At 39.4% G+C, this 119,824-nt stretch overlaps 1 protein-coding gene across 8 annotated transcripts; it reads left to right on the forward strand.

Annotated features, from left to right (window-relative positions):
• The first annotated feature begins 44,597 nt into the window (after positions 1-44,597).
• cntn3a.1 (contactin 3a, tandem duplicate 1) lies at positions 44,598-117,896 on the forward strand. Of its 8 annotated transcripts, none has more exons than XM_046396991.1 (23): positions 44,598-45,118; positions 53,498-53,641; positions 63,022-63,154; positions 66,043-66,218; positions 73,251-73,346; positions 85,317-85,520; positions 86,134-86,236; positions 86,569-86,753; positions 89,451-89,590; positions 94,408-94,540; positions 96,468-96,618; positions 102,784-102,911; positions 105,731-105,906; positions 108,237-108,354; positions 108,858-109,016; positions 109,204-109,353; positions 110,704-110,774; positions 111,217-111,451; positions 112,645-112,760; positions 113,017-113,203; positions 114,608-114,720; positions 115,466-115,634; positions 116,441-117,896. In XM_046396991.1, the coding sequence occupies exons 2-23, from the start codon at positions 53,587-53,589 to the stop codon at positions 116,530-116,532; spliced, it is 3,090 nt and encodes a 1,029-aa protein (XP_046252947.1). In that variant the 5' UTR covers positions 44,598-45,118; positions 53,498-53,586; the 3' UTR covers positions 116,533-117,896. The 8 variants fall into 8 exon arrangements, with proteins under 8 accessions (XP_046252947.1, XP_046252948.1, XP_046252950.1 ...); XM_046396992.1 differs by having other exon boundaries at positions 44,601-45,118; positions 94,411-94,540; XM_046396996.1 differs by lacking the exons at positions 44,598-45,118; positions 53,498-53,641; positions 63,022-63,154; positions 66,043-66,218; positions 73,251-73,346 and adding exons at positions 83,208-83,270; positions 84,994-85,028.
• The last annotated feature ends 1,928 nt before the right edge of the window (positions 117,897-119,824 follow it).

Genomic DNA, 119,824 nt, shown 5'->3' on the forward strand with positions numbered 1-119,824 from the left:
GAATCACTCCCTTTCAGTAGATTTGATCGGAGCTGATATTTAGGCTAAGTGCCCTGGAAATTGCCTGGTGGGAATAAATCAATAGCATACTCACACATGCTGTGAGTTCAACCCAGTAATCACGTGCCGTAACCACTCAGCGTTGCATCAACTTTAAACCAAGTGAAGACACTGCAAGGACAAGACACTGTGCAAGGACCGCAGCACGCAGAAGAGATTTGCTGTTTTCTCAGGGTGTGAGATATTGAGACTATGTTGTAACTACCCTGTGATGAAGGAGGAAGCCCGATGGCCATGAAGTCCTCATCAATAATGAACACGGGTCGGATTCACGGAGAGGAGAACTGGTATTTCAGGAGATGCTCTTACAGATGATCATCTTCTCTTTGTGGGCTTTGGAAAGAAAGCGGCTAAAGCATTTGCAGAGGAATCACTTCAAGAGAAAAGAAAGCTATGTTATGTCTCTTATTTAAAGGGACAAACAGCCCATTGGGCCTATTGAGAGCAACACATAAGCGTGTCTATCAAGGACAAGCTTTGAGCACTTTGGCAGAGAAAGAGTTTCATGGTTGAGTGGAGAAAAAGACGGGGTTGAGTATTGAAGGTTATTTGACTGTGCACTCTTTATTCGGCAACCAAAGGGAACTGCAGATGAAGAAAAGGAGCTCAGAAAGCTGACTCCTGACCTTGACACACAATCAGAATGACGGCGCTTTCCAGATTCTTCCATTGGCCTTCACTCTTTGTCTCCACTTTTTTAAGTGAATGTGGGATGAATGGCTGGGCTGAACTTCATATTGAAATCAGAATCAGATTAACAAGAAAGAGACACAGCCGAGCAAGACATCAGCATCAAGAGGGGCTTTCAAGAGGTTGTTATTGGAACAGTCTAAAACGTGTTTTGTTTGTCTCTTTCAGTCTTTCACTAAATCTTTCTAAACTGTATGATATTGATTCTAGTTTAGAAAACAAAATGTAGATGCTTCCATATCTCGCATAAAAGTTGTCCCACAGTTACAATAACACCCCGAATAACTCTCATCTAATTTAGGTATCATTTGTCCTCCCTTTTCTGCTCAATCTTTTGTCATCCTAACATGGTGCTATACTCACCTTCTGCTAAAATTTAATTTGTCTCACTAGAATGCAAATGGAATGGAATGATTCTGCATACAGAGAATCCTTTTAGTGGGCTATTATTTCCCTGGTAAACTGCTTTAGATGCAAGCCCAGACACTCGCAAATGCCAGCCAGCAATTGAGTGGATGTTTGTGTATTTCTGTGTGTGCTTGTGTGTGTGTGTGTGTGAGAGAGAGAGAGAGAGGGGGGGGGGGGGGGGGGTAGGAGTAGAGCAGGAGGAGGCAGAGACACTCAGCCATGGCAGAAACTAATGAGACATGCATTGGTAATATGATTACAAAGTCAGCCTGGCTGCGTCCGGGACCAGGGGGCAGCTTCAGAGACATCTGCACAGGACAAGGCAGACACCAGGATGTGCTATGTGTAGTTGTACTATGTCTGCATTACATTACACTACTTACAAGTGATTGGCAGTGAGTGCGGATGATGAAAACGATGCTCACGTTGATTGTCATTCAGATAATGACACTTAAAAGCATAGCTTGATAAATGATTATTTAAAAGGACTCAAGTGTGTGTATCTTTCGGGCCCTTTTAGGTCAACACGTCCTGAGTTTGATCCAGCAAAGGATTTCATCTAGACTACTGCTGGAGAATTAGATAAGAGACTTGTAAGTGCTGTGTGGGTGGTGAATAATTCTCACCTTCCCTTCTTAGCCCCGAGCTGTCGAAGCAACAACTTGGCACAAACCACAATCTATACACAATACGTGAGTCTGCTCGAGTCAGTGCAACAAAGCCATGTGAAAGATTTCATCCTCAGCTGAATGAACATAATCAGAAATGACTTTTTTATTTGTTCATGTTTGAACACTCCACCTGCTCACTCACAGTGATGCTTTTAATGTTATTTTTAGTACATCAAAATCCTCATTAATAACTACTCAATTGGTCTATTTTAAAAATTGTCAGAACACAAAGTGCAGCAGAGCATGTTCCTTTTCTCCTTTTCTTCTTTGTGTTTGGAGGATGAAATCAGTCTCTGTTATTGTACAAATACCCCCCCCACCACCACACACACACACACACACACACACACATCACCACCAACACCACCAAAAACACCAAAGTCAAATTTCAAATTTGAAACCTTATCGTGATATTTGGTTTTAGGCTTATTAATGCACAAGAGACTGGCAGCAACAAGGGCGAAGTTGAGTGGACACTGACTGAGTACATCTCCTGTATTTTACAAACTAATTAAATGGATTATTTCAGCTTGCTGTCACCTGTTAATAAGTAAATGATGAGCAGCCCTGGATATCAAACAGAAGGTAGAGATGCTTGAACATCAATTTTTATTTTTCCAAAGTAATTCTTTTTCTATGAATTTGTTCCTGCCGTGTGTTTCTCATGGAACACCACTCCTGAATTATTCATGACGCCTTCATTAAAACACCTCCATTTGCATAACACACAGGGCCGCATAAGATGCATTAGAGCCTTTGATCCTGGTGTATATGTCAAATAATTTAACACAGAACTGGACCACCAGAAAGCCCAGCAACATGGAAATCTTAAAATTGTCTCCCAGTAAATTGATAATAAACCTTGCTTGGCTTAAAGTTTGAAATGAAAAATTATCATGCAGAGTTGTAAGTGGGTCAGAGTGGACCCCTTTGGTGCAATAACCTACTTGAAGAAGTAAATAAAGTATGATAAAGGAGTCGTGATTCTGGAGGACATTAGTGTTTCTCTGGAGAAGCCACAGTGTTGTGATTTATTGGAATAATTACTTTGATGGAGGCAATGACAGTTGTTTGTCAGATGTGGTTTTCCAGATGTATCTATAATGACAGAGCAAATATTGTTAAACATTAATTTCACCCCTGTTTGCAATCTTATGCCGATCAAACCCCACACACATTCATCTGCACATTCATCAAATTTAAAATGTCCTCCTGGTTGTTTCTTCCTCGTTGGTGTCTGGCTGAGCTAAGCAAGTTAGCCTACATCTGCAGAGTGCACGTTGTGAATGATCAGGGTTTTTTGTTCAAATTGATATGAACAGACACAAACAATACAAATATCTGATGCACTGTCTTAAAAAAGTCATACAATTCCAAGAGTGTTTCTGTCTGACAAAAGTGAAACCCCGACTGGCTGTCAAACTGTCCCTCAATCAGACAATGGCTCTCTGTGATATGTTTACATGCCAAGTCTTAATGCTCAGATCTGATGTGGTTGTCAGACTGTATTTTTTTTTTCAGCAATACCAATACCTTTATTATTATATATTGTATTCACTGAAGCTGCAGTGATAAATGCTAGCCGCGGCCTAGAGGTTGGAAAATTTGGGTGAGTGATTAATGCAAAAAATGCTCCCCCCTCCTTCATTAGCCGGCTGATGTGCCCTTGAGCAAGGCACTTAAACCCCCCAATATGCTCCCCGGGCACTTGATGCAGCCCACTGCTCCTGTGTGTGTTTCACTGCATGTAATTTGGCCGGGTGCTGCATGTGTGTGTTCAACTAAGGATGGGTCAAATGCAGAAGACGAATTCAGTGTGTGTATGTAAAAATATATATACTGTCAATAAAGCTGATTCTTCTTCTTCTAATTTCACTATGCTGACTTGCTCCCAGTGATAATGTTAGCATGCTAATACTTAGCAAGTATAACGTCACCGTGTTAACTATCTTAGCTGAGGGTGTTGACATGCTAACATCTCAAACTGATCCTGGGGTGATTATCCTTAGCTTTGTGGGATTCATCATCTGAGAATGATTACCGTCTGAGAATGATTTTGTGTCAGTCCATGGTTGTTGTAGTCTGCACCAAAGTGACCAGCTAATATTGAGACCCTTGGCGCCAGTCTCTAGCATGGTTAAAAGTAAATGCATCATTTTGTCAAGCGCTACAGTGTAGATGCAGAGGAACTATCGTCCAACAGAATAAGCAAAATCAAATTTCTTGTAAGAATCAGAACAGAGTGATTTGAAAATCTGAAAACATTCTGACATGAATGATGTTACATGGCAACAAATGTACCAAACATGGAGGTTTCCTGAACCTGAACTGTAAATTTTGGATTTAATGTTTTTCTCTGACCACACTCTGACAAGCACAAAAATTAGTCATAAGACCCTATGTGTTTGAGTATGTTTTCCTATCAAATTTTGTTGTCCTTCTTACATCCCAGTTCATGTGAAAAGGCGAGAGAGCGTAATGGATGAAAATGGTGAGTTAGACCGGTGGAAAAGGCATCATTTGAGATAATCGCACTATCGACTCAAATCCTGCTGGATCACTAACATGAAAGCCTGCATATTTGGTTCTTTCATTTCCACTCAACACAAACTGATTACCGTAATGGCTTTGTCCTGCACTACACCATGAAAATACTTGATCCTTTGCATGCTGTGTACCATTACTGCCAAACATTTAAACACACACGAGCACATGCACACACTGGAGCAATAAGCACAGATGGGTATTATGTGTTTAGTGAGGTTTTCTATCTCTCACTGTCATTCTTTATTACAATCTTTATTATAATCATGTGACATTCCCTCAAGGCACAGTTCAAATACTTGTATCTGTTAAATGCTCAGGCTGACAACGTGGCAATGAAGCACTACTGCATGGGTTTTATTGCTTATAGAAAAAGTTGTGTCCTTCATTGTCTTCACTGTAAAATGGCTAAGGCTTGTGGGTAATAATCTGTAATGTTTTGGAGCAACCTAAATCAACTAAAGTCTCAGGCTAAATGGTGCATATCTCCCATGATTCAGAGTGGATTTATGGGTGAGCTATGGGATCTGGCACATCAAAATGTTATGTTACAATTCTAGGTTTTATATTTTACGTATTTCCAAATATGTGTGTTTACAGTGCAGTTGCATATACTTTCCTGTTTCCTGTGTATTTATTCTTTTTGAATGCACATCCTGCTCTTATTTTTGCATGCTCTTCACCCTCTGTATCCCTTTGGGTGCTGTAACTCTGCAATTTCTCAGTCATGAGACTATTAAAGGATTATCTTATCTCTCAATCCATTGCATTGCCTTTAAGTAGCCACCTGTAATTAACTATTTGGCCAATCTTTTAATGCTACACTGCAGATTAGAGAAAATAAGATAATACAAATAAGACTGGAATGATAAGCTAGATATGTCTTCCTCTCAGTTTGAAAGTGCTTTCTATAAGTCTACATCCATCTACCTGTTTTAATGCCTGTTTTCCAGTCATGCATAAAAAACAACCCTTTTAATTGTTTCATCTTGTCGCGTCAGCTTTGAAACAGTTCATTTCAGTGAGCATAATATTCTTACAACAGTGATGGATGGAACTGTGCATACATTTGCATTTTCTAATGCTGATTTTTTGGGGGGAAATTAAAAAAATAATAATAATAAATTTTTTTTAAATAAAATTTGTGCCAAATTTGCACATAAACTTAACTTACGTCTCTTATGTTAGTCTTCCCATTTCTCCACCAAGCTACACATTCAGACCTCATCCACTGTGACTGCCCTCTTATGAAAAACAACATCATTCAAGTCAAATGTCAGAAGACAACATTTACCAGAAAGTGGTTTCGTCTTTGTAATAATTTTTCCAATAATTTTACTTTTTCACATGTGCGAAGTTTTGTGTTGGGCGGAGGGGTGGGGGAGGGCAGGATCTGTTGCTGTTTGAACCTGTAAAGCCTGACTTGACTTTAACATGCACTGCACACACACACACACACACACACACATACACGGTCAATGATGTATTCATGGCTCATCCTCCACTGCTGCGTGAACAGGGTGGAACTGGCTTCCATGTCAAACGTTACCTGTAATGTTGGATTTGACATCTCTACTGTCCATGACAGGAAGTTAGGGACACAGAGTTTGACTTATCTGGGCTCATAATACCAAAGTTCTTGTAATTTTTCACACTCCAGTAGCTGCTAGCTCCCCTAAGGAGATGTGTTCCTTGCATCTTTCAGTCCAAATCATCTCATTTCATTTCCCTCTATTATACTTCATCGCACCTTATAGCTCCCCTATGACTTCAAGAAACCTAATGTGCCCTTCATTGTCTCAGTGACATGCAGTGAGACACAACAGGGGTGCCTCTTCCTCAATTAGTGGTCAGTCATCCTCCTCTTCACCCTTCTTCTCAGCTCCACATTTTCTGCCTGAGAGAAATCTCCACTTGCATGCGTGATTACCAAAAAGCCTCTCACTGTCTTTTCCCATCACACTTATTCAGCTCTGATAAAGCCTAATTTAGCTCCACAGAAGACAGAGTATGAAATTCATTCTTTTCTATACATCATTTGCTGTATATTCAAGTGCTTGATAGCAATTCTCAGTCAACCTTTTTTTTTTTTTTTCTTGCTAATTTGGTATAGGAGAAAAAAAATGCCCTGAAGTAGAATGATGAGGGTGTATACACATTTAATAAACATGATGTTTTCGTGCCTCTGCATTGGTTACAATACACATATGCCACCATGCTTAGCCAGCAGACCTTGCCACGGTAGTGTATCAAAATGAAAGGAAAAATCATGAGGCGTACATTTAGTATCATTAACCTCTTTCCCCCTGAGCTCCCTTTGCTCCGGTAAAGAGCCCTACTCTCACACCCAGCTGCTGTGATCATTAATTAGTGATGATTCCTGGACGGAGAGAGCATGTTCACACATCGTTCCAAAAGCTGGCATTAAGGTGACATTTGCTACAAGCATGTCGCTGGAAAGTAATTTTACTGTACTCAATGCATTTTTATTATTTTTTTAATCTTTTTTTTTTAGATACAGTACATTAAAGCAGCTTTTTTCCTCCAAGACCAATTTTCTCCTGTCTGCTGTTGAATGCTGTAAGAAGCAAGACGGGCTACTGCGGTGACATTACTCTCTGGCACCACACACCGAGAGAGGAATATAAACTCAGTTTTTATAATATATGGAAGTAACTATTTTTTGTTTTATTGTGTAAGCATGCAGTATATTGGATTTATCATACAACAGGTATATTTGTTATACAGGAGCTTCTTTTCGGAGGAGTTGTTCAGAGATTTTGCCGTATGAGATTTCTCCACAGAGGATCTCATAAGGAGCAGATTTTATAACTCTTATCAAAAATTGAATAAGTAGTAGCCCTGAAGCACAACTGCAGAGTAGCATCCTATTAAATGTAATGAATTACCTTTCATAACTGGTATTCCAGTAGATCTGGTGGGCTAGAAAGGCCTGTGCATTGGCTTATTCCCAGTAAGTTGGAGATGGTAATGAAGAAGATGAATGAAGATGTTAAATCTTATTGTCATTTCTATTATCTTTTATTGAAGGACCGTGTGTTTCTTTCTCCCCAGACAGTGGGTAGCTCAGCAGTATATACACTTTTTGGAAAGCGTCCATGCCACTGAGTGGAGTATAATCAGAAAGCAACACAGCGGGTCATAAAAACATACCGTTCTCACAGAGAAATGTGTTGTCTCTGCTGCGTGTGTGTGTGTGATCTCTTCTGTTCTGCAGAGGAGAGGGAAAACTTTCCAGAGCTTTCAGCTTTCAACAGTTACAAATCTTCATCACTACTTTTGTAACAAGGTGTGTCAACAGCTGAACTGGAAATTATTTTTGGAATAGAATAGAGAAACAAACATGAATTTTCCAAAGCAAAATGTTTTAAAATTTGACTGAATAATTGGCACATGCAGCAAGTAGTTTTCCACGTAACAGCAGAGCACAGTGATAAGAGCTGATTACAGTACTGAGGAGTTGGAGGCGTTTCTGCTCCTTCTTGTTCCATTACTCCCTGCAATATTTAGAATTGCTACCTGAAAATTTGCCAGATGGCAAATTGTTTTGCGGATGCACCTTTGATGAACGATTGCTGTCAACACTAACCTCTGTGACAAATATCACTTGTCCTGTGACTTCTTCTCAAAGAAGCAGCAGTAGGAGCTGTTGTTTCCCAAGTTCATTGTAGCTGTGACTTTTGAACCCAGGACAGCAATAGCAATGAAAACAATAACACAGAGCTAATCCCAGGATGTAAATAAATTGAATGGCCGTTGCTGAAGATAACGCTGGCCGCAAATAATATTAAAAATGGGGTATGATTTCATGACAGCTGCTAAGAATTATAACTTTAAAGTATATCTTTTAAGTTTTGTCAGACTTCCTGAATGTCAAAACTACTTTCAGAATATTAGATTGATAAATAAAATTTGTCAATAATATCTTTGTCCTCACCTTAGGGCATATTGTAATCCTGCATTCAATATTCAGAGAAATCTTACTATATATGATAGTAAAATATTATTGTTCAGCCAAGCCATTTATACTCTTTTTTTAGTTTTGTCAAAGTGTGTAAATGAAAAATGAATGCGAACACTTTATGTGTTTGATAACTGCGTCAGAAGAATCAGTGTAATTTTACAGCTCTTGCTAGTTTCAAGTTATAGGTACAGGTAGTCTTTTTTTTTTGCAATTCTGCTTACAATAAATATTTGTTTTTGCACTATATCCTGCAGGAAGTCTTGTTGATCAGTCTATAATAAACAAGTCAGACAGTGTTAGTTAAATAGAGGGGAAATGACCTGCAGCAGCAGTGTGTATGTATTCTGAGTGATTATTTCAGGCTTTTCCAAAGGCATTATTTCTAAACCTGACACTTTTGGATTGGAAGAGTGTGCAATTTCCTCTTGCTGTGTGACCACAGATGGAAGGACCTTTTTCAAAGGGTGACAAAGCAGAATCTCTTATCTGAGTCCTCTCTGTGATATCCCACTTTTTAGACAGAGGGAATTATAGGCTGCTATCAGTTGGAGAGAGAGAGGATGTCCTGATACAACAGAGGCGGCTATCAGCAACTGTAATTTCAAGCATGCATTATTCAACAACACTGTAAGATCTATGAAGCTTCAAGATTATTTACAATTTGAAAAGCATTGGCAGGGCAATTGCAGGCTTGTCCTATAGAGCCTAGAGGTAATATCTCAGCATTTGAGAAGATATGTGTTTTGTAAATTTGAACACGCACAATAAATATTATATTCTGGAGCTTTCCCATCATCCTTAGTTTAAACCACTGAGCAAAATGTGAATAAGATGGCAGAATTATTGAGAAAGAATCGTTACATGCTCCATGTCAAATCTTGAATTTGTCTGCATATTTCAAGGAGACAGCAGTCAGTAGTATTCTTTTGAATATACTTGTGGGTTATTTTTTGCAGTAGCATCTGTGTGTCCGGGCCTTTACATTCATTATGGTAATTATCCATGGCAGCCAGCGATGACTCCTGCATGCTGTGTGTCCACTGAGCTGGCGTCACAGGAAGGGCAGGGCCCACGCACTGTGGCCTGCATTAATGTGTGTGTGTGTGTGTGCACCTCTATTTATTTGTGTCTATGCACCCCTGCTACAGGCGTTCCCCTACAAATAGAACTCAGGCTTTGTGTTCTTGTATTTCTAAGGCTTCCTCTCGCTCTCCTTTTCCTTTCTGCCTTTGTCTGTGTCTGACTGCTGGGTGTGATGTTTGGGCTCTGTAGCTGTAAGCATAAACATCTCTCCATCTCCACATGAAGACAAACAGGGGAGCATTATCAGGCAGAGGGACAGACCCAGCATTCAATCTTCAACTATAAAATAACCCTGTAGCACGTCCTCATTGACATTCATGCGGTGAAATTGCAGCCTGAAAATGAACAGGTGCTCTGTTTGCAGTCGTATTCGTCTCATTTGTTTAATCAAACATCACTGCATAGAATTTATCACACTTCACTTGAAGACTTGTCATGGTAGATTGACATTTTGGTGAGGTTTAAATGAGAAGATTGATACCACTGTCATGTGCGCAAAATATGAAGCTATACAGCCAGAGAGCCTTGCTTAGCTTAGCTAAGACCAGAAACAGCAGGGAACAACGAGCCTGACTCTGTCCAAAGGTAATACAACCTCCACCTACCTGCACCTCACTAATTAACATATTATATTTTATTCTATTTTATTATATCTCACTGCCATATTTTACAAACTGCAGGGCAGAATGTTTCTTGGTTGTGTGAGAGAAAAGTGCATAAGCAAAAGTACAGTGCTGTCATATTAAAACTAGTGTTCAGTGTTCAAAGTGATAACATTTGTTGTTCATTTGTAAATATACACTCTGAATATGCTTCCAACACATTCCTAAAAAGGGGGATGGGGGGGTGATTACCCCCTTGTCTTTAAATAAAACAGTAAGCATTTGGGAACTGACACCAACTGTTGAAATTCTGAAAGTGAATTTTTTTCCCACTGAGAATAGTTTATTGTTTATGTATTTATGCCTGTTGTTCTGGCTTTTTCTTGTTGTTTCGCAGGGGAAGTCAGTTTAGTAGGCGGTCCTTCAATGTCTGAGCACGCACATACGCACTGCTAAAAGGATGCAATCACATGAGCAGATCTCAAAGCACAAAGCAAATCAATGCTTCTTGGGTGCTTTCACACCTGTTCTTAGAGTGCCCAAGATGCATGTTAACGCCAGGTGTGAACAAGGCCATACTGATGTAGACAAGGTCATGGAAGAAAATGCTGGGCTACAAAGAAGGGATTTCAGGCAGTGAAGGAAAGGGAACAACTGAAAGCGTATTATGGCATCGTTTGATAACAACATACACTATATAGACAAAAGTATTCAGACACACCTTTTTATTTTGAATTCAGGTGTGGTATGGGTATACTTGTCGGGGGTTGGGGCTCGGCCCCTTAGCTCCAGTGAAGGGAAATCTTAATACTTCAGCATACCAAGACATTCTGGTCAATGCTGTGCTTCCAACTTTGTGGCAACAGTTTGGGGAAGGTCCTTTTCTATTCCAGCATGACTGTGCCCCAGTGCACAAAGTAAGGCCCATAAAGACATGGCTGGATGAGTTTGGTGCGGAAGAACTTGACTGGCCCACACAAAACCCTGACCTCAACCCCATCCAACACCTTTGGGATGAACTGAAAAGGAGATTGTGAGCCAGGCCAGTCAGGCTGACCTCACAAGTGCTGTACTGCATAAATGGACAAAAATGCCCACAGAAACACTCCAAAATCCCGTGGAGCCTTCCCAGAAGAGTGGAAGCTGTTACAGCTGCAAAGCTGTCTGTGTATTTAGAATCCACATTTAGAATGTCACTGTTGGTGTTAAGGTCAGGTGTCCCAATACTACTACTACTACTGCTGCTGCTACTGCCACTACTACTACCACTACTACCACTACTACTCTATATAATGTACTGTAGGTCATATAACTGACAAAATAAGGCCTAATATGTATATTGCAATGAACAATATGCGATGGGTATATTTTATTGCTTAAGAATTCATTTTTTCATTTGTCAGTCAAAGATTGTGCTGGCACAGTGAACCACGCACACCACTTTATTTGGCGTTGCAGTTGTGAATTTTAAAGCTCAGCAACTATTCGTCCCAATCACGATCTTCAATCACTAAATTTAGGTTTCCAGTAGCTGTTAACCTTGCGGGAAAATGGGAAATGTGTTAGGAAGCCACAAGTGCAGGAGAAAATGACAGGACAGACTGACATGCAGAAAGTAACTTAACTAAATTTACAAGGTGCACTGCAATAGTTTTCATTGTATACTTTATGTTTTTACAATTCAATTCACCAAATCCTTCCCGTTGACAGAAGCATGACAACCACTACCACCAAAAAAAAAAAAAAAAAAAAATCATCACAAAAATCAAAGATGTGTTGCCATGGAAACTGTGAATTTCAGCATGTCTTGGAGGCATGATGGCTCGAACATCATTCTCAAGCTACATCTTATCACACTTTTCACTTGTTAAAACTTTGTGCTACCTTGTTTTGTTTCTGATCTCTATTTTTCTTCTCACCTTCAAACAATGTGAAACAGTTTGTTTTCCTAAGTGGGACTTTCATAGCCACGAAGACTTTTTTAAAAGTCGAGGGAAAATTTGTCAATTAACACTTTCTCCAGGTCATGCTCACTGCTTGTGCGTACGGATCCTGTTGTGTTGCTTCATCTTCAATGGCACTCTCCCGTTTTTCTTCTGTTGATTAATGATGCCGCACTTGTTGTTTTCATTCCCCTTAACCTTTCGACACAGAGAAAACTCACCTGTTTTATTGTTGCATTTACTGGAAATGGCTCCAGATAAGAGTCTGTGCTAAATGCTTATATTTTAATGGACGTGCTGTATGCTGGAGAGGTTACGTTAAGCTATAAGTCAGATGCATAACTGCCTCCACTGCTCATGTCAAACTGCTGTACATGCGTTCATTAACTATTAATAGCATTTAACACTACAGTGGTAATGTTGATATTTCACAGATAACAACATCTCATTTTGATATGGTGTAGGATGATCTTAAGTTAATTAGCTGTGGTATCTTCACATGTCATCTCACTGACATGTAGAGGGAGAGCTGGGAGGTTTTCTGCTCACTGCAAACTTCAGCAAGTAAGCCTCGACAGTCAGAGCTCATGAATCTGAAAGTGAATCAGAATAGCTGTACAGCATGAGATTCGGAGTGAAAAATCACATGGGAATCTTACATATTGCCGTTGTGCACCCAGGATCGTGTTATGTATTGGCAAATCTTCAGGCTTTTCTGTATGAGCAGGGTATTGGCTATGTGCCAGTATAAATCACTCAATTTTCATCTGGCCTGTGAATCTATTTAGCGGATCCTTACTGCTTTGAGAACACAAAGACTGACCCCAAGACACAAGAAAGCCGCTGCATTTTATCATTATTAACCTCAGTTTACCCCAGAGGAGATCACGTCTCCTCAGAGCTATTGTGTTTCCAGCTAAATCCTGCTTGAAACACAATCTTTGCGATGATGAGCTGTGAAATTTGCTACCTGTGAATCCTTGTTCATGCAAAATTAATAGGAGCCTTGAGTATTGACCACGGTAGCATCTGACTTTGGGACATGAAGAAATCATACAGCATGTAAAGATGTAATTATGTACGTGTAACTAAATATCTATATCTCGTGTTTTACTTGACAGTCTCATTTTCAATGTTGCTCTGAATTTGTAGGGAAAAAAGAGCTTTTTTGTTGTTTTTTTCTCACAATTATAAGAAATCTCATGAATAAGAGAAAAAAAAAATTTTGTTGAATATGCAGCGAATATGCATTGTATTCGTTATGAGCATTTCTTTTGCTCTGCAGTTTTCAAATAAGTTCTGTTGTTCTTGAGTTCGGAAAACATAGGAAACTAGTATGTGGTTACAAGCAAAACGCCTTTGCCCTGCCTGCTTTTGAATCCAAGTCACTTTGTTCGTTTGATTTTCTGAGCGGCAAGGTCAGAACTGCTGCCAGAGATTCACGTCTCCTCTATTTATGCGTTTGTATTTTTGTCAGGTCTTTGAGAGTGGATGACTAACGACACAGAAGGATCGACAAGCCGTAGCCTCAAGCTGCGAGAAAGATATGATTTATCCCTGTGATTAACCTGTGCCATTTTCCTTCACACTTATTCAAATTCATGGCTAAATCCATCTCTTTTCCTGTGCCATTTTTTCATCAGTGTGCCTTTGCATTTTCCCTGTTTTGATCTATACTCCAGGATAAAGATTTGCTGTTTATACAAAGGAGCCATTTAGACGGCACCCCAGTAACGTGGGAAGGGGATGGATATGAATCTGATATGACAATGTATTCCATTAAAAGCAGCATGAGGTGTGAGCTCGAGAAATGGCCGTGCACAAAAATGCACCAACACATGCAGGCGAGTCTCCTCTGGTAGCTTTCAGCTGGCACCCTGTAAGCCCCGCACAGCACAAACAATGAATTAGCTCAAACAAAACAGTTCTGTTTAAATTGAATTTGAAGTCTTTATAGCAATGAATTTTGGCAAAAGCACACATGAGTAAATAAACAAGTGACGCTGTTCTGACAGGCAGATAGCAGGTCAAGATTTATTGTAGTTTTTGCTGGGAGGTACAGCAACACCTCTAACTATCTGTCAGTCCCACCACTGCTTTCCGCTCTATATTTTTCCTTATTCTAAGTAATAAACCAAGTGTACAGCACAGAAAGAGTTTTATTTGTGCAGCATCTTTCAAACACAGAGGCAATTCAAAGCCCTTCAGTCGTTGGAGGAAAAGAAAAAAAAAAAAAAACAACGAACAAGAAGAGAAATAAAGAATAACAAATAAAGAAATAAGATAGGGTGAACAGAGCTTACTCACTCTATGTGGATTACCGTGACCTGGATAACTGAGAATCTTCACAGATATCAAGAAGTAAAAGTGCGGCAGAGAAATGAATCAATCAAAGGAACTTATGTACAAAAATATAATATGTATACTTAATTGCTATAATCTTAGGGAATTTGATAAATATTGCATGAAAATACAACACAGAATACAGAATGTGTATGATGTCTTTATTTGAAAAACCCATTAAAAATAAAACAGTGGTGGGAGAAGTATTCAGAGCATCTAATTAAAAAAAAAAAAAGCACTCTGTCAAAATAGTACATTACAAGTAATAGGAACCTTGAAATGCATATTTGCATAAAAAAAAGACTTCAGCAAAATAGCTGCCAGTTCATTTTTTGTCAGTCTACTAACTGCTCAATCAAGTAATCATTTCACCCCTAAATGTTCATACTCTTTGGAAGTTTACAAAGCTTTTAATGTGTTTTGTATCTTCATTGCTAAATTAATTAGTAGTTATATAGCTGTCAAATAATTACAATAAAGTAGAATAACAACTACAGTATGTCCTAGAACTATAAAGCAGCATGAACATAAACTCATTTTTACTTACGTGGAGTACCTGAGTACATGTATTTAGTTACATACTCCCAGTGACAGAGATAAAGCATCACAGATTATAGTAGTTGGAGTCAGTCATATAGTCATGCAGCTGAAGGCCTTACTACATTAAAATATACTGATTTTGGTGAGTATGAATAAATTGATAATTACAAAACATTCAAGTCACACTATCATCATATTATTCAGCAACACGGAGAATGAAAAAGACTGTTGCAGTAAATATACTTTCTATCTGAGCCCGTTGCTGGCTTTACCGGATCTGACAGAGCGTAATGTGTTCTCAAATGTCTGGTCTTCAGACAGCACTGCTTTTTGGAGAGACAAGTTAAAAGAATCATAAATCCAGCCGTGAAACCAGTGGTGATATAAATAGGTGTTTTATGCTGTTTTAGGTCTAACAGCTCCATTTCTCATCCACCTCTTGGCAGCTGAGGCATGTTCTTAGTGACTGTAACAGCCAGAAAAATCCATTGCAAGCATGACTTGAAACTCAAAGCAGAAATTCAGTGCCCTTTGAAAGATCTGGGAGGAACTTTACTCGGTTTGGGACTTTATCATTTGGGTTTCACCTCTCTGTGTGAGTTTATTTTCACCGTTTTCCCCCTTACTTTATTCTCTTTTCAGCTGTTTGTATATTTAAACCGCAAAACAGATTTTTAACTGATCACTAATTACTAACAAGTCCCCCAAGTCCAGTGGGCAATGCACAGAAGTCACCTGGTGATTCTGACTTTCACCAGTGACCAAGATGGGGCGTGTTATAACATCCATATATGGAATGAAAAACAATGTGGAAAAAACACAAGACAACCACAACGGAAACATGTCCTTGACACAGTTATATTTATAAAAGATGCCATCTCTCACTGGAAACCTTTTCAAAGAGATTTTTTGAAGTCATTGCATATATGCAGCTGAAAGGATGGTTGATCGAAAAAAAAAACAAAAATCTCTCTTGAATTTTTTATTAGCAGCCAAGAAATTGGGTAATTGCTGTGCACCTTCTTTCATACGAGCGCCTAAGGACACAGCTGGACACTTGAGATGGAGTCCTCTGAGGGAAAGTTCACTGCAGGAGAAGCTGAGCGATGAGATGCAGTTCACAGCAGGGGCTTTCTCCAAAACCTCGTACACATATCAAAAAAGCCTATATCTTATACACATGAGCATACGAGACCACGAGAGTGAGTAATAAAGCATTCGTTGTGGTTCCCTGTTTGCATGCTGAATACAGATTTAATGGATTTGTAAATCAAAACATAGTGAGCAAAACCGAGTGTGAGCATAACGATTTTCTAACCTACCTAAATCCTATTTAAAGTCATTAAACAGTATCTAATTTTGTGTGTCAATTTTTCAAAGGCCAGCGCGAAAGCTTTACTCCCTATTTGTTGTGAGCACAGTGTGCTACACTAACAAATCAAAACAAATTTGCAAGATCAATCCCTATGTGATTATTTTAAATTCTTGCAAACTTCTGAGGTTTGAAGGGTGTTTTGACACCCTGTGTGCATTTTGCTGAGGAGACTAACTGACTTGCAGCAATTAATTTAAAGGTTGCAAGGTTGTGATAACAGTATAATGAGAGAAGGGAACGTCAGCACCAGTTGATATTAGCCCAGCTAACTATAGATGAGATGATGTTCGACAGCTTTCCTGTGGGGACCTGGGCTTCCAGATTTAAAAACAGATGGTGATGACACAATGTGGACATAACAAACATCTTCATGCTGTAGCAGTAAAACATGTCACAGCATCATTTTAGAATAGACCCACAAAATTCTGCTTCATGAGACAGATGATAAAAGGCTTTTTTTTACTAAGTAAGAAACACCTTAACAGACACAAACATATACTCAAATATGGCACTATGGTACTATAATTAGTTTTGGTTGTCTGTTATAATAATTATTATAATAATCATTATGCTTTTAAAACAATGCTACAAAGCACAGTACAGAAATGAAAACATTTACAAAAATATGCCACATATATTTCAGGTTTGGCTCTTGTTTACTTCCATAAAAAAACTGCTCTAAAAGTTTGTGTCGTTTCTTTCTTTCAACTGTGTGCTGCTATATGTATGTAAATGAAATAGAAGAATTCTGCTCTCTGGAGTCAGTTTATTGTCACGCTGACTTGACTTGCCGTAGGTGGATGTGGCTCTAACTTTGGTAGTAATAACACCTCTCTGCACAGACTACACCTACCTGTTGTAATCCAAACTGTCAAAACCCCTGCTGGCTTGTGTCAGTGTCGAGGCAGGCATTTCTACCTGAAAGGCAGTGAGCCTTTAAATAATCCCTTCCCGCTCAAACTCAGACATTCAAGAGTTTGGCCTTACTGAGAAAGTTAAAAGATCAGGAATATTCACCAAGGTGGACAATGACAAATCAAAATTGTCAAAACTGTGACACTCTATTAGAACATCTTGGTGGTGGTACTGTGTTCATTAACTGTCACCTGTTGCTATATATAAACGTGATGAATATCTCCAAACTTCTTTTCACATTATTGTCAGAAGCACTTAGAAAGGGAGACTTATTCTCTGCATCAAGCCTTTTAAATACAATTTGACTAAAAATGATATTTTACCCCTCAAGACATAAAATATAGAGCAAATGAGGCTAGCGATTAATGGGTCACTACTTTGGAGTCTGAAAACAACAACGACAACTGTTAAAGTCAACTGGTCTTAGCACACAGCCAAAATGGGAATCAATCTGTTTTAATAGGGACAGTTGGGGTCCTCTTAGTTGATCATGCAGCAAGGCTGCCCTAATTGGCAGGTCAATGTCTGTTCCCAAGAAAACCACAATTTGTCTCACTTTAAGTTGGGACAAGTCCGCAAGGGTATGAAACGCTGCCATGTTTTTAAAAAGAAAAAAGCTAAATAAACCAGATGAGCTACTGCTGAAATGAAATGCTGTCTAAAACACAGCGTTCCTTGAATGTGTCTTGGAAAACAAGTGATGCTGAAAACCTCGAGCAGCATCTTAGCTCAATAATGTTTTCTTGAGCTTGAACATATTTTCTAATTATACCCTGTCCCCCTTGGCTGACAGAAATGTGTTGTGAGCAATAAAGTTGTGACATTTTAAAAATGAGCGAATCCAGACAATTAAGGCTTATAGTGGATTTGCCTCCTCATGTATGACCCTAACTTGCATGATGGGAAGGAAAGCTGTGTTCAACCGAGTAATAATGCTCTTAATTCTGGCCATATGCTTTTTTTTTTTTTGCTTTCTTTTTTTTTTTTTACTTGTACAAATGTCACATCAGATGGGGGATTATTTTTTTGTCTGGGTGAAAGTGGTGTACCACATGAGTATAAGGCCACTGACATCAGTTTAACCCAAGGGTCTGCCTGCAAAATGTCAAGTTTCCTGGCAATTTGAAGAATAAACCCACAACAGTGTGATAAAATGACATTAGTCATGATTTTCACAGAGGTTTGCCCTCAAATTCACATTTGAAAATAAACTTCAATCTTATTATTATGCTTATTCCTAATGTTCAAATCTCCCACAACAAAAATATACACAAATAAAGACGAGACCATCTATCACGCCATCTTGAGTCGCTGGCAGAAAGTAACACCCATCTACTGCCTCCTCCTCAGTGGCTGCATAAATAGCTGCTGAGATCGCTGATTGATAATTATCCTTATCTCTAAATGTCTCCTGTTACAAGGAAACAAATAAGGGCAGAGGAAAGCAGGAGCTGGCAGGCAGAGGTCAGTGGGAGGACTTCTACATTTCATCCAGCACACATTGAGAGATGGAGGTGCCACAGAGTGACAGTCTGCGACCCCTAGGTGAGATCTGAAAGGGATGATAAAGGCAACTGACGGAGAGAAAATTGGCAGATAATTACAAAGGCTAGAGGGGCACATTTTGTCTCCCCTTGTCCCTTTCTCTTTGTCATGCAACACACACAAACACACAGCTCTACACACACAAATACACACGTAATGCAACAACAGCGACAAGTCAGTGTGAACGCTGTGCCACATCCACAGGTAGGCACTCAAATGATCAGTAACTCCTGTCCCATCATTATACCTGCTTCTTGTTTGCCTCGGCTTGTTTGCAGGAGACCCTGGAATTGTATTTCACAATCAGTGGCTCTTTTCTCTGTGAAATTGCATCAAGGATAATGGAACATTTAATGTCATGTTTGTGACTCTGTTTCAGCTCATTTTTGGTTTAAAAACGCCGTCTTCTGATCAGAGAACATGAACTTCAATTTGTTATTTACTGAAGTAACGGAGTTAGATGGCATTAGTATTGTCAAATAGACAGGTGCAAGCCATCGAAGCAGTTTCCATAAGAAATACATATTGGATGAGGAGTAGAAAGGTGTAATGGTCGGGGATGATGTATGGGTGTGTGTGGGAGGCTGGAGTTCACCTCCCACTAAAGATTTTGCACAACTCTCATTGCCACCACAGAGGACTTTATGCAGGGGAATCAAACCGGCAACCCTGAGGTGACAATTGACTTCTCCAACCTTTAGGCCATGTCTGCGCCCCCAGGGAGTGAAAATTAAATGCCTATATGCAACACTATCAAGAAGATACATTTTGAATGTTTCCATCAGATGGTTGTACCAAACCTACCGAGGTTACAGTTTCCATCTGTACTGACTTTCTACCTGTTCATTAACTTCACACTTTCATATCTAATTTCTCCTAATGTGGTGCTTCTTTCCTCCCCTTCTCCCATCAGCCACCTCTTTTGCAGATTAATCATGTCATGCGTCTCTCGCTGGATGAACCCCAGGGAGTGCTGATGGGATTGTAGGACTGAACTGCACTTGAACTGGAAAAAAAATGCTCCAGATCAGCCAGGGCAGCTGAACCAAATCATGTCTTAAGAAAATTGTGTGTGTGTGTGTGTGTGTGTGTGAGAGGGAGAGAGAGAGAAAGAGAGAGAGAATGTGACAGAGACAGAGAGAGATTAAAGTGCTGTGCTGGGCTGCTGGCTCACTGACAATACTGTCTGAAAGGATACGCTTGACTTTTGGTAATGTTATTCCTTCTGTGTATTTTTAATCCCAGATGTTTTTTTTTCTTCACAACCTCGCTAGCTGAATCAGTTTGACAGAGGCAAGGTGGGCACATACATATCACATTGTGTTTCGGAAGTGATGGTTTGCAACATGTAGTCATCGTCCCAAAAAGTGAGAAAAATCGCAGGAGACATTGTTCTCCTGCAGTAATCTGACTGACATGTAGCTGAATGAATTGGAGACATGTGATCTGTGGGTGCCTGCGCTGTAAATCTTGACTCAGAGCTGGGCCCTCTCACTGGACTGGTGGGAGTTAGATTTATTGGTCTCCACACATGGGTATTATTCTGTCTTTCTGTTGTTTTTATCATTATTGTTGTTGTTGTTATTGTTATTATTATTATTATTGAAGCTATACCCACCTTGTCTTTACACAAAGACTGGGAACATAACCCCCTCTTAAAACCCACAAATTGCTGTTATTTCCCCTCCCCTCCAAAGGTTTATTGACAGAATAGACAAATACCAAACCAAGACGGCTTTTTTGCTCAGGTTCCAGTCTTTAAGCTTTTGTGGGCAGATATTAGATGGTACCAATCTTCTCATCTTCTCATCAACTCTCAAAACAGTGAATCAGCTTTCTATCCAAAATGTCCAACTATTCCTATTGCCTGGCTGAACAGAGGAAAAAAAATAATCAAAGGTTTTCATTCACTTGATTTTTTTTTTCAGCTAAGTGATTGTACCACAGCTAAAACTAACCGTATGTACAGCGAGACAGTAAGTGAATGCATCCTCATTCAGCGTGGCTTTGGACATTCCTCTGGGGGTCAGTAAGTGACAACAGCGACTCAGTATCGTGAGTCAGTTTGAAGATTCACTCACCTGTTTACTGAACGTCTCTTGACCGTGTTAAATGTGGTTTGTTGTGCCTAATTAAGAAGAAAGATTCGATTTGATTAAACCCAATCTGGGTTTAGAAATTCACATTCTGTTAGTTCATTGCATCAGTATATATCAGTGATTCCTGGATTAACGTAATCGGATGCAAAATACTTGGTCCATGATTCAGCGCAATAAGACAATGATTAGATGATGATCCATTACCAGATCAATAGCCTTGTTAACAGAGAATCCACATGAGCGAGCGTCATTGAAGCGATCGAGGCCTTACTCCATTATGCTAAACCTAAGACTAGGGAGGGCAGCCCTAACTGTCTAAACAACACACACCGCGTTCCTCATTTGATGTGGCATTGACATTGAACATATTGGATTCCATGCTGGAGCAATCAGGCCAGAACTGAAGCGCTGGGGCACTCTGAGAAGCGACCAGGAGCCAGGATAATTAACATTTATTGATACATGACTGCTGTAAGCCTGTTTGCCCAGTGAATTAAACCAGCTCATTACAGGCTTAATGGTGGGTAGGGGAGATAAATAATAGATGCCAGTCCACTCACTGGCACTTAAGCATGCATCAGGAGACCCCTCCACCATCACTTCATCCCACCACCATCCCATTTCACCATTGCTGACATCAATTTGCCCTACACAAAGTCAAGACATCCTCCCTTGGAACCAAAACTGACATCACCACTTCAAGCCAATCAAGTGGTCTCATGTGAGCTTGGATAGAGGTTTTAATGATGGCTGTAGTGGACAAAAGATAGGTTGAATTGATTACTATTTCAGAAATATGCACATGTGCAAGCACATTTTAAATAAAATGTGTTAAATAATTGTGATCATTAACAGCGCAAATATTTATTTTGCAGTTCGTGAAGATTTTTTGGTTTTTTTTTTGCACTCCTGGTATTTGGTGATAAAAACAGTTTTTTGTCTCTTGTCAAGACAAAGTGAAAAAGTTCTTTGTGGGTGTCAACACAACAAAAGCAACACCACTTGCTCTAGTTTGCCCTTCTTGCCTTCTGCCTTACCTCTGCTCGCAGAAATGAAACATAATGAAAACCAATACGCTTTAGCAGATAGTTACACCAAGCCATCCTGACAAATAGATGATCCTTTTTGTTGTGCTTCTTATCTTCGGTGCCTGCCCTGTCCTTTCCAATTGTTCTCCTCTCTGACAACATAACTTTCACACTCCTGCTCCCTAACCTCCCTCCTGTAACCCCACATGAAATGCCGCCTTATAGAGCTTTAACCCAAAACACAGTGAATTTTTATTTGCCACTCTGTCTTGTAAAATCCACTCAGTTCAAAAAGTCATGAACATTCAAAGCTGGGTGCAAGGTTATAAGTCTGAAAGGAGCTCGTCATGGTTGGATGAGAGTTTTATTCATCAATTTATACATACAACCACCAGGTCTATCCATACCTTTTGCAATAGTCCAGACTTACTTCAGAATAATTCTGGCATTCATTGACTCACCAAAGCCATGAAAAGATGGAACCTTTGAAGAAAGTTTCATGCTAGCTTTTTGTGTGATGCAGCTCAAATAAATTGCAAATTCTTTCAGTCCTCAAAGAATAAAACGATGATGAATACTTTTTTTCATCATGGTATTATATTTCTATCGTGCACACCCTAGATTGTACAGATTGTAAAGCTCAGTGAGGGCTTGTGATTTGTTAATTGGGTGAAATTTTCTCAATATTAGACACATTTGATTTAGTTAAAACTATTTTCTATGGTGAGTGAATCAAATCTAGGTGCAGATTTCCTGTTTTTATCTGACGAGCACTACTGTAATTTAAAAAGGTAAGTTTTAAATTATGTCTTGGAAATGTTTGATTTTTGCAATTTTTCATACAGTTTTTCTTTTGTCTGGTGGAGATAGTTTTTTCAGACAAACTAATCTTTGCTGGCTGATGTAAAAGGCAATGCTACAGCATGGGAATGTCGCCTCAGATGGCAGATTTAAAAACTCAGTAAAATACGATGCGACTTATCTGGGAGTGATGGGCATAATCAGTATTGTGTGGACATGTTTGGTTTGAATGTAAAGGGCCTTCATTTAAGGCGCTCCAGCTTTAAATTTTACTTGCAGTTATCTTGGATAGTCCAATTAAAACCTGTGGACAAGACATTTCTCAGATGCCAAGAGTCCAGCAGGACAGATGAGACACAGTGAGACACAGCCTGAAGCTGTTCCCCAGATAATGAAAGACTGACTCAGTAGTCTTGTTTGGAGTGTTTATTCGAAAATTGTATTTCACAACTGCTGACAAGGTGGTTGAAGCCTTAATAACTTGAATTAATGAAGTCATTGTCTGCACTGGAAATCCTGCAATCAAAGAGCAAAACTACAGCGAACTACTCATGATCAAGTTGTACTTCTATATTATATATCAGATCCAAAGTTTTATCAATTTGCCTACTTTTGTTTTCTTTAATACAAAGTAGCAAAGGTCAGATGCTGAAAATTCAACCACAGCAATGCCTCATGGCCACAGACAGCATTCAGTAGTTCAGCTGTAAGTGAAGTACTCTCATTGTCCTCATTATGTCACTTCTGACATTTGCAATGCTTTTGCCGGTTTGTTTGTTCTGGTTTGTAGGAGGACTCCTCCGGTGCCACCCATGAGGGTCTATCAGTATCAAAGCAACACGTCAGAAACCTGACACACATCACAAGGCTTTCTCCTACACTGCAAAAGCTGTGCTGGGAGTACACTGAGGTCTATGTGAAGCAGTCTTTTGTGAAGGATCTAAGCAGCTCTCTGTAACATACACGCACAGTTATATAGTGGTTATTATTGTGGTTATTATACTCTAAACACATACAGGATAGTTGATGCAAGAGTTTTAACAACCATTTGTCAAACCAGAATGAACCAGAATTTTGTTTTTGCCACATAACTTACAATTTAACTTGCAGGATATCTTTTAGAAGGAAAGAGGTACCATGCTTTCCAGTGTTCTAAATGTTTGAGATAGGCGATCATCTATAGTGACTGAGAGAGCTCAAGGCATGATGGGACTGACAGTTGACAGCTAAGAATCACGCTAACAATAACAATAATTGTTTCCAAGACAGAAATTGGATAAATAATCACAGATATAAGATAGTCAGTGTTGGATTTATCATTATTGATTTAAAGTCTCTCTCTTTGCCCCAGATGCAGGAGACCTCAGTAGCAGAGCTTATTTATTAAAAATAACAAAACAAAAACAGAACCAAACAAACAGAACAGATGACTCGACAAAGAACAGAACTCAAACTAGACTAACATACAAACAAAACCAACGGTGGGGATGAGGTGCAGGGTGAGAGATGGGAGGAGAAGCGCAAGTGAGGGGAATGAGGTGAAGAAACAAGAGGAGCTAATTGGCTGGGGGAAACACTGAGATCAGAGCAGAGTTAACAAGGGTGCTGCAGGACAGGTGTGCAGTAAGAACAGGTGCTGGAAGGAAGGAGAAAGGTGGAAGGAGACCGCACCCACACGGACAGAGAGAGACAGAGCAGCATGTAAGAGGAAAGGGAAACACAGGCAAACACAAAGGAAATTACTCATGGCACAAATGTAACCATGGCAAACCATCAGGGCAAAGACATACAGCCTCTGACATACAGGTAAGACCTTCTTTGATGCCATATATGACACTGTTGACCCAGACAGCAAGGTTTGGGGGTAACCTTACATAATAAATGCAGTACTATTACCGCAGTCCAGCTGGTTATCTAACTTACATTACTTAGATTACTGGTAAATAAGATGTTATTGTAACGTGTAACACTTTTATAAGGCATTATCCCCAACGCTGCTGACGAATGGAAAAGTTCAATAATTTAATGAGTCTCAAAAGGTCGTAAACCATTGCAACAATAAAAACTTTGCCAACCAGATTCATCACTTTTTGTGTTCCCTAGAAACAGATCTGTAGCTGCTGTTGTCTGCGCTACGTGCAGCCCATTCGTTAATTTGGTTGTTTGTGCGTTTAAGGATTCCTTTGACATTACATAGACTTACATTAATTTGAAAATGCATCATGCTACTCTTTTCTGAGCGCTGTGTCAGTACTTTGTTATTAAATCTGTTCTGTTCGCTGATTGAGAAGGCCAAAATCAGTAAAATTCTATACTGCCTTTTCACTGCTACCTTACACACAGACAGACTGTCACACAGCATGCACACACATACACGTGAGCATGCTGCTATCGTTAGCTAGTCAGTGATGCCTGGGTGTCAGGGAGCTGAGTTAAGATGGGTCACACACTGTCATCACAAAAAAGCCTTGAGCAAAGAGAGTATATTGGGTCGGAAGAATTGAAATATGAGGAGGGAGGAAAGCAAGACGGCAAATCAGCCTGAAAGAAAGGGATGAAGGGAAAAGGTATAGAAGGAGAATGTAAATAAAAAGGGTTAAAGGGAACTAATTAGGAAAACCCAGAGATTATGAAATTTATGACACACAACCAAAATCTTCAACCCCCTTAAGTCATTGTTTTTGATTAACTGTGTTATATCCATTTCAGTATTTCATAAGATTTTTTGGGTTCTGTTTGTTGGATTTTATCTGTTAAGTACCCTTTGAAACACCAGCAAACATGTTTGAGCCAAAAGTTGTATTTCAGTAGCCACAAAGCCGTTGTGATGTTATGAGCTACCTTGCATTGTCTCTCACGCACTTCTCAAGCCTATAGCACTCATGAAGACTATTGCCTTTCATCAAAGGTGGAAGATGGTTGTTGTACTGATGCCTTTTGTCATGAAATGTTGTCCTAAATATTTATGTGGCATGCCTCTCTGTAGCAGTGTTATGCGTGTAAAACTGATGAATAATCTAGCTTTGAGACATGGGCCTCATTCAGTAGTCATTCAGTAGTAGGAATGATTGGAAGGGGAATGTATTTATTGGAAAATGCATAGGGACACTTTGACTGCAGTTCTCTCGCCCATTTTAGTCATTGATTTAAAGCATTAAAGCAATTCATTTAACAGGAACTGCAAATGCATGCAAGCATAATGACATACTCACATTTAAAGAAACAGAAAGTGGTGTTATTAAAGATGACTCTGAATGACTCACTGAATCGATTTCTGTACTTTCAGCTTTAAATATCTTCAAATATGTGATCTGAGGCCAACCCCTTCCTCTGCATAAAAATTACTAAATGTATCCATAATTTTCCTCTTGCTAGTGTAGCCAGATAAAGGTATGAAACCAGGCACCAGAGCACAGGAAATCACATCTTACTCTGTTAAAATGTTCTGGGGAAGGAGAGGAGATTGTCCCACCTACATTGTCAGTGCTTCCTATGCCCGTGTTTGAGAACCAGGATCAGGAAAGAGACATGAAGAGGTTGTTCGTCCACTCTGAGCTGAAAGAAACCAGACAGTTCTAGAGAGATTTCTGGGTTGGGTTTGTCTGTTCTTGGCCAAGATATCACAATATCCATATTTGATTTAAAATGTCTCCCAAATTCCATTCCACGAAAGTCTAATAAGTGTCTAGCAGTGAGAAATAAAGATACAGTGTCCTGGCAGCTCCAGTAGTCTAATGTTGCTGGAGTGGATAATAATATGCCATTACATGGTCTGATGTCTTAACCAGTAAAGGAGTGGAGTGTCGAGAAAGCATGTATAGGCTGTGTATCACCACCTACAAACTCCACGGGACTTCAGAGAACATGCAGGCTGCAAAGATGTGGTTTGACTTCAGTGCAGTCTTCTTCTAATGAGCAACAAATTACTCTGTAAGAAAGTGAAGCTGTGTTAAATAAAGACAGAATTAAAGTATTGTTCTCTGGGCTCTCCGTGTTTTGTCTGACTATTACATCCTAAAGGCAATAGCTAATCTAGTATGGCATTACATTTGTCTAATTAAGCTATCATAGGCCCATGGTGGTAGCATTAAATGTGGTGTCTGATTACAGCATAATTTAGTAGTAAGAGTTGAATAGTGTCTACCTCTAGCATATTTTGGATGTACCATGACATTGTATTTTATTTCAAATGAGACTATGACCTTTTTAAATTGGTGTCTAATAGTAGTGTAATTAGAGAGTAATTTGATATGGTGTTGTCTAAGTATAGTATGTTCTGGGTCAAAAACAGCATGACATGGGGGTTATAATTGCAGCACAGTAAAGGTGTATGGTGTTTAGTTCACTGTGTTTGTTCAGTGTCTAATAAAGAACACTAATACGTCTAATATTTTTAGTTTATAAGTATGGTTTGTTACATCTTATTGGTGTACAGTGTTTTGGAAAATTATGACGATGAGACACTTGACTTGAAAATAGTTTTTTTTATACTATTAGGGTTGGAGGAGCATACAGAACCAGGTGGATCTTCAGCGGTTTCGACTTTGACATTTCTTAATTCTGAAAGGGCAAGATAACCTTTGAAAATTGTGGCAAAGTGGTAAAGGCACTGTGTTTGGAACAATTTAGCCAACTAAGACCGGCTGAAATCACCACTGCTGAGTCTCTGCAATATTGCCTATGGGTGCATGCCTGGTTAATGCTTCCCCTCCTATTTTCTGTCTCTCACGACTTTCTTTTTTCTGACCTGCACACAGATGTTTTCCCTATCATTTTTGTCCTACCATCTGTCCCAGAAATCTTGGAGGAAAAATAAGCTGCTTCACTGTCTCCATAGCAGCTTTTTAGAGGGAGGATAGGGATTTTCCTGTGCCAGGCCCTCATCCACGTGCAAGATACCCTGCTCCTTCCAGATAGATTTTAAAGTGACATCAGCAATAATTGCTGATACAATTGCTGATACATTTATTACCTTGCACAAATGTGACTATCTTAAAATGATAGATGATTTAATTACAGGCAATAATAACATTTCAAGAAAGGTTGCTTGCCTATTTATTGTCAAAGAAAAATCCTCCCTGAAGAAGACTAAAAGGAAAGTATAAGAACACTTAAAATATGCAGCTATTCTACTTTTGTTATTTATGTTCATTGCTAACTGACAAACCCAATAGGAAGTGGTGTAACGCTCATTGTCTTCCCCAGCTGCACATAGGAGAAACTTCCTCCACATAAGTGTGCGAAGGTCACAGCCTTAAGCATTTACCTTTGACAGTGGGATCTCACTTTTGTGTGTCATCTCAGTCAACGCTGAAATGTTCAGTTAGACACTGGTGTGAGATGGTGACTGATTGGGTTGCGAGAGGTGGTGGAAGGGAAATAGATGGAACCCTCAAAGGATAATGAACAGCCACAAAATAAAGCATTAATGGCTAACGGTCGATGTTGGTGAATGAGGCTGCTTCTGTTCTTGCTATCCAAATGGACATTCACCTGACATACAGTCTGTATTTGTTTGCTTTTTGGTTTTTTTGTTTTTTGCTTGAACTCTTGAACCAGCAGCTGCGTGTTGGATGTTTAACAAACCACAGGACGCACACAGTGAAAAGGACTGTGTGCCACAGACAATGAAGGGTCATTTGCACACAATTGCTACTTGTGAATGCATTTTGACCAACAGCACAGTGATAATCTGGTCGGTTCACACCAGCACAGTTTTGTGACTGGGTAAAATTCAGCCCATCCTCCAGCCTGTAACATAGCTGTTGTAATGCAAAGTTGAAGTAAACATGAAGAAGGAGGAGGTCAGTAAAGACCTGGTCTGCTTTGGAGGGAGAAGATCAGCCTTGTCTTAGCTTTTGAAGGCATGTGATGGTCATTAGAAATTTGCACAGGTGAGCTACTTCAGTTTGGCCGGACACCTTTAAACCCTGTGTGCCGGCTGTTGGGCTGGACATTTGTGATTTGGGCATCTTTCAGAAAGGCTGACACTGTCATGAGGATTTAGACTTTTTTCTATGGTGAGATTCCATGTCATGTGACCTAAACCTTTGTAGCAGAGGTCACACCAATCAATCAAAACAAAACAAGCTGAAACAAATATGCCTACAAAGTTGAATCCACAAAAACAACTAGTGTTGGTTGGGCCTCCAGATATGCAGAAATATCACAGTAACACATAGTAACTATGGAATCTTGGTTTGTTCATTATTTAGTTTTATCTACACTTTTCTGCTGAATTAAGTTTATAAGTGCACACTTTAATTAAGATACTGTAATTAAGACACTCACATTAAAAATGCTGAAAAGACTATTCATTCACTTCAAAAATGACTTATCACTACATGCCAAAAAGATATTGTAATTATATAATCATCTTTATTCATTTTCTGTTAAATGAGTTCAATATCCATCCATCCATCCATTTTCTGTACCGCTTATCCGTCAGGGTCGCGGGGTGGGGAGCTGGAGCCTATCCCAGCTGACTACGGGCGAGAGGCAGGGTACACCCTGGACTGGTCGCCAGTCAATAATGAGATCAATATGTTAAGTGGAAATTGATTTCTCATTAATTTGAAAATTGGGTGAATATCCACTCTCAAACCATATTTATCAGTATATACATTTCCACACAAAGGGTTGGTGGTGCAGAGTTTCAATAATATAACTTCAAGATTGTACTGTTTTATGAAAGAAGACAAATTAAAGTATTTCACTGAAAATATAACAACAAAAGACTGAAACACAACATCAAAGTCTGCTACGCTGTTGCTGCCTCCAGGTCTACATTGCACTGCAGTGTGAGGAGCACTCTGATCAATATGAGTCAGATAAATTTCTCTTTGTATCCACTTGATCCCAGTCTGTTGTATTTGCCTTTATCTACAATTGAACACAATGAAAACTACTCATTATATCTACCAATTTTACCCATGAGAATTGTTCTGCCAAATTGTTCTTGGTAAACTGATAGCAGCGACAGACAAAGGGAGAGTCCTGGAATAACACATTCACCTCAACAACTGAGCCTCACCTCATTTAGTCAATGTTAACACCCACAATTATTGCTGGCGGAGAACAAATGTAAATTACAATCAAATTCTATATTAGCCATGCTTCACTGACTTTAACTGCACAGAAGAACAGACGGGAACTGGTGGCCACGTCAAATTACACTGTTGCAACTGCTACAAAGTCATTTTCAAGAGAAATGCTGGTCAATCTCTGCTGAACAGCAAAACAACATGTGTCCAACAGCCTTCCACTTGGAAACTAATAGAGCTGTTGCATCGAGATGTTTCTAAGTAAAAGTGAATGATACCGAAACAGCTGGTGAGGTGTAATGATGATTAACTTCTGCACAGTGAGTTATATAAAACAGGAACGATATTACACACATACAAGTTCACACACATAGACCCATGCACACTTTTAGACATGCTAACACACACACACACACGAGACGAATTACCCTCTCAGGGGAACACCCCCACAACCTCCTCCAATGTTTTCATCATTCAACGTTTGATCCTACTTTCTTTCTTTGTGTGTCCATCCTCAAACCTGGCCAATTCAAGTGGCCAGGTGAAGCCTCTTCAGAGTAGCTAACAGAACAACCCTCCAGTCACTGTGGCCTCACCAACACCACAATCATAAGCCAAACATTATTCTGCTTTTTCACACCCCAGGACTGAAAACATCAAATCAGCTACCCAGTTTCTCTTGCTTCTCTCTCAGAACGTATTTCAGTAAGCTTTTTCTTAATATGTCAGTGAGGGATGAGCTCAATAAATCCCACGCACAAATACTCTTTGTTGAGTTAGTATGCTCAGTTGCAAATAATTTCATAAGATCAAACTGCACAATAAACTTGAAGTGACTTTAATTTATATAATTAGAATAATACATGAAATGACACTGTGGATGGGGGAGTTGGAGACTTGGAGAGAAAACTGAATCTGCAGCTCCCTTCATCGTCATGGAGCTTTATAGTGACTTTCAACTCATTATGTTCTGTATTGTTTATTTTCTTGGCCTGCACCTTTTCTCTTTTGGTTCACTCTCAAAGCTCTCATAGCAATCTCTCCAGTCGCTGCAGGTGGCTGTTTTCAGTAAACAAGCTCTAAAAGCCCACTGGACACAACTTGCTTAGCACCAAATGGCAGAGATGAAGTTAATGGTCTAACTGGTGACCACAGAGGAGAATTTACATTACATTACATTTATTTAGCAGACACTTTTCTCTAAAGCAATTTACAAAAAGTCCATTAAACCATGTGGACATGACCCAAATTATAAGAATCACACAAATACATCAGCTTCATCAAATGAACTGTATTGTTTTAAATGCTTTAATTTAGAAACAAGAGAGTTAGACAAAGAGTTTTTTTTAATCTGCTACTGTGAAGTCTTTTTAGACTGAAATAAAAGATGTGTAGTGTTTCTGCTGCTCTTATGTCAATGGGTAGCTTGTTCCATTTTTGTACACACACAACAGCAAACTGGATTTTGTTTAGTGACAGGTGGACCCCCCTCACTGTGACAGAGTAGCAAGTTGATTGGCATTAGCACAGTGTAGTGGATGGCCTGAGCTATATAATTTGACCATCTCCTGGACATACCATGGGACCTGAACCTGTACCAAGTAGCTGAGGAATGAGTGTATCCTCTTCATGTTCTGGAGAGTTAATCTTTGTTGCAGCAAAGAACAGCTGGTCATACAGTGTCACGCCTCAGTTCCTTGCAAAGAGGCAGATATTTTCTTCAGGAGAGCAAAGACAAAACTAAAAGAGAGTCAATGCTAGACTGCAGGTTTAGGCTTTAAGTCTAACATGGTCAGAGGATTTATAATGGTACAGAAGAAGTATTAGTCACTATTTTGTTGTCAGGTCAGGCCACGCATCCTACAACAGTGCCTTGGGGCTGTCCATCCTCATGTCTGGTTTAGCTAACAGTTGAAGGGACTGAATAGGGTCAAATAGTGAGGTTATAGGGATAAACATCAAATCAAAGTGAAACTGCAATCTTTGTCGGCGCTGTAGCGTGACCTGTAGACACTTTGTGACTGCAGCTGAACTGGAAACATACTAAGATGCATCCGACATTTCCCACTATTAGACGGAGATAACACGAATCCATGCTAATAAAAACCAGTATGCTATCACATGTCCACAGCTTCATCCATGTGTTAGCCAGTACACCATAGAGTCACAAACAACATCTGTTTAATTACATAATTACAATCATTAGCTGATGCTCATATAATGAGGTCATCAGCAGGGATGTTCCCACCCAATACACACCTTTTCCCACAACACACTGACTCCACTGTTGGAGTTGGCCGCCTCAGTGCACCATCCTATCTAATCAGCACCCTCAACCCCACACCACCTCCTCCTCTCTCAGCCATTCTTCTGCTCCATTGAGTTCAAAGCCAGTCGTGCTCCTCTTGTTCTCTGCTCAAGCAGAATCATTGGCAGTGACAAACATCATTATAATGTTCCTCAATGAGCACTCCACCTTTAGCTGCATGTTGTAGCCTGCGGGGGGCTCTTCTCCTGAGTGGGATCTATGTGCTGACCCATGTTTTCATGCTTGCTGTTTGAATGTCCACTCAAGTGAATCACACACCCAAGTAACCTCTCCTATCCTCTGTGCCTCCAGAATATCATCCATTAGTGGAAAGACTTTGGGGGGGAAGAAGGCTGACATCATGTCATCTCTTCATTATAAGTTAGTAATATTCTAGTGACTCTTACCTCATGACTGATTAAATAATATTTCCAAAAACAAATAATAAGACAAATGGAGGAAAAAAGTTAAAGCACTAGATGTTGTTTCATTGTTTTTACATGTTTGGAAAGGCACTACACAGTGATTTAAGTAATGAAAACATCTACATAATAGCACAAAGTTCAATAAGCAAGAAAAGTTTACATTCTATTAACCAACAGAACTTTTTCAGCAATACACGGATGCCAGTGACTGTCAGGTAAATGAAAAATGTCTCTCTCCTTAAAGCCTCTCAAGTAAAACTGCAGTTTGAAGTACTGTGGTACATTTTAGAATAATGTTCTGCTTTTACAAATTAGGCTAAAGGCATGGGTGAAAACAAACCATGTGCTTTGGAAGCGTCCTTGGCCAAGATACTGAACCCCAAATTGCCCCCATCGTGGCTGCTCCATCGTTGCATGAGTGTATGTGTGAGTAGCTGAGCACAGAATATTGTGAAGGTATTTGGATAGGGAATGCTGTGTTGTTCCTGATGAGCATGTCAGTGTCTTGCATGGCAGCCTCTGCCATCAGTCTATAAACGTGTGTGTGAATGGGTGAATGTGGAAAGTGTCATAAAGTGTTTTGACTGGCTGATGGACTGGAAAAAAGCCATATAAATGCAAGTCTATTTACCATTACCACAGCATGAAGGTTCTGGGTTTGAGTGTGCCTGGCTGCTGGGTGGCTTTCCTCTGAGCGCCACAGCTTCTTGCCTGCTGCAAATTCATTTTATATTCTTTTATATTATATCATATCCTATATTTTCAAATTCTGGTACCATTCACAAACCAGACCCTTTAGTTATGAAGTACCTTTCCTGTGGAACCATCTTCTGGTTTTGGTCTGGGAGACACACACCCTCTCTACATTCAAGAGAAGGCTTAAAACTTTCTTATTTGATAAAGTTTATAGTTAGGGCGGGCTTAGACTGGCACCTTGCTGCTATGGGCTTAGACTGCCTGGGGATCCCATGATGCACTGAGCTTCTCTCTGCTCCTCTAACTCTCCTTCTGCACACATTCATGTCCCATGAATGCACGTCATTAACTTCACTTCTTCCCTGAAGTTTTTGTTCTCTCTTGTCTTGTAGCTTCCCATGAATCGTGTTTGAACCTCCTGCTGTGATCCTGCTTGACACTGACTGCTACTACCACCATTTAGTCAAATTTCTACGTTGTTATTATTAGAATAATTGTTATTGTTATTACTACTACTACCTCTCCTATCATTATTATTATGATTATGATGATAATGATGATGAATATTATTATTATTGTACTTATCTTTCCAGTACTCTGTTATTGCTGAATCTTGAATCTTGCTTGCTCGAATCTAAATTTGTGTGGTATGATAAAAGAGTGGATAATCAACCTTTATCTCATCCTCCTTTATCTTAATGTAGATGACAAACAGACCTGTTCTAATATTTTTAATGCAGAGGCAGTAACCTTTTACAGCATGTGACTGTGTTGACCCAAAAGAATTGTGAATGTTCTCTCATATATTGGAGTTCTTCTTAATGTAAATTACTATTACTTTATAATTTAAGAATCCTAATATGCATGAAATATTAATCCAAGGTCTATTAGACACACTGTCACAGAGTCTGTTGGGGGCTTAAGTGTGCTTGGAGTAAGTCTCCTGTAGACTATTTCAAGTATTAATGCTGTGGGTCCTCTGTGAATTTGTCATAAAACTGAACTCACAGGAAAAGTCAGACATGTCCGTGGGCAGGCCTATTTCATATCCTAAAACCGTTATTTCATGATTCATAACACAAAGCTGCACCATTATTAGTGTTAAAATCCAGGATATAAAATTCATATTTGTTCTGAACAACAAACAACACATAATGTTCTCCTTTTTTTATGTGGGTTTTTGGAGGTACATCAGATATGGCTCTGCTTAGGAAGCATGTGGTGACTTTGACCTTTCCTAACCTTGGCAAGATGAGGCAGTGACCAACTGTGAGGCCGGCTGTCCGTCTCACACTGGGCCCTTTTCTTTAAGTGACAGGCCTGGAAATGTTGCCAACACATTCCTATTTTAATAATGTATATCAAAAAGTAATAGACAATACCATTTTAAAGTCATAACGTCTTTTGCCATATTAAAGTGTTTCAATAATCCTGAGAAAATGACGGCCACTTGGTGACTGCATGAAAACATAATCTTGTTTATGCTGACGTTGCTCTCTGTATCTGCCTTTTTTGTGCCATTCAGTGTGGTTCTGCTGGTCCATTATGGAACAAATCAAGAGGAACAGATGTACCTGTTGTCAGAGATCCTGCAGGGCCTTGCGAACTCTACGCCCCACACTGTTACCAAGTCGAGAGGTGTGCGACACATTTGTGACAGGTGGATTGCCAGGTGTCCCAGCTGGTGGCCAGGCTTTCATCTGCTCAGGCCGAAATGTCACATATTCAAGTGAGCACTCAAACCAATGAAGTGTCCATGGTCAAGCTATGCGTTTTCCCTTGTCTGTTTTCTCAACACAACATGTGTGTTCAAATGTTTCTAATTAATATTCCTCCAAAGGAGTTAAGACTTAAATATATGAAATAAAAAGTAATAAGTGATATCACTTATGTGAAATCACAATCAGTGTGTCACATATTTTTCTAGCTTTCACAAAGTTTATGCATTTAAAAATACAGTATACTCTGATTAGTTATGTGAAAACAGCTTCTCCCCAGGAAGAGTGGCATGCAAAAGTAGTAAAGTGAGCTGACTCCTGAAATTTAATGTTACTGTGTGTGTGTGTGTGTGTGTGTGTGTGTGTGTGCATCTGTAGGATGCAGTACACCTGTAAGCCCTGCATTCACTGAAGCAAAGCCTATTAGAACAAGTATAAGACATATCCCTCAAACTGTGAACTGTGAACACACACACACACACAAACTCATTTCAGGCAGACAAGACATTGTACAGTGCAGCCATGAATTACCATCTCGAGCGTACGCACAGCAGCTACAATGTCACGCAAACGTATTATTCTGTCTAATGCCGAGGTCACCTTCAAAGAGACAACAGTGTGGCATTCTGCTGTCTGCAACTGTGATGCTTTGTTTTATGTGTGAAATGTATTTCTTCTCCCCTGGAAATACCTATTCATCAATTGACAGGGAAGAATCCAGTGACTGTCATGGGTAAACGTATTGTTCTGCAGAAGTTGATGGGTTCAAGAGATCTGAGCTTCTGTAAACACAAGGTGTGGCGTTCCAAAATCCAATCAATGCAAAAGGCACACTTCTGCAGGCACCAAGTTTATTTCAAATTCTTTCTAAAAGCTTAGTCATTCCATTGAAAGCAAACCTGCTGTAACTGTCTGGCGTTTAGTATGTCAGGCTCTTTTGTGCATTGTCCAATATTTGGTGCAGATTAAATATTGATTTCTATACGTTTTGGAACCCAGTGAAAAATGTTTCCATGAGTTGGATTATATGGGCGTTTCTGGAGGCCACTCATCATTTTCACGATTCATACAATTTGACTCAAGAGGTGAGAGTATACCATATACTTTGTTCTTGTGACACCTCAGTATTTGAGTTATTTGAGTATTCAGCAAACCTTTCTCAAATGACTTGCGTCTAGCAGGGATAAAACTCCACCAAACTTACTTTCCAGCACACTAAGTCCATAGAGCAATCAAGGATGAGGAGAAAATAGACAATCTCCAAGAGAGTATCTCATGATGATTTGCTCGCCACGCTTATCCAAATAGTCTGGCTCCTTATCAAATTGGATTGGTTTATTTGAATGGGACTGAAGTCCCGTTTGGTCAGCAGAAGATTAATATTGATTTAATCTGAAATTGTTAAATATGGGACAGATGGTGACAGTAGAAAGACCTTGAATTCTGAAATCGTTGTCTATAATGCACTGTTTTCTCTTGGTGTCTGTCTTCTTTTCCGCATAGAGACAGGGAAAGAGATTATGAAAGTATGTTCATCAGGGGAATAAGTGGCATTTTATTGAGAAATAGCCAGAGATGTACACTTCTTTTGCATCTTTACATTGTAAGACCAACAACTGCTCGGACAACCCTGAAACTTGAACTCCCTTTGCTACCCCTGCAACATGTTTTGAAAATGTGTCCAAATCGTCAATGCACATTGCTGTCTTCCCCTAATATTTTCTGAATTAATAAACCATTGCTGCTTTTGTCTCCACTAAAGACAATAATAGATGTTGCATATAATCATTTCTCTTGTATGAGAGATGTTACTGTTTGTGAAAATTGAGCACCGGTTTCAATTGTAGAACAGAAGGTGTTTCAACACTCTTGTCTGCAGCTCATTAAAAGTTCTCTCCCTGTGCTAGATCATAATTACAAAGAATTTACTGCAAGTTCTCACCTTGAAATAAGGGTAAGCCTCACCAGGGCCAAGTGTCAGCTAATTGTTTGGTAGGCAATCAAAGCTGACAGGTAGTCACCACAGATCAGTTTTAACTGAATTTCTGAATTACAGATATCATAAGCACTGTGGTGCTGTGGGCTCTGCTTTCATCTGAGCACTAGGTAGTGAGCTCCAGTGAGTATCAACAAGTGCACTACAAGCTTGACTCTTGCCTTGTTGTTGTTCTTTTATCCCCCAACTGCACACACAGGAGCATCCTTTGAGCCTCTGCAGATGCTGGTGAGAGCTGGGAAATCAATGCACTCAAACAGGGATAAGAGGGACTTGGTTTTGGATAACTCAGGATGTCTTAGAGTGCATTATTCATTAGACAGGAGAGACAGTCACAAATGCTGTCACTGCAGTGGTATAGCGGAGACAAAGAATATGAAAGCTTAAGCATATCACTCCCTAAATGTCAGAGAGGTACTGCAATTCCTGGTGTTTAGCTTTCCTTTGCTCCCTCTGTATCAGAGCAGCAACACAGCTTCTGACGATGTTGGAAACATTTGAAACAGAAACAAGGGCAAGGTCTTCTCCTGCAGCGGGTCTGCAGGCTTTTCTGGCTTTACGTGGTAAGAACCAGTAAACCAAAGTTTATGTGTCATCACCTTACACACAGTTTCATCAATAATAATAATAATAATGATAACAATAATAATAATGCAAGAGGACTTTCATCTGCCAACCATTTCTATAGATCTTTTATGAGATGTTACCTTGACATAAACAGGATTTTAAGTACCACATGAGCAGAGGAAGAAGACACAAGCTGGACCAACTGGTCACCTCAAAAGCATTTTTAAATGAGGAACAGCAGTCACTATCAGCCATCAGCAAACACTAGCAGCTTGTTTTAAATTTAATTTCACCCATTAACTCAGCTTTTTCTATTGGCTGACATTAGCTGTAAGAAAAAGTTGGCAAATTGAACCAGATGTGGATCTCTGTGCAGTTAGCTTCCAGGGTGCTGTTTTCTGTGGTTTCTTTTGGTCAGACTCAGAGACAAGCTTTCGAAATTAAATTAAAATTCAACAGTGAAGGTTGTGAATGCAAAGTTAGTCTGACCCACATAACAGGTTGAAATATACTGCATTTTTTGGAAAATGTTTCCACATTAGTTGACATATGATTTCGTACTGAATGCTGGTGTCATAACAGCAATTTTTAATTTGCTTTGCCAGTTATTGTGCTCAGAGAATTACTTCCTTTCAAGCTCTGAGATTAGAGTGAGGAATCTAATCAAAAGCACCGTAAAAAGCTAATTCAACACTGATCACAGCAGTAGAAGAATGTATGGACATTAATTTTTAAATTACCTAAGCTCATTAAGTTTAAGCTAAACATATCAATCATTCTGCTGCTACACACAATGTGTGGGTGGCCTTCGTTTGCTCAAAGACTGGCATACATCCACAAAAATATAGGAAGAGCAAACACATCACATCTTTCAAATTAGAAAAAAACACCTCAAAGGCATGTATTTACACACACATGCTCACTCAGACGTACACATGCACCTTTTAATTACTATAGTGACTAAAAACTCATGGGGATTGACATTCTATATTTCAGGTTCCCCTTTCAGAAGTGTAATATGTTTCAGAAAAGATTTCATTTGCACACATGGATGCACTCATACACACATAGATAAAAAATCTGAGGGTATTTCTGTGTGCAGGTTTTGCTTTGATTGTGCGACATTCAGTGGGTGATTTGTCACATTCCTTCATCCCCTTTCACATCGTTTGCCGGTTACGCTGAGACAGGCGGGCACACTTAGGCACTGGATCATACCCTCACTTTCAAAAATAAATTTAACTAAGTCTGGCAGCAGCTCCGCTTTCGATCAGGATGAGTTTGACAGTTTAATTCTGCTTCTGTGTCACTGCATCTACTTTGCTTCGACATTCTTCACGTGACTTATTTTAACAATGGTTATTTGGCCAGTGTTTCAGAAATTATTCATTAGGAAATTAATATGAAACTGAACATGAAAAGCTGAATGAAATAACAACATTTTGATAATGATTCCAGCCGACGACATCGCCGACTTTTGAAATGGCAATAAGTAGTGTGGGCTGTAACCTCCTTTCAGAGGGACAACTGTCTCCATTTCATGGTTCAAGAACTCAGCTTTTCTAAGTGAGAAGACAGATTGGCTCAAGGTTAAATGCTTTGGCTAGACAGTCATTAGTGTGCAGCAAGTGAAGGCTGGTAAGAGAGAAATCCTCTACCTCTTGATTTTCTGTGCGATATCTCCCAAACGGACAATTTGGCCTGTGGAGCCACAAGAGTCTCAATTCAATTATCAAAGTCCTTATGTTTATTTCAGTCTCACTAATTAGAAAAAGTTTTCTGTGGAGGTATTTTCATGAGCTTAGTTGGTGGTATACATGTATCATTAGACAACAAGTATATCTATCAAAACACTTATTTTGCTTAATTAAACTCATTTCAGTTAAGCTTCATTGATGAAGAGCGCCGCTGATCCCACGATCTGTCAGCATGCAAGCACAATAATTACAGCACACGGCATAATGTCTAGATTGATTAATTTATTTCTGTTTATTTATATTAATTAATTTATCTATTGATAAATTGTAGCAGCGTTTGCAGCTGATGTAGTTTCAAAAAGTTACATACAAGTATAGTACAAATCACACATAGGCTATCCAACTAGCAGTAACAGTAGCAGTAGGGATAACAAGCTGACCAATGAGATCAAAAATTCAGTTAGATGCCAACCTGATCGAGAATCTGTGGGATGCACTGGAATAAGCCAAATTCTCACTCCCACTATAGTCCCCACCCTCAATGAACAGGACCAAGGACAAAATTTGTCAAGGACAAAATATCAAGCAGGTGGTTTTAATGTTGCAGCACATGTGAGCTGTATTCTTACGTGAAATGTAATGTATGAGGCCAGTGAGTAATTTCCAGTGAGAAACAAGCTGTCTTCATTTAGAAATGATTTATAGAGTACAGAAGCCTGATAGAGAGCTTTGGCACATGTTGTGTCGACAATTGCCCGAAGTTTATCAATTGCCTGTATATCAGCAATATCAGCAAAACCAAAGAGCTTGTGGAGACTACATACTGTAATGCTGGTCTATTCTGTACAAAGTCTATTGAAATCTGTCCAAAATGAGAGACGGGTTCCTCCTCTACTGCTCTTCCGGAAGTTTCTTGAATTTTGCCCATTAATGGGAGTTTTTTTTTTTCACCCAAGTGCAGGGTCTCAGGGTAGAGGAGTTTGTTGTTGTTTGTACAGACTGTGAAGTCCCTAGAGTCAGTTTTTTTATTTGCTGTGTAAGGATATTTAAACAAAATTGAGGTGCTTTGAGATAACTTTCTTGAGCTTTGTTGTTCTTGTTCTGCCCCATGTGTAGGGTGTACAGAGAGTGAAACAAAAAACTGGTCAGATTCCCTGAAGGTGTTCTTATGTTGCAAAGCTGATTCCCGATGAAGCTACGAATTCTAAAACATGGATGCTTCACACACATCTTCAACCCAGCATCACAGAAGATCAACAAAATCAGCACAAGGTGGGCAACCAAGATTGGTGTCTCCAATTCAGTATCTGACCAAATGTGAAATGTGGTCACAATCTGCCCTTCTGTTCACACACACATTGGTGTGAAATTTTGTCATAGAAAATATGAACTCTTGGGCTATTGTGAGATCACAGAGACCTTTGACCATCTTATTTTTTTCTTTTTTTTTTAGTTCAAGTGGACATTTCTGCCAAATTTGATGAATATCTCTCAGGGATTCCTGAGAGATATTCATGAGAATGTGACAGACGAACAGCCTGAAACCATAATGTCTCTGGCTGTGGTTGCAGAGGTATAAAGACACACGTTATTCCATCATAAAAAAGGACTCAGATAAGTACTTCGCTTAGTCCATTTGGCTCTACAGAACTGAAGATGTGTATCCAGTATGTCTTGTGCTTTGCTTTTCATTAGCTCTTTAATGGCATTGTCTCCTCTTGGGTAAGCTAAAGTACAGCTTATGTTTATTATCAACATAATAATGAAACATTTGCAGTCTGATGAATCTTCTGAATGCTCACTGTCAGTGTATTTAATTTCCTATACAATATCTACTTTAGAATTTCTTCTCTATAACATTGTTGGACTCACAATGGACAGTTTTAAAAAAATCAAAATGTATAGATGTAGTAGAACTACAGATATCATTTGTATTCCTCATATTCTTCTTCCTCGTTAAAACCCGGGCCTACATTACCCACAACCCAACTAGGCTGCTGTGAGTTTGGCTGGAGATGCAGGCAGATGCAGTGGCTAATGCAGGATTCTTTGGAGCTCCACATCCCCAGTGAATATTAACTTGGACAGCAATCGTGCTTCCCTGATGCTGGTACTCATCTTGGTCAGAACGCAGCAGACCTGCTCTGTCAAACATTCCTAGTTTGCCAATATTGCCTTGTAGAATAAACACAGTTTTTGCTCCTTGTTTCTCTGCCAGGATGCCATTTGCAGACCTCACCTGTGCATTCAACATTATCATCCTAAACCTGCTGGGCAGCAATGTGTTGCTGCTGTACATCTCTCCTTTAAATGAGCGCGTGGATATACACAGCGATGGACACAGTTGGTGGTGGTGATGGGATGAAGAGAATTGCTGAATAAATGGATTTAATGAGGGGTGGACTCAGATGAGCTCAGTCTGAGCAGTGGATATGGTGAACTGGAGGTAAATGTGGTGGTGGAGGGTTGCACTAAAGTGACAGCTGACAGTAGCAGAGAGGAGCACAAATTCAAAGTTTTGCAGTGATGACATGATTGGCTAAAATAGTGTCAAAACTGGTTGGTTTTAGTTAAAGGACAAACACCCACAGTCACCTGATTAGCTCCACATCCTTCTGCCCTTAGGATGAAGTTCAGAGTGTTTTCTGCATTGCTGAGCAGGTGACTGAGCTGTTGAATGTACTTCATATGATTAAAAATGAATGACATCATCATGCAGAGACAAGGGCAGGGAGGACTGCCCTAACTCAGGCACCTTGGCTACCATCTGTGCCAAAAGCTTTTCTCTAGCAGACAGCAGTGCAGGTTCAGTATAAATGCCCTTTCACACTTAAGTCCCTTGTCTCAAGTACCAATAAACAGACTCAACTAAAGCGCATGTTGAAGGAAAAAACAAACAACAACAACAACAACATAAAAATGTAAAAACGTAAAAACCAAGATTTTTATGATCTGATAAAAGATCTGATATTAAGATATTTTCAAGCAAATTAGCTATTGGATTAACGACAAGTTGCTGCCTCCATATTGACCTGCACAAAGAAGCTATGCAACAATACAGGCAATTCCCTGCTTTCATATCATGTACTACCTTTAGCTAAAATGAAACACTGAGACAGAGATTTTAAAGACTAATGTGAATGATATTTTTCTCTTATAATGAAGGTGGTACAGTAATTATATATAGTTCACTGTCATGTTTATTCGAATTGTAAGTCAACTGAAAAACCAGAAGCTGATATATAGCAGTATGACTCGTACATGTCAGTTAGTTTTGAAATTAAAGACAATCCTTTATTTATCATCATTGTTTTCCGTGCTTCTGAAGGAGAGAGCGGCAATGTAACACCTGTGCAGAAAACAGTCGGCTCTTTCCAGCTCTCAAAGAGATGGCCCTGAAAATGCTTGCCTTTCTGACTCCTGGCACTGTTGACAAGTTGCTCATTTCAGCATCTCATTCAGTGCCTCAGGACAAAAGTAATTCATGTATTTAAATGACATCTTCCAAACAACAATGAAAAGCTCATTGTCGCACAGGGATGGTAGCATGCAGTATTGTGCCCTTGGAAAAACAGAGGGAAATGAGTAAACTGCATGAGGTGAAATTCAGTTAGTTTTCTCCTTGGAAGAAATCATCACTGTAGAAAGATAAGAAAACTTCCCTCTAGTCTTTAGCATTAAAGTATTCATAAAATATTCAAGCCTAGCTTCAGATATTTGTGTTGAGGGTGGCTATACTATTAAGCATTCCTTTGGGGCTTTGATGTGCCATTATTAGCTGTGTGTTTGGATGGCTAAGGAATACTAAATGTTCATTCAGTTGGTTAATCCAAATACTTTTTTTTTTCTTTTTGCCTTTCCAAGGCTCAGCGGGGCATTCAGTAATTTCTCCTGTAATTATCGCTCTCCCATTCGCTCACACAGAAGTAGATTCTCTTAAATCCCACTCAACATTGAGTGGATTATGAGTCAGAGCCACAGTGCGTATAACAAATTCTGACAATTTAAACTTTGAGCTGGCAATCTGTCCTGTTTTGTGAAGAAGTAATGATAGAAATAAATGCATGATCACAGGCCCACATCAGCTGACAATGATGTGTTATTCTGGATACAATCTTCATTTACCATAACTCATTTAAGAGGAGAACAAAAATGGACAAAAAAAAACACCTCATGCAAAACTGCAGCAACTATGAATAATTTTATCACAGTTACAACCACCGCTATAAACCTGCAGTGCTATAATTGCCACTTTTTTTTATGTGATTGTCTGCTGACCATATGTTTTCTATGAAAAAACAAATATAAATCTAGTCAACTGAATGTAGTGAAACAGAAATATGAAATAGCATCAAATGGTAAATTGCCTCAAAACTCTACACAAGTACATTCATCAAGTACGGTAAGTACTTTCTACCACTGTTCATATGGTACAGAGGGTAAAAGGTTGGCTTTACTGTATAGAGGCTGCTGCTACCTCTGTGACAGTAATACTCAAAGGCTTTAGGTCTTTTCCAACTATTAATTGTGCTATTTTTTTTCCTATGGCCTTTGTATGCGAAAATATGTAGACAGTAGCCCAAGAATATAAACCAATAAAAAACAGCTTCAAATTACTTTTACCTCCTATGTTTAGCCTCTGTATTCAAGTTTAATAAAAAGCACAATAAGTAGGCTGCACTTACTCAACCACTGTACCTAACTTGGCTATTTGAAGCTGTTTCACATTGCTTCCATATTTCAGTATCACACTGTTTTATACTTCAACAAATATACTTTTAACTCCAATACACTTATTTGACAGCAGACATTACCGGTTACTTGGCTGGCTGATCAGACCCATACAGTCAGGTGTATGTTGGGTGGATGATGTAACCGAGACTGCCCAGGTTACTAATAACACATAAGAATGACAAGGTTATCCTGCCTTAACAAGTGGAGCTAAAACAAAACCAACAGAAAGGTAAGGAAGATGCAAATAAAGCAGAGTTAGTAAAGGTAAAATTTATACATTAGCTTATTATTTGTTAAAATATGAAGCCGTGTAAGTAGGCTAGAATTTGTTCCATCTTGATCAACACAACATTAAAATGCTGAAATAATAGATGACTTGAAGACTATATAAAATATAACACTGAAATGGTCCTCTGCGTGATGGCAACTTTTACTTTTGATACTTATAGTCTTTTTTTCCCCTCCTGACTAATATTTGCGTTTTTCAAGCAATGCAGGGGTTTGATTTGTAAGTATTTTTAGTATGGTCAAGATCTTGCTGTTCATATCATGGAATACTTCTCCCACAAAGAAAATGAAACTTGTTTATGTTTTGTTTTAATCATTATTTCACAGACAAAAAGAAAGCAAAAGAGACCACAAACAGACGCACACCACAAACAACATTCATTAAGAGTCGTGGGGACAGGACATCGTGGAGGACGTATCGTGAACCTGCAGGGTGGGGGAAAAAAACCCTCGTGTAAATCCACCTCTGGTGTCCCATGTGCCACTGCCGCCGCGCGCGCAGACAACTACAGTCCTCGTCCTGTGGACGAGCTGGACGCTGGCACTGAACACCGATGCCAAGCAGACCGTGAACACTATGAGCTCCTCGGTGTAGAGCGGCATTTAACGACCTCCACACTGCAGATGTCTTTGGGAGAAGGCACCGCAGCGGGTTTGGTTCACATCAGCCTGGCGGCGGTGCGAGCAGGACTGCCGGGCTGCAGTTAAATCAGCGCGTCGGTAACTGGAGTTGGAGAGCGGAGGACCGGGCTGCTAGCAGGTGCTCGGACACCAAGGGCAGTTGGAGGAGTAGAGAGAGTGAGCGCAAGCGTGTGGGGTAGCCCGAAGAGGTGAGGGGAGAGTTTGGGGCCGTTTCTACGACAGCAACATCCGCACTTTGAAGAAACGAACTTCACTGTCGCCGTCGACTCGATGCTGAGAGCTGCTGGGCCGAAAGGGTGAGGGGATGCGCGGTGTAACATGGATATCCGAGAAGGGATAAACATCAGGCAACACCGCAGGGGACATACTCAGGTGAATAATTTAACTGTTTTGCTTTTCTTCATAGTCTGTATAAACTCTCCTTTTCAGGAGCATTAATGTCTATTTTCGGTATGTGCTGTTCTTCACCGCCAGTCCACACTTAAACTTCCACCTCCGACATAAAAGATAATTGTCTACAGTGAAAAACTGCGTGTAAACCTGATAATTCACACATTCGCATAAACACATGAGCATACAGGCTGTCGTACTTTTAAGACTACGCTCATTTGCGTTGCTCTCAGGCAACAATAGACAGCACACACACACACACACACACACACATGCCCAGCGTGTAACTTAATTGCACATGCATGCATGTATTTGTGTCCATACCTTCGTGGCTATGACTCAGTTAGATAGGGCTATCAATTTTCCGGTTCCCATTTGTGTTGTACGATTTACACTTAACCCGTAATAACCTTCTCTGTGTCCATTAATTGCCGTGCCAATCGTCTATACCATGAATCCTTTCTTTAAGAGGGCACAAATCCACCTATCAATTCTTCCCCATTTAAATCCTCTGGCAGAACTCATTTGTCGTCAGTGATCAACAGGGGATTTGACTCGGTCCGGTCTCATCATCTCTCCCTCTCTTTGATTGCACCGAGCCTGATTGCGGTTCAGATTGTGTGGAGTCCTTCAGCGTGCGACTCTGCTGGATAGAGTTATCCTCGTGAAATCAAGTGTCCATATGTTTGAGAGGGAGCTGACTTGCCCATCATGATCCTGCTATTAAGAACATTAGTGGTGGCAGCAGGTTATGGTTCTTTTGACAGTTAACTCTTCTTTGTGTAAACAGTGTCTTTCTCGGTGTTTTCTTTTGTGTCACTGTTGACATAATGCCAGCTGGATGTGTCCTGGGCTTAACTTTCACTAGCAAAAGCTGTGGTTTTTTTTTATTCCCTACACAAACACTACTTTGTGGAGTGCAGTCAGTTACTCTTCTTACCTTTCGTAACTAAGTGGTTAGGATAGTAGAGCTACTACACATCTCCTTGGGGAAGAGTGCTTATGGCTGGACACGTTCCTGGTGATGTCACTGGCACAGAAGGTGGAGGAGGAAGAGGAGGAGGAGGGTGGAGGACATGAAGTTCACAGTACCTTATTGAGTGGAGCCTGGTCTGCATGAGAAGTGGGAAAAGAGCACATAGACCAAGGAAGGCTCATGCAAGTAAAATTATGTGGTAGGTACGAGTAGGGCTCGTCATTTTTCCAGCATCTTAACTCAACAGGTCAGCTCAGGTATTAGGATGATCCGCATGGTTGGCTCAGAAACCTGTTTCGGTTCTATGTATCTGCTGTTGTTTCTTCTACTTGCAGAGCTGATGTATGTGGTCTTTATTGTTACTGATGTATAGATTGACCAACATTATTGGTTGATATTGACCTATTGCAGATACAAATATCGGTATTGGCGTATTCGATGTCTGATATGCATCAGTGTGATTTTTTTGTTTTTCTGAATACGATTCTTTGTGTCATAAAAAAACCTTAATAATAACTTAAATTTCCAATGGAGTGTGCTGTTTCAATGCACTGATGTCATGTTTAAAGTTGACAAGCTAGATTTTGTGCCAATCAGAATGGGAGATAAATTTTCCCCCGCATCAATAAACCTCAGTGCTGCCTGTGTTGTTTTTCTCATTTCTCATGCACATTCGCTCAGTGGGGAGTTGGAAAGTTCATTGTCCAACCCCCTTTTTGAGTCAGCTGCATCCTCAGAGACGTGTTCATCCATAAACATAATTATTTGCTGGCAAAGACATATCATGAAAGTCAGACAAAAATATCCTTCTTCTTACAAAATATTTATTTTTGTAAGCTGCTGCTTTTGCTTGTAAAAAATATGTTTTAATACTTTCTCATTTTTGCTCAGCTGTTCAAATATGAAACAATACTACAGAATTGTTACATACACAGTGAGTGAAGGCGAGTAGGTTTAAGTGAACTGGTTTGAGTGAACTGGTCTAGTGCTTCCAAACAAGAGCTTCTCAAACAGAGCTCCTCCTCTATAAGGGACAGTGTGGAAGGGATGAATGCCAGGCTGTCGTGGATGAGGGTGGAAAAGACAGGCATGCAGCCTGATCCAGACTGTAAGAAACATTTGTGGATAAGACAAGCTACATACTTTGAGCTAGCACACACACACACACACACACACACCACAGTGATAGATATTATTATGACACGTGGAATGCCTTCACGGGACAGATCATGTTCTCTTTGGCTAAAACCAAAGCCTGTGATATATAGGGCCATGTTATAGTGTACCAAACTCCCAGTACAGTTAACCCAGACTCCCAATGAGATCGGTCAAAAAAATATATTAAGAACGAGTATTTGGAAAGAAATCAGTTTAGCCTGCATATCAGAGTCTGTATGTGAAGGCTGATTACATGAGTGGTGACTAACTGAGCTAATGCTTCACTATACACTGGTGGTATGGTGATGTTTCATATTTGGGTTGCACTGATATATATGAGGTCAATGGGAACTTTATGCTATCGGCCACTGGCCGAAAATGAAATTAAGACAGATGATAATAGAGACAATAACACAAAACCAATTTTTTCCAGTGATTTCACAATCACAGCATCTAAGACTCTAATACAGTAGGTGGCAGTATGCACCTTTAAAGTTGATTTGCATTCTGTCAATAAACAGCGAAGAAGAAGGAGAAGAAGGAAGAATAAGTGCAGCAAGTTGTTGCCTTTGCGGCTTCGTTTTACAGTTTGAGCTGAAGACGATATGACATGATTGCAGTTTGCAGTACATGTTCTGCGAGGGTTCAGAGAGGAGGAAGCAATGATTTTTGAGTCTTATTCTTATTAGAGGTATGGAATATTAAATCATCCATCTTTTTAGCCTTTCTTACCCTCTTAAATTCTCCTTAAACTACAGGTTAATTTATTAATTTATTTCACCTCTATATTTTTTTTGTAACTGTTTATGCACACTTTTTGCACTCTTCTTGTGTTCTTGTGAGCTGCCACAACAAGTGAATTTCCCCACTGCGGGATCAATAAAGTTCATCTTATCTTATCTTATCTTATGAACTTTGTCTTAAAATACGAAAATGTCAGATTGTTGTCATTGCTACCGGGTGTGAGTGCAGGTAATTATTCAGTACCAACTGAATAAAAATCATCCATCCCTCACACATAAATACTTAAATGTACTTATCTTACTCTGTTATTCTCTTGAACCGTCTACTGTTTGTGATTTGTGAATGTGAGAGAACTGTTACTTTCTCTTATAGTCATTTCATCTTGTTTTTGTTGACATCTTGTCTTTTCTTGTTCTTTGTGTGGACCCCAGGCAGAACAGCTGGTAGTGCGATGATGACTAATGGGGATCCTAAATAAATAGATAACTGAGAAATGGATGTACCCTTGTTTTTTAGATGTTGACCACTCTAACAAGGGATAAGCAGCAGACAGTTTCATGTGGCTGAGTTTATTCCATTACAGTTGTACTGAAACTGCATATTATATACTAATTCTAAATATATAGTAGGGACAGTCACAGCACAGCACAGAAAACAGGTTAATAAATATAGGAAAAACTTTTTACTTCCTCTTTGTGTTTCCAGTTTTGACAGTAGCATTCTGAAGTTGTAGTCTGATTGATATGCCCCTGCAGCCATAGTGCTTATAGACACTTAAGGTTTTCTGTCTGGAAGAGGATATTTCGCTCCTCACAGTAATACCAGCTTACATTTTCTCCATCATGGCCTTCAAATTACCTCCCATGGTAAGTGCAGAGTTGCACTTAAGTGTTTCACCTGAGACCTAAACTTGTGGATTTAAGGAACTATTAATTGTCATGCTTTTAAAACCTAATGGATCCATAATTAGTACCTTAGTAAAGCGAGGTGCACTGGAATTTGTTAACCGCTTCTGCTTAAAAACACTTTCAGTCAGTACAGTTATGAGACAAATATACAGGATGTTGGCTGCAGGTGCCTAATTTGAATGATTAAACTGTAGTCTTCTCGATTGGAGTTATGGCCAATAAAATAATCACCAATTCACTTGCATTTATAACTGTTTTAGGGTATCTGCAATGCTTGATTCTTAATCATTTAATCAACAATGCTTAAGTGCATTCAGAAACTTTCTAACTGTATTTTTAAGCTCTATAATGATGTATAAATTATAACCATATACTGTGAATATTATCTTAAAACGTGCTTGGAGCATGTGTGCAAGTAGAAACCTTTCAGCATACTCAGTGGCTCAACTCACAGGGGAGATTGGGATGAACACTTTCATGGAGAGCCCCTGGTGTGGTCTGGAGAAATGAAGAAGCTGGCATGTGTTATGTCACGCCTGCGGCTTGTGTGCTTAGATCAAAACACTATTAGTCTCTTTGTCTTGTGCCACTGTTTGAGGTAGAATCTTGGCTAGGGAGTACGTTGGCACTTCCTTGACTCCCGTGGTGTGCCATTTGTGAGGAACGGAAAAAAATGAGCTGGCATGCGCAAAAGATTCAGTTTAAGAAAGCTTATTGATTACATGCGCATAGATTCTTGAAAAGCAAGATTGGTAGAGGGGAGGTTTGGGGTTTTTGGTGGCTCTTTCATGTTGTTGCAACTTTTTAGTACCCTTGAGTTCCATATATACAGTCAGTACAGTTAGAAGTAAGGACCTCCAAAATACCTTTCAAAGTATGCTCATTAATAATACACAGTAGTTACCATGTCAGTTTGATGACAGAAAAGCAAAGTATTTGCAAACCTTAAGTAAAGTGGTATAGCCTTGGTCACTGTATGGATACCCCCAACAATCACACAACAAAATCAGATGAGAAAATCTTAATTGCTATTTTCTGTATTTGATTTATGCATCTGATCATAATGTGATATCATTATCACTGCCACTCTTCCACAGAGCTGCTTGGAAAATCTGAAACTCATGTGTACGGTGAGGATTAAGTAGAAATTTCACATTTCCTACCACTACTAGTCTCAACTGGAGCACCACCAGAAAATGAATTTTAAATGACCGGAGGCACTCAGAGCCGTGAGATGAGCTTCACATGCAGGAAAACACTGATTGAGCTGGTGTCTGCAGATCAAGTGAAGTCACAGCTCAGGTGATTAAAGATGCAGCATTGTATGCCATTTTTCCTGGTCTTGTCTCGTTCCTGCAGAGTGTGGGAGTCTGGTCTCATTCATGATTTAGAGCTCGGGGGGCCGTGCATGTGTGCGAGTGTGTGTATGGTGCTCATGCATTTTAGTGCGAATATTATCTTCATCTGCACTTTTCAACCAACGAGACCTGGAGTACCCTTCTATTAATACATTTTTGAGCACTGAAAAATTGATAGCAACGGAGAGATCGGGTGTAGTGGAGAGGGTCGAATCAACTGCCATCACTGTCAGCGTCTGTGGCTGACTGAACTACAATCTGTGGTTTATCAGTTCCAGCTGGTGCTGTCAGAGGAGAAGAGGAAAAGAGGTGTCAATTTGACAATACTGAAATTTGGAGGACAGCTTTGTCTGCACAGCTTCCCTCAAAGCAGCTGCATTTCCACAAAGGTCAAATAATATGAAGCGCTCAGTTTTATATTAAATCATTCTGTTGTTCCAATACGTGGCGATGATTTCATGTGATTAGATGAATTCCTGATATATGGAATCATGCACAAAGAAACATCACAATTTTCCAAAGCACAGATAGCCTAAGGTGAGGTCTTCTTATTGTTTGTTTTGTCTGACCAAAAGTCCAAACCCTGAAGATGTTCAGTTTACAATGAAATAAAAGAGAAAAGCAGCAAACAATCATTTTGACAATCTAGAATAAACAAATGCTTGGCATTTTGACTGAAGAATAATTTGAAATAAATGATTCATTTATTGTGACGATTGTCAAATCATTTTCAAAGGAAGAATGGATGACTGGACATCATCTCGGTTGTTGCTTAATATGATAACGTGACATTTTGTTTCCTCTGAGACTGAAAAGACTTTCACCCACAGATCGTGAAGTCAGAGATGACATGTCTGAGCTGCACCTGACATTTTGCAGATCTCTCTCTCTCTCATCATTATCACTTGCCTCTAATTAAAATGTTTTCATCTCCCAACATCACACAGCAGCTGTTTGGCACACTCTTAGATAACTTATGTCAAAGCTTTTGAATTTTGCAGATAGCACTTTTATTTCCACCAGAAACTGACAGGTTTGTGTAAATACTTGAGTGTGAATGTCTAGCTAGGAATATGAGCTACTTGACAGGCATAAAGCTGCATGCAGCGTGCCTATCACATGGCCACCAACGGTTAAATCACAACCCAGAAAGAACGCAAATTTATAAATGCACATCATTTATGGCTTTTAGATTATGTGTATCTGTTTGTCAAATGAGAGGCCGATCATGGGTGTTGTGTTACATTTCAGAGCAGCTGAGCTTGTGCAGATTGGGTCAGGAAATTTTTAGGCCAGAACTGTCATTTCACCCCTGATCATATTCCAGTTTTTAACCACTGGCTTTTTCCCGAGACATGAAAGAGGGTGGAACTTTGAAGGCAAAATTTGGAAGCCTTTCTTATCATTAACTTTAATTTCATACAGCAAACAAATGAGAGAATTGATATGGGATGAAAGTGAGTCGTTGGCCTTGTCACTATTACTTGAGGTCACAAAGGTAATTAATTTGCGCTGAAGAGGAAGTCAAATACGGACCTAGCTCCCCAAGCCACACACACACACACACACACACACACATACTCTGTCTGATGTCTCGTGTCTCAGGGCCGGCTGAGTAATAGAGATCAAGAGATTGCTGTTAGGGGCCAATAGATACCTTTATGAATGGAGTGTCTCATCAGTTCACACGATCTGGTTGTGTCCGCTTGTGGTGCTGTCATGAAGTATTTGTCACAAGGCACTAAGCGTCAGATTGCAGCAACTGTTCAATGTGCATGAGTGTGATGCACATTTACTTTGGTTGCCAAAGTAAAACTGGACAATCTGCCCAATTTTTAGTGCAGATATAAATGTTAAATGTTAGATTTCAATAAAATGATATCAGGGTGAAGTTGGAATACAAAGTTTTGCTGAATTTCCAGGCTCCCCTTTTTTGTTTAAAGACATCATGTGGAGTAATTTATTCAGCGCATTTCTGACAATTATGCCCTCAAAGGAGAAGCACTCCAAAAATATCCAGGAGCATAAGAAGGGATTTGAAGTCTCTCTGTTTTATTATTAAAAGCCAACATTTACTCATGACATTTGCATCCTAATAACTGCAAGATAACTTGGAACTGAGATGACACTCTAAACCCAATCTCCATAATGAGATTTATAGGGGAAAAGTGTTGCCTTTAATGCTTTAGTATGTATGCAGTGCAGGCGAACATGTCAGGGAAGAAGTTGATAAATTCACATAAGCATCAGTATGTTCTGTCATGCCTTTCAAAGATAAGAGGCGAGCAGATAGCTGAGAAACTATGAATGTGTAATCTTTCAGTTGTCTCTGCTTTTTTGGCACTTGTCTCTTGATAGACTTTATTGTACATTCCTATTAATTTTGTACTCGCTTAATCCAGCATGCTGATGGTGTGTAGTCACAGGAGACTGTGCTATCAGCCACTTAAATGTACCAAGGAGAGTCAGTTTGAGCAAAGACAATGGCTATTTTCCTCTCCTCACCCTCACTCAAGCCATAGCCGACCTGTCATTTGCAAATGTTCATCCGCTGCTTTGTCAGAAAGCATCTTCGCTGTCAACATGTTGCATGTATTAAGAGTATTTAGACAAAGAAATGTTTCACTGTTTTTCAGCGACAGGAGGAATACATCTCATTATCATTTCATAACTTTTGTTTTTTCTTTTGGACTTCATTTGAGTCTTAGCAAGGATAAATTACAGCATAGTCCTTGGGAAAATCAATTGTGTGCGTCTCCCTGGGGACTGTAAATGTTTTTTTTTTTCCCTGCGTACAGTCATCTCTTTATGTCAGAAATACATAATCCCTCCAGCTCAGACGAATTCAAGGAGCCAGGACAGTGCTTTATTACATGCTAGGGATGTGTCTGACAAGCAGCTCGCTTTTTGTTTTGTCTCAGCAGGTTTGAGTACACGCAAGCAATCCCTCTATGTTTCTCTTGCAGACATGATCCCTACTATGCAGTGTTAAGCACTCTTAAGTAAACTCTGCGGTACAAGTTAGTAATGAATATTTTCTGGTTTTCAGGATTAAGAGTTTTATCATCCTCATGTGTGTGTTTTAGATCATTAAAATCATTGTCTAGCAAAACGTGGACAGTTAGAGTCCTTGTGAAATAACACCTTCTGATGAGACCAGTGACCATTGGTTCTGAATCTCTAATGACTTCCTCCTCCTTTTCTTTTCATTTGACAGAAGAACGGTGAGCGTGCTGGAAAGGACAAAGCCAGGATTCTACACACCTCTGATTGGATGTGAGCTTGTATTGACCTGAGACCATTAAAATGGAGTTGCTATGGAAACTTATACTGCTGCTGTCATTGGTGAAGTGTGTGGCAGGTAAGCCTCCCAAATATGCACATTTTTATATATTAGGGCTATGAAATATTATTTATAGAGTTGTTTTTTTTTGTTTTTTGTTTCTTGTAATGGCACCTTGGCATATAGAACAGATGGCACTTAAAAGGAAAATGGAAAACTAAAAGGTTTTATGGCAAAAAGCACCCAAAGCTTTCCACCAATTTAACAAATGTAGCAAAGGTTCACCTTGTTGTATTTTATTGGCAGCTCAAGGCAGCAATTCAGCATTCCTTCAGTTGTGCATAGCAGCTATCTTTGTTTTGTTTTTTTCCCCCAGCAGTGAATCCTGATGGAAAAGAGCAAGCCAGGTTTCCAATTCTGAAAGACAGTTCCTGTCTAGCAGTTGAATGTGCAGTCATTCATTTTACAGAGCTCCTCAATTGCTACCCTAATTGAGATTTCACTGGTGGTAGTACAGAAATCTTGTCATTGATCTTGTTTTTAATGAGAGACCTAATTTTCTTCCCATGCAAAATGTTCAGGGTCAAATGTGAGTTCTCTTCAGAGTGTCTGAAGCTGAGAACAAGATGAATAAGGTCTTTGTCGCCTGAGCACAGTATCTTGAGAATGAGTAATCTTTCATGTTGTCTTTCTCCAAATGAGCAGTGCTTCCTCACAGCTGGGACCTAAAATAATTAGTGTGTGTGCGTGCGTGCATGAGTGTTAGCGTGCGTGGGCTTGTCACTGTTTGTTTGTGCTTGTGCGTCTCTTTTCAAATGCACGTCAGCCTGTTGGCACCTAAATTTGCCTACATGGCACTTAGCACCACTTATCACTAAATCCAATACACATCAGTGGATGTCTAATGAGTCTTTCCTCAGGGAACCGTGACTCACTATGGGATTAGGATCTGCACCACAAGTCTGGATCACATATTAGATCCTACTTAGACATTCTGTTAAATATACAGATGCGTGTATGTCTTCGACATTGGTGAAAATCCCACTACAAACCTGGCAGAGTTTAGATCTCAGACAGCTTCAAGCTTCAAGGAGACAGCTCAAGTCTGCTGTCTGTGCTACACTCTAGATACCAACCGCAAAAGGTGCTCATGCAATCGTGAGGTGCAGAAAATACATTTAGAGTTATCTATTCAAAGCAAATTAGTCCTTCACAAAGAAGCAGAGGGCAAGTAGTTTCTGAAAAGCATTGTGTTGCACAGCCCTTGCCTCACTCTTGAGGCTCACAGTCACAGTTGATAACACAGAGTAACCAAGCATTAATATTCAGTATGGGTTTACATTACATTTGCTCTGCTTGCAAGACAAGTATGGCGTAATATAACGATAGACCTCCAAAGCTTCTACGGTCTGAGAAAGACTTGATAAGCATTTTAGTATGCCGATATGCACTGCTTTCTGTGGAACGTACAGTGAGGGCAGTAGATAGGTGCTTCTCGGTAGTTTATTTATCCAGACTTAGATATGTTTCTTGTAAACAGTAGGCATCGGCTGCGTGGGAGAGCAGCAGAGCCAAGGGAACGTTATTCCCATAGTGAGTTCATCGGAAGTTGACCACTTCCCCCACCACCACCCCCCTAACCTTCCTGAGGGGCTAAATGGCCCAAAGCAGAGGCGTGTGCTGTGTATGTGTTTATGTGAGTGTGTGAGTAAGAGAAAGAGAGAGAGACAGAGAGAGCAAGGGAACAAAGGCGTTGAGGTTCGACTGGATGCAGTTTGTCCAACACAGATACAGCTGATCTTCCTGCTGACCACTTCCAGCACTTGATCAACGGTCTCCATCTTATGAAAGTGTTTTTGTCATACAGTCACAGCCTGAGGGGTAGAGCATGCTCATGCGAGTGCATTAATGAGAAAGCGCCGTTTTATTTATTTCTTTTTTAATAAAGTAGCTCATTTTCTGTAAGGACTGGAGAGAGGAGAAGGAATTTCTGTTCAGTTTACACCTGAAGAGTCTGGTGTGCCTTCCCCCTCGAACTACACAACCACTTGCTAAAAACATAACTAATTTGATACAAGAATTTACAGGTGTCTACCTGGAAATAGTTGGCAGGAATGAATTCAGAGAAACGTACTTGGTTGAAGTTGGTTGTAGTTAAGTGAAAGGCTACAATTTAGCGGCACTGGAAACAGAAATGCAAACAAACCGTGTAAGAATGCTGTTACGACTCTAACAAGCAATCAGATGTTTTTTGTTGTCGGAATGATTCTGAATTACCATCAGAAAACTCTTCTGTGTTTAGCTGAGTGGCTGCATTTTCAGAAAAGTCATTCATTTTTGGGACAACCTCTTGATGTTCAATTTGATGAAATACAAACAAAATCTCTTTGTCGAAAGTGGAGTGATGTGATTAGATGCCTAGCGTGCAGAAATCACCTCAGACTGTGCTTACTGGCCAATCAGAGAATTAGAATTCAACACAGCTGTAATGAGTTTTTATTGTGCCTAGTAGCTTCAGCTGGGCACAATAAAAACTCAATTTAATTCTACTTACTTGTCTACCTTGTTTTAGTGTTCGCTCACAAACTTTAATCTGCTCACCTTGCTTTTACCTTCACTACCTTCTTCCAGACACGCACGTCTCTGGTGTCTGACGTACCAGCCACGCCTCTTTCTGTGTCTCTTTCCTTGTGTCTGTTCTGTTGACTTTCTTGGTGAACAAAATGTTTTATGGCCCAAAAAACACACTCCAGACTTTGAGTGAGCCGTGTGTAAAGGAGGCTTGTTGTTAATGACGTAGGCCATTAAAATGATCTAAAATAGCGTAGTACTGAGTGACATTCATCAACCACTTGCACTAGCGATGTTAAAACAACATCACAAGGTGGCCTATCTTTACTAGAGAGGCCACAATTAGTGCATTTACCAAAGGGACGTAATCCCAGACAATGTCTCTGTCTCTCTCTTGTGCTTTTTATACAGAGTATGTGTGTTTGTCAGTGGACAAGAAGGACAGAGCAAGGGGAGATTAGGTTTTCCAGTGGTTAATGGATTGCTGATGGTTTTCTCTTCGAAGAATAAAACATATAAAAAAACTAATAAAATGGGTCGACAAATATAGTCCTACTTTGGTGGCCATTAATACACCTGAGCGGCCTGCCCAAGTAATGTTCATGTATGGGAAACACATGGTGTATTTGGGTGTGTGAAGGAGAGAAAGAAAGAGTGAGTGAGCACATCACCAAAAATACAAAACTAATAGGCAGAGGCCAATGTTGATATTAGTTATTATTGATGGCTGTAATTGTTCTTTGTGTCCATACTGGTTGACATGTGTTCTTCAAGTGATATGATGAGTCCAAAGCACTTTGAAGTTTTGAAGTTAACATGAGCTTTCAGTAGTCTGAATTGTTCAAATTTAGTGGCTATCTTTCAAATTATTTTGCTGTTTCCCTGTACGGTGTTTCTTTGCCGAGCCGCGAGGAGACACATACTCAAAAAGGACATTTTGTGCTACAGAGATTGTAACTCCAGAGGATGACTTGATTTATCTAATTGCAACTGCAAATTGTGGGATTGGCTATTACACAGAAAGAGCACTGTGCATTTGGTCCCCCATCAAACACATGGAAGTAGCTTTGGTGGGCATCAATTCTTAGCCGTTATCAACACAAGGAGTGATTATAGCAGTATTTGAAACTGTTTCAAAAGCCAGTGGTCACTCTAAATATATATGCAAAAGAGAGGACATATAATTTTACCGTCACTGTTCATTTAGAGCAGATACTAGTGGAAATGAAAGGTTTCTTCTGGCTAGTATAATATAATCTCCTAGAACTACATTTACTTTGCTCTGTATACCCCCGTGTGAATCCCAGAGACGACTGGAGTTTCAAATATTGACTTACCTCATTGATTCATCAGAACGTGGCAAAGCCTTTTAGGAATCCTTAAGCAAGGATTTTATTGCATCTTTGAAGTTCTGTGTATGTGAAGATGTAAAATATTTCCCAGTGAATCTTCCTCCCATAGCTGTCTGGTACTTTTGCTTCATCCGGGACTGAAAATTCATCTAATTTAAGTGCGTTTGCATTCACAGTAGACCATTATAGATACATAACAATTAATGTGTACTGTGTGTTATTTCTTCTAAATACATCACCAATCAATTAAAAAGCAACATATATTCGTGTCAGTAGCTGTGAGCTGCATTAGCTAATAACTACTAACTTTACTACAAACTTTAACTAATAGTTCAGTTTTTGTACTGATGCTGAATTTTTTCCTGTATTGTCTAGAAGTAAGCAAAGTAATCATGGAGTATTTATGCACTTGTCACCAGATTTGTATTTATCACAAAATCAACATCAGTCCATCCACTCACACATACAGCAGTTTAATTAGGCAGCGTAAAAAAGTTTGTAGTGTCGGTAATCAAAATAAATATAATATTTTGGATCTACTTCACAGTCTACTAATAGCTTTGATGAGGTTTAAAACATATTTTGTAAAAAAAAAACAAAACAAAACTCTGTACAGTGCCTTGTCAATAAAAGAAAACCCACTGATGGTCAAATCAGGCATTTTGCAAGTTGCTGCGGTTGGAAACATTATGGTACAGTTTAAAGCATGATGAATGTTTCCATTAGCGTGGACCATAACAGCTTATAAGTGACAAATAACCTCCTAAGCAATCTTGAAGAAGAACACATAGGAATATTACTACAATTGGATGACAAATAGCATTCTCGGAAGCAATATGCTCCTGAGTTTATGTAGACATTCAATAGAGAGAACAACACCAACAAAAAAATAGCTTTAATTTGCCATTTCCACATGTGGAGTTAGACCTAATCAATTCTGTGTTTCCCCAGTGAACATAACATTGGATACCCTGGACTTAAGGGTATTGAATTTCAGATGCACTAGCTTTGATTGGCTGGAGAATGGTGTGACATGTCTGGATATTGGTTGGGAATATGTTGGCCACATTCCTCTCGTTGCAGACTGTGTCGTTGAAAATGTAATTAACTTAATTAACGAGTGTCTGCAGTATAGTACAGTACGGTTCACCCAAGATAATAGTCATAGCTGTGAAGTATGGCCTGGAACATTTTGTATTCGTTTCACTCTTGGGCTATTTCTCTTTATGTGTTTCTAATTTTCTCTCTCCTGGAATCATAAGACTGTGGCAGTCTCCATTCATTATTTTCCTTGTCCACTATGTTACTGGTGGCGTAGACCGTCTTTAATGTTGTTATTATTTATTTATTACAGTTCACTATTTCTGTAAAAAACATGCCCCACAGATATTTCAAACATTTTGGTGTGTTCAAACCTATAGCATGTTCGAAACAACCCAACCCTTCCTTCTGGTGTGGGGTAATATTTGCTGCCCCTGTATGAGAGACCTTAAAGGTGTACCTTATCGGCCTGGACAGAGGGGAAAGATGCTTTAAAATGCAAGATTGGCTTTTTTTATTTGATGCATAAAACCCTGAGCTGAAACGAATGGATTTGGGACCTCACAAACGACCGATACCTCCCCCACAGCCGACTCCCCATGTGCCTGTTTATTCATGCTGAGGTAAGCTGGAGGAATTCATTTGCTGTCAGCTAGTATTGAATTTGAGATTAGTTTTTATTTCAGCCTCCTAAACAGCTCCCTCTGCCTTCCACTTGTGCTTCGATGCTGAGTCTTGTGTTGTCTGAGAAGCCTTCAGAAATGGCTGTACATATCACCATCTGGCAGCAGGTGACAGATATGAGTGTGGGCTGCTTTTTTTTTTTATTTTAAAGGACCCTTTGTAATGACCTCCATCTCTGTCCTGCAGCATTGTGCAGTCAACTTCCTGTTACGATTCTAGATCAGTGCACTCTTCTGGTAGAGCGCTTTTTCATCATTTGGCTTTTTCAGTGCTCTGGCTCATTCAGAGTTGGACCTGCCATCAGATTCTGACGTTCTCCTTTCAACCCTTCTCCTTTCCCCCTTAGATCTTAAAAGGATTAACAATCTGTCACCCAAAGTGTAAGTGTTCATTTTAAATTTTAAACTTTTACTTTTTGGATCGGTTGAGCCACCAAAAATCAAATTGGGAAAAAAAGAAAAATACCACAATGGAATGGTCTGAGGCATTTGTGTAGTGTGTAGCACTTCAGTGTTTGATTACAAGAAAGCAAGCCTGAAAATTATTTCACTTACCCCCACCTCATCCTACATTCATTCCTGCAGCGAAAGAATTTCAACAAGTTTGCATCAGTTTGAGCTGAGCCCCCAGGCTCAACCCTCAGAGCTCAATCCCTTCTCATTATTCTGACACTTATTCACCGTTAAAATAACCACTGCCATGGCGCTACCAATGATAAGGTCAGTTCAGTGGTGCCATAACTGAGAACAATGGCCATGACCAAATATCTGTGTTGATTAATTTAATATTAATTGAATAAGGAGAAAAGACTTAAGGTTAGTATACTGCAGTGCACTTCAGGATTGTTCAAGAATGCAACACAAACTACGCATATGCAAAAATGTTCTGATAGACAGGGCTCAGCATGGTTAGGGCTGCTGGGTGCAGTAGGGGTAACACGCGGTGTTCTGTTTGTGCGTTAAGCTGAGCAGCATCAGGGTGAAGTGATAAGTGCGAGGTCCAGCACATTAAATAAGTCCCATGAATCACTCACTGTGCTCAAAGACATTTTCCCCTCACATTGCCTTAATCAGGTGGCTTTGAATTTAAGTTGAGGATGAGCCGGTGCTGTTTTGTTTCTTTTTCCGTTTTCCATGCAACAGTTAACGTAATAGTTAACTGCTGTACTAACAGCCCTAAATAATGAAAAAGCTCTTTAGAAAAAACAAGTGCAAGGCAGATGTTTATATTAATCTTTATTACACAATGCTGTTGTTGATGATTTCCACACTTGAAAAGTAAATGTCGTTAGATTTGTGCCGTATATACAGTTCAGTGTAACTCCTGAATAGCTTTTATCTCATTGGCATTTGTGGCAACATATTTATTTTTTTTAATTTTAAAATGTTTTTACTGTAGTTAACTGTGGTACACGTGATTAATGAATTGGGCACTTTTTAGTAGTATTATCCAAACAGAATTGTATAGCATGCAATATCCCCTTTAGGTTAAGGTGGGTACATGTTGGTACAAACAAAAGTACTGTTCTGTTTGTTTTGTTTTGTTTGCTAAGTTAATTATCGATAAAGTGTATTAAAGTGATAATTCTGTGTTAATATTTTTTCAAAATAATGATGAATGTGACTTGATTACTGGAGTCATTCATCAATTTAAAAAGACACAGAGATTCGTCTCTGTGTACTGCAGGCTTTATCATCCTTCCAAGTTTGTACAACAAGTGTGAGGATTTGTGTTTGAATTTGGACTGTACAAGATGCGTCTTCTGGTAATCAATCATCTCTCAACGATGCTTCGTGGGACACGCTTCATCTAACAAAGATTATAATTAGGCGGCCTTTTATTCTGTGTTACTTTCTCAGAGGCTTATCCTTGTGGAGAGGAACAATCAGCGTACAAGGTCCCTTGTCAAACAGCTCCACCCTCTCAGAGAGTTATTTTGAGGATAAACCTGCACTCCCATGGTGCCAGAGACTTGAAAAGGATACCTGTCTCTCATACAAATTAGTTTCCCCTACCTACAGAATCTTCCCACTTCTGTGCCATTACAGAAATGCAAATTTATTCTGACACATCCAAATGAATTCGTCCTCCATCACAGAAAGGAATGTTTATTTCAATGAAGTGCTGACGACCCCACGGGTCACTCTTCCTGTGGGCTTTGCCTGCACAGCGTGTATTCACTGTTGGACCTTTGTAATTAAGTAATAAACAAATGTCATATTAGACTGTTGTCTTTTTTGTTTGTGTTTCCTTGTTATGTTATGTTGTCTTACGAGGACAATGAAGCAGCAGTGTTATAATTTCACTTTGGGACTGTACTGTATATTGGATATTTAAAATTACTTCCTTAGAGAACACAACATGTTATATTGTTTATTACATTTAGTTATGAAATGAAGATCTCCTACTCAAGTGAGACCTGTATATAGAACAACTAAAAATAAATAAACTAAAATAATAGCAACAGCAATAATAATAAGAAATATAACATCCATTCATCCATTTTCTATACCGCTTATCCGTCAGGGTCGCGGGGTGGGGAGCTGGAGCCTATCCCAGCTGACTGGATGAGATGCGGAGTACACCTGGACTGGTCACCAGTCAGTCGCAGAGCTGACACACAAAGACAGACAACCACACATGCACACACTCACACCTAGGGGCAATGTAGAGTAGCCAATTAACCTAATGTGCATGTTTTTGGGATTGTGGGAGGAAGCCAGAGAACCCAGAGAAAGCCTGTAGAGCATGCAAACTCTTCACAGAAGGGCCCAGACCGGGATTCGAAACTGGAAGCCTCTTGCTATGACGCGACAGGGCTAACCACTGCACCACCTTGCCACCCAGAAGTATAACAACTGTGTGCATTCACATAGAAACTAAGATAATAAATATGAAAGATAACTACCTTCTAATGTATCATTGACGTAGGGTAAAAATAAATAAAGTACAAAATATTATGTAAAACAGTCACCCTTGCAATCAGGAGAACCTCTGACCAATGAATCAATATCAGTATGTCATGTCTGAAGGCTCTTTCTAAGTTCTTACTTACTGCAGGAGCGTATAGTGTCAGCCGGTCCTGAGAGCGGGTGTTATATGTTCACTGTCTTAGGCTCAGGAGTGACAGTAAATAAGGTGGCAATTTCTGAAGTAGTCCTTTATAGATGAACAGATAAAAGTGCTGATCTTGCTTGACATAGAGGGAGGGGCAGCCCACCTTCTCATACAAGACACAATGATGAGTGCCATGTGGGTCGGCAGTAATAAATCTGTGAGCTGAATGACGGACAGCATCTGAATGGTTAGAGGAGCATGTCTATAAATAACACCATCGTAAACCAGTACAGAGAGGGAGGTTGCTTCCACAATCCCTTTCTTACAAAAAGATGGGACACAGGCCCTGTTTGGATAATCTCCCCTGAGAAGGAGGTGATAAATTAGAAGGGATTAGATGAAATTGTGCTGAATCACGGTAGCAGTGCAGTGTGCCTTTGACAAGTCTGTACATTCAGATGTTTGCATTAACGTTTTATGAAGGTTGCCAGCTCGATTATTCAGTACCTCAAGGATCTAACAACTTTATACGAGTAATATGAAAAATGCTCATGGGCTCTCTGCTCTCATGGCCCACAGATCCAGGCCAAAGATTTATTATGATTCAACCTTCACTTAAGCAGCACTGTTTTCCACTTGTTTAACTCCTCTGTAAGCCTTTGAAATCTACTTGCCAGCCAAAAAATACAAAAATTATTTTTTAGGCTCACCAGAACATCAAAGTTAATGCAATTTTGTTGGTTCTCCACCCAGGAAGTGGAGTCCTGCTGAGGCCTGTGTTCACCAAACAACCTGGCAGTGTTGTGTTTCCCCTTCAACCTGGCGAGAATCGCAGAGAAGTGGTGTTCAGCTGTGAGGCCCAGGGACACCCACCGCCCTTCTACAGGTAACACCTGCTGTCATGGCTTTATGCCCTCTGTTCTGTTAATGCTTGTTACACTGAAATTTCTGGTTTTATCCCAGAGCTTTCAAGTGCAGCATTTGTTCTAAAAAACAAGCAAGACTGGATTTGCCACCCTGGGAAAACTGGGAATTGGTGGACCTTATGGTTCCCTGACTCACTGCTCACAGCATTTAGCTTCGCTGTCAGTCATGGCAAATTTGAGAATGATGAATTAATTGGCCTCGTTTATTGTTCTATTTTATATTTGCATTGGCGGGTGGACATCGATTTGCTCATTTTGAAAGCTTCCTGTCATCAGTATCACTGACAATTGAGAAGATCAAGTGACCGAAGAGAATCGTTCACCAAAACTCTGCTGCTATCATGTCAGAGATTGAGTGAAGAAGAGAAACACCAGCAGAATACATTTCACCTACCAGAAATGATGTAGCAGATGTTGTCTGCTGCTTAAGGCCTTCTACAGTTAACGTTTTATGTACAACATCACTGCCCAAGGCTGCACAGATATTGCTATAGGGCAGCTTATTTGGAGGCTATTGCTACTTGATAAACATGATTCAAATCACTCAGTGGACTGAGGTACAGGAAAAACAGCTGCCATTTTTTGTCCTTGTTCAGTACACTGGCCCTGTAAGGTTGAGTAGTCGTCTGGCAAATTGTGTTAGAGACAAACTGGTGCCCAGTTCCTCTGCCACTAAAATGATGACAAATGAAAACAAATGACAAATGATGATTTGCTTTAACGTTCATCAGGCCCATAAGTCATTAATTCACAGTTTACCAAATGGGGCTGCATAGCTGTTGTACTCCTGTCAGTGTAATTAAATGCAAATTGCAAAGCCAAGCATTTAATGTGTAATAGGTTGAAACGATCCCTCATAACATCAGCATATGCGGCCGGTAATGTAGCTTGAAGATCCTTGGTGTTATGCCTAATGGGCACAAATTGAAATGAATTTACAGGATCTGATCACTTGGATCGGCTGGAATACTTTAATAAGCCGTCAGTCGTTATTTCACTGTCTGGATAGCCCTGCTTTTTAAAATGAAAACCAATTTATGAGTTCAAATATGCAAGTTTTTTTGCCCTTCTGAGTTCAAGTACTGAGAGCATGCCCAGCTCCATGTCAAATCAAATTTTGCTTTAATTAGCTCTTTCATTACAGCAAGTGCCACCAACTGTGGCAGCTGATATACCACATTAGGAAGTGATTTTCAGACTGACCACAAGTTTTTATGATATCATATGTTTTATCCCTTTTAATGATGGGTCTAACATGCAGACATATGGACATATTGCTGCATTGTTAGTTCACTTAGCATACATCACAGTGCTGCCATTATTTAACCAAAGGTCACTTGTCTCAGGTTTGGAAATAAGTTCTGAAAGGGTTTAGGGCTTTTGAAGAGCAGCAACAGGACACCATATGCTGAGTGACTTTTCGCTGCTGAGCATGTATGTAGGTCTATTTCATGGGCGCCAAGGACAAATTAATTTTGTTTAAGACTACACAATGACCGTTAAGCCCCCACTGCATGTTGTCACCATGGTCCCTTGATTTGTCTCATCTGGAGCTCTTGGTCCAGTTCCAGCTGCAACACCAAATCACTAAATCAATCTAATCAGCCAATCTGCCGTTGAGCACCACTCCGCTGCAGCCCCCCGCTCTCTCTGAAGCCTTGCAACTGAAGAAGAAGGAAGAAAGTCAGAAATAGAAACCTCAAGCTTCCTTTTTCTCAGAGAGATGTGAAAATCTCATCAAGACCAAGGAGCAAACATTCAACCTAATTGAGCCTTATTTGGCCGATGAAAAGCCATTTCTTTAGAGTCTCCTTTTGCAAGTGTCACTTTTCTTGTTAGTCTGTGTTTACCCTCTTCTTTTTTCTCATTTTCTTTCCCTTTGAATGTAATTTGGTTTGAGAATGAAAGTGCCATTTGCACACTAGCTTTGTCTGTGTGTAATGCAGACAAATTCAGCAACCTATTGGACTGATGAAGTGTCTCTGAATACACTTAGAAAGTTTTCTGCAAAACAAGTTAAATCCCTTTTCATGGGTTGTTGTAAACTCTTTGCTGTTCATAGTGAAACGGAACTGAGCCTTGAAGTCAACGTATCATCATTTAAGAGTTTATGCTACATTTGACCCAACTGGTATCATCAACCCAGCAGGTTTTCTTATATATTAGGCCTATATTTCTTATAAGCCTCAATAATGCAATGTCAATGGTTGATAAAAGTTGATAAAAGTTGGTCTCTCTCTCTCCTGCTCACATACAGACTTGCTAAACTTCCATATTATTCAAAATAAAAGGTTTAATCAAAAAGCTGTATTATTCTGTGCTTTGCGTGCGGCCATTTTGTTTGAGTCGCCCTGGTGCTTGCTCGGCTCTCCACTCTGATAATCACTATGATTGGAGGGGAGGATTTTGATTCATGATGAAAGGGCCTCCCTCATGTGGCTGTGGTTGAAGGACAAACGGGCTGAAAAGAAGAAGGAAATGTCAAAGGAATGAAGAGCATTTGATTTCTGAGTAAGAGTTGTGTTTGCAGTGAGAAAAAGCCTGAATAGAAATGAACAGCCTTTTGAAATGGCTGAAATGGCTGATTGCTTCTCATTTCAGTTAAATTCATTTTGGTTCTGCCACAGCACACATCAGTGTTATTTCTGTTAATGTTGGCTTTATCCAGAGAAAGGGCTGCTTGGTCACTGTTTATGTAACATTAGCTACAATCAGTGTTTATGCTTCAGTGTCATTCTGTCTCAGGAATTGATCAGAATTGATTAGCAGACACCAGGATCACAGTTGTGACAAAATACAGGGCATCTAAGCTTTCTGTATTAAGGATTTTTTTTTCTTACATTCACAGGTGGAAGCTCAATGACTCTTTCATCGTGCCCAGACCAGGCTCACGATACTCTCTCATGGGAGGAAACCTACACATCAGCCATCTGAATAAAGAGGGAGATGTTGGCATCTATCAGTGCCTGGCATCAAACTCTTTTGGCACCATCGTCAGCAGAGAAGCCAGTCTGCACATTGCATGTAGGTCCATCCTATAATTAACTAATCTTGTTATTCCTTATCTTCAGAATGAATGGTAATAACCGTATACTAAGAAGCAAAAATATGGTAATACAAAATTATACTTGTTTTGAACAATTTGTGTTCTTCTCAGTTTTATTATTTCCCCTCAGTTCACTTCAGTTCAACTTCAGGTCCTCTGAGTTCAGTTCAGTCATTGTTTGCTTTAGAAAGTAAAAGTTTCATTGAACATCAGATGCTCTGGTTCACTGAAAGTATAATGACCCAGTAGGATTGTCAGGAAATTGTTTGTTGTCAGAACTGATCTTCTCCAACAAAAAACAACCAGTGACAAGAGAGTGTCACAGTAAGCTGATACCGTTAAAGTTCTTAACGAGAAAACAAAAATGAACCATCCCTGTTTCTGTCACGGAATGTTATTTCTCCTTTAACCCTGATTAAAGCTCCAGTACTGATGTTTACTCTGCCTGGTGCTTCTAAACTTCTTACAACGCTGTGATGATTGCGTGGAGGGCCTTGACAGACCCTGCATAGTTGATGCTTTACAGCCCTCATCCATCACAGTTTATAAGACCAGAGTCTAAGGCATCTCTGATGGCAAGGTGAACTTGAGGCCTCCATTCTTGATGGGCAGCCCATATCAAATAACAGCTCTGATATCTGTGAACAGATGGTGCAGCTAGATTGAAATCTGATGGCTGTTTTCATGCCATAGCAGGCACAGAGATGATCCTTGGCAGGGAGAGCTCCAGAGTTATCCATCTAGCCACAATTTTGTGCCTCTCTGTCACAAAACAGCATTAGATCTTAAGCATGCAATGCAAAGTGGTTGCCCTCAGTTGCCAGCAGGCTGTTGATAATATTCACATTTAATATCAACATCCAAGGCCTGATTTGAACTTTGTGTCATTGTTACTGGTCCCATATGTTGACTGGGCCTTACCTGGGATGTGCTGCTTTTGTCAGTGGATGAGGTCAAGCATCAGTGCTGGTGTGTAATACATCTTATTTATTGCCCTTGGTTTAACTTAATTAAGTGTGCCGTATGATTGAGCAGGACTCAGGTCAAGGGAATAATTCACAGAGGAGCAGCCTGTTATGAGAGTCAGTATGGTGTCATTTTTAACAGACTCTGACTGACAGAGTAGCTCAATATGGTCTATCAAACACCAAGGGGCTTGCACCTTTCTTAGTCTTGTAATAACTCTGCGAGACAAACACCATGATAAAGGCCAATAATAAAGGAAATACATGACATACAATAATGTGTGGCAGGTAATCTTATCAGTTCTGGTAACCTAAAATCTTGGCTGTTGGGCACTGCTGTAGAAAACATACATAAACACATGATTACAGCATGCTCTTTATTAAAAGAGTACTACCATATCTTTAAAAGCGTAATCTCTTTCTGGCGATTATTTCATGGATGACCTTGCTGATAGTGGTGAACAAGATCTGTGTCTTAGATTTGCACTGACTAATGATGTCCATAACAACAAGTTTGTATTGCATGAACATGTAGTGCAAACACTTTTAATCCTCTGAAGGATGGATGATATAACAGCCTCAGTTAGCATCTGGTTGGGGCTTAGAACTCTAAAAGCATAAAGGGTCTTGATCCTGTTGACAATAGAGAATTAAATGTTTAAAAGGTTCTGCTCGCCTGCTGGGAGTGCTGGAAGGAATAATCTAGTTGGTTATCAAGCCAGATTGAGTTTCCTAATCTCCTCAGGATATTTTTGGTGTAAGTGAAAGGATTTTCACTGATGCAAGATGCAACATTTTCCAACAGATTGCAGGGTCTGCAGTACAGGCAGAGTGTATGGGGATGTCTGTCCTGAGGAACGAGCATGCTACGACCTAGATGTTGTGCTCTCATACAGCCACATGGGTAACACCGTGTTTAATGAAGGGTGAAATAGCTGTATTTATGAAAGCAATGCAGGATGTGCCTCCCTTGTATCTTGGTGCTCGTGGTGCTTCTATCAAATTCAGTCCTGTAATTGCACCTAATTTGCATTTTTTTTCTTACTGGTTCCAGTCTAACCTAACTGCCTTATCTGTATAATTAGTTTGCAAGATTTCTATCTCTCTTCCTCCTCCATCATCTCTTTACTCTTGATTCTTTTGCCACAGGTGAAAATGAAGTCTGTTTTGAACCTGAGAGCATCTGAGGAGAGGACAATAACATTTATCATCAGCACTGTGGTGCTAAGTGCTCTATCTTGGTCTCAGATAATCTTTTCATGAGACATTTTCTGAAGGCAGTACTTCACAGCAGAGTTGTAATTGACAGGAGGCACCAGGCTCTGTACGAATTAAGCCCCTTTGATGTTCATCATTCCTCAAATGCCACGTGTCACTCACTGTTAGAGCTTCACTGCATGATGCTGCTTTGAGAACAGAGGAGAGAAGCCGTGACACAGACAGAGATTACAGAGATGATGATTATTCCTCATCTGCCAATATTATTAATTCATTTTTTTAACCTTCAGCGACAGATGACATGATTTTTTGATAGTAGCTTTGACGTGACTAGTACCTTTTTGAATGCTAGTTATTAATGTAGTCTATAATTAAGTTTACACAGCTTCACTTCCCGTCCCTCTACAATCTCAGTCAGTTGCTTCCAGTATTCAAATAAAATCTTGATAATCCATGATAAGAACATTGACTTACAACATAGTATAATAACACCTATGAAAAGTTTTTCAGAAATAGCCACACATCTCTAATTAGCATAATTAGTAGCATTAACTTACTAATCAGTTCCACCAACTATGCAGTTTCTGCATAACATCGTATAGATACTATGTACTGAGTCCATCTGAATATCCATAAATCATACTTCTGTGACACTCAATGCAGGGGATCAGCTAGTAAACATTTTCACTGTTTATTTACAGTGACTGCAGAAATTGCTAGAAAAACATTAATAAACAGTCCACCAGTTAAGTAATGAAATGCTGCATTCTAAAATTGTGATGTTACATCTCAATGCACCTCTGTCAATTTCCACTCCAAACACGTGCATAAATATTACACATTTTCCTGCCATTTTCCTTGACCAAGCAATAAGAGTACAAACACACATTTAAAAACAGTTGCATAAAAAAAGTTACATATAAAACCATCCATAAGGTAAAAAAAAACCCCAAACAATCAACAAGAGTAAAAACAAACATAAAATGTGATCCTAACAATCTAGTTAGTCTAGTCTAGCGGTCAGACAAGTGCTTAGTTAGCCTAATAAACAGAGTTTGTTTTGGATATAACTAAATCAGTAGAGCGTGTAGATGACACAACAGTGGAAGGAGAGAGGCGAGATCTCATCGGTAGAGCACATAACTGACTCTTTGTACCAAACCTCTGTCATTTCATTATTTGACTGCCTTATTTTTGATGGATTAAAAATCATTTTCACCCCATTAAAATTGGTCCCAAGGCTCATCCCATTTTGCTGTTTGCCAACAGCTTTGTGGGAGGTAACTCACTGGCAACTCACCGTCAGCTTTGGCTCTTTGAAAGACGTGATCTTTTGAAAAAAAGACTTGACTTTGGGTTGGGTAAGATTTGGGTTGGGCTCTTCTGAAACCTTCACTGATGTGTTTATGCCCCTTCACATACTCTTCTGTTTTCTTTTTATTAGTTGCGCTAGTGGTGGCAGTGCTTGTCTGCCTGCAAATACAACTCTTTGGTCCCGAGTAAAATATTTCTACTACTCTACTCCATTTCTTCTAACTCATGAATTTATTGCAACAATGTTTGGGATGATGAATGAAGATGAATCATGATGACTTTGGTCATTTGATTGATAGATGATCTTATACTTAGTTTACATCTTAGTGGAAGGAAAGCAATGTTTTTTTTGGTTTTTTTTTTTATAATAACCATGTTCTGTTTTCTTTCAAATCTAATATTAAACATTTTTCTGTAAACAATGTTCATTGATTTGGAGGATTAGAGTCTTAGAGTTCACAGCTTTTCAAGATTAAGTACTATCCAAACCAAGCTTAGCTCACATCAGAAATACAATACAATATAATTCAAATAATACAATAACCCTTAAGTGGTGGCACATGATGCCATAGCTAGATAACCTCAAATTAAGGTAGTCTCTGAAAGTTTTTAAAACTCTTTACATCATTTGTCCAGTGGTTAGGTGACAAATGTACCCACATCACAAATTGCCCTCGAGCTTACACTCAACTGAATGGTTTCAATTTTTCTTCTCTACAGTCGCCTCTCATTCATTACAATGGGTCACAGTGATGTAGCTAGCACAAAAATGCAAATTCACATCCAATTTCATGGACCTGAAAGCACTCAAAATACCCTGAACTCTGCCACAGAGAAGCACATGAAGGAGGCAGAGCCGTGATAGGCTTGATAAGATGATCCGCAGGGTGCAGAACAGCTTGGGTTGTCAGGCATTGTTGGCTTTTAGTATGTTGAGCTCATTTATGTGCCACCATACTCCAAAGGAATATTGATCAGGAGAGCTTCACTCATTGTGAGCTGAGCAACTCTGATATTTACAATCTCTGAGCTTGGTTTTAGAAAAAAGTTAACTCTGATCCTGTATGTTGTTCACATTGCATAAAACACTCAAAATCTGGCCCCATATTTCTTTGTAATTATGGTAAAATATTTATTTTGACATCAGTATTGATATTTGATATTATTTTTCAAAACCTGTGTGTGCTGGTCACCAGTCACACATACACACACACACACACCATCTTCCACAGATATCTTTGTAAGGACATTACACTGACTTCCATTTCCATAGTGTATTGCCTCAACCCTAACCTTAATCATAACCAATTCATGCTGTATGGCAAAAGTTAACCAGGACCCCAGAAATGATGGCTGACTTCATTAGGATGGTCTTTGCCCCCCATGAGGACTTGACACTTATGTAGACATATCATAGATAATGATGACGATTTTAGAAGATCTATAAAACACTAATTCACTACATTGTAATTTGACATTGTTTTACAATTCAAAAATATCCCATGTATGCATTCTTACCATGAAGAAATTTAAGATAACTTTTCAAAGTCATTATTGATAATCTTCACCAACAAAAAATTAACAAAACAAGGAATTCTTGGAATAAATGCACAGTAGTATTCAAAAGCATATTTTCCTTCTGGAAACACTTTATAATTGCAGATTCTGAAAGTGCAATATAGATAAACTTTCTTATTGTTTATTTTTCATAGCAATCTAATTGTTGGAAAACCATCCCCACCAAGATATTAGAGATACAGGAAAGACAAACACACAACTATTTTCTGTCCAAGAAACCACACACATTCTGTCCACATAAAAATGTTGGTGGCCTAACAGTGGACCAAGTGTTTTCTGCAGCAAATCCAAAACAACATGCGACCTACTGTAGATAGCGTATTATTTCTTATCAGCATGTGCATAAGTGTGCAGAATATTAACTCAGACCAGATGATTTACAGCATCAAGCCATTCAAAATCGTTTCTCTTGCGGCTGCTGGGACTTACTGTCTGACTCAGCAGGTTGAGGCCCTGCCAGAGCAGCTATGTTATCAGATAACTTCTTACCCTGCTCACTAAGCCAAAGATGAGCACTCAAATAGTTGAAAAAATAGAGCACTCAAAAGAGTGATTTTGAGCCAAGCTATTGGCATGGCTCTAGTGAATGGCAATGCAAAGCTGTCTGGTCTGTTGGTTGTTCCCCCATCTAATGAGTCATGACAGTTCATACAGACATTCACGGCCCCCCAGGATGATTCCTCCTGACACTGGTAATTCCCTGCCAGGGAGTTTCATTATATTTAAATAAAGCAGATAAAATAAGATGCAATATGTATGGTTTGATCAGCCAACAGACGGATAATTTTAATTCTGCCCATACAGCATATGCTATGTACTGGATGTTGCAGCAGTCTCAGAGATCAGTTTGAAATTTGGCTGTGAGATCAGATTCAGTCATTTTTTATTGTTGTGTTTTTTATTTTTACAGTGAAGATGTGATGTTATGTCATGTTAGGCATGAGACGAACAGAGGGGAGCCATAGACGCATTGCTTGTCCAGAGGAACCGTAACTGTGCTGAATCTGTGCATGAACAAAGAAGCTTCTTTTGTGATTGTTATCCGTGGATCATCCATAGATTTAGAGCTGGCTTGTGAAGCACTCACAAAATCTGTTCGCACCGAGTATGAAAAGAACTTAATGATTTCTACTAATTAATTGGTGAAGTCATCCTGAAGCCTTTCACTAAACCAAAAAAAAAAAATGCTGTTTTCAATTGTGGTAATGTAATACTCTTCTACTGGATGCAATTTTTCATTACTCACAAGGATTGCAAAGATCGTGTATCGTATTCATTATGCAGAGACTCATCCTGCTGTGCTTGTACACAGGAGGTGTCAGTTTTGAGCACATCATTCCTGATTCCGCATTCTGTCTTGATTATGTCATTATATGGCAGCTGCATATATGGCTGCACTGCCTGCGATATCTCCAAGAGCAGGCCAGAAAAAGCAAAGCGTTCAAGGATTGCTGTCTCTATTTGCTTTCACTCAGCAGGTTGTCAACAAGTAATCGGTCTCCATACAAATGATGTTTCAGTCTTAGTCATTTAATTGTTGCTGGTCTGTGTGCAGTGGATGAAACACAGAAAGTGATAACAATATGCAGTTCCAATTAAATTCGCTCATGTGTGACTTATACTTGAGGAATTGCTTTCTGCTCCAGTCATAAGTGTTTTGGACTCTACAGCACTTTGTCTGCATTTATGCAAACATAGCATGGATGTCTTTTGAAATTATGCAAAAGTTCTGCATCATATGGTACTGTGAAACTCTGGTCTGCAGCTGTGCTCTGAGCAGATATAAAATTATTGAGCGTCTACAGATATGACTTGTAGTGCATTTCTGTCTCTGTAAACAGCTAGACATGTCCTGTTTGCTTTCTGTGTGCTTATGGCTTTTGTGTAAAAATTAAAATTATTTTTGCTTTATTGCTTTTGTGTTGTTGAAAACAGACTTGGAGAACTTCAAGACCCAGAGAAGGAATCCAGTGAGGGTTCGTGAAGGTCAAGGAGTAGTCTTGCTGTGTGGCCCACCACCCCACTCTGGAGGTAAGACGGCCTATTCTGAAGTTTCTTTAATTTTAATTGTTACCTTGAAGTAATCATTAGCAAGTGTTTCTTGTGCTGCAGTTTAACAATCAGTTTTAGACAGAAATATCGACATTGTGTGGCACGACATTTCTCACTGCTCATCTAGTTTGTGTTTATTTGGACATCGTAAAAGTCATGTTTGAGCTCTAACTCTCAGATCTCTGGCTGCTTCTTTGTGTTGTTGACGTCAGTGAAGTGAGTCATTTTTACTTAAGGACACTCTGGCCCGTCAGCCTGATTTTCAGTTGGGGTGAGGAGAATCTTTGGCATGCAGACTGAAAAGGATATCTGTGGCTGGGGCCCTGCCAGGTTGAGTAATAGAGCTTCTTTCTGAAGGTGCTTTATTTGCTTCTCATCAGCCCTTTGCATCTATGGCACTGGGACATAACAATGGGAGTTTGTATCCAATGTTATTAACTCCTACATAAGAGTCTGTAGATGTTTTTGCTCTATTAGACAGCAGGGGTGATTGTAATTCTGTACTGTTGTAGAATTAGGATGCACTGTATCATGGGTGGGAGGGGATTACTTTAGTTTCAATGACCAGCTTTAAAGACCTGACCTAGCCAAATTCTCCTTGTCAGTATATCTTTAAAAAGCACTGGTTCTGTATTTTGTGACAGTAACTCCATTGTATGTCACAAGGAAATGGAGTTGAAATTCAACATTCCAGTTTTTATATTTGACTCTAAATGCAGTGAAATTGTTGTCAAAAGCTATGATTACTACAACTATTATTTCATTTGTAATATATTTTCACTGGTTAAGCTGAGCAGTTTGTCAGTATTATTGTGTATAAACCTTTGGTAAAATCATATGATAATGTTTGATCTTATTTAACAGTATAGCAAGAAATTTCTGTGTGACTGTCCTCCATGTAGCTCAAGATCCATTTATCCGATCTACAGTACTTCACACATGGTGGTGTATTGCTGGGGACCCAAGGACATTCAGTGTCAAATTTGGTGCAATTTGGACACGCAACACATTCAGTATTAATAAATTTCAAATAAACAGGTGAAGAGCGGTCTGTACAGCAGCGGGGGTGGGGCATCAATGCTCCACTCAACATAGTGAGTAAGATATAAACACATGGGGAAAGAAAAAGTCAAAGTGTTGGAGTCGGAGAAATAAGATGGAGAAATAAGAGACTGTGAAAAGTAATTTAAAATGTCATGCTCTAAAGCAAGAAAAGTAGACAGCGAAAACAGAGCTTATGGTAGTCAGCACATCCAACACGGGTTTACTTTGGAGAAGTAGCAGGAGCACTGGTACAGGAAGCTAAGAAATGAATGTACTGCCATGGATGCAGCCACAAAACACATTTTAGTCGCCTGAAAGGACAAAAACTTCTGCACCTCGGCTGTAATATGGTAACGTATCACAGGGCTGTGTCATCTGAAACTGTTAGTCAGCCATTTTATATTTTCTCTTTACTGTAAAATGGCTTAAAGTAACTAATATAGAGTTTTGATTCATAAAGATAAATAAATCCATGTCACAACCATTTTTATTTTAAAGTCAAAGACTTAAGTAAAAAATATTGATTCTTCAGTTCAGGGAATGCTGTTATGAAATATGAATTTGAGGTCCAGTATTTTTCTGTTCAGGCATCTGACATGTAAAGTCTGTACTATTATTAATATCCCAAGAGAGCTGTAATGTGTACATTAGATAATGATTAGATGATTGAATAAAATATTGCAAGACTAGAACATTCTAGATTTACTTATTTTAGAATATTTTAATTTTACTAATTGCAAAGTTAATTGAGTAATTTAGAATTTCTTCTGAATATAGACAGCCTGTTAATCCTCTCAGCTGCTCTGCTTATACCTAACAAAGCTTCAGCTAATTTGAGTTTTAATGTACCGTCAGTGTCTAGTGTTTTTTGTTAGGATAACCATTTCAAAACCGAGGACCAAGCAGTCGAGCTGTTTTGAAGAGGCACTTAGTGAACAGGTACTGCTCATATTCTGTTGCCCAAATTATATCTGTCACATGTGAAATGAATTTTGTCTCATTCAGGAGTTTAACACAGTTAATTGTTCTGAATTTTTTTTTTCTTTTTATATGTAATTTTGTCTACATTTTACATATCATGATAGCAAAAATATTCATGTTATATGTTAGCATATATGTCATATATTTTGTGATCTTGATTTTTCAGAATCAGAATCAGAATTCCTTTATTTATCCCTGGAGGGAAATTCTTGGAAATTTTTGCCATATTGTTTAGTCCTACTAATACACTTTAAACTAATAAAAACTAAAAAATAAGCCTTTGTCCAGTGTGACACAAACTGCAACGCCCTGTACTCAAAGCACTGACTGTTGGATGTTATATCTTCACACTGAAAACAAACTACTGTCTGGTGTCGTTTTGGGTGCGCTGAAGTCCAGTAGTTCATGTGCTGCTACTGTGTGAAACCATGCTGTTCAGCTGCTGCAGTGAGAATAGGATAGGAAATGTTTTTGTTTTTATCACACAGTCACTTGCAACAGTAAGCCTACATTTGTAGTATTTTGTTCTGTTTCTGTTGTAAGAAATCTCACCTCGTGTTAACAAGAAAAGCTAGAACAGTGAACCATATGCATGCATTTGGCAGCCTCATCATCTAAAATCTTTGTTTTTTAAGACGCATTCCCTGGTGCAAGGTGTCCAAATACCAACACACACTGCAGCCACCTACAAACTGAACGGCAGCATTTTCAGAGTGTTGGACTTTAATAGCAGTGTCATGACAGTGTCTAAAAATATAATGAAAAATCCGGGCACAGCAGTTTGTATTCAATTGTTTATTCATTATTCATAGGGAAACAGCTCTGATTTAGTTAGAACATTGTCCCATATGCAAAATTCTGTTGAGTTTCTTTTTAGAGGCTTGATGAACTGTCTGCAGTGAAGGCAATCCTGCAGGCACCAGGCTAATGCTTAGAATTTGCAAGAGGAAGATTGTGTCCTTTATGTGAGCGCCTTGACGGGGAGTGTAGCGCTCCACGGACAACCTTCAGGGTTAGGCAGCATCTTAGCGATGAGTTTAGAAATGAGTCGACATTGACTGACTTCCCCTTGGATAGATTACATGTGCAAAATTCTTTTTGGCAGTTTGTACATATTACACTCCAGATTGCAAGTACTGTTTGGAAGTCAGTCAGAGAACTGAGGAGACATTCACTCATCAACCATTCATTTATTCATTTGGAAATGTATTGATGTACTTTAATGAGTTACCTTTAAGTCACCTTTGAATTAAGAAACCAGTATGGATTGCTGGATGTGTGTTTAATACTGAAGTCAGTGCAGTTTACACCATTTAATTCAGAGCTTTCATGTTGCATATTCTGTGGCTGCGTACTGTATATATACTGTATATACTTGCTGCAGCATTGTTTGAGTCACACGTAATGGAGATACAAGTGTACAAAGCATGAATTTTCAATATCTTCTACAGGTAATTGTGTCTGTTCGAGTGTTACATTTGTGAATCTCCTGTCTCCCATGGTGTGACAACACTCCATGTATTCTGGCAAACATTTGGCAGAAAAAGTGACATTAAAAAGTGATAATTTAATCTTAATTGAAATTATTTTACCAGGGTCTGTTTGTTCTGTTGCAGATTCAATTTATTTTTTTTATTTATATAGCACCTTATACAATCAAAATTGTCTCTAGATGTCACTAGCCTGAACCCCCAAGCAAGCAGACAGTGGCAAGGAAAAACTCCCTTTTAACAGGAAGAAACCTTGAGCAGGACCCGGCCCCCCTGCTGATAGTTGGCTGGGTAAAGGGGGGTGGGAAGAGGTAGACAAGACAGAGAGGATGAAAGAGAGAGAGAGAAAGAGAAAGAAACATACATGCAATAAACATCATAAATTACAAATATATAGATAAAGAGATAGATAAAGATTAGGCTACACTAATGATATTATAGAAAGATTCTAGAGGTGACTGCATGTGATCTAATTTGTGTGATCCAAACATTTGCAATAAAAGATACATGCAATCATGTTTAGATTTCACAGCATGTTTTTATCTAAGAAAATGGTCCATATGTGTTGATGTTCAGCAAACCCATTGGATCCCTGCTTTACCTGTCCAGCAGTTTGGAAACAACACACGAGAAGTCCACTTTGGTCTTGACTCGAGAAGCTGCAGCTTTTATTTACGTTGTGCATTTATTGCTACACTGACAATTTGCTGCTTACTCTTTTCGTCCTGCTCCACTCCACTGTATTCACTCTGTCTCCTCACTGCATGAAAAACTGGACTTTTGGCCCTGTGACTGTAGTCTGAGAAGTCCGTGGTCATCTATACCACAAATTGTTAGGAACAAACCAGTGACAGTGGCCTTCTGCGCCCTCTCTGTTGCTCATCCACACACTGCCCAAGCAGACATTACACTCTGCCCTGTTCTTTAAAGGAGCGACCGCTACTCATACAACACAGCTCTAACACTATTATAGCAAATTACTTAAGTTGTTACGAAAAGATCATTGCCTGTTATGGATTTGCTCGGTGCTGTTGCACCCTTTAATCTAATTAATCACTTTATTCAAATTGTGGATTGAGATTTTTTTAGGGTGATAGCATGACAGACATTCAAAGTTTCCCTCAGAAATCTCAAAAATGACATTTGGCTCTATTGTGCCAGGCACAGGTAGCTGAACAGGCACTTCTCAATCAGAATCTCCTACTTACCAAATACCCGTGTTTATACACAATGGCAAAAATGATTGTAAAAAGTTCATATAGTCACATACAAGGTGCCAACATTGTTACATGAGGGTACAAAAAAAGTCCAAAGGTCTTTTTTTAAAATATTTTCAGATATGGGTTATGTTGTTAGATGTAGATTTATATATTATTTTTAGAATATTTACACATAGAAGAACAAGGCCATGGGAGGTTTTGACTTAAGGTACAGTACTTACTTACACTGACAGGACAGGACTTAATATCAACATCACGCCTACATTTAAAGATTAGGGACACATATGATAATACAACACATTCATATCCCAGGTTAGCAGATATCAGATATATGCTTTGTCATGCCTTTGTGACGTGCCAGAAACCCCTTCAATTTGTGGCCGCATAAATTCCTGCAAAGTCATTCTAACATGTGCTTAACCTGGCACTCTCTTGCTTTGTTTTGTTTTGAGCGGTTGCTTTGATCCTCTCATGTTGATTTGGATGTGTTTGCATTGAAGGTACATTTAAGTGAGGGGAGTCTCATCTAGACACAGAAGGTACCCATGTGACTCAGAGGGATGTGCCGCCCTGAAAATGTGACAGGGCACGATGAATCCCATTTCTTTTATATTAACAGCAGGTGGGAGCTTCACCCCTTTAAGAAACCTTGCATTGTTTGTGTCATTCAAACTTGTTTTAAACTCAACCTCCTCTAATTGTGTGGCTCATCTCCATGTTATTTTTTTTCCCCTCACGTTTGGTGTTTTAACTTCACCCTTTCCGCTACCCTCACTTGAACAGCTTTTTATTCTTATGCGTCATGAAATCTGTTATTTTACTTTTAAACTAACAGATGGTTAAACAAGAAGAGCTTTCTATGTTTTTTGTCATTTGTCACTGCTATGCTCTTGTGCAATGAGGGGATTTCAGGACATCATTTTATTTAAATGAGGATTAAAAATGTAACATCTCTCTTCATAAACTCATTTTCATAGCATTTGTGGGACGCCTCCGGCTTCTGATGTCGCACTTTGCTCAAGAACTCCAACTGCTTTGTTGTGAGCGTGATCTCGCATATTTGACAACATCAGACTTCACAGATGTTTACCACGATGTATGCCACAGTGTGTTTGGGTAAAATTTTGACTAAATCATTAGAAATACAATATCTGGGTCTTGATGTTTTTGTCCTCAGGGAAATGTCGATAGACTAATTCTGTAATTCTGTTCAATAATTCATGTTCATCTTGTCTGTCATTTGTTACCAAAACATACTCCTATTTGTTTAGACTGTGAGCTTCCTTTGGACTTCCCTCCAAAGTGACACTTTTCACTTGGGGCTACAGTCCTGGAGGAGTAGTTGCCAGTAACACTGTTACTACTATGCACCCCTCTGAAATCTATCATATCCAGTCTTAGGTCTTAAAGAGGAATGATAACTATATTCATGCTTCATCCTTCTGACTTATATTATAAGAAAGTAAAGCGCATAAATGTTGGCCTATTCATTTGAGGATATTGTGAGTAAGCCTGACTAAAGGACTTAGCTAATCCATATAACAAGGATAACCATTTGTAACACCAACATAATGTCTCCTTCTAAGTTAAAGAAAACACAATGGTTCTTATTTTTCAGGTGATTATACACTAATGAAGCATAATCATGAATATTATATTCCATTTCTGCTAATATATCCCTCTAAATCCTACACACTGGATCATTAAGTTTTCTTATAATAATCCTTCAATCAAACGCTGTAGTGGAAATAAAATGATATAAGATTGTGTGCATGATTAAATCAGTAGTATCAGATGCCACTTTCTTTTATACAAGTAATTTAGCGTTGCAGTTTCATGTATGTCAAATGCATGCAGCTGTCCTTCTTCAGGATCTTTGACAATGTATCACCAACTGACAACTGTCTTGCTTAAAAGTAGAATCTTTCCTTGGTAATTTCTAGGGAAAAGTTGTGTGTACAGTGATGCTTAAACACTGAATTTGTGGCTCCAAAAAGACAGGTGCAGTATTTTAAGGTCAAATTTTGTTCTAATAAGTGGAACAACTATCCTTGTATAACATGAAACACAAAGATGCTTAAAATCCAGTATATACCATCAGTGCTCTGAGACTGTCAAGAATAATTTTATATGGGTGAATGGTGATTAATTTGCTAATCTTGGCAAAATGCATTGAAACTGGGTCAGTTTGCCTCCCTGCTGTTTTCCTCATATCAAATAAATGCAGCCAGAGCACATGTTTGTCCAGCTGACCGATAATGTACAGACTGTTTTCATAAACACCAACAGCCCTTCATTCCATCTTGTTGTGATGGATCATAACTGTTCTCTGGAGACACAGCATAGAGCTTAGAATGATCCATTTTCTGACAATATTTTCAGCAGCTGTCATTGTAGATTAAGCCAGTTGATGGAGATGATGAGGATGCTCAGATGTGCTTTAGGATGAATCATCTCCAATTTTCTAACATCTTTGCCAAAAGCCTAGCCTGACCATATCTGCTATGGTAATGAAGTATCCCATTTAGTTTTAGTCCATGCTCACGCATTCTTAGATACACGTACAGCAACATACTTAACTGTCACATTTTCCTGTCCTCATCCGGTCCCTTTCTTAGAGTACAAATATGAATGTCTGTACTATACCTTTTATCCACTAAATTGTTTTTACAAAAAAGAGGGTTGCAGGTTATTTTTGACCCACACACTGTTCATGAACACAGTTTTGAAGAAAAGGGTGAATAAAAACTCCCACATTTAAAGATAATTTTTTGAAATGTCGAGTGACAATCCAAAAGCCAAAGATAAATGTATTTTTTTTTTCACAGAAGAGTAAGATAACCAGAAAATGTTTAGATCTGAGAAGCTGAAACAAGTCTTTGCTAAAAATTACTTTTACTTTAAGTTACTTAATAATTGTTAAATTGCAAACCTGTGAAGGAAAGTAAACATATAATGTTGATGTATAAATCGTAGAAAAGGTTTTAAATATAAGGGGGAAAAAACATGTTGAACCAGCATCATATCTTAAAGTTCAAGTGCCAATAATTAGAATTTGTCTTCAGTTGTTTTTAGTGTAACAACCAAGTTTTGTCTTAGTTTAGAAGATAGCCTTTTGATTGAACTAGTTACAGTATGTTATGATGAATATAGTTTAATTATGATATGGACTAGATTCTGCAAGTGTTTTACTGTATATTATCACAGGAGATTATTTAGGCTGAAAAATCTTGGACAATGGAAAATAGTACATGAATATTCTTAGACAAATAATGGAAGTCTCTAATAAAGTTATAACTCTTTGACTGTATTGTTGCACATCTGAAAATCTAGACTCTCACAGAATTGGACGAGTGAGAAACATGCTCTCATAAAGGGTGACAGGACATAATTCATGATGAGCACAATACGGCCTTAGACAAGGATGTGCCTCATCTCCCCTTTAAAGGATTTCAATATCCCATGCATGATTTAGGAAGCCATTATTTCATTTTAACGATGCCATGAAACCCTCAAGACAGCTGCAGGAATTATTTTGGTGCAGCCAGGATGTTTCTAAAACTAAAGCAGTTTGAGGTTGTTCTTAAAGGACGGCCAAAATGTTGTCAAACATTCAAGAGGATCTCTGTGTTGCTACACTGTGCTGCACTGTATTCGCATCAGATGTCAATCTGTGCCATCTTTTGCTTTCTGAGGGTCTGAATGGCTGTGGTAAGTCCAGGACCAAATGCATCTGACCTCCTTTCACTAATGGAAGTGGGCTTTTTAGATTTACTCAAGGCTGAAATCACTTGTTCTCTCTATGCAGTGCATCTACTCCAAAACAGAGGCTGCTCGGTGGCACTCACATTGCTTGCAGGGATTTTTCCCTTGTGCGTGACCTAAGCCATTTCATAGAGTGAACTTGTTGTGTGTCATGAATACAGTTAGATAGCGCTGGCTAATGGCTGTTACTGTCTAGGGAAGAGACTTGCAAGTATAAACTCTGACACAAGTTGTGCATATACTTTTCTTTGATACAATACACAGTTGTGCAAAAAACCCACTCTGGATTCAGTACGTCCTTGGCCTGTCATGTTCCATTTCTCTTCCCTCCTCTCAGATCATTAAGGGGGAATTGATGTTGCCTGTTCATTATACAGGGGCTAAATGGAACCACAATGAAAATCTGCCACTCACTGTCAGTCATGATTGCATTAATCCATTACCACCCATCCGCAGAAGGCTCTCAAGCCAAATCATCAAATACAACCATTGGTGCTTTTCACTTCCTATTTCCTGCTTCCTGTTTCCCACCATGAATCTTTAACTAACCAATTAGTAACCTCTTATTTGCTGTTGTTCCAGTTTGTCGTGCTCTGCACCTTTGAAATATATTGTTTCAAAAACAGACATTAAATATACATGACCTTGTCAGGATGAGAGCTTAGATATATTATTTAGGGGAAAGAGGATATTACTCCTTTTCTCTCTGTGGGTCAGATGGATCAAGCCAAGAAGTTGATGGTGGGAGAAGCCAGGATGCATGCTGAAATTGAACTGCATTGAAACATTTGGGAAAATATGTATATATTTGTTTTCTTGTTGAGAGTTAGGGGAGAAGATCAAAACCACTCTTGTGTCAGTTTGTCAAATATGAAGCTGAAGCCAAAAGATGGTTAGATTATCATTTCATTTAAGTTGTTGTATGGATTTAACAAACAAGACACATGAGACAGTAATTACTGATATCTTTTGGACAGAGCTGGGCTAGCTCTCTCTTTCCAGTCTTATTACTTTGTCTGTACACAACAACAACACAAACAACACAAATAAGCATTTTTCTCAAAATGCTAAATTATTCATTTAATGCCAAAGCACATCCATCAATAAGTATGTGTCATGTCCAGGAAATGTTGTTAAGTTATCAGTTTTGTCTTGTGTCTGTGTTGTCCTGTGATTTCCTGTTTTATTTTGTCACTATTTCCTGTCTGTGTCTATTGTTGTCAGCTTTGCTTTTTCCCTTTGTCTGTTTTCCCTCCTTTGGGATTACCTGTCTCCGCCCTTATTGTCTCCACCTGTGCCCTTACCTTGTGTGTGTATATATAGTCCTCGTCTCCCTTTGTCCTGTGCCAGTTCGTCTTGTCCCTTGTGTCAGACAACCAGCGTCATCTTCATGCCATTGTCAGGTCTTGTTACTTTGTTCTAGTGATTTTCAGTTTGTTTTCTTAGCCTAGCTTCAGTCTAGTGAGTTTTTGTTTCTTTGTTCAGTGCAGATTTTTTCCTCTTTGAAGAGTGATTTTCAATTTTTTTACTTTTGTGAATAAAAACTTTATTTGGAAACTTTAAGAGTCTTGCATTTGGGTTCTGGTTCATAGTTCAGTCCTGTCAGTATAGGATATTAGTGGCTCAGCAGTCGTTGTTATTATCATCTTCGGTGGTGCTGTTAGCATATTGCCTCATTTCTTGTTGTTGTGTGTCATTAGTAACATATTTTGCTGCTCTAGCTTGACCCTGTTAAGTTTGTTTTATTCTTCAGTACAAAGCTGCTATATATTTAATTCTCCATTTGTTCAGCTCAGGCACTCATAGTCTGCACTTGTTCAGTTAAATGCTTTTCAATTCTGCTGGGTACTTTGACCTAACAGATAGCAATAGTTTCTCTATCTCGCTAGCAATAGTAAATGTAGTTTATTTGCCATGTTGAAGCAAAGCTTAGTGAATTGGAAATGTGATTCTGCACCATGGAAACAAATTGTTAGCTGTTGTATCTAGCTAGCCTTCAGTAATTGGTTTGGCCTTCTGCCAGTGACAAGAGTTTTTCCTCACTACTGTCTCCAGGTTCTTGCTCATGGAGGAATGCTGTGTCTTCATAGATTTAAGAGGTCTAGACCTGCTCGTTTTGGAATGTGTGACAACTTTTGTTGTTAGTTGAAGCTGTATTAGTAAAACTGCCTTGATTTGACATTGGAAAGCAAGAGACATTCGAATCATTGGCACAAAACAGAGACAGATGTGACTGCTCTGTGTGGTCCATGTTTCAGTCTCATGTTGTGTCCTTGGGATGATCACAAGGCCAGGTTGTGCCCTGCTGGTCCAAACCACATAAAAAATCCCCTTTAGTCTGTACTTAATAAAAAGGATCGTCCTCACAAGTTCTCAAGACTGTGTCATGACGTGATTTGCAGGGTTTGCAATAGTATGTCAAAGTTCACAGTTCCTCTTGTCCCCTAAAGAGCACAAGTGAAGAATACTGAGTCAGTATATGAGTGTCCAACTGAAGGCTCAATTATTCCCTGCACTGTAGTGCCGAGTCATCGCTTAGACAAGTTTTTACCAACGGCCGAGATTACTTTTGGGACAGGGATGCAATATGGTCCAGAGCAATCTATTCTTGTGTCAATATGTCAAAACACCATCATTCCTTTTTATAATGCTGCTGATTGTAGCGCAAAGCCTCTCTGACTCTACTCCATTTGGTTGACAGTACTGGGAGTTGATCTCTGAAGCTTGTTATCATGAGTGATGAATAGTAGACCAGGTGCTTCCATGCTGAATGACATGATACAATAATTTGTTGGTTTTATGGGGAATTATACAGTTTTTGTATGCAGGATGTGCAACTTAAGCTTGATTTAAGGTCCTCTGCTGCTACATGACAACCACAAAGGGAGATGTTCATTTTGTTTTAATGTCCACCACTGTCTCTGTGTTTTTAAATAAATTCTCAATAAGTAATAAATCCCAAGAAGAGGCATGGATGAAAAGAAGGTAGATGAAATGATATATGTGAAATAAGGATTATTTATTATGATACCATTAAGCTTGGTTTAAACTGAGTGAGTTTCTTTACAGCAGTACAAATGTACTGTTCTCTTCATATTTACATGGAAATTTTGTTTTTATGTCAAGTTTGCCATGGCAGAAAATACTGCTGAAGGTGTCAGGTCAGTCATTTATACTTTTAGCATCTTCGCTCCATCATAGTTACCCTCTGAAACTTGTATCATATTTAAGGCATTTATTCAGTATTGAATAAGAGTAACTGCTCCTCAATTATGAATTGTGTTTTTAATCATGGAAGGCTGGCTCTACGTAGCTTAATCCCCGAAGGCCTTCACTCACACTGAAATGACGAGACTGCTGATGAAGCACACGTTTTCTCAACATGGTTATGGATGATGCATAAATTCAAGATGTCTTTTTGTGCCCCCTATATCTGACTTTGTTCACAGAACTTACCTTCACATGGATCTTCAATGAGTACCCATCGTTTGTCATCCAGGACACACGGCGATTTGTCTCCCAGAAGACAGGCAACCTCTACATTGCAAAAGTGGAACCCTCTGATGTTGGCAACTACACTTGTGTAGTTACCAACACAGTCACCAAAAGCAGTGTTCAAGGTCCACCAACTCCTCTAGTGCTGCGGGTTGATGGTATGACAGCTTTACACAACTTATCATACACTGAGTATAAAGTTGAGTGATGAATTGTTTTTGTTTTGAAATAGAAATTTGAGGCATTGCAGGTGCAGTGATTTTAATTAGATATAACTTGGCAAGTTAACTGAATTTGCCAGCTAACTACTGCCAGGAACTTTAAATCATTTACAGCTCATTTATGTCTATGATTTGGCTCACAAAAGAAAAACTTTTTACTGTGGTTTGGTTAGTTCGCTATACTTTTATTCTCTAATAAAGATGATTGAAGGTGATGTTTATGTGGCCAACTGGTTTGGAAAAGAGAAGCCTGAGTGGTGTCGGCCTCATGAGCCATCCAGGAACTGCATCATTCATACAGGCCTGGGGCGAGCCATATACGAAATAAGAGCAATTTAAATCGCAAAACCAATGGTGAAAAAAAAATGCAATTTGATATTTTTTCCTCAGACTTTGGACCCGTTATAGTGATGTATTCTTTTAGCTAACACAGTCTTGTCCTAAACTTTGTTTTGATTTTGTTTCTTTTTGACCTTTCCAAGCCGTGAGCTGAAAGAATTCCCTTCAGACATGTGTGGTATCATCTCTGTATTTCTCTTCGTAACTGTAGGTGTGATGGGTGAATACGAGCCAAAGATCGAAGTGCAGTTTCCTGAAGTTGTTCCTGTCGCTAAGAGCTCAACTGTCAAACTGGAGTGTTTTGCACTTGGAAAGTACGTCCCACTGTGTATTATTAATCCACAGTCATAACTACATCATTAGTTGTTTAACTGAAGCTGCATGGTGATGTGAGAACCTAGTGCTCAGTGAGAGCAGAAAATTTCACATTTTAATTAATTTAATTTAATGAATTAAATGATTTAATAATTCTATTATGTGTCCAGAATACACAAAAAGCAAATAGATTGATTACTGCCAAGCTTTATCAGTGTTTTCACTATTAATTTGTATCATTTATGTGCCTTCAACCAGATCTTCAGGTGTTTTGTTTTGTTTTGTTTTTCATTTTGTGGCCTTGCTGTGTGTTATATTTTCATGCTTTTAGCCCAGTGCCAACTATCAGCTGGAGAAGAGTGGATGGAGCCTCTTTTGGCAGGAAGGTGGACATAAATAAAGCCAGCGGAGTTTTAGAAATCCCGTACTTCCAGCAGGAGGATGCGGGGATATATGAATGTGTGGCTGAAAACAGCAGAGGAAGAAACTCAGTGAGAGGAAAGCTGTCTTTCTATGGTGAGTAGGGGGATGGTTTTCGCTGACTTTGAAACACACCTTACTTCACACCTCTTGTCTTGGGAACATAGTATATTTTATACCTTCAACCTGTCAGTCGTCCTCCTAACATATCATGTTCATTTACAGACTTTTGCCAAAGCTTCTTCCCGTTGATTCACAGCCTCAGAGGTTCACTGGTGTTGAGCCTCATTGAAACTTTTGCAGAATAAAAGTGTAGCTTTGCTGTGAGTCTCACAAAAAGTTTAATTTGTTGTCACGCAATCTGCAGCTTTTATTAGAACCCATATATAACAGCATCATATAGTGGAATGCGGTAGTAAATTAACCTATTACCAGTAGTTCATATCTGACAAGCTCTTTATTGTGCCAGCGGCTAAGACCGGGCCATAGCACATAGATTTACACCACCTTTCAGGGAGAGGTGATTTTTTCCCTCACCAACACTGGACTTACGGCCCATATTCTGAGAAAGCTTTTAATGGCCCTTGATGAAGGATTTTTATGGTTTCTTTCTCCATTATTTTGCAGTTTATGCGTTGATGATGTCTGCCCACAAGGCCCTGTAGGGATGTGCTTGACTGAAATCATCAAATCCAGATTTTTCTTTCCTGTGAAGGAGGATACCTTTGATATGATAATACTGGGTTTTTTGCGGCACCTGTGGGTAAGATGAAATGCTCACAGTACCTGTAGGTAGGCTGAGGATTAAACACACTTCACTTTAAAGAGAAGTGCCTGTTCGTAGAGCAGTGTAGCATCACAGCACCGGGCTTTCAAGACTGAGACGTCTTAATAAAATGGAAAACGGTATGATCATATTATGGTCATTTTGTAAACAAGGTCATAAGTTTTCAACAACTTGTAGCTAACACCTTATTGATGCAGTGTCTCATGGCCACCACACTCTCTCTGCTCTATAGTTGTGTGGAAGTCATGTTTCTCCTTGTAAGATTTAATTCCTGTCTCATCTCAGAGCCCCATAGACTGGCCAGCCGCCAAGTGATAAAAATCTGTAATCTCATTTTAAACTGCCATAGACAGGAGCTTGTGGGACATCCATCAACTCTGCAGAAGAATAGGAGAATCGATAGGGGGATGTGGTGTTTGTGACACCCAACCGATGCAAGCACAGGAACAATAAGGGGTGGCCTCTCTTTCTATTTCCTACTTAATTGTCCTTATGTAGTTCCAGGGGATTTATGAAATTAGATCATGCCGTAGCAGCTGACTGCATTTGAATGGGCGATCACATTCGCTTTGTATAGAAGCCGCTTGCATCATGTCTTCTTTTCCATTATGTTATCTCTGATGGTCTAATTTAGAATATTGCTAACAGGATGTCATGTAGTATTTGCTTCGGCATAGTGATGCATTTTCAGTTCAGTCTTGCACCCTCTTTTTCTGAATAAGTGTATTGTGCAATTTCTTCTCATGGAAAGAGCATAAAGACAGCTTGCTTTCTGATAACACGATATCATCTCAGTTCTTATATGATGCTGCTAAACTCTTCCTCTCTGTAAGCTTTTAAATATTACTTGAATGAGTCTTCTTACTGAGCAAAATGCACTTTAATTAATGTATGCAGCACTGTTACCAAAGATAGGAAATACAAAGAAAAATAATCAGCAAGAAGCACCTTCTTTAGTGTTGAAACACACTGTTGTTATCTTTTACGCTTCCAGACATTTTTTTCTCCCATATAATGTTTTCGTGATTTTTCCTTCCAAGATGACAGGAACATGGTTTCTAAGCACTGACTGTTCCACACAAGGTGAAACAGTCAGCTTCACCCCCAAACAACACTTTGATTCCCTTTTGAGCTCCATGGAACACTTTATGACTGATTTTAAGAGATTAACACTCATAGTCACATTATGACCTTGTGATAGGAGTGTCTGTATTTCTGTATGGAAAACCTTTGGTTTTAGTCCCTGCATGTGGGTGAGTCTTTATCCTGCTAAGAAGTCCTTGACACTGAAAATACCACTGGTACTGTTCAAGCTGCAGCTGCTCTCATGTCCCTGGAGATAGATAAGATAAAAGGCTGTTTCAATTGATAAAATTTAATTGCATTATTATTATTATTACATTATCAAAGTAACACAGCTAGGCAAGCAGACAGACTGACTCAACTACCCCATTCTCCTTGACCCCGGAAGGGCATCCTGTATTTATGTGGGTAATTTATAAGGACCATAAATCTTCTTGTACTGTCGCCAGGGATAAGTTGTTAGTCACTTATGTGACACCAGGACCACAGAAGTATTTTCTATGGATTTCAGATGTTTCAAAAAGCAAAAAGGGGAATATAACCTGTGTTATTAAATGCGCTGTTAATAAAGAATGACGACCCTTCCATTGTAAGCATCGCAAAAATATATTACAGTCAGTAAACCTGAATCTTCAAAGATTTGCATCGCTATAGCTTGGTTGTAGCAAATCCAATAGCTCATCTTTTAGCTTTTTACCACACAGTGAATGACATACATATACATATATATTTCAGGTAGAGGTTAGCTTTGGGTTAATTGGAAGTGGATTTATGATTTGTGCCCTTTGATGCTTTCTTAATGAACTAATTGCCCGCTTGGTTGGTTCATTGATTTATTCTGAAACTGCTGCCTACTGGTAATGCTCAAACACATGTGTAGCGCTGAAGTGTTCATTTACAGTATGTTGTATGTGACCTTGCAGCTGCACCTCACTTGACTGAAAAGCCTCAGGATGTTCAGAAGACCATTGATGAAACTCTGGTGTGGGAATGCAAAGCAAGCGCCAAGCCCAAACCATCATACCGCTGGCTGAAAAATGGAGAGCCTCTAGACCACATGGAGGTAAGGGATTTTTCTTTATCTTAGTGTTTTTTTGAAGTTGTTTTTAATGACAAAAGCAAAAATCTGAGCAACACAAACATGGAAATAGTTCACAGTTCCCTCACTGTGCCGCACTACTACCTCAAAAACTACCAGATAATCTATCAACAGCATCCATCTAGCATCGGTAATCAAGTATTGACTATATCTCCAAGCCATACATGTAGTTCAAATAAAGATTGGGCAATCACATGCTGGCTCCACATCCCAATTTTATTCCAACTTCACTGTAACATTTAGTTTAAAGTGAAATATACTTTTTATATATTGTACGTCTGGGTCCATGAGACTTGTGCTAGGTATGAAAAAGAAGATAAACAAATAATAATTTGTGCTCTTCAACTTCAATCAACACCTACTCTCATAAAGGTGTGGAACGTTCTTCTGGCAACTAAGACACTGAACCTGTTGAAAGCTGCAAAGCTGAGTCTAACAGGCTTGTAATGAAATGGTTTAGTTATTGTTAGGAGAGAGTCAATATTATTTTCATTATAACAGCCCTCTGGCAGTCAAGTTGGTGAAGATTAACATAATTTAATGAGTAAGATGAAAGATGATATGATTACAGAAGATTACAGTAGATTCCGAATCATCTTAGTTAAAGGATTCATTGTATTTTTGTTTCATTTTGCTTCAAAGCAACTCGTGGTTCCAAGTCAAAGGCTCATACTTGGCAAGAACATGTCACTTCAAAATGGCTGTATTTGCTTGGGACTAAATTTGGCCTCAAAAGTGTGTGTATGTGTTGGGGGAGGGTGTTTGTATGTGTTTTGCAAAGAAGCCAAAGTGATGCCATTTTCTGCTTGTCATCAACCAGGGACTCTCTTGACAATTTAGTGCTCAGTCTCTCCTATCTGCTATTCTCAATTTTATCATTAAATCTCTTCTCTTCGGGGAAGGTGAAAAATGCTTTTTTATCCAAAATGTATTTCACATTTAGGCAGTTTGCCTTGTTTTGTGTTATTGTGCTGTTGGAGTGAGTGTGCTTTCTGCCCACAAAGAACAGCTCCAGTGAATCACAGTCGCTGATAGTGTTTGGATTGGGTAATGAGCCCAAAATCTGACTGTTGCTGTTTTGTTGGACATATCTTTAAAGGGGGCAGGTGGGTTTTCATTTTCTGTAACTTGGATTGAGTGCTGAGATAGTGTCTGAAATCTGGGGTGTTTTAATTGGAGAGCTGAATCACAATACACCTGCAGTGAAGAAGATTACAGAGTTTTGTACAATATGGCCTGCCATGATAATGCAGAAGTAGCTATCTACAAATTATGTATGTGCAGTCAAATCTTAATCATTGTCATGGACATTTCCTCGCTGTGTTATTTGTGACTGTCCAGTTGTTTGTGAATTTTGAAATGCTGACAAAGGTCACTTCTTCTGTTTGCCTCATATTCTTAACCACATCATTCCACCTGTGCATCTCCAGCATTGATTTGTAAATAACATCGTTAAAAATTCCTTTGGTGGGTGGCCAAGGTAACGCATTCTCTGCACATGTGGCTATATTAACGAGGTAGGGTGTTACCATTTTCAAAATGCCACCATCAACAGCGGCAACAGTAAATCAATTTCCAAACCCAAAGGTCAGCGATGTAGAGAGAGAGGGAGAAGGAGAGGAAGGCCAAGGGGGCCATTTGTTATTCCTCATTAGAATGGATCAGTCTTCCTCTCCTTCCCTCTCTCACTTTATCTTAGAAGTGATGCTCTCCTTCTCTTTCTTAGCTCTCTTTCAAGCCTTTGTCCTCCTGCTTTTCCCTCTCTCTCTCCATCTTATTTTGGGTCCCCTCCAAGGGATTTAAATGGCGCAGAGGATGGCTGTCACTTCAAAATGTCACCCTGGTGAAACAAGGACCCACTCACCCACTTGTATTTTTCCATTCCACCACCAGCTTGATTTTTAGTTACGTACATGAGTGTGTGTTTTTGAGCTTTTCCTACCTTTGACCTCCAAAGTCAGGGACCTGCCATGTGAGGAGTGACGACTGTTGTAGCACACGCTCGATGCAGTGGCTGAAATCAAGAACAGGATCACTACATCACTGGCACAAAACAGAGCATCCATGATTGGCCTTTTTTACAACTCAACTTGAAATAGTGCTGGTATCAGAAAAGAGTCAAGCATAATTAATGGTAGCCATGAAGTAGACGAATGCCACCATTTGTCTCCATTGCTAAAGAGGTAGTGATAGAGCCACCACTAAGTCTCTGTCTCTGAGGGCTTTTAACAGGGCAGTGGGTACAGAGTAGCAGAGTGTGGCACCGACCCATGCACTTACACAGATCTCTTTCATCTCTTTCATTCCCCTGGGCCTTTGCACTCTGTAACCTAAAAAAAGGACCATCTATCATCTATTCAAAGTTGCTAAGGCTCTCTCTCTGCGTCTCTCTCTCTCTATTTTTCTGTTTCTTTTTTTTTTTTTGGCTCTTCTTCCCTCTCTATCATTCTTTCCCCTTGAACACACATATAAGAGTCCAGTCCTGGCCAAAAAATCCCAGGGACTTATTGTGTTCCACTTGGAAACTGCTGCGTCAATCCTCACCCAGGACCCCCTCTGGCGGCAGCTTTGGTGCCAGGTCAGGCATGTGTCCATTGTGTGAGTGGACGTCAGAAGCAGCCCTATTTGAAGATTCTCAGCAGTGTCACTGACTGATGTTAAGGGACAGTCCTTGTCTTTTCAAGTGGCAGCGTGGTAATGATTCCAGACGATGGACAGACTGGTGGCAGGACCCTCTAGACTACTTTGTCAGTGACATTAAAAGGTCCAGCTACACTCAGTGGGAAAGATCAAGGGCATGGCCAATGAGTGCTGCCACACTTAAATTGACACAACTATAAAAGGGGAGCAGAAAGAAGTGCCAAACCTTGTAAAGGTCAAAAGGAGCAGTGGGAAGAGAACTTTGTCCAGGTGCTGTTATCACTGTCTGTACTCTGTGTAGGCGTTTTTAAAATTGCATGTATTTACTTTTAAACAAACAGCATTTCTTTTTTTGTTGACGCCATCTGTGATACTTGTAGGAGTACAAAATAGCCGACGTGCTGCAGCTCATTCCTAACTAATTCCTCAGAGGTTTGTTTTCAACCACCGTTTGATAATGTTTCAGTGCTATGTTAAGCATAGGAGGGGTTACATCTAGTCACTGTGGGCCTATTAAGACCAGAGAAAATTAGCAGTGTTTCAATTATCAACTCCCTCCCCCGGGGAGAGAAAAAGTGTGGCTAAAGCTTGAATTAGATCAGGCCATTCATCAGAATGAACACAGTTGGCATCGTGGTACTTAAAACGTCCATGCATAGCTCTAATTACCCACCTCAAAGCGGTTTTAGTGCAACGTTCTTGTGTTAACACAGTATATGTGATACAGTTACACCACTAATTGGACTGTTTATAAGCTTTAGCAAAAGAAAAAAAGTATCTTGCACATTTTTTACGTAAAATGGGCCCTGAAACAGAAAACTCAACATAACATCTGCCAAGTTTGTGGTCAGCAGAGAAATGATGTTGCTATGTTTGATGGTTGTTAATGTAATAATTACATTGACCATGACTGTTAGGTTAGTTTAAACAAATGCAAATGCTCCATTCAGCTCAAATAGTTCACATAGTACCATTTGGTTGATCCACAGAAAAACTATTAAAAATTAAGTAAGCTGCACACAGTCTTAAGAGTAACAAAACACAGTGTCCTAAAATAAAAAGGAATGGTAGTAATGATGTTGTTTTGCTGATTACAGACATCAAATGAGTCAACCTGTAATTGCTGTAATCATCTTCAAAGTGTAAAAATGAGCACCTCTATCAGCTTTCCGGCTGAATGTTCATTATATTAACATGATGTTAAAATTACAAGGCAAGACTGGAGGGAATTATGAGGCTTGTGGAATCGACACGCTCACGTATGTCAGAAAATCTTGTCTCTAGTAAGCTTAAAATCTATACTGTGTTTATATAATGGTGGTGTTACATAGACAGTTGTCAGTCCCTTTTTGGGATTAATGTCAGATTTGCACAAAGCATCATCCACTGCCGCCTCTCAGACAGCATTTTAAGGGCCAGAATGGCTCATGTGAGTCTGAGACCAGTCACTGTAACCTGTTAACATGCTGTTTGGACAAACACTGAGGATTTCATCTTACTTTCTCAACTGATCAAACTTATCTTTTAGCTGCACTAATCATTATTTTATATTAACAATGGATCAAATAACTGCATGTGATGTTAATGGGGTTATTGTAGTGCGAAACCAGAGGGAATTATTACCTGGTGTATACCACCTGCCCAGCAACAGCAGACAGACGCAGTTAGCGACTAGCTGGAGACCCAGATATCTCTCTGGAGTTACTGGAAACCAAACAGCTCAAAAGATGGTCTATATCGAACATGGGTGGCCAGACATGCGGCTTAAAATGAAGGCTAATGTCGCCCCATGTATATGATTTATATGTCAGTAATGTGTCATAATATGTCTTTTTGTCGTTTAGTTTTTTTAGATTTAAATATTAGCATGGGTATGGGACAGAACAGAGATGCAATATGATGTTAACAATGCCTCCATTAACTATGGATTAACTGAGAGTCTAAATATTATATATAAGGAACAAACGAGGTCTTGATTAGATGTAAACCTTGTGCTCTACTGGAGCATATTTTTGCTTCAGAGGCATCTACTCAAGCCTCCCGCTGACTGTTCACCTTGTCCAAACCTGTTTAGTGTTCGTTGTCAGCAGATTGCATTGTGAATCATATGCATGTTGTGTTGTGTACGCATGTGTCCGAAGCAGGACAGGGTTCAGGCCAATAATGGAGTGCTGACGATCAGCAGCTTGAATCTGGCCGACATCGGTATGTACCAGTGTGTGGCAGAGAACAAGCATGGCCGAATCTTCACAAACGCTGAGCTCAGAGTTATAGGTAAGTCCGAACACGCATGACGTTGTTGATTTCTTTAAACACTTTCAGTGGATTTCTTCTCATGTCATCTCTTTAGATGGTACATGATATACACTTAAATTTAGCATAATGAATAATTACAAAACCTGCCAAAATAAATATGATACCAGTTACCCTGGTGGAGGCACTATGATTAATGGTTCACATTTGAGGCCTTATCTCCTACACCCACAATCACACTGGCAGAACATTTGCTACACAAGTCTGCAGTTTTGCAAGTTGAATCACCAAGATAATTTTACAGAGATACTTTTTCCCCAATGCTAATTTTTATCATTGTTCTATTGAACAACATTTAGCGAAAATAGCTGTGAAACACATCAGAAGGAAAAACTCAATCTTCTCCCTCTGTTTAAGTTAAGCACAAAAAAAAATGTTTCAGCTCTTGCTTCTGTGCTTCAGTGAAAAAAGGAAAAAAACATTTGTTTTTACAGTTCTTTCATCAGTAATTTGCCTGAAAGTGCACCCCAGTTCTGCTCTCATAACCAAGTGATCATATTGAATGCTGGTATTCAGCCCTCAGCTGGGAAACAGGAAATGACGGGTTTGCTGGGAGATGGACATTTGTGTGCACAGTGGCAACTTTTTGCTTTGTTGGTAATATATATTATTATTTAAGTAAATAAAAAAAATCTCCTGATTGTCTTTCATCCAGCACTTTTGTGCTTAACATTACAACATTTAAGCTTTCAATTTCTTCTGTAATTTCACAGCCATTGTTATTATTACCCTGATGTAATTCATTTATTGGATATTGGACTGATGTCTCAGATATACGTACCAGTCCAGTTTGCATAGTCTGATGTTTTTTATGTCCCCCCCTGGCACTAATAACAAAGAAGCTGGTAGCCATGAATGCTAGCGCTGTGTTGAAGGGCTGGACAGGGCAACGCTTGCCATGGGCAAACAAATTTTGCGATTGAGCAAGTGAAATGCCTCATGCAATTATGCGATTAAGTAAGTGAAAAACAAATGTGATGACTAATGTGAAGTTAATGTGATCTAACTACGTACTGCACTGTTGGACGAGAGCTTTTCCAGTTAAGCTGCATACAAGAGTCTGTCTCACCTGAAACAAAACACCAGACTTGTACTTTGATGTGTGATTTTAGCATTATTACTGACAGTGCTATGATGGCTAAACTTTTCTGATTTTTATCATTTACATACCATCGTCATGATATCTGTATTATTATGCAGTAGCAAAAAACTTAACTCAATTTTATTGAACCTATAACTCCTTCCGGCTTCTGGCTTGAAGATGAGCTCATACAAATCCATGTATTATGAAAAACAAATATGACAAATATCTGTTGTGCTGACGGAGGAAACGCTGGCATTTCACACAGATAACTGTGAGGTGCAATTAGTGTGTGCATGTAGCACCAAGTGTGTTGCTGTGTATGCACGTGCACTAGCATGCATTGGCAAATGTTCAGCTGTGTCACTGGCGCCAGGCTGCGTGTTCACTTTGAAGAGCTTTCTGCTGAGTCGGTGTGCATACAAAGCAGCTTCAGACGACGGCGCCTTAGTAATTAAGGCCTAAAGCAGCAGCAACAAAGCCTCCCTCTCATTTTGCATTCCCTCATTTTGTCTCGAAGGCCCACAGCTTCATTCTTAATGCATAATGTTCACCTAAGGAAAATTAATGGAATTGGAAAAACCCACCTTCTTTCAAATAAAATGTTTTCTTAAAAATGATGTACCATGTCCAAATGTCACTCTGTCTGTGTGTGTACAAATGATGTATGTAGAAAGAAGAGGATGTTAGAGCTGACCTGCCCTGATTTTTTGCTCCACTTTTTTGGCTCTGTTTTGTCTTCTTCTTCTTTATCTTCTGTCTCCCTCACAACCCTTACATCCTCTTTCTTTCCCCTCTTCCTTTTAGCCATTGCTCCAGATTTCTCCCAGAACTGGTTGAAGGCCCAGACTCTGGCCCGTCAGGGTGGAGATGTTCTGATCGAATGCAAGCCCAGGATGTCTCCTCGGGGTGTGATTTCTTGGAGGAAGGGGAAGGAAGCCTTGAGAGAAAGCCACAGGTACCGAGTTTCTTTATGTGGAGCAGTAAGCACTGTGTGTATGGGAGCATTGCTTAGTTTGTCTGTTTTACTTGCAGAATAGTATTTCATCGACTTGTTATTTTTTTTTTCCCTGCTTGATATTCATGGTGACAAACTGCAAAGAACAGAACCACAGTGTGACACAATACAATTTGAATTGCATAACACATTCTGCTCTCCACCACTTTCCCCCTGCTATCTGCATTTCTTCCCTGAACTCCATTGTACTTTGCTCTGCTGGCTGTGCTCAGACCTAGTTTCTGTACTGTTTACTTGAAGTAATTGGCCGTTCGTAGACTGCGGCACTTGGATCGATGGGCTGATCCATCAGCTCATTAGCAGCCTGGAGGGTCATTAGAGCACAAGGCAGACGATGATCCAGGCTACCATTGAGACAAGGAAGAAGCAGGTGAAATTCCCCAAAGGACTGATCAATGGTTAGCTGAACAACACACATTCTTGTGTGATAGTGGTGGTGACACCAGGGGAACTGGCTCAACACCTTGTTTTATTAGAAATCAGGTGAAGTACAGATCAATTCAATGCCTCTGTGTGCTCGAGAGGACAAGAAAATGGAAAAACAAATGTCAGTCAAACAAGAGAAACCGTTTCTCCCCCGAAGACGTAATGTTGTAGTCAGTGATTGATCACGGTCATACTGTTTCTTCTCACATGGCAGCAATTAGGGAGATATGCAGCAAATGGTACAAGGGAATTTTAAACAACGTAGCCATCTTATCATTGAATCTCTCACAAGCTTGAAACATTCAACAAGATTTAATTGGGATGAACTGAAACACCCTGATGTGCTATTACACGTGTAATTGCTGTTGTCAGGAAAGGTACCAAGCAAAGTGTAATTTTTTGGGTTGGTATGTTTTGAAACTGTTAACTTTCAGGTGTTCTTTCAGATTTGTATAAAACACAGCGTGGTCCACAGAAATCACTCGGTGCATTTTCACTTTGTATTTGATAGCATCTTTATTTTATGCTGAAATTTACCAGCAGGAGATAAGGCACACCTGCCGGCACATGCGGTGACGTAGTGGGGGTCCAGATTTCTCATTTGATATGGGATTAATTGTTCAACTGGCTCAGCAGCTTTTCCATACTCACACACTAGGATATTCATCCTCACCACAGTGGGAGTGCAGCAGGTTTACTCATCTCACTTCCCCCCTGTCAGACAGTATGTGGGGGAAACTAAAGGTGCGATCTGATTGTTAATACTGCTGCCAGGCCGAGATGTCTTGGTTACAGGATGTTTTATATGAGGTGGAGTAGCAGAATCAGCACCAAGGTTATGTGTTGCAAACGCCTGCTAAATGTAGAGCCCAGTCTGCAGATTTATCAGCCTCTTAAGTATTGAAAGGTAAATGCATCCATACTGCAACGTGCTTTAACCATAAAGACGAGATTCCCCATTTGAGATTTAAAGTTACAGCCTTACCCTGAAGTAGGTGAGTTGCATACAAGATGTTAGGCACTGACATTATTGTAGCATTTCTCTTAAACCTATTCCCCTGTTCCTGGCTCGTTAGCATTTAATTTCCTCCATATCAAAATGGGGCTGCTACCAATGCTATTACAGCTGTGGCACAACACTAATCCATCCCACTGGCTCAACTAAAATACCCATAATTCCTTCTAATCTTCCAGGGATAATGTTTTCAAGGATCTGGAGCAGGAGAGAACAAATCAACTAAGAACAAGGCCGAATCTGATTACTTAATGAAATCATGCAATGGTGATATCAGCTCATATCCCAGGCATGTATAACAAGATAGCCCTATAACAAGGTTGCAGTGCACTTATACATGGAGCCATGAGGTTAACCATGAAGTGCTTATCCTAATTTAATTTCACTGCTGACCATTGCCAGCAATTGTTAAATGGATATAGGCTATAGCTCTTAGGAATGTTACCTTTAGACTGAACCACTGTGTTTAAGATTGTTACTCTAAGTGATATACGTATTGCTTCAACATATAATGTGAGTCGATTTATAATCCCGCTACAACAACAGCAGCAGCTTTCTTAATGTTGTGTCAATACACAATGTGTATTGCTGTTGAAAGAAATAAGCAGTACTAGAAAATTCTGCAAGTTCCTAGTAATATACTGAATTAATTATGTAATCCTTCTGTAGTGGTTAAAATAATGTTTTTCATTTACAGCCTTTTAGTTTTTTTGGTACACCGTGGAGAGGCTTTTAGATTAGAGACGGTAGCTCACTTTAACACCGGCCAATAAGGTTGAAGAAAAGTGTCTGTTTACTATATCACATTGTTCAAATTTTATGTACCCCACAAATTTCCTCAATACCTTAATTGCTCCGAGGCAACCTTTGAGAGAAAAGGGAACAAGGTGAAAGAATTTTAGACAGCCAATGCTCCTTATATCTTTATCTTTCACTGTTCCTTTGTAGCTTTGGTGAGGAGGAAGCCTGACTACTACACAGTTTATCCCTTTGACATCTCATATCCATAACTCTTTGTTATAGTCCATTACAAAGGAGGCCCTCAGTTCAGTTAGGAGAATATATCCCCGGCTCCACAGGGAATGGACACTGCGGAAGAGGCTAATGTATCTTAATTCTTCCAGCCTTTAAGGCACTATAGGTCATTTCTGATCATTTTGGAAGATTCAGGCTGCCTTCAAGGGATCTTTGACATAGAAGCATTTAAGTTCTTCTTTCAAACCAGTTATGTTTGAAACGCCAGCTCAACTGCATTAGACTGTTGTTCCGTTTCAGAAGGTAAGATGGGAGCTTCTAGTGAGGAATTGCAGGGCAGGGCATTTATCAGCAAGGTATTTAATTTGTGGAGTTCATATGTGGTCAGGAAATTGCTCTGAAGCCATGGCTGAAAGGGAGTATCAAAGATGGGTGGAATTTAATTTGACCAAACTGGCGTGGCTTTTCTACTTTTGTGAAAAAGTTGAAGCTGCAGCATTTCGTCCTTTGAATGCATCAAAAATGTCAATGACACACATTTCTCCAAAAAGCATTTAAGGTCTACCCAGCATTGTAGATTTCTTTCTGAGACAATGACTCTTCAGCGCAAATATCAGAACATGTGGCATAGATCATGAACATCCGCCTTTTGTTAAGCTGAATGTATCAGAATTTAAGTCCAACAACTGTATCACATCATTAAAATCATAAGTCCAGGCCAAATGAATTATAAGTTCAAGAAGCAGTGGCTGTCTTGTTAGCTTGAGGGAATTCATTTTTAACTATGTGATATTTTATTGATCCCTGTGGAGATTTTTTCGTCATGTCTACCCCCTCTGGGGGGATCATGGCTGGTTGAGACTGTGTTGCTTCGGGAAATCTCAGCAAGACACAGGTTTGACTTTGGTGTGACAACTGAAGGCCTGTTTCTATTATTATTTCTATTCTCTAGAGATCTGCAACACACAGTGATGATCAGGAAGGTTGATTGACCCTTAATTGACTTTGATGTTTTCTCTAGTGTCTTGTCAGTGTACTGCTGCAAATATATAATGCACTCCCTCCTTAAGTTTCATCCCTTCAGTGTTTTGAGATCTTGATATGTCAACTGAATATATTTAGTGTAGATGGTCTGCTTAGCTTTATCTGACACTCTTGCTGAGTAGCTGAGTTTTACACATTTCTGTCACCATGGAATGATAAAAATGTAGTGACACTCTGAAAGAGGTTCAGTCCACACCACAAGACGTGAAAATAGATGGCAGGACCTTTTTTTCTGTAGATAACAAGACATCAACATTCAGGTTGTCAGACAAGCCAAGCCTCAACTATAATTAATAAAATTACTAGAGAAAATACAGCTATATAATACACACTCACAGCTTACACTTACACAAGCTGACACGTCTTTATTAGGATTAAGATTTTAACCATATTTATTTCCGACTGTTTATTGTGAAAAACAAGATAAGGGAAAACAGCTATTACTCTATCCTGAAAGCACAATAGAAGCACAATTATGAAACAGGAGAATGCAGGCAGTAAGCTACAACTTCAGTCACTCTGTCTTTTTACGGATGCGATAGATTATGTCCAGTAATTACAGAGATCAAATGAGAGAGAACAAGGAAAATGTGTTTTCTTAAGCAGCTGAAATGCTTTGATAACAAGAAAAGACAAAAGGATAAAACATGAAATGAATGGAATAAATACTTCAGTGATGCAATATAAAAAGTTAATATAAGTGAAGTCTGATTTTTTTTTTCTTTCTTTTAATGAAACAAGGGTTTGAAAGGAATTGCATTATCTGCACACTGAACACATGAACAAATCCTTTTAGCTTTTCAGCATGTGGCCAGTTTTTCACCACAGCGAGGGAATGCTTTTTTGGCAGTACGGATAAAAAGAATTAATCAAGCCGTTTATTTTTTGTTATTGTGTGCCTCAGTCACCTGTGACCCTGTCGTTCTTTTCACTTCTATAAAGTGTTTGGTCGTCCCAGGCGTGTGTGCAGCTCACCAAACAAGTTTCCCACTTAAATGTTACTCATCTTTTATCCATTATCCGTGACTTTGCTCAAAATGCATTAAAAATTAGGCAAAATGAATTCCATTTTGCATATTTCTGTACATGTTCTTTTTGCACGTTTTTTTGTTCTTTTCTTTTTTTTTTTTTTGTACACCCTGTATTCAAGGCCTTGCTGCTTTTAAGGACTCAATCCCCTGAGAGGGAGAAGGGGCTCCTTTCTCAACTTAGAACCTGCTATCCTCGTATTATAAATAAAATAAAAAATTGTAGTCATTGCTTATAGTTAATGATAATGCTGTGATTGTTTGAGTTGAATATGAGTGTATTAGGTGAAATGAAGAAAACTAAGCCCATGAGTGAATTTAATTGTTGCTCTGGGATGAAAGAAATGAAACAACCCTGCAACATGAAGGGGTAGACTGGAAGCGCTCTATTCAAGCAGTGCCTTGCAGCTGACTTATCTTTCATATTTGGCTTTACGTCACTGAATCATCTTGTTGACTGGTGAAGTAGCAGCAGCAGCAGCGCACTCTCTCCGTCACAGCAAATCTGTCAGCCTTGACTGATGACACCAACAGATGAAATGAGAGTCTCTGTTATTCGCTGATGCAATCTGTCATAGAGGTTCCAACTTTCTTTCATTATCACACAACCAGAGAGGTCGAATTGTTTTGGGTTTTTTTTTTTTTTGCTGGTGAAATTTCACCGAAATATACAGTACTTTAGTGGATTAAATCTGAGTACTGTTTGGGTTGGGTCTTTGTAACAGTATAAGTTGCTGTTTCCACTTTCCACTTTGTTTAGTTATTTAAAAATAAAAAATGTTGTCGTGTTAGAAATGAACAGCTACAGCACTCTTAGCAGTAATTGCATGTCTTTATATGAACCCAACAACACAAAGAACTAAATCATGTTAGAGCTGCTTTAAAAAAAATCTGTGTTTAATTATTTAGTTCTCTGTGAATAATTTTTTAATTATTATTTAACACTCATTTTGGGCTTCAGCTCTGTTAACCTTGTCGGAGGGACACTTTTTTGACATTATGCTGCTTCTTACTGGTGTTTTTTCAGCAGATACATGCTATGGTGCTGGATTACCTTTTTCAAAGTGAATACCATAGATTCCTGTAGTACAGTATGTATATGTGACAGCCATTCTCTTTGGCAAGAGCCAAGTTATATGGAAAATCATGATCCTGTTAAATTTTAATGTGTTTATGCCTGCTGGAGCAATATTTTAGCACTTACTATACACTGAGTATGAGTGGGTCTATATCATTCTGTTATTTAGAATCTCCCTTGATATCTCCTTGAACTAAAATGAGACCTCCCTTCCCATAAAGTGATCTCACACCCTTCTTATCAAAAGGGTGCTGAGAAATCATACTGTAACTCTGTAACACTGAGCTTCTCCTTATGTCACACTAAAGCACAGGGAGCCAATTAAAATTCACTGAGATGAACTGCAGGCTAAAGTTGAAATGCTTTAGGACACAGCACTTGCTCATTAAGTAAGGGTGTTTGCACATTTTGAATGTATATATAAAATGACAGCCATGCAAGCTTTCACAAGCAGTGAAGATTTCAGTTTTAACTATATTAATGCAACACTATATATATAGTCATTATTCATTCTATATGTCTACTCTTTTTATCCACAGAGTTACTGTGTTGGATAATGGGAGCCTACGGATTTCTAATGTCACTAAAATGGATGCTGGACTCTACACATGTGTTGCCAGAAACCAGTTTGGAGTAGCGAGCAGTGCTGGCAGCCTTTTGGTTAAAGGTAAAATATTATTTTCTTGACATGGCTTCAAACATCAGCTCTGATTGGGTTTCTGCAAATGGCAGCTTGATGCTGCTTGTTTATTTTTTTATTTCATCCTGATTAGCTGCTTCCTTTGTCAACAGCTGCCCCTGCACAAAAAATACAAAAAAAAATAATACACTTACAGTAAAACGGTACAATGACAGGAATACCAAACATGTAACATTCAAGGCATTAAAAGCTTGTTTGCCTCGTGTCATGTATTTTAGGAATGAGATTGTTCAAAACGGTGATGTAATTTGAACATTCATTTGTTATCCAGCCCTTGTAATAAACTAACACATAGCTTATGGCTGTCAGTATTATAGACTGACATAAAACAAATGATCTGGCAGTCTGCTTAACAGCTGTGAGGCGCAACCGACCAGTGCTGCATCTAAAATTAACCAACAATGACCCTGGCTGTTGACGAATAAACAGTGAAGCAGAGTTAATATAAAGACTACCCTCTTCTTACCTGACAGATACACCTCCCAATTAACTGATTGGCAGTGGCTTGAGGAAGCGAGACATAAAGCTTATTGCATTCACGCAGCTCAATGTTTAATTCATGCTTTTTTGTACGGTGGCTCACAGCCATGCTCGGTTTGTTTAAGATTTCGGTCCATTTAAATCACACACTTCTGCAGTGCAATACATTTTTTAGGTCTTTCTAAAGAGCAGAGTCAACAACAGTGCTCTATTAAAATGCCTTTTGGTGATTCCTCTTCACAATCTTTTTGAATTGCAAATTGGCTTGCACAGAAGCCCAATTTTGCTTTCTTTTTCCCCCCACAGCCTCTTTACATGTACAAATGGAGCTGTTACACAGTGTACTGTATGTATGTATGTGTATTTAGAATATTGGTCAGAGATGAAATGTATAATATATGTTTATTCATGCACTGTGCTGTACATACATCAAGACACCATTTTGTCAGCAGCGGCTGCAGTGCTTAAATAAAGTTAAAGTTAGTAAATAAATACTTTGTCTGCTGATTAGGACTGCATACTGAAAATATGTTTTTCAATTGATTTGTTCTTTAATCTTCACAATTTGTCTTGATTAATTATCAGGTTCCTTTTTTAAATTTATATAACAATGCACAACCCAAATATAAGAATCTGTAATGATGATGACAGAGAAAAGCAGGAAGTCCTCTATTCTAAGCAGTACAGTAAATGTTTAACATCCTTGCTTGGTCGTGACGTAAACGAGTGATTGACCAATTTATAAAATGTATTTAAATTGTCCACTTTTCTCTAATCATGTTAACCAGTTTGTAAGTGAAGCTGTGAATGATGAACCCTTTACCAGGGATGTGCTGGACTTCAGGGTTGTGAGCAGGGTTTGCTTTTCATGCTGTTGTTGAGTTCGTTCCTTAGGTTACAAATAAAAGTTGATATCAGCCGCCACTTCATCCCAGACTTGTTAATTCAGCTTCACGGGAAATAAAGATTTACCGATTAATTGTTTGGCTCATTAACTTGTGTTGATAGCACGTCTTACAAACAAAAGAAAAGTGACTGATGGCACCTCAAATTGCTGACTTTAGGAATAAAATTGATTAAAAATACAATTGTTCCCACCTATATATTTTTTTTACAGTTCTTTTGATAAGTTCCATATTTCTTTATTAGTTTTTTAGAGGTTAATGTTCAGCTCCATATTTATATGTTAGGTATTTCTTACTTTGTTTGACATTCAGTTCAATAGTTATCGTAATCGTTTCCCAGAATGTCAGATGTAGTCTGCAGCCGTCTTTTTCCTGCTGCTAACTATTATTATTATGAATTTACTATGAATGATCACTTCCTCAGAATGTGGATATTCAGGCATAAACAATACATCCCAGCAATTCTTATGCATTACACTCCAGCACACATCAATAAAATCAGAACATCTCTTTTTGGCTGTTTGAAAAATATGGTCATTTGCAGGTCTTTACAGAATGAGGACTGCCTTACACTGAGCACTGTGTAGGGAATGAGGGAGCCAATTTGTGATTTTTCCTTCGAGCCATAACAGGAAATGAGCGTGACAGATTTGCAATCGGAAGCAGAAAGTTTTACCCCTCTCATTTTGCTCCTTGTGCCAAACTCTCCTAAGACTCACCTGGAATGCACTGCCATGACCATTCGCTGCTCCTTAGGGGTTGTGAGATAAACAAGCCGACTTGTTTTGACAGAGCCGAATATAGACCTTTACTCCCCCTGACATGCTGCATTGGCTTGCCTGTCCATTAGATGCTTATGACATGCATGCATAATTCACAGTGGACTGGTGTATGGGCCTCTCAGCCTCTGCTATATTCTCTGCACTGCGCTGTTGTTGAATGAGACACCCAGTCGAGACGGACCAAAGATTATGTTGATGCACACCATGCTGAGGCTGAAATGGGATGGCTTTTTGTCTCGGCACAAACAAAACCAAATTATAGGCTTGATCTGACCTGCCGTAATGGTTGAGTTTTTTTTCTTTTGTGTGTTTATTTTTCCCTTCTTCTTTGTTGTTGTTTAGTGATATATAAGAGCATACTCTGATTTATGAAACTCCAAAGAAAGAGATCCAATATAGCCTCACTGACAGGCTCGAAAGTAATTTATTTTGTTTGGTTAACATGAGGGACAGGGTTTTGGTGGTGGACAGGATTTGTCAATGTTCAGGGAGCATAAAGAAATAAAAACAAGCTTTGTATTTCTATGCATATAGCAGACAGTCTGGACAAACTGGTAGAAGGTATATCTACTTTAAAAGAGGAAAGATACTCTGCTGATACGGTTCTCTCTGTTTATAGAGCCAACTGTGATCACCAGTCCAGCGGGTCATCTGGACGTGACTGTCGGCGAGAGCATCGTGCTGCCCTGTCAGGTGTCTCATGACCCCACGCTGGACCTCAAGTTCACCTGGTTCTTTAATGAGCAGCTCATTCATTTTGGAAGCCACTGGGCATATTTTGAAAAAGTTGGTGGGGTAAGCGCAATAATGTCTTCAGATCTTTGTTTTCAGGGTAAGATCTGAAGAAGATCATATGTTTTGCTGCTTAGAAGTTGCACATGAACATTCTCCACATATATCTGAAGCAGTGGATTCTTGTGTTGATCGAGTAACATTTTCCAAGCTAAAAAGAAGTATTTCTCTAGCTTCTTGACAATCTGTATGTTCCCACTTGAACACGGTGACCCTGAACAGTTTACCACTTAGATCAGCTTCCAGTCTCTGAAGAGAGGCTTTAATCAATGGCGTATGTGAATAGTTACATGTTCTTTGTAATACTCAGAATGCCTTTCTCTACACACTTATAGACAGATACAGTAGATTAAAGTGACTTGTAGGAAAATTAGCCATTCAGACTCCTTTACAATGATTAACACGTTTGCATCTCATTTCTCTATGGCTTAATTTCAGCTTTATCTTTTCAAGAGTAATGTATTAAATGCTTGCTTGTGATGAATGATACAGATTTTTTTTTTTCTGACTGAACAAGAGGGCTGTATCTTTGCCTGTTCTGCTTGTTAATAACACCCTCTCCATTGACAAGAGCAGCAACCCAGTAATTCATTATGCTATGCTCAGCCATGCATTACATTTGATCATCTTACACAAAATATTTTTCTATTTTAATTAGGAGGAGCGATTATGAGGTCTCGACTTCTTTATCACCTCTTGTTGGTTTTTGGCATTCAGCATGATCATTAACAATAACGAGAGTTTTATGATTGCATGCAGCCCTATGGTTCATTTAAACACTTGACTCCTCCACACTGAACCCCCACTGACATGTTGTGGTAGAGAAACTATCGACATATTGACGGTGGATGGTCACAATACTTAACCATTCCTGATATATTTGGGTCATGCTTTTCTCTATTGATAGAGTCTGTTGTGAAGTCAAGGAGAGTGAAGCTTGTAGCATGGATTGGCTGTGCTTATACAACAGCATATACACCAATCAGCTGCAACATTAAAACCACCTGCTTGATATTTTGTAGGTCTGCTCTGACTTGTCAGGGGAAGGTTCACAAGACCTCTGGGGTATTTTGTGGTCGCCGGCATCGGAATGTTGGATGGATCCTTTGATATTTTCCAATTTAGCATTGAAACGAAATACTTAAGTCTGCTGGCAGAGAACACCTGCAAGTGTTAAACAAAAAAATAAATATATATTGCAATATTTACACTGACCTCACTGCTGGTGAAAACCTCTTTTCTTGTGAGTCTAACAACAATTAGCAGCTCCACTGCTTCAAACAGAGATATGCTCTGCTCTGTCTGCGTTTTGTTGGGCTAATTGTCACCGCCAGAGCTGTACTCACACTACTGTAAAGGCTGTATTGATAAAATTAATGGACTCATGGTGTCTATCCGAAAGAAAAAGAAATGTTTATCTGAAATTAAAAACACTTTAAATACAAATGTGTAGAAACTCAATTATTCTTTCCAACTCGAACAAGTTGCCAGTTAAATTTAATGGGAGGGGAAATGAAAAGACAGACTGAAAGATGCACTGGCAGTGTGAAACACAGTCAGAATATTAGTGTACACCTTTTAATAATTTCATATTAGTTTGGATTTTACAAAAAAAATATATAATCCAATGCCAACTTCAAAATCATGATGCCTCAACATGTAGCTTTTTGTTTTTCTCATAGTCTCATTTGATTTAAAAAAAAAAACAAAAAACTTTGAGGTTCTTTTTTTCTCGCTGTATATAAAATTTGCCAGAGTGAGAGATCTGTGACGCATTAGATCTTCAGTTATATTATTTGAATGATTGCAGGGAGTTTCAAAGAGTGAATTACTTGCAGTAACTGATTTTTTTTTTATCTCTTTAGAATGTCCCTGATTATACATCAAAATAATTATCAAGTCTCATCCTGTTTCACAGTCCGAGTTCACTCAGACTTTTATAGATGAGACATCAATTTAACATTAGCTGTAACTTTACAGTTCAAAGCTAATAATGTATTTGGCATTGAGGGGTTGTCTGTAGAGTAAATAGAATCAGAGTGAATAAAAGGACTAGAGCTGAAAGAAGCTTTTTAATTCCTCACAAAGAGCTGTCCTCGTAAATGATCATGAAAACTCCAACCCAGTCATTTGGCGTGACCCTGGACTTCTGTTGTACCTTTCCCTTTCATAATGTAATAAAGTGAATACCAAAAGAAATCACTTTGACATTGCATTTGTTTCTGCAGTTCTTTGAGTTCATTTAGCAACTTTAAAATTCTGCCTTGTGACTTTTTCCCCTACTCTTTTTTTTATTATTATTATTCCTTGTTCCTGAACGTCTGCGCTGACAGCGCTCGGCTGGTGACATCATGATCCGGAACATTCAACTGAGTCATGCTGGGAAATACACGTGTGCCGTTCAGACCAAAGTGGACAGCGTGTCCATAGCCACTGATGTGGTAGTCAGAGGTAAGGATGTCCCTCACACCGCGTGTTGTTCTGTCTTACACATTGCCACTGTATCCGCATCAAAGCTGATGTGCACCCAGTGAAAGGTTCACTTGTCCTCCATTTTTAGTCTTTTTGGACATACACAAATTAACAGTATCAACCACAAACCCTTTGCTCACCATTAATGTCGTTTTCCTGCACAGACATTGTAATAGTCTCCTGTTAAATAGTAAAACCGACAAACCTTCCCATTACCCCTCTATATCACAAAGTGAATGAAAGAATATAAACAAGATTACTGTGGTTTTTACTTAGAATATCCTAAGATTGTTTCATTTGAATCTTGAATTTGAAGAAGTTAAACCATCTAGGCATTCATAGAAAAACAAAAGTCAGAGAAAACTGAATATAATTCTTTGCCCACCCAGCTGTTCACATCCCCATTCTTTTGTCTCTTAACTTCATTAATCCTCTGTATATGTCATCCGCTATGAGTGAAATGTGGCTCCTCATTCTTCCAGGTCCCCCCGGCCCCCCTGTGGACTGTCATGTGACTGAGATGACGGAGACCACTGCCTCTGTGTCTTGGGGACCTGGAACGGACAACCACAGCCCCATCCTCAGCTACACCATCCAGGCCAGGACTCCCTTCTTTCTCGGGTGGCAAGCCGTTACCACTGGTAGGTTGCTTTCATCTGACAGTCCTTGTGTAGGTCGTGTTAAAGTCAAGTTTACTGAGTTGGTAAAAAAAAAAAAAAAAACACCACACAGGAAGTGACAGTAAATAACACATCACCAGTATGGCTAACATTCAGTGGCAGATCTCACAGGGCTTTAATGAATGGTTATTTCTGTGATGTCTCTCAGTTCCTGAGCTGCTAGGGGGGAAGCAACTGTCAGCTACTGTCACTGACTTGAGCCCCTGGGTGGAGTACGAGTTCAGAGTCCTGGCAACCAACAGTATTGGAACAGGAGAGCCCAGCAAACCCTCCAGAAAGGCCCGCACCAAAGAAATGCGTACGTATCAAAAGCTCCTGAGATTTCTCTTTCAGCCAGCGGTGACACAGATTGTTTGGAAATTATTCATATTACAGGTAGAGTTGTCCTATTTAGTCCTAGTCCTAGTTAGAACCCTTCAAAAAACTTTATTGTACCATGGTATTTCAGACAATTTTCCATGTGGATCAACCAAATTCACAACAAATACAGTGATGCTCAGCTGCTTCAACAAAACCGTTTCACCTGCATGGAAAATACCTGAAACAAATGCAGTATGTTTGGTTTAAAACAAACATACATAAAATCAAGTCAGTGTAGTACTTCCCTACAAATACATCCAGGTAAATGTCTGTGCATATGTATCTGTGTGTACATATGCATAGATAAGTACACACGCACAGTAGCAGTTCTGCACAAACATAAAAATATGAGGCATTGTATTATCTCATAATGACCAGCCCAAGAAAACACCCTCTAAACGAGTGCAGGTCAGTACTTACTGGCTTCATCAGGAGCTTGGATTTGAGCTTTGGATGTTGTATTCGTCATGCTGCACATTAAACAGGGGAACTCCAACTTCCAAAAAGTTTGTTTACAGGTCTTGTGGAGTACTGCTGCATTTGTGAATAAAAACATATTAAATCATTTGCGGCTCCAGAGGGAGTTGTGGAAAGTCTGATACACACTTAGGGCTGAAGACTACAAGTTTGTAAATGAAAAAGGTCAGAAGAGAGCTTACCTGGCCTTAGTGGCCTGCTTTTCGTGCCTGCTCGAGGCCAACAGCTTTTATTTCTTTTTCTGAAAACTGTTCATGAGTCCAACAGTGCTATAGGAGGATACTGCAAAATCAGAGGAGTACTCATAAATTTAAAGGCATAATACGCAGGATATTTTGGTTGCTGTTTGTAAAAAAAAAAAAAAAAAAAAAAAACATCTTTCAAAGTTTGCTGATCCCCCACAGCTTAATGATGGAGAGTTAGAGGGAGTGAGTGGTGGTCAAGTGAGTTATGTTGTGAATGAAGAGAGAGAGCAGCAGTTAGAGGAACAGAGCGTCAGAGAAATAAAAATTGTGTTTTTTGGTTGTTGTCACAGCAGTTGCATTCTAAAACATAAATAAACACAACCAGACCTCTGCACAACCTTGTGGATTTTGTGTGAATAAACAAAGAGTCGGCTTCATGCTGCCTATCTCTGTTCAGCTCACAGCGACGTGCACTTCTTTTTTTTTTCTTTTCTTTTTTTTTTTAAGGAAATTGCTGCTTATTATGCCTTTAACAAAGATCTAACTCTTAAAAATGTTGGATATGTTCAATTCCAAAAACTCTTTCCATGTAATAATGAGTGCTGAAACTGTGCTTGGTCTGTTAGTTCCCAGAGTGACTCCGGCCAGAGTGAACGGCGGTGGTGGCGGACGTTCAGAGGTGGTCATCACTTGGGAGGTAAACTTGTACTTACATACATTAACAATTCTGAAACATATATGAAATGTTCGATATAAACCTGTTTAAATTGATACTGGTATCAAACACAGCAGTAATTAATTATTGACTTGGACACTCAGTGTTGGTATATCTTTAGTTTTTGCTTCGTTTGGGATTTCTGCTTTCACACTGATTGTTCATTTCTTTTAATTTGAAATTGGAACATGAAGTACAAGGAATGAACTGTACGGCTTTGTTAGGATAGTTCTATTTTACTTCTCCGGAGTATAAAAGCACTTAACCAGACAGAGTTTATGCACAGCTTCCAAGTACAGTACCACTCTCAGCCCTATTCCTCTAAGTGCCCTAATACATGCATAACTACATTTCTTTTAGGTATTAATATCTTTTAGATCAATCATGTTGAGTCATCCCTCTGAGTCATCTCATACCTCCTTAGCCTGTTCCTGAGGAGCTGCAGAGCGGTCCGGGCTTCGGCTACGTGGTGGCTTTCCGCCCACTTGGGGCGCAGGGCTGGATGCAGGCTGCCGTCACCTCCCCGGATGCTTCTAGATATGTCTTCAAGAATGAGAGCATCCCTCCCTTTTCCCCTTACCAAGTCAAAGTCGGGGTTTACAACAACAAGGGAGAAGGTCCTTTTAGTCCAGTGACCACTATCTACTCAGCAGAGGAAGGTGTGTACTTTTACAACTTTGTAGCAAAGCATGTGTTCACTTAACCCTAGGAATGTAAAACACTAACACTGTCAGTAATTGCACACTGCAGCAACAGATCAGATTAGTTTTAGTCTCATTTTTGCAGATGTGATTTAGTAATTGTCAGTTTAAACACTGACTATAGACCAACACTAGCAATGTTCCGTGTAGCATGTATGGAGTCTGAAATCCTGGTTCCATACACTTTAAAAGGTGGTGAAGAACACATTTTCTCAAACTGTTCCTTGCTATGATCGATGTGGGAAAGTTGCTGCGGTTGAAACAGCTGTGTGATTTGAATCTGATCTGTCCTCACCCACACAGTCCAATGAAGTAGATCAGATGAGTTTTTGACGCCAGTAAACTTTTAATAAGTGTTAATGAACAAAATTTGAGCTTGAGTCATTGCTCATTTAGTCGTAAATATTGAATTTTATAGAAAAGTACTTTTTCAGGGGCTGAAAGGTTATGTTGAGTGAGTAGATGCCTGCCTCACAGCCACTTGCAGGCAGTGGTTGTCTGGGCAGGTTTTGGTTTGGCGTGTACACAAACAACAGAATAGTGTCTGTTTATCAGGAAAAGCAGGCCATGATAACTGGAAGGTAATTGCTTTTTTTTGCTCAAGGTTTGTTTATTGTTAAAAAAAAAAAAAATGGCCACAAAACCTGTTTATTCTCCAAACACACTCATCTTTCTGTGCTGTAAACACATTCATGTATGGGAACATCTTAAGTTTTTAAAGAGTTTCAGGGCAGTGAGGTGATTTCGTAGGGTGTAAAACTTCTTTGGTTATTTATCGGAACATTTCGCCGTTTTCGATAAATGCACATGTTCCCAACACGTTTAAAAAGAAGAAAAATGTGTTTAGATGAGTGCCTTTCCATTATTATTACAGTTTCTTTAACAGTAAATATGCACTCCTCATCTATTTAATGTATTTGTGAAAGAGGCCTCATCTAAGGATCTATGTAACACCACCAGGTTAAGCTATTATACCACACTTTTGAGCACCATGAATTCCAGTGAAAACTATGTTTTTCTGGGTCACTCTGGTGGAGCGCTCACTCCTCTTCACAAGGTGGTGTGGATAGATTGGATGGATCAGCCTGTAAACGTGGGTGTAGTGAATCTGTGTCTTCTTCCTTATACTGAGCATCCTGTGTGCCTTTCAGAGCCCAGCAGAGCTCCGGGGAGGCTGAGGGTGAGAAGTCTGTCAGCGTCCGAGGTGGAGGTCACCTGGAAGCCACTGGCCTGGAGCAACAACCGCAGACGTATCCTGGGCTATGAGGTCAAACCAACACATGCCCACACAACGGCAAATGTACAAATATGGTGGACAGAGCCAACAGCTAGTGAACAATGCAATGACCTTTTTGTATTGTTGTCTATTTAGTTATTCATTCATGAAGTAAACTAAAGTAGATGAGTATGATGAAGCCCTCCAGGGTTCATGTCCACTACAGTACAGTTGACAGATGCAAGATTTAAGCAACAAAGACACCTGCTGATAAAGTAACATCTGTGTATCTGTTGTGTGTTTTTAGCTGCAGTACTGGGCTGAGAGGCAGAAGCAGGACGCAGCCAGTGTGATCAGGACAGTGGGGAATAAAACTTCAGTACTCATCAGGGATCTGGAGGGCAGCAGTACCTATTACGTGTCCCTGCGGGCCTATAACACCGCTGGAGTGGGTCCACAGAGCAACATAGTCAATGTCACAACCAAGAAACCACGTAAGGGCACTCAACATATTGTTTTTTTAGAGAGTTTTCTTTTTTTGCTTTTTCTTTTCCTCTGGTCTATATTTCATTACACCGATTAGATTCAAAGTAGGGAATATTCACTGCATATGAGCACATTAAAGAGGTGAATTAAACATTCTTTCTATTTTCTTTTTTTTTTCTTTTTTCCAAATGTGTGAACAGGTGGAAAAAAATTCCAAGATCATTTGCCCTGGAAAAAAAGCTTTTTTTTCACTTGTCAAAGAAATTCACAGATAAATAAAAAGAAAACTTTTGTAGCTTCCACATTAACATGTGAAGGTTTCTTGTTGATCAGCTGTCCTATAGATTTGTGGAATGCTTAAAACACTGGCACAGTTCAGCCTACTCCTCACTGGGGAACCCTTTGCTACACCTAACACTCTGCACTGACTGGTGTTTTCTCACTCCTAAACTATATATGAATTTCCATCTTCAAGAGGTCTTCTTCCTTCATCTCTTTTATGCACATTATTTTGTTTCTCAGCATCTTCCCCACATGAATGGTTTGAAAAGGATGTCATATAGCCATTGTGGCATATCTGTGATGTAAATGCCAGTTTAATTTGTGGTCACACTGGACAATTTGATATGCAGACTTAGCAGGAAAATGATGTGCTGTTTCCTGCTGAGAGAGATCCCCCATAAATATTAGACAGTTCCTCATCTTATCATCTGACCTTCTTCCTCTGTCCCAATGAGTGCATACACGTGTGTCCTTGTGCGGGCACTTGCAGCGCACACCATTCAAGTGAAACACGTGCCATCTCATGAAGACAGAGCTCCACCGACAGATGTGTAGCCTCTCATGTTTGTATAGGCTAATAAATATCACAGTTATAATACATCTGTTCGACGCTCACATGTTGCTCTCCTCAGCCATTGTCGCTAGAAACATCAAAACATACTTTTCTCATGCTGTTGGACTCTAGGGGCAATGATCCCCATGTTTGAATAAACACTGCAAAAGTGCCCTCTTGGAGTGGAGGCTGCTGTATGTGCCAGAAAATGAGTTGGCCTCCATGTACCTCTAAATGGCTAAGTAAATGATAGTTCTTTGGGATGTAAAACATCTCAGTCACATAAAACAAGTCTAATCTTAATCAGGGTTCGTAATTGTTTCACCATGAATGCACCAGGACTTTCTGCAAGCTGGTGCCGGTTTTAATTATTTTTTTCACCCCCGCCCCTCCAGCAACCCGAGTCCACTGCTCCTCCCCACTCTGTGAGTCACCACTCACTCCTAACAGTGGGGTGATACACTGATAATGGGAAATCACCGTCGTGCTGAGTTGGTTGCAGACTTTTCTGTTTATTGAACGGGTCACTTGTTGTTTTTCCTCCCTCCTCTTTCTCTCTCTGTCCTCCTGCCCCCAGCACCCAGTCAAGCCCCAGTCAAAATTATGTGGAACACTTCCAACTCCAAGGTCATCCTGAGGTGGGACCAAGTGCATGCTCTGGAGAATGAGTCAGAAGTCACAGGATATAAGGTAAAAAAACAAAAAAAACTAAAACATATGAGAGTTTGAAGTGGACTGACTGTAGCTCTGATGAGTGAATGGTTTTATTGTAACATAACAGAGAACGACAGACTGTCACCAAGCCCCTTTATTCCATATGAGTACACTTTTTTACACCGCGCTCATATTTAATTAATAAAGGCTCAGATTTTGCTGTTAAATAAAAACGTGCCTATAATTCATAAACTCTGATGAGCTGCATTTAATTTGAAGGCACAGTATGTGTTTTTTTTTTTTAAACTTATTTTTAAACTTTATTATATATTTCATGTGTTGTGCGGCTGCATTTTAATGAACTTTTGAATTTCCCCACAAATTGCATACTTTTCCTTCAAATAACAATCCTTTGATAACTCCGCTGCACATTATTTTTAGCCACGCAATTTCAGTCGCTCTCAAAAATCAAGTTTTTCAATTGCAGTTCAGCAGGAAGTCATGCTGCACAGTAAAACAGGCACATGTACCAGCAGAGTGAAGCTGCAGCAGAAAAAAACAATTATGATTGATACATCTCTACATTCCCCCTTATCTCTGCTGAAGCCCCTCCTCTGGTGGTCCCACACAGTCATGTGCAGATATCTACAGCAAGATTAATTCTTGTTCGTTTCAGAGGCAGCACATCACATCTCAGGGTGCTGTCTGAAAGAATGTATCTGGAGTGACTGCAGGCCGTGCTTCTTGCTGCTATCGCCTTTTCCCTCTCTGCTCACTGCAGGTCATGTACAGCCAGGACAAACACAGCCGTCCCAGTGTGGTGGAGACCAACACCACCTCTTTGGAGCTGTCCCTGCCAGTCAACCAGGACTACGTCATCCAGATTAAACCCTTCAGTGAGGGAGGGGAAGGCAGCAGCAGCCGCGAGATCACCATCCCAAAGATAGCAGGTAGGAATAATATGAAACATGAAAATACAAAAACATGAGTCTTTAACTGTGAACATCCAAACACTGGTGGTTTGAGTGGATGTGGAATTATTTTGCATCCACTCCACTATAACTCCATTCTCTCGTCTTCTGCTCCCTAAACTGATTTCTTCTGAGATTAGTCCTGAGAACTGATTGCTATTAATCAAAGATCAATGTGTGAGTGTAAAAAGAAAGTCTACTACAATAAACACAATATGTTCTATAACTGCATTACATGTTGATCTTTTGAGGCTGCACCCTATAGACGTGAGAGTGTCTGACTCCTCCGTGATTATTTTCCCATTAAATGTTGGTTCCAACTTGTCCTCAAGTAAGCCTTTTTCTCTTTGAAACTAAGCATGTACTTTGTGATTACAGTTATCATAGCAGCTTATCCACAGACTGAGAAATATTATATATATATAAATATCATCAAACAACCAGATAGGATCAAGCATGCAAAGAATATTACCAGCAGCTGATTGTTTAAGAGTGGACATTTCTTTTTTTAGTCAAACTGCTGCTGTGCCCACAACATGTCTGCAGTCCAGCTCTTTGAAAGTAATAAGCACAGCTTACCAGTGCCATCTGTTGGTATAGTTGGGTACTCACACCATTAGTAGTTCTTTGTGCTTAGTGCGTTCTGTAGTTGGCGGGCTGTATTTATTTATTTATTTATTTTACTGTGATCTTTCACGTGAGACTCTTTCCATACATTTCTAGAACAAACCAGACATTAGGGATACCAGACCAAACAGGTGATGGATTTCTTTTTTATATTTCAGGTTCCATAGCCACAGGTGCAGCCCCGGAGTCTTCTGTATTTCCCATGGTCAACCTTGTGGTGTTAATCCTCACAGTCAGGACTGTACTATGACAAACATCTGCAGTAACCAGGCACTACAGCTGCTGCTTATTAAGAGGAGAAAAAGCAGGTCAAAGACAACAAGAGGCTTACTGCCACATTTCTGCCTGCTCCCTGCCCTGCCCTCCTGTGTCTTTTCTTTCTACAGAGATCTCTTTGTGAGGAGGATTCTTTACCTATACCTTTCTAAAGGATTTGCTGAAAGAAACTGCTTGCTTTTATGGAACTGAAAGGACACATCACTCAACTGCAGTCTCTTTGAAGATATTTCTCTCTTTGCTCCATCTTAGGCAATGGTTACTCTCATGTTTTTAACCTAGGAGGCCCTGTGGTTGTGATGCACAGTAGGATGTGTATATGTTTTCTCTGTGGGACTGTGCAGTTTCTTTTTAATGGATATGTATGTACCTCTGGAGTCTTGATTGGTGATGGGATTTTATCTTACCTGGGAATGGGGGAGGCCTAAAGCACTTACATCACTCATATTTATGTAAGTGAAACTATTTAAGTAATTGTTGAAATCATTTCCCTCCTGTCTTTGAACTATCTTTAGGAAACTTCCTGCACTGAAAGAAGGCCAACTGTCACTAATATTCTGCCAGAAACAGGGAGCTACAGTAATCGTCATTGCTTCATGACAAACCAGAATTTGGGACCTTTGTAACTTTTCCTGGATTTTGGTCGTGCTTTTACGTTACATCGCATTACAAGAAGACCTCAGAGTTGCCATGAAACTGACTGTAACCAAAGGTGTTGACCTATCGAGGTTCAATTCCACCTGTTTTGTCATCGCGAGAAAATGCAGTGTGTACGCCCCAAATATGGCTTCCATTGTAAACAGCAGGCTTGTGTTGAGTAATTGATGTCTTACCTTCCTCCCTCATCCATGACAAGGCGCACTGAGCAGTGTGAGCGGCGTTGTTGTACATTGTATGTATGAAATCCTCAGGTCCCAGATGAGCCTTAAGTCTTATGATTATTGCCCATGTTGTTATTATTCAAAAGATGTTTTATTTATTTCCCCCCTCTGTTTATCCGTATTGTGGTTTGGCTCACTTGTGCTATAATTTATGGATAACTGACGTAACTGTTTGCTATGTTGAGATTTTTCAATTTTGTTACTTTTTAGGTCGTTTTTTGGGGGCATTTTTGGGTTCAGAAACAACATGCCTTTTCTCCTAGGTCTTTCATGATGACCATTGTAATACCGTACAAGTGGCAGTGATGACTGACTTTTCTAACATAGCTTATTACAAGTAGGGATGGTATTTTGCTGTCAAATGCTGTTTGGCATGAGATTGGTCAGTGTATGTACCTACGTTGCTTAGGAAGTCTGAATGAATCAACCGGCTTTTAATAAACATAATGCCATTTTCCTCATTTTTTTCTTTGAAGTCAGAAGAGGTCAGGAAGTTGTGCCTCACTGGGCCGTTTGAAGTAAATTCTAATGATCTTACTTAGTAGATGAAATAATAGTGCAATTAGTACAATCACATTTCTTTTTTTATATACCTGGGTGGAAGATAAAGTATTCACAGTTTGGGGTTTAAAATCAACTGTGTTTTGTCTTTCAGGAGCCTCTTCCTCTTCACAAGAACTGATTCAGTTCTTTGTTACAGATCAGGATTTCACAGGTTAATATTAGAATATGAATTTTAATTTCTTTAGTCTTTTTGTTGTGAGGTTGTTTGTGTTGATTTCATTGTCACTGTGCAGCACATTCCCACGGATGTTCCTGATCCATAGTTTGATACACAGATATTTATAAATGCAATCATTATGTGCAGAACTTTGCATCTGTTGAGTGCTCTTCATACACACTGGCCTCACGGGGAGGAGAGCATCATTTTTTGGGTTTTCTTTGAGTCTGACCACGAGCTACAACATATCAGCCATGCTTCTGGAAAGACTGGGTTGTTTAACTTCAAAACTACCTGTTGTGAATTTGAGTCATTGTTTTACCACTCTACAATATTCAAGAAACTTCAAAACTTATAACCTTGCATTTTTTTCAAATGATGAGAAAATACAGTAGCTGCACTTCATTATTGGGCCTAGAGGACAACTGTACTATACAGTACTAGCATGTAGCAGAAAAGATCAAACAGACGGATTCTCTTCTTATCTTTTGCTTTTTCTCTCTCACTTCTTTATTCATTTCGAAGGAATGCAAGTACAACGTACAACAAAGACACAGCACCAAGCAATGGAGAGCCAAAGAGATGAAGCTGCAGTGGAGGAGGAGGAGGGTGCTGTACAGAGAGGAGGGGGCCAGGTTTAAGGGTTAGCCAGAGGTCGTCCAATCAGACTTCTGCACCAGGCGTCTCAGCCAAAGCCAAATGTCTGTGATTAATCTCAGTCTGGTTATTACTTGTCAGACTTCCATGGGCAAGCCTTTTCAGGACAAAGGAAGGTAAGTTTGACTTCACACGCTGGTCCAAGGGTGATTTGGATAATTTTTCCCTTTTCTGAAGAACAATGAGAAACATTTCAGGTGGGTATGCGGAAGTTGTTTGAAATCTCTCTTCTTTTAGGTAACTGCTGCCCCCTAGTGTACCTCAAGCTCATGACCATTGACTACTTTACATCTTTACAGTCCACCAAACGGCACCAAATATACAGTACAAGGTACGCATGGCTGCATTATTTTTTTTTCCACCTTTCAGTTTGATAACCCACATCCACGATTAACCATCACTTTAAAGGATTCTGGAACCAAAATATGAAACACAACAGCAATCACACTACATATGTGAACATTGACAGTAAAGTTTGGTGTCTGAAAGCCAAAGTAATACCCTCATAAACCTGACATGACAGTGTTCACATTGTTTTTCTCAGGTTGAATGAATATGCAGATGCATGTTTTTCGATATGTAAAGAAAATGTGAATTTTGCAAGGAGACTGAAATTTTGCAGGTAATGTTAAATTCCCCATCATTACAGTGAGACCTTGCCGTGTCAAGTTTATGCAATTGACTCTCTGGCACTTAATTAAAAGTAGTTTGTTCATATAAAGTAATTTCATACAAAATCAGAGTTTGTACAATTTGACTGCTACCTTAATTGGCACACTACATGTCTATGGCATCTAACATTCATGTACCAAATCACACAAAAGCACAAATCCAGAGATGCTGCTCCTACTGTTTATTTTACTCACAACACTGTACTTTGCTTCAAAGAGTATTTGAAGGGCTCTGGTGCATAACACCATTTCCGTAGTTTATACTGAAAGAGGAAAAAATAACAATTGTACATTAAATTGTGGGGGAAAAAAATATCTGTCACCAAAACTGAATGT

Source organism: Scatophagus argus, chromosome 8, assembly GCF_020382885.2.
Source record: "Scatophagus argus isolate fScaArg1 chromosome 8, fScaArg1.pri, whole genome shotgun sequence".
Classification (NCBI taxonomy): Eukaryota; Metazoa; Chordata; class Actinopteri; family Scatophagidae; genus Scatophagus; species Scatophagus argus.

Coding starts and splice junctions, on each gene's coding strand:
- cntn3a.1 (XM_046396991.1), top strand. CDS start 53,587: ATGGAGTTGCTATGGAAACTTATACTGCTGCTGTCATTGGTGAAGTGT. Junction 85,521..86,133: donor TCTAGTGCTGCGGGTTGATG/GTATGACAGCTT, acceptor TCGTAACTGTAG/GTGTGATGGGTGAATACGAG. Junction 102,912..105,730: donor TGGCAGCCTTTTGGTTAAAG/GTAAAATATTAT, acceptor CTCTGTTTATAG/AGCCAACTGTGATCACCAGT.